General features: G+C 47.4%; 1 protein-coding gene across 2 annotated transcripts; it reads left to right on the top strand.

Annotated features, from left to right (window-relative positions):
- The first annotated feature begins 1,684 nt into the window (after positions 1-1,684).
- FBLN7 (fibulin 7) lies at positions 1,685-63,016 on the top strand. 2 transcript variants are annotated; one of them, XM_090053064.1, is made up of 8 exons: positions 1,686-1,971; positions 19,609-19,768; positions 31,710-31,880; positions 37,778-37,903; positions 40,788-40,925; positions 46,884-47,021; positions 54,585-54,723; positions 55,644-63,016. In XM_090053064.1, exons 1-8 carry the CDS (start codon positions 1,897-1,899, stop codon positions 56,014-56,016), a joined length of 1,320 nt encoding a protein of 439 aa, XP_089909190.1. In that variant the 5' UTR covers positions 1,686-1,896; the 3' UTR covers positions 56,017-63,016. The 2 variants fall into 2 exon arrangements, with proteins under 2 accessions (XP_089909201.1, XP_089909190.1); XM_090053075.1 differs by lacking the exon at positions 40,788-40,925 and having other exon boundaries at positions 1,685-1,971.
- The last annotated feature ends 42,821 nt before the right edge of the window (positions 63,017-105,837 follow it).

Genomic DNA, 105,837 nt, shown 5'->3' with positions numbered 1-105,837 from the left:
CACCCACTTGGCATAATGTTCAGTCATGTGCAGGTGGCTGCATGGGGATCAGGACTGGGACTGGGATGGGGACCAGGACCATCCTACAGGTGTGGGTGGGAGCACTACTGGCTGCCCTGGGTGGGAGTGGGTGGGGTTTGGCCCCATGCAGAGTGCTGCAGGGAGTGCAGGCTGGATCCAATCAAAGGGCATGCGCCCACCCGTGAGCCAGATCCAGTCAGTTGGTAGGCCAGATCTGGCCCATGTCTATGTGACATTGTTTTGCCAAGTCTAGGCTGCCTCCAGTTCTCTGGGGAGATGACAGATTCCTTTCCCTGTAATTTTTTTACATCTCTAGGTTCTCCCTAGGGCTGTACAGAAGGGAGAGGGGTCAGCAGGGGCCAGGGCCAGGGGCACAGAGACTAGACAGTGAAGCATACAAAGCAAGCTATGGCTGCTCTGCCTCCCAACTCACCTGCTGCCCTCTTGGGGACATGTAAGACAACACAGCATGGGCGTGCTGGTGGGAGAGAAAAAATTCCCCCCGTTATTGGTTGTGGCATTAATGATCTTGTTGAATCTGAGACCTTTAAGGTTCATGTGTCCATTTGTCAGGGGCTGTTTCTGGGCTGCCATTAGTCTAAAACGGGGAGCTGTGGCTAGTGAGAAAACCCCTTGCCAGTACTGTGGGAACAAATTTTGATACCTGGAGCAAAGCCTACACCAGCAGCCCACCCTTTCCCTGTGCACACACCTCCCTCATGCTTGCCTGGCAGTGCCTGCAGCAGCAGCAGCCACCCTCCCCCTGTCCCCCCCCCCAAATGAGCTGCTTGTGGCTCCATCCCATGCCCCACCTGGGCTGGGCAGCCCCTGTTGGTGTCCCTTCACTTTGGCACCCAGGGTGCTCGCCCCACTCGACCACCCCCCACCCACTATGGCACTGCCCCTTGCAGCCACTTCCAAGAATGTTTTTAAAGTTCAGCTGCTAGTTTCTGTGTGAGAGAAGCCAGTACACTGAGGAGAGGAGCGCCCCAGCAGAATGTACCATAGCACCGCTTCTGTGCCTGGTTTTTTCTATATAAACATGAGTTTTCCAAGAACCTTGCTCCACCTTAGCTTGTCACTCACATATGGGTCCCAAAGGCTTCACTAGGAGCTACACATGTGCATCCAAAGGCCAACACTGCCCCTTCCATGATCACTGCGCTTAGCTGAGAACTGGGTTCCAAATACAAGGGAATTGTGACATGCACCAAACTCATCCCTTCTGCAGTGCAGTGCAGAGAGGGGTTCTGCCCTCAGGGCCATACTGCCAGTTATCTGCGCAGTTCTTCTCCATCAGAGAAGGATAAAGGCATAATGCAAATCTGTTCCACAGCAGCAGGGTGTGCTCACTTTTCAGCAGCACTCGCTGGAAATATAGCCCCTAGGAGGCAAAAGGGAAGATATTCCCCACATTGACCACTGTCAGAGTGTGCTGCCTGCCAAGTGATGTCTACTAGCTAAGTGGTAGGCTGCTAAGATCAGTAGCTACTGCTACAAGGACACTGCTAGACTCCCATATTTCTGCTTTTACCTCCTGCAGTGCACTAAGCCAAGGGCTTGAGTGGGAGGGATAAGTCAGTCACACAGCCAGACCCAAGCAACCTAGGTGTTGGACTGTGAGAGCTCACAGTAGTAGTAGCAGCAGCAGCAGCAGCAGCAAGGGCAGCCTACAGAGGAGGGCTTGAGAACTGAGTGGTATTCTTCAAGCCTTCTGTGTAAAAGCTAGGTTAGGGCTGGAAAGCAAACTCAGCTGTCACTCTGCTGCATTCCAGGCATTCCCAAGGACTTGTAAAACAGACGGAGAAACGCCTTGGGAGGGAAAGCATTTGAAGATTAATTTTTAACAAGAGATTTCACCTTGAAACTGGGACCATGTTTTCTGGATTTCAGTACAGCCTCTTTCTGTTCCTGTGCCTCACCACATGTCAGGAGTCTCAGGCTTCCCAGGTAAGCTCACCGCTCAATCACATCCATACAGGGTCTTAGAGCAAAGGAGCTGTCTGCTACCACCTTCTGGCTCTTCTGCTTGCTGTTCCATTCCGTTCAATTTCATGTAGAGAATATTCCTTTTTTATCAGGAAAAAATGGGTTTGAATCTCTGGAGCAATTCCCTGGAATGTGTGTGAGAGTCTGCATGATGCACGGAGCAGCAAGTGTGTTCATAGAGGAAACTGGAGTAGCAGAAATAACTATAGGTAACAGATCCTTGTATGTTTAAGGAATAACTTGGAATGCAAATTAGTTTGTGGAATGGAATAGTTTGTGCAGAGCTGTTTTTGTGAATACCTATGGTATTTTCTGGAACTGTGTTTTTTATAAATATATTAGAAAGCTACCAATCCTTCAAAGCTCTTTCTGGCTATTTTCTTCTCTTGCTGATGCTTTTCTCATTCAAAGGCAGGGCAGTTGTTAACACTCAAATTAAGAAAAATACAAGGACTGAAGTTTTCGTGATTCACTGTGCATCACTGAAACTTCTCAGAGGTCATCGGACATTAAGGAAGTTGTAAAATTCACTGGATTTGTAACTCCAACAGTGAAATACAGAGTCAAGTCAAATGATCCCACCTCTGTCTTTGCATTTTTACTTGCAGTGCAACCTTTCCCACAGTATAACTGTATCTGATTTTTCAATAGACTCTATCCCATATGTACTTGACTTTTGCAGCCCAGTAGCAGGCTATGGGTTATAATGCAGTCTATAGCTATCATGAGAAATTAAAAGGGCATGCACAAGAACATTGTCTTTGTATAATACTACCACTAATACTTAAGTCTTTCATTTACCAGCATGTGCTATTTGCCAGGTCAAGACTAGAGTATAATGTACATTTCTTGTCTTGACCTGGTGTGCTATCCTGTCATAGGTAAAGTCAAGCACTGACTGCTTCTCTGAGGGAGCTGTTAACTACTGGTGAATATTATGGTTCAACACACTACAGTGAACTTATGCAGGCTGCTTAAGTTAAAAATAACCCTTTAACAAAGAGCTTATTATAAAAAGAAACTGCCTGCCAGGAATCTGCTCACTTTTTTGCAGTTTTCTGCATGATACATCCAGCCATTATATTTTTGTTTTATGGAAGCATTAGGCAACAAATACTATCCAAAAATGTAGATGGTATCTTAAACACCCCCTCCTTATACTAGAAGAGCATGATGATTGCAAAATTAAGCACTCACCAATCTAGACAGGCCAGAGTTAAGTCTGCCCATACAACTTTAATTCATCCCCTTAATTCTGTAAGGATTTTCATGCAGTGTTCAGCAGCTCACTAGTTCTTCTGCCTGACTCTGCCTCCTTAAATTCACAGGCTGGACAGGGCTCAGTGAATGAGACAACTGTTCAAGGTTTGCTTTCATCCCCTCCTGCCTCTGTGGCCCTGCTCCATATTTACTGTGCACTGTCCTAACTCTGCATCAAACAAGGGATTTTTGTTTCCTCAAAAGCTTCTCTATTGCACTGGCCCATGCATTCCAGAGACATGTATTAAGTTCAGTCGAGGGGCTTAATATGATCATCTCCACTGCGTATGGGGCAAACTGAGGCAGGAAGCTTAATGATCAGACAGGCAATTTGCGGGACCTCAGTGATTGTGTGCCCAGCTCAAGACACCAAGGACTCAATCACAGAATCAATGAGTGGGAAGGGACCTAGACAGATCATCTAGTCCAATCCCCGCCATGGGCAGGAAGGAGCACTGGGGGGTGGCAGGGGTCATAAGACCCCAGCCAGGTGCCCATCCAGTCTCCTCTTGAAGATCTCCAGGGAAGGTGAGAGCACCACCTCTCTGGGAAGCCTATTCCAGGCTCTGGCCACCCTTACAGTGAAGTAGTTCTTCCTAATATCTAACCCCAACCTATCCTCCCTCAGCTGTGGCCACTGTTCCTGGTGACTCCAAGGGGAGGCTTGGTGAACAGACTTTCCCCAAGTCCCTGCTGGTGGCCCCTATAAAGTTGTAGGCAGCCACAAGATCCCCCCTCAGTCTCCTCTTGTGGAGACTGAAGAGATTCAGTCCCTCAGCCTCTCCTCATAGGGCTGGCCACGGAGGCCCTCAGCCATACAAGTGGCCTCCTCTGGACCCTCTCCAGGTTCTCCACATCCCTCTTGAAGTGCGGCGCCCAGAACTGGACACAGCACTCCAGCTGCGGCCTGACCAGCACCGCATAGAGGGGGAGCAAGACCTCTCTGGACCTGTTAGTGATGCCTCTGTTGATGCAGGACAGGGTGCGGTTGGCTCTGCCTATTGCTTTGTCGCATTGGCAACTCGTATTCATCCTGGAGTCAATCCTGACTCCAAGATCCCTCTCTGCCTCTGTGCTGCGGAGAGGGTCAGCCCCTAACCTATAACCATAATGCTGGCTCCCTCTCCCCAGGTGCAGCACCCTGCACTTGTCCTTGTTGAACTGCATCCTTTTCAGATCCGCCCACTTCTCTAACCTATCCAGGTCTGTCTGGATGTGGTCCCTGCCTGCAGGTGTATTCACTTTACCCCACAGCTTGGTGTCAACAGCAAACTTGAACAGGGTGCTCTCCACACCCTCATCCAGGTGGCTAATGAAGATGTTGAACAGCACTGGCACAAGGACCGAGCCCTGGGGGACTCCGCTGCCCATACCTTCCCAGGTCGACATTGACCCATCCACCACCACCCTCTGGGTGCGCCCCTGGAGCCAGTTTGCCACCTGTGTGACTGTGCATTCATCAATTTCATATTTCATAGACATTAGGGCTGGAAGGGACCTCGGGAGATCATCGAGTCCAGCCCCTGCCCAAAGGGCAGGAAGTCAGCTGGGGTCATAGGATCCCAGCAAGATAAGCATCCAATTTACTCTTGAAGGTGTTCAATGTAGGCTCTTGAACCACCTCCGCTGGCAGACTGTTCCAGACCTTGGGGGCTCGGACAGTAAAGAAATTCTTCCTTATGTCCAGCCTGAAACGGTCTTGCAGGAGTTTGTGACCGTTCGACCTCGTCATCCCATGGGGCGCTCTGGTGAACAGATGTTCCCCCAGATCCTGGTGGTCACCCCTGATAAACTTATAGGTGGCCATCAGATCACCCCTGAGCCTGCGCTTTTCCAGGCTAAAGAGTCCCATGGCTCTCAGCCTGTCATTGTAAGATCTGTTTTCCTGACCTCTGATCATGCGCGTGGCTCTCCTCTGGACTCTCTCAAGCTTCTCCACATCCTTTTTGAATTGTGGAGCCCAAAACTGGATGCAGTACTCCAGCTGCGGCCTCACCAAGGCCGAGTACAAGGGGAGAATGACGTCCCGGGATTTGCTCGAGAAGCATCTATGGATGCACGCCAGCATTTTGGTCGCTTTACTAGCCGCAGCATCGCATTGCAGGCTCATGTTCATCTTGTGGTCAATGATGACCCCCAAGTCTTTTTCTTCTGTAGTGCTAACCAACGTAGCACTGCTGAGCCTATAAGGGTGCTGCAGGTTTTTCCTCCCAAGGTGGAGAACCTTGCATTTTTTGGTGTTAAACACCATGAGGTTCTCATCTGCCCATTTGCTGAGCTTGTCCAGGTCAGCCTGGATCACCCGCCTATCTTCTGGCGTGGATGCTTTGCCCCAAAGTTTGGTGTCATCGGCGAACTTGGCCAGTCCACTCCTGACTCCAATGTCCACATCGTTAATGAAGATGTTGAACAGTATGGGTCCCAGGACAGAGCCTTGAGGGACCCCACTGGTCACAGGGCACCACGATGAGTGACTGCCATCAATCACAACCCTCTGGGTCCGACCATGAAGCCAATTTCCCAGCCAGCGGATCGTGGTGGAGCCAAGGCCACAACTGGGCAGTTTGGCCAAGAGGTGATCATGGGATACCAGATCAAAAGCTTTTTTGAAGTCAAGATATATGACATCAATCTCTTCTCCCTTGTCCAGGTGATAGGTCACCTGGTCATAGAAGGAAATGAGATTGGTCAAACAAGACCTACCCACAACAAACCCATGCTGGCTGTCCCTTAGAATGTTAATGCCGAAGTCCCTCAGCTTGCCCACCAGAATTGGGTGGGACACTGTGTTGAAGGCCTTCTGGAAGTCCAAGAAGATGACATTGACTTCCTCCTTCACATCTAAGCTCTTTGTTACCTGGTCATAGAAAGAGACCAGGTTGGTCAGGCAGGATCAGGCCTGGCACAAACCCGTGTTGGTTTCCCCTCAACATCCCTTCCCCTGCAGGGCTCTCACAAGTGTGGCCCTTGATAATTTTTTCAAAGACCTTCCCCAGGCTAGAAGTGAGGCTGACTGGCCTGTAGTTGCCAGACTCTTCCTTCCTCCCCTTCTTGAAAATAGGGACCACATTGGCCCTTTTCCAGTCCTCAGGGACTTAGCCCGAGCACCAGGAGTCCTCAAACAGCCATGCCAATAGCTCCGCAATGACACCAGCCAATTCCCTCAGCACCCACGGATGAAGGTCATCTGGGCCCACCAATTTGGATACATCTAAGCCCTCCAGGTAATCCTTAACTAGGTCTAAACTAACAGTCAGGGGACTCGCATCCTTCCTGGGCCTCTCTACGCTATCACCCAAGAGCACCCCATTGTCAGTGGACAGGAACACGGAGGCAAAGAACTTGTTAAAGAGTTCTGCCTTCTCTCACACAACCGTCACCAACTGCCCTGCCCTGCCCTGCCCTGGCCTGCCCCTTAGGGGTCCAATGTTACCCCGAGACTTCTTCTTGCTACCTATATACTTGAAGAAGGACTTTTTATTATCCTTAATCCCAGAAGCTAATCTAAACTCCAGTGCTGCTTTGGCCTCCCTTACCAAATCCCTACAAGCTCAGGTCAGTGAGGTGTACTCCTCCTTTGTCCCTGCCCCCTGCTTCCACCTCCAGTATGCTTTTTCTTTGCCCTCAGGCCAGCCTGGATATCCGTGCTCAGCCATGAAGGTTTCTTGGACCCTTTTCCTGCCTTCCCGTGCAGAGGAATTCCATCCTGCTGCGCCCCAAGGATAGCCTCCTTGAGGAAGGACCAACTTTCCTTGACCCCCATACTAGCTACACCCTGGGCTCCGAGTGCCTCCCTGACTACTGCCCTGAGCACATCGAAGTTGCCTTTCCTAAAGTCAAGCATTTGCACTGTGCTAGTTACCCTCCGCACCTTTCTCTGAATAGCAAACTGGATCATTTCACAATCACTGTCCCCTAGCCTCCCTTGTAATGTGCAGTTATGCTGAGGAGTGGCAGTACCTCCTGCCTTAACCAGGGGTTGGGCATGCTCCCCATGTCTACCCATAAGGTCCCAGCTACCTTAGGAGGGGCACATACTACATATAGATCACACAGCTAGCACCCATCTCTCAGCCCTCTGGCAGTATTTGTAGCACAAGTCAAGGTTTTTCTTTGTGCAGGTTCCTCTTCCATCACTGTCCGTTCTGTGCCTACGTGAAGGCAGGGGCCTGGGGACCACACAGTGTAGGATCATGGGGCTGAGTGGTGAATTCAGGTGACATGTGCAGCCTCCATTCTGACACGTTCTAGTGTCTGAGTGCTCAACTTCACCACCTTGTTGGTGACTGATGTTGGCTTTTATGGAATCCCATATGCTTTTAAAAGGAAAAACTGAACAGTTAAGTTCTGTTATGTGCTGCTGCTGTGACCCTCCCAGTGGTCATCAGCAGGGTCTGAATCCTGGACCTTCAAAGTTGCAGCACCAATCAGAGGTGTAACAACACAGCCAGGCACCCAGGGGAACTGTGACACATAGGGGCAGCTGCCTCACTGGTGCTGGTGGCTGCCCCTGTCAATCCTCCCTAGTTATGCTGCTGACACAGACCTCTGCCCCTGGAGCTAGAGGAGTGACTGGGGGCAGTAAAGACCTATTATCTTCTTTGTTGGGCAGCTGTTGTGGAGGGATGCAAGGCAGGCTTTTCTGTTTGCTGGCCAGCAGTGAAATGCCAAAACTCAGGGCTTGAGAAGTTGACCACTTAGAGCAGTGCCTCCAGCCCCAGAACATGGGTGCTGCCTTTGCATGACGCACATTTGCACTGCATCCCCTCAAAGTCCTCTCTGAAGGAAAGGACACAGGAGTAACTCTGTTTCAGAGACCCCTTGGCCAAAGTGGGTGTGAGCACACAGCTCAAGATAAAAAGAGATGTGACAGACAATGATATAATAGATCCTGCTCTTGATAAAAGCACCATGGGATGGGCTGCCAAGTAACTGATGTCTAGTACCACGAGGCAGAGCACTGCAGATTGCATCATCCAGGATCAGCTGCCTGAATGAGAACATAGCTGAACGGCCAGCCAGCTCCTTCTGCAAGGCACTGTAGTTGTATGCTGAGGGCTGCCCTGTCTCCGTCCTGTACAAGTAGGATGCCATGAAAGACAGTGATGAAGTTCATGCACCAGGGAGAATTAGAGTTGTCCTATGCTTCAAAGAAATGTTTGAGAGGAGAGTAGCTAGTAGGATATTAATACCTACCTGGGGAGGAGATTTCTGATATCAGACAAGGGCACAACAGTCCAGTGCCCAGTAGAATCCAGTTTGAAAGCAGGTCGTGATTTGTTAAGGGTTAGGGCAGTGATCTATCTGCCCAGCTTGCCTAGGGGCACAGTGAATTCTCCATTGCTGGAAGTCTGCACACTCAGATGGAGTTGGGTTATATCTCGTAGGAAGCAGTTGTGGGGTCAGCGCAGGAATGCCTGGATCGGGTTCATGGGTTTGTGGTATATGGGAATCAGACTGTTCATCAGAATGCTCCCTGAAAACCCAGGAATCCATGAAAACCTTGTGCTAAGCATAGTCCCAATCATGTGAAAGGGAACATTCCCTCAGCAGGTCTTCAGCTAATCCACATAGCTGGATTTATGCAGCAGCTATCACAAAGCTAATGCACCTGACAGGCAGATGGGTTGAGCTGACCATTGTGGACTGCATGAACTTCCTGATACTAACACTGCCCACTGCCCTAGACCCTCTCTCTCAAACAGCTTTGCATTTGTCTTGGGAAAAGCCCAGTGTTCCAGCAGCTTTCCTTCGTCCTAGAGGTTGTCTACACTGTGCACTGTGGTGCAGAGTAAAGATACCTACACCAGCCTAGTCTGGGTACAGTAGCTTCACAGCAGAATGAAGGAGCTTGTACAGTGTGCTATGGCTAGCCTGTCTCCTACACCCCAGTTGGCTTGCCTAGAACTTGCTTAGGTATCACAATGCTGTATTTGCACATTCAGCATCTGTTTAAGTACAGGTTTCCCTCACGAACCATGGGAGTTAGGTTCCTGAAAGTTCCCATGGTTGACAAAACTGTGGTTGGTAAGACAAAAGGCTTGTGGGAAAAATGGGGTTAGGGACTTGAATATGAATAATAAAGGGACGTACCGTGCATGAATGCTGCATGCCCCAGAGGTTGGGGGGGGCACGGCAGCCACCCACAGGTGGTGGTGGCAATTTGTGCAGCAGGGGGGTGGCAGCAGTGAGCAGGGAGCTCCCGCCGGCGGCCACGGTGATGTCAGCAGCGGGGGAGGAGCACCAGCCGGCAGTTGCGGACACCGCCAGTAGCATCAATGGTGGCCAGCAGCAATTAGGGACCACCTGCAGATGCTGCCAGAGGTGTCAGTGGAGGGAGGGGCGGCGAGCAGCGACTGCCCACAGGTGCCGCCAGCACCATTGGTGGCACTTTTCATAGAGGGCCAATCTGCCAATCTTAGGGAGTGCATGTGCACCCATGTGCACCCCCTATGCCTTGCCAATGATACAGTGTATAAAAATAATTTTTATTTACCTTTAATGGGTTTTAAAAAGTGTCATTGTTGAATAGTGGGTCTTTTAAAGAAACTTTAGCACTTCCCAGTGGATCATTCATAACACTAGCCCTAAAAGTAGCCTCACTTTTCTTAATGATTCTCACAGTGGATTTCTTCATACCAGAATGCCTCCCTGCATTTGCCACACTCTCTCCATGTGCAAGACGATCCCACAGCTCTAATTTTGTTTCCAAGAACATCACGTTCCTTGCCCTCTTCACAAATTGCTCATGTTCACCACTCATGCACTTAGAGGCCATGATTAAGGGCAAAATGCAAAAATCACAAAGAAAGTGGAAGAAAAATGCAGAGCATCTGTGACTGGATGTTAACAGTGTGAAACACAATGCGAGACTGAGGGTGCATGAGGAGATGGGAGCACCACAGGTGGCTAGCAAGAGCGCGGATTATGTGAAATGGGAGGTGGTGGGCTGATGTGCAGCCATGAAAAGCCATGGTTGCTCAAAACTGTATACTGTGGTAGCCAAAATGGTATATAGAATATTAAACACTGATACTCCAAACCACGGTTGGCAAGGGAAGCTTGTAACATCAAACAAGACACATAAGTGACCTGCGCTGGGCAAAAAGCAGGATAAAACTTTTAGCTTTGTCCAAGTAAAATCTTCCAGCAGACTGATGCATCATTATGAGGATATTTTGTGCCTGTTTTTGAGTTCAGCATCTTTACAAAGAGATGTGAAATGGGGGAGGGTGGGACACAGGCTTTCTGTAATACAAATTGAAGAACTCCTACCTAAGCATTGCAAGGACTGAAGGGTTAGGCTGCTAGTCACCCTGCACAGGGACAGAAAAGAAGCTAAGTCCTCCCTTCTCTTCCTCTGTGGTGAACCTGTCATAGCGCTAAGTGGGCACCATGTGTCCAGTCTCCTCTGCCCCAAGAGCAAGCCTGCCTGCCTGCCTGCCTTTTCAACTTTCTATGAAAGAGGGTCTGGAGGAGCACAGCATTATTAGTTATTATTGTTTATTTAATAACCGTGAACTCAGGCCCAGCTTCTGCCCATCCTCCACACTGCATGGGCATGGAAGTGAGGTCAAACCAGCTTCACATACATCTCAAGGCAGACTGATCTCTAACAGCTGAGCTTTGCATGGGGGCCATCCACCCATACAGGGGCAGGGTGAAACCAGAAGGCCAGGATGTCACGTCTGCAGAGGTGCACACCCTGCCAACTCCATGAAAGAGGGCACTGGATTGAGAGCCCTGTGGCTCAGGAGCCACTCCAGAGCAGTCCTGCAGAAGTGCAGCAGCTGGACAGAGAGGAAGACTTTCATTCCTTCCCTTTGTGGGGACCCACTGGAGGATTTGGCACCACTTGTAAGGCATTTGGCATGAACTGTGTGACCATTTGGCCTGGACGGCTCCCTGCCCAACACCTCGTTTAGATTTTGCAGCATGATTACAGCACCAGTTGTTTTCTTAGATACATTTTTCCTTTGACCAAGGCAGCATCTTGAATGAATGAACCAGAGTTTCCAGGCCGGAATCAATAACTCACTGGACTGATGCCCACCACCGTTCCTCAGGAGTTTCAGCTACTAGTGAGTTTGCTTGTGGCAGTGACAAGCTTGCAGCTGCTTACTGCTGTGTGATTATAAAACTCTTTTGAAGTTAGGGTAGTTTCACTTGTTCAAAAATTTCCTGGAGACTTACAAAAAAACCTGTTTGCTGCTATGTTTTACCTGTTTATACAGAAAAATGAGCAGGAACAGTTTCCTACTTATTCTCTGCCCCAAGGACAACAATAGGTGTGTCTACATGTACCTTTTAAAGCAGGATTAGCTTAAAATTGCCATTTTTAAGGCGTATTAAGAGTGTGTCCACACATGTGCCTTTTATGCACCTTAAAAATGGCAGTTTTAGGCTAGTCCTGCCTAAATTTGATACTTGCAAAAAGCAAGTATCGAATTTAGGTGCAAATAGCTAAGTTGCATTAGCCCACATGTAGACACTCAATGCAAATTAACACATCTGCTCATAGGCTAATGTGACTTAGCTATTCATGCCTAAATTTAATGTGCCTTATTGTACATTAGCACATGCACACGTAGATGTGTGCCTAAATTGCCTCAATATACATTAAGTTTAGGTGTGCATAAATACACCTGTAATCACGTCCAGTATCTCAGCAGATGGGGCAAGAAGAACACCAAGCAAACATGACCACAGTCTATGAGGCCCAGGCCTACAAACACAACATCCATCTCCAGGAGTCTGCAGAACCTGGGCAGAAGGTCAGCTTTCTGGAAGCACGGCATAGTCCTCACTGTACTGCTGGTTTCCTGGGAAGACCAGGTGCAAGGCAGCCTCTTACTAAAGCAGGGGGGCTCATACTAGCCCTTTTCCAGGAGCTCTTCCCTCATAGGGGGAGCAGATGCTCAGTCTCTGAACCTCTGCTCCTCTGTCTCCCTGTTTCCACCAGTTCTGCCCAGGGCACTCTCCTCAACCCCTTATCTTTATTGTGGACTTAATCTTGCTTGCATTAGGCCCTCCAGCCAGACTGACCCACCTCCACTGGGTATGACACCACAGCATGGCTATCCAGGCTGTTCCATTCCCTTCTTACTCTGTTCCTCTGGGCCACGGAGAACAAGCTCCCTGTCTTGTCCTTCAAAGGGACCAGTTTCTGCTCCTTTCCCAGCTCCTCTTTGCTCTGTGGTCTCTGCAGACTGGAAGAAGGGCAGCCCCTTGCCTACTTCTGCATAGCCTGAGCTACTTTCTCTTTCAGCTGAAGCTTGTGCCCAGATGCTCCTTCTAACTGATACATGGGCAGGCCGGGCTCTTCTGGGCATGCACCACTGGACCTCTGACTAGCCCCCTTTACAGGGATCTCCCCTTCCTTGTAAATGTGCATGAGTGACTGGTGCCTCCTGAATCTGGGGGGGCACCCACAGAAGCCGCCAACAGCGGCAGCCTTGTCAGAGGGGGCACCAGCCCTACTGACAGCATCAGTGTTGGCCATTAGGGGGGGAACCAGTTTCATCGGGGGAGCATGTTCACCCCCTTGCACCCCTGTGCACCCCCTACCAGTAGCCTATGTATACTACACAAGGTCTTCTTAATTTCAGAAGACAGGATTGCGCAAATTGCGTCCGCTCAAGAAGAAATCACTGGTGCAGGGCTTGAATATTTCCTTTGTGTAATAGGTTAGCTTACATCAGAGGTTCTCAGCTGGGGCACTGTACCACCCTGGGATGCCTCAAGAACCTCCAGAGATGTTGCAACACCGACACTACAGCTGCAGGATGAAATTGCCCTCTGCACCTCTGTTTTCAGGAGACATTGGTGCCAAATGGAGAAGCGATTGCAGCAGAAAGGCTCACCAGCTTGTATAAAGCAGTGAAGCACAACATTTCTGCTGCAGCTCTTCCTGGTTCAGCTCCAATGTGCCTCTTAGGAACAGATGCATATGGGTCAGTTCCACCTGTTGGAGCAGCATTTATCTCCTGGCTGCTACTGTTCCCAGGTAGAACTCAGGACACATGTTGGAGAGGAGCTGGAGCAGAAATGGCGTGTCTGCCCACAGAATGTGATGTAGGCAGCCATGGCTCAGTTCGGCTCCAGTGTCCTTCCTATTTCTAGGAGACACAGAGCCAGAATGCTGGCTCTGGAGGAGGCATGCAGCATGGTGGGGTGAAATTAATACAATTATAATGTTTAATCAATCACTAACATATTAATGAATAGCAATTACAAGTTTATACCATAATGTGCAAAAGCAAAACAGAAAAATCTCACTCCACTCTAACTTGAGCCAGCTTCTCAGGGAGATCTGTCAGTATTTCAAGGTTTCAGTTCCTCCCAAACCCCTGCACCGATCTCCTTGAAACTTGGCAGGCTTTGTGGCCTCAGCTACCAGCTCTGCAGTTTTCACCCCCCTGTGGTGTGACACGCAGCTATGACATGAGTTTGGCTTTCAAGAATTTGGGGTACAGTACCCCCCAAATCCCTGTACCAATCTTCTTCGAACTTGGCAGATTTCATGCTCTCAGCAGAAGCTACCATCCCTGCATGTTTCATCCAAGGTGGATAAGAAACAACACAGTTATAGATATTTCATTGATTTCCCATTATACCCCATGGCCAGATCTCCGAGGCAGCTTCAGAGCCACTTCGGCTGGATTGAGGCAGAAACCTGGTCCAGAGCTCCAGATCCAGTTGTGGCCATCCAAAGCGGCCAGATCCAAAGCCGGATAGGATCACAGCCAACTCGCACAGGCCTAGTGTTTCCAGCCCCTAGCATCCAGCCAGCTCTTCTCAGATGATTCCCAGCTTCCCTCAGCTGGGGACTGGCATCTTCCTGTGCCCAGGGGTTCCTAGACAACCATTCTTCCCAAAAAGCCATTTTAATACCTTGTCTTTATAGCCCCATCTTTATTTCTCTATTCAGTTCCTAGGTAATGTGTATTGGGCAAGTGATGTCCTTTCCCCAACCCCCAACCAACACCTTGTTTGATTTTAGGTGTGCTCTCTGTCTATTATTGTATCCAAGGAGGATAGCAATATACAAGAAAGCCCCATATCATTTTCCCTCAGCTACCATTTATTTCAGAGAGAGACAAACATGCTCTCAGTATGTGATTTCCTTCACAGTAGACACCTGACAGGCAAGTATGGATGTCTTTTCCCTTTCAAATGTATTCAGCAAACATAGAAACCAGGGTCTTTCTGAGGTGTAAATAGCTATTGCCTACTGCAGAGTTGGGCAAAATATGGCAGGATGCACCATGGCAGGTGGGACTGAGGGACTCACTGCAGGCTGGACAAAGCCCCTTTGAGGGCTGGATCCAGCCTGCAGGCCATGTTTTACCCACCCCTGCCTTAACTAGAGGACTCTCCCTCTCTTTGGGTATGGTTACATGTTAAAATTAGCATGTGCTAACTGTAAGGAATGTTAGGTGATATTAAAGTTAGCACATGCTGTGAGCAGCTGCATATTAAGGGTTAATGCCCACTCTAAGGGCACAGCTCAGATCTGCCACTAGAGAGCTGGTGAGCAGGGCTGTGGCTAGGAGCTGCCCCACTTGCTGTCTCTCTAGAGGAAACACAGCAGAGGCAGGCAATTATTTTGGGCAGAGGGCCACTTACTGAGTTTCAGCAAGCCATCAAGGGCCGCATGACAGGCAGCCCAGGGCAGATTAATTAATTTTCTACATTTTTTAGTGGCCCTGCAGGCTGGCTAGAATGGCCTGGCGGGCTGCATCTGCATTTTGCCCACCCCTGAGATACAGACTCCAGAATGTTGCCCCTTCCAGCCCAGATTGGCCCACACTGCCCCTGCTGGTCCCCACCGCCCAGATTTGGCTCCTGATGGCATGGATCTGGTCCACACTGCCCCCACCAGCCCAAATCATGCTTGTACTGCCCCTGCTGGCCCTGGCCAACCCAGATTGGGCCCCCACTGGCCTGGATCGGACCCCTGCTGCCCCCACCAATACAGCTCCCCAGCAACTCCCCGTGTGCCCCCAGATCAAGTCCGTGCTTCCCCTACTATGCCCCACAGCTGCTCAGCACTTCCCCACCCCCCCGTCATCCATGTCTACTTCCCCCCTCACCCTTTGCTTCCCTCCTGCTTTTCCTCTTTCCTTTTTTCATGCCCTTAATCTGTGGACACTCTTGTCTCAAGAGCACTTAACACTTTTGACAGGTAACGTGTAATAATGTAATGTAATGATATTACACAGGTAATGTGTAATAATACCCTTCCTGTTGCACCATACATTCTGTGAGGCAGCCAACTTGTATATGAATGTGTCATTGAAGAGTATATGATAATCCCTATGCAGTCTGAGCCACTGTCCCTTCTGAGGCACTCAGGGACAGATAGGAGTGCCACAGCATCTCCACCCTATTGATTTTCTGCTGATCCCTTTTTAGAGTATGCACTGTGGATCTGAACATGACAGAAACTCTCAGGTAAGTTCCCAGTGGGAGCTGCTCACTGATGGAGATGAAGGAGCCCTGTGAATGTCTAAAATGTAGATTTGGCTCTGTGCTGCTCAGCTTCGCTATCTGGTTTGGTTTTAGTTCTCCTGGAAACCTGTAATGAAGATGCCCATCTGCTGGAGGAGCCAGGCCCTCTGAGTTCAGCTATTAGCTTGCATACACAAAACCCACAAATGTTTCTTTAAGAAGGCACAAGACATCTGTTTTCCTCTTATTTCGTAATACTGAAGTGGAATACAATTCTAGTTCCAACCCAACTAAACATGAGTTATGGAAGCCCTCCCTGGATTAGCAAACTGATTACAACCCTGCTTGCAGGACTAAATGCTTCATTATGCTATTGCCAGCAGTACATAGGGAGCAGTTCTTGGAGTGAAGATTTCTTTTATTAGGGTATAGGACTTTTGGAGGCAGCCAAAGGAAAATCCCAATCCAAGGTCTGTGCCCTGCAGATCTTACAGAGGATGTGTCCACTGGAGCCACTGGGAATTTTGTCTGGAAGCCAGATCCAGCCCCAAACCCTGAGCCACGTTCAAACCTCAGGTCCCATGCTGGACTTTGTGACACAGTGAAACTGTGAGGTGAACCAAAAGTGCAATGCAGCTAAAAGAATTGATTTCAGCACCTGTCCATAGGGATTAGACAGCAGTGTGAAGAAAGGGAAATTAACATATCAAAAAAGGAGGAAAAATATGAGATGGTTTCAGCTACAAAAGGAAGATTTCTTGTATGGCTTTATTTTGTATGTGTGTGGAAAAATAACTTTCCTATGACACAGATGGCTTCTGAGTGGAACAGAACCTCTAATCTGTCCCCTGGAGCCCTTTCTGATGCTATTTTTCCACAGCACTAATTTAACCATAAGAGGCATTTTAACGAAACAGAAGCACTCGGAATTGATTTGGAGCTGGCAGCATAGAGCAGTGTAGCACATGATTGCACAACACAACAAAAGACAAACTGGTTTATTTTACTGAAGTTCATGTCCTCTAAGCCAGCATATTGCAGGTGTCATTTCCACAATGCTGTGGCCATGCATGTGTTTATTGGAAGGGATCTCTGTCAGACAGGAAATCACCACTTCTAGATAGTTACCAGGCCCTTAACTAGCTTATTTATTTGTAGCTTCTATGGGGAGCATAACTACAGGGAAGTGCTAAGGGGCAGTGGCCATTTCTAGCAGTGAGCTGAGCAGCAGCACCAGCAGCTGTGTCACCAGGCTCTGAGACGAAGAGAGTCAGCCCTTCTGCTTGTCTTTTTTCCCTGCTTTCAGGCAGGATGGACACAGAGTCCATGATTCACGTTCAGAGAATATCCACATCTGGTGTCCTAATTTACAACAATCATGTACATCTCACACTCTCTTCAGCTTCAGCCAGCAGGCCATGCAGAGGAGCAAAGGGAGGTGAGACTTTTCACCTTTTCCTGGTAGTAAGGAACTGTAGTCTCCTGGCCTCCTAAGGGGATAGCTCCCTGCCAGCTGCCTCTTCGGTCACCTTCTGCATGCCAAACTCTCAGAGGTGCTAAGCAGCTCTGGCTTCCACAGACAGATGAATCAGTACTTCATAAATTGTCACCGTATCTGAACTCCAACAGGCAAAAAAATGATACTAAACACCAAGGGGCATTCTGTTCTTTTCTAGACACCTTGGCATCCCAATTTGGTTACCTACATGGAATTTGGGATATGCAAATCCCCCTAGAAACACATATGCATAGGTTGGCATGCTATTGTGTACATACCACTCTACACACCTAGACAGCTATGGATCTGCCCAGACTGGCCATGAGCTCTGGAAACAGAATGAGGGAAAAAGTCTATTTGCCTTTTCCCCCAAGGTGCTCGGGACTGGGGCACTCACCTGGGATGTTGGAGGCTCTGGACCTGTCAGCCAGGGGAAATTGAACGTGAGTCTCTCTGACTTTCTAGCACAGTACCATGCCACAGGTCAGCCATTATCCACGTATTCTCCGGCCCCGGCCCTCTGGGTAGCCGCAAAGGAAAGGTATGTGGGAGAGATCTGGAACTAGGAGGGATGTAGAAAGACGGGGGGTCAGAGGTGGCTGCTGGTCTGGGAAGAAGGGGCCTGGCTTCTTCCTCTGCCCTTTTCCCTGGTCAGGCAGAAGCTTCTATCCATTTTCTCAATGGCTATGTTCATGGCCCAGCTTCAAAAGAAACACTGGAGAAGGAAGCAAATGACGGTTCATCTGTTGTAGTTAGTGCTGTGCTGTGCTTTGAAGAAAAAATGTTCTGGTTTAATCCCTCCTTTGGGTGAGGGGAAGCTGGACTTTAGCTTCCCAGGTGAGTGTTGTGGTTAGAGTGCTATGTTGGAATGTGTGAGCAGGACAGGATTCAACAATACTAGGTAGTGAGGCCCCGGTTCTTGCTGTACATTCCCAGGAACTGTCCAGTTCCATCTTCTCTTAGTCTGTCTCCAGTGGAAACAAGTCTGAATAAAACTAGAGTCTTTTCTGACCCTTGGCCCAAAAGTCAAACCAACTTTTCTATACAGTTTGAAATATTTAACTTCAGTTTTCCTCTGCGAAGACCCTTTCCTTTTTGGGTTGCAAAAAGGAAAGGTCTTAGAATTGGACAGAGAGGCTATTTTTGCAAGATATCCAGTTTAGCTTTTGTCACACCCCTGAGGTTTCAGTGGATCAGACAAGCATCCAGTCAGGTTAAACCAGAATTAATGTATATAGATGCCCTACTTTCCCCGCAAGGATATGAGTAGCTCCCACTTCACTGAATTACTCATATCTTATGAGGACCTAAAGATAGATGCTATCACTGCTAATGGCAGACTGCAAACTGGGGAGAAGGAAATTCAGAAATAAAAGGGTGTTAACTTTTTACCTTCATTGGATAACAATTAGGGTACCAGGAACTATCACTGGAAGAATATAAAATGAAATTAACCTCCATTTCCTTTTACATTATATTGAGGATCTGGTAGCAACTATTTAGTTGTATAACATTTCCTAGATATTTTTTGTGGGGGGAAAGGAGGAGATAAGCCATAATGTCGCCATTTTTGCAGCATATTTTTAGAAATTTGGCTAGGGAAAAATCTCTGGGGTAAATACATTCATTTTCTTTGTTCTGTAAACTTCCGTTCAGAGTTTGCTAAGTTATGAATTCTTCAATATCACCCTTTCCTTTCTGTCCCTCGCATTCCTCAGGAAAACAGCAGCAGCATGCTAAAAAGATCATAGAAACCAGGCATCCTAATGATCCAGTTAACGCTGCTACCAAAATGGAACTGGGCACAACAGCAGCAGGCATTGCATTAGGAATCTCTCAGAGCTGTTGTAGCAATGGGTGTCAGGACAGAGCTGGCTGGGGTCCCCCAGCCAACCCCCCCAATTTCTCCCTCTGAGTTCCTCCCACAGGATAGGATCTCCCTTAGCTCCTATGTGGCAGAGAGGGTTATAGCCTGGGGAGGCAGGGAAGTGAGGGAGCAGTGGGCCAAGTATGGTGTGAACTGGGGTCCCAAAGCAGGGACATTGCCAGGGATGTTGCCACAGGGCTCAAAGTTTGATAGGCAAGTTGAAATAGTTTAGTGGCCCTGTGTACAATAAGTATATTTCCTGTCCTGCAGACGTTCTTGTTTAGTAGTCACTGGAAAGCATATCATTGGAATGGCCCATGTGTGTCATTGGACACATTCACACCCCTGCTGAATGGAGACAGAGCACATATTGCATGCAGGAAAGTGGGCACTGAAATAACTGTTATCTAATTGTGCTTAATGAGCTATTCCTGAATTTCTTGCTGCTATAGATGAAAGCAGCTAAGACGCCCTTGGGTGACATGCTCTGAGCACTGAAGCAGCTGTTTCTTTTCTACAGAATTGTCTCAACAAACAGCAACTGCTGACTGCCATTCGCCAAATGCAGCAGTTCTTGAAGGGTCAGGAAACACGGTTCGCAGAGGGAGTGCGCATGGTGAAAAACCGTCTGACGGCACTGCAGAACTCCGTGACCAAAGCTGCTCCAGACCTACCATCCGGTAAGAATAACCATTGGTCTCACAGGAACTGGAGCAGCTGCCTGGCATCTGTTCTCAGTTTACATGAGTATTGCCTGTCTGCTTCCATGCTGTGACAGGGAGTTAGGGACAGGGCTTGCATGGTGGCCTGGGGCTTATACACACAGCATAAAACAAGAACCCTGCCCCAAGAAACTTACAACATGAGGTGTTCAGTGTGTAGGATGTTTTTCCTGCTTAAGCATCATTAACCAGACAGGAATGTATAAGAGGGAAACCCGAAGCCAATAGCTCAGTTTTAGAGCTTATAATGAGGGCAGTGTATCTGCATCATTCATCTATCATGGCCAAAGGTCAGGTCACACCTAGCAGTCCAGTGGGCTAGTATTGATAAGGCACACTGGTTTCTGTAGCTAGTGGTACACAAGGGATTTCATAGATCTCATAAATGCTAGGATCAGAAGGGACCTCAACAGATCATCAAGTCCGCCCCCCTGCCTGGACAGGAAAGAGCGCTGGGATCAGATGACCCCAGCCAGATGCCTATCCAGCCTTCTCTTAAAACCCCCCCAAGGTAGGGGAGAGCACCACCTCCCTTGGAAGCCCATTCCAAATTTTGGTCACCCTCACCGTGAAGAAGTTCTTCCTGATATCTAGCTTAACTCTGCTCTCTGTCAGTTTGTGACCATTGTTCCTTGTAACCCCAAGAGGCGCCCTGATGAACAGAGCATCTCCGATTTCTTGCTGTGTCCCCCTAATGAATTTGTAGAAGGCCACAAGATCACCTCTCAGCCTTCTCTTGTGGAGGTTGACAGGGTCCAGATCCCTCAGTCTTTCCTCTTAGGGCTTGTCCTGTAAGCCCCTAACCATATGAGTGGCCCTCCTCTGGACCCTCTCGAGTCTATCAACATCCTTCTTGAGGTACGGCAGCCAAAACTGGATGCAGTACTCCAAATGCAGTCTGACCAATGCCACATAGAGGGGCAGTATCACCTCCTTGGATCTATTTGTCATGCATCTGCTGATGCATAATAAAGTGCAGTTAGCTTTGCTGATGGTTTTGTCACACTGACGACTCATGTTCATCTTGGAGTCCACTATGGCTCTGAGATACCTTCCTGGTTCTGTGCTGCTGAGAGGGTCACTTCCCAGCCAGTAGGTATGCTGGATATTTCTGCACTCCGGGTGCAGCACTCTGCACTTGTCCTTGTTGTACTGCAGGGGTTTATCTCCCATCTGGCTGCCTTTGACTCTCCATTTTGAATGATCAGGAACCCAGTGACAGCTGAGTTAAGTGGGAACAGCTTTCAGCATGAGACTGCAGGTTTGAACCACACCCCTGGGGCTGTGCCCACATACATGTCTTAACTATTCTGGCATGGTGCTCCAAGCTATTTGTAAAAGCCTCTTTCCCATTTCTCAGGCAATGGCCGGCTTTAACTCCATATACAGTCACTTTCACATTTACACAGGGCACCAGGCAGTCTTACAGTCTGCCCTGAGTTCCACGCTACCAGCACTTACAGTGTTACCAGTACCCAGGTGGAATAAAGCTGGCTTAGATGTTTCTGTGCATGCTCTAATCACACCTCTGATTGCAGTGTAGACACTGAAACACATGTCCCATCAAGTCTTTTAAACATTGTACTCATTGTTTCCTTGTCTGCTGAAAGGAGGGTCATTTCTTTATTGACTTCCAAATTTTCCAGCCTTTCCTCTTCATCACTAACACATCTTGTTATTGTTTAGCACAGAAGATGTATAGAAGGCATTCACTGCCTTGCCTTATTTTGACTTGAGAGCGTTTTATGGCCAGCCAATGAGATCCAATGTCTGGAAGCTGAAACCTCAGAAATTCAAGCTGGAAATAACATGTATTTTTTAAAAGAGAGCAGTATTGGAACAATTGGAACATTTACCTAGGGACCCAGTGGAGTCTCCATCATGTGAAGCCCTGAAATGATGAATGGGCATCTATCTAAAAATACACACTGGGTACAACTATATGTGCAATTAAGGCAAATAAACAGTTCGCAGCGGAGTCAACTGCTGCCAAGTGCAGCATCTACATGTGCACCCAGGACCACAGCACTTTGAGCCAGGTCCCCTCTGGCCTTAGAATTTAGGGATCCCCTTGAAATTTCTTTGCACAGATGCAAATAGGTCCCCAAGGAGCTAGCGTGTATGCAACTAGGCCCTTAGTGCCCACTAAAGACTGATTACACTTCCTAAGGATGCATTGTCAAGTGTGGTTTTGAGTTAGAAGACTTGGGTTCCTTCCCTGATCCTGCCTCCTGCCCATCAGTGTGGTCTTCAGATATTTATCTTCTTTATATCTCTTTGCTTCCACTGCACAATGGGAGACAACGGCCACCTGTGCAAAGCATGTTGAAATTCCTAGATGGCAAACACTACATAAGTGTAATTAATTATTGCTCTCCAACAAGCTAAACCGCATTCTGCTAGGTATGTCGTACTAACTGGTAGATGATGACATATTAACAGAGAAAGAACTGATTCACAGTTTGAGTCTAGTTCCAGCTTACAGTAAATGGTTCACTGAAAACCTAGTTTTTTTCTTCAGTGTCCTACCCAAACACTTTCTTTTACGGGAGTTAATTTTCTTTTCAATACACTAACTGTGCCAGCAGCAAGGTGGCCATTATTGAAAATGTTTTTAGAGTTTATTTAGTTTTAAAAATATTTAAATTTCTCGAATATTTATGCGTCTAGGCTGAACAGGACAGACAATGTTTTCTGGCTGAGAGGGTTTGTTTGTCTGCTTGCCTTTTTATTTTTAAATGTATCCCCTTTTAACTTGCTGCCTTGCCATGCTACCTTCAGGATCCTTATAGCACAGCTGTTAGGAGCGCTGTCATTTAGAATCCATATCCGGTGCCAGCAACGATAGTGTTATTAGTCCTACAAATGTAATGTACAACCTTACACATTCCCGTGTGCTAGGAGATTTTGCTTGTTGTATAACTTATGTGCATACCTCCTCCACCTCCCCCTGCCTCCTGGGGAGCGCAAGGGATAGCTGGCCAGTAACTGGAGAATGGATCTCTGTAACTAGAGTGGAGAGGAAATCCCTTATGACAGGCATTGCAACTCTGTGTTCTGCGGTGTGATGAGAGGATGAGAGAAGCACTGACTTTGATGCCAACGTGGCTGTGCTGCTAAAAGGAGCCAGAAAGAGAAGCCATGAGTTGAACAAAATAAATCTGAGATGAAGCCTTCAGGCTGTTCTTTGCTGGACAGCTGCTTATAGCCAAGGGTGAGCTCCCAAAGCTGTAAAAAGTTGTAAATAGTTCCCTGACAGTGAACAACCTGCAAACAGTATAACCCTTTTTGAGGTCTTTATGAATTACAGTGCATAAGTGCTACCCGCACCCATCTAGTATGCATACTGTACCAGTGACCCTTGGCCGAGTCTTCTCTGGGAATGGCAATCATCTCATAACAAAGCTATCATTCCCCATTTCACAGCACCTCTCCGCAGGCACTCCCATGTCAGCAGAGATGCTGCAATGCTGTGGAAAAGCACTGTACATTCCCTCATTACAGAAAGGTCACACTGTAGCTTTTGCATCAAGGGTCTCTATGTATCTCCATGAGAAATTTGTACAGCTCATGTAAGGGTGAGATGTGATCATTTCCATGTCAGGCTAGAAAGTTCTAGGAAACTTCTTTCAGGACCCAGCTGGCTGAGCTCCATCATGCTGTTATGGTAGGTGCTGGTGCTCACAGGCTTCCAAGTTTTTTTGCTTAGCAAGTGAGCAGCTGCTCAGTTTTGGAAAGACGTGCTGTTTCAGTCTGCAGATTTCCAGGAAGAGGAAGCCATACAAATAGCAGGAGAGATTGATTTCTGTTTTGGTCTCTGGTTGGCATTTGGAATCAGTTCTTGAAGCAGAGTTTCTCCCTAAAAACCTAGTGTTAGGCTGGGATTCATGGAAGAAGAGATTGTCCTGCATGCTGTTTAACCACCATTATTCCTGGGCTGGCGTACATGCACAAATTAAACAAACTAGGGCATACCCAGTCTCTGCCTCATTGATGTCTTCTCCACTGAGAGCAGTGTGCCACTCTGTTTTCAAATATATACTTGAGGTGCAGTACAAAACAGACTCTCAGACATCCCTGCCACACTCTCCCAGTCTAATACACCACAGCTTCAGAGGCAGGTGAACTCCAGAACACCTGACTGAGATTTGCAGGGTAAACAGAGAAACCCTTAACCACAGAGCCAGAATAGATTAACTCTGCTAAATTCCTCACCATGTCAGATAAGTTTGGCTCAGATTTAAAGTCATACCCAGAAAAGTGAGCATGGAGAGCCCCAGCAGGGTGAGCAAAGCTTCCAGCAGCCTTAGGGAATATCGGACACATCAGGGAATTGTGGCATGCAAACAGAATCTCAGATGGTGGACCAGAGTTATGCTATTCCAAACAATGAGGTCTAGCAAGAATCCTTGCAAGTCACTAGGTACAGAAACAAGTCCTTGCAAGCTCAGAGATATTTTAACCCTGGTCCCATGTGATCTCAGAAACGAAGAAGTTGAGACACATCTAAGGACTATTATTTATTTAACCAAGCAAAGGAGCCCTTCTTGCACGTGGAGTTCAACCCTGGCCTTGGAGCAAAGTAGGAACAGCCATGCTTGTTAGAACTAATCCAAGCTCTTTCACCATTATTTATTATTCAAGCTTTTGCAAAATCAGTGTTCTGCAGTCAGGGACCCTGGTAAGAAGCAGCTGGTACTGTGTCTTTGTTGACATAGTAACAACTGGCAAAGACTGATAAGGTTACTGAGGACCAGTGTTCAATCTGGTGCAGAGGTCAAGCTTGTAACTTCAGTACCACAGCCCAGCCCATCTAGCCAAGAGTCAGAGTAAAGATGGTGAAGCCCTGCAGACATCTCTGCTGCACTCCACGGATGGACTATCCCAGTGGATGGGTACCAGCACCAGCCTTCTTCAACAGCTAGTGGCTATAGGGAACCACAGAGTGCTCCAACAACCAGTGAGTTACAGCAGGCCAAGGGTTCTGGGCAGAGGAATAGACTGCAAGATTCAGCATCGGCACAAGCCCACAGTGAACTAGGGTCAAGGAAGCAAAGTACTGCCAGAACTGCATGCAGGAGAGTGAGGGGAAGCCATTCCAACCTGCTGATGGCCAGCCACTCCAGATGGCTATGCTGGTCAGGTGGATGGATAGAGCATCACCATGAACCCATCACAGATGCTAAGGGAACACAACTGTACCACTGTGATGTGTCTGACCAGGGCTCCCTGGGGTGGGCCTGGGGTGGAGTCCAGCTCTGATGAAGCAGAGGGAGCTCGTTGTCCAAGGGAAGATGGTGCTGACCCTGTGCATGTTCTTCCAGCACTAGAGGCCATTAGTTTTTATTTTCTTTCCAGTGTGTTTTCTATCAGACATGAATTCTAATCTTTTAAGGGACCCAATCCAGACCTCACAGAAAGTAAGAATATAATAGATGCCACACTGGGTCAGACCACAGGCCCATCAAGCACAGGCACTGTGTTTTACAGTGGCACTGAATGGATGCTAAAGAAAAGAGTATTTAGGCAGGTTCTATTTAGACTGATCTCTCCCCTGCTCCTTCCCGCTTACATCTTCCAGCATTGATAGGATGACAAAATCCTAATTTGGAGGTTGCAGCCTTAGTTGTCATGTGTAAAACCAAATGATAGATTTATTGAATCCTCTTTTGAACCTGGTTAAATTATCATCCTCTACAACATGCTGTGGCAATGACTTCCACAAGTTAATTACATGTTGTGTGGAACCTCCCCCCTCCTTCCTTTTCTTTGAATCTGCTTTCTAATAACTTCATTGTATGTCCCATACTGCTAGTATTGTGAGAAATGATTCATAATGAATCCCTACCTACTTTCTCTGCACCATTCATAATTTAAAGCCATCTATTATATCCACCTTCAGTCATGTTTTCTCAAAGACTTCACATGCCCCTGATTATCTTTGTTGCCCTTCTCTGTTCCTTTTCTAGCTCTGTTAAAACTTTCTGAAAGTGGGGGAGACCAGAACTGCATGCATTATTCAAGTCGGTGACATAATAATACTTTCTGTCCTGTTTTCAATTCCTTTCTTGATATTCTCAGCAGTCTACTTGCCTTTCAGACTACTGCTAAGCACTGAGCCAGTTTTCTGAGAAAAGATGTATCATAACTCTTTCTCTTTCTTTCAAGTCTCTTTCTTGAGTAGTAACAGAGAATGCAAAGTCCATCATCCCTTATCTCACATTAACTTCACTATGCGCTAAATCAAGCCTAACACCCCAGATGTTACCCCTCCTTTTTCTTCATTCTTGCATGGGAATATGTGAAATGAATATTACTAACAAGCCAGAGCTCTCTCTGGGAAAGAGCACTTAGCCCATCATCCCCACTTTATCAGTTTCTTTTCAAGAACTTGTAAGACAAAATTATCTTGTGAGATTACAGTCCTTAAATAATACACATCCATCATGAACACTACCTCCAGAGCAGCCTCCTTCAGCCTCCATACTCACACTCACCTTGATGCCTTTTCCACAGAGTTCTCCACTAAAGGAATGAAGGAAGGAAAAGCCTCTAGACACCCTGGCTGATTCCTATGTCTAGCTAGGCTGAGAGCTGCCCATCCTAGGAGATACCTGAGCTCCCACTGCACATGGCTGACAGGGTACGAGCAGGAAAGTCCCCTCTCCTTACTCTAGAGCAGTCTGCCCCTGACTCCTGGAGACAGTATCTTTGCCTCAGCAGCCTATTGTCCTCCTGGCCATGGAGTTGTTGGGAAGCAAGGGCAAAGTCCACATAGGCCTGAAGCACCTGACTGCTGTAGGGGAATCTGTGACCCTGCATTAAGCACCTGAGCTCCCTACACTGAACATGAGCAAAGTGAAGTGCCTAGGAGCGGGATTCATTTTTCAATGGATCAGGGGGCCCCAAAACTGTATCTTGCAGGGGACCCCAAAAAATTGTGGGCTGGCCCTGCTTGAAGTGGCACTTAAGTGGGACTTTTGATTGGAGTCCTCAGTCCCTGGGAGAGAGCTGTTCTCAGCACCTGGGTGGCAAGTGGAAGAAGTTGGTAGAGAAGCTCCTAAGAGAACAGGGATGTCAGTGGTTGGTGTGTCACTGGTTGACCATGGGGAAGGGCAGTGTTAGTATAGGGAAGAATTGGTGTGTAAAGGATGAACTGAGGCCTGAGACAGCCTGTTCATCAACTGAGGAGGGAAAGGGGAAAGGGAAAAGCAAAGCGGGGGTGGAGGGGGGGGAAGAGGCGTGAAGCAGACTGGAGGAAAAGAAACACAGGGCCCCCAGCTGTAGCAGCCCAAGCTCATACTGCTGCAGCAGGAGTGTAGAGAGCCAGGGCAGGTAAAATAGTACACCCCATCACCTTCTTTCCCCCTCTCTCCCCTCTCCAATGGTTGTCATAAACTCACATCCTGCTCTCTTGGCACTGAAGAAGTTCAATGGGGAGCACTGGAGGAAAAGTGTAAGGAAAGGGAAAGAGGAGGGTGAGCTGGAAAAGGAATTTTCCCAGAGTTTCCTAGGTCAATGTTAAGCTGATGAAAGACAGAGAATAGCAAGAAACAGAAAGGACAGAAGGGCGCAGATTGAAGACCAGCTCCCCATTGCAACTCATAGCACTTTGCAGGAAGCACTATGAGTTGCAATGATCTCCTGGAACAAACAGAAGTTCAATGTTGTGTCTGGGAGTTGGGGAATCCAGCTGCTTGCTGTGAGCCTGCAGCCCAATCTCTGTAGCAACACCACACCCTGTCCCAGCCTGATACTGTTTTTAGAAAGGGAGGAGGGGAAAGGGAGTGGAGACAGCTTGTTTTGGGAGTTCCCCATCCAGTGCTGGAGGGTGGGGTGGGTGGATTGGAGCACCACCCCTTCCACCTGAGGAGGACTCCAATACATCTGCCCCACCTTCCTGCACCAGCTGACAAAAACCCAGACCAAACTCCCTTTTCCCTCTTCCCTTCTGAAAACAGTGACAGGCTAGGAGCTTCGCAGACACAAGTTTTGAAGCATGTTCATCTGAAACCTCATGCAGTGAGGGTTCAGATTTTTGTGGGATTGGGCCCTTTTAAAGCAGTCTGAAGCCATGTACTTCTATTTGGTCATGGTTGTAGACTGTGACCAAACAGCTTTCTGGCTATCTGGAGCCAGATCAGGCAAAAATTGTCACTTCCATCTGTGCCTTAAGCGCTAAGCCAGCAGTGTCTGAAGGAGGATGAGGAGAGAGGGGAGTAATGGAAGACATGATCACCCTGCCTCTTCTCCTTGTCCCCATCTCTTTCCCCTCCATTCTCTCCCCCCTCCCCCTTGCTCATAGATTTGCCCTGGTTTAACTAACCTGTGAACACTTCTCTTCAGCTGGGATAAGCTAACCCTGTACAGACAGGTTTGAACCCTCCAACATGTCCAAACACAGGTCCACCCACTCTGTTGAACAGCCTTAAACTCACCCCTTCAGTAAAGCAGTGTCCCTTTTGTACAAAAGTATTGGGGGGGATGAGAAAGAGAGTGTGGGAGAGAGTAGATTTCACGTGCACACTCACACTCACAGAGTAAACAAGTGCACACATACGAGCAGGGCAGTTAGACATGAGAGGGGAAAAAACAGGATATGTGAAGCAGGGAATAGAGGGCAGGAAGTTTGGCCAGAGCTAGGGCATGGGGGAGGGATATTGGGAGGGGAGGTCAAACACTTGACATGTGCTCTCAGGCTGTATACACCTATACACTTCCTGGGGAGCGTTGCTTCATAGCTTGCCGCAAAGCCTCTGCTGGAAAGTCTGGGGCCTGGCTCTAGAAATCCTCCTGGCACTCCTCAGAAAGGGACAGCCTAGCCTTCTGGCATTCCAGCAGGCTTTTACAATGGCTCCTTGATTAATGCTGCTGCAGCCCTTTAGATTTAAAACAGTATTGAGAAAAAGTAAAAAATTATGGTTATTACATTGCTTTGTAGAGTGGGAAGTCACATAGTAGCACAACACAGCACCACCACTCCTGCTTCCGCCAGGTGGGCAGGGGGCACCTCACCATGGTGGCGCAGGGCTCCCGGTGCTGGCACCAAGGCTCCCTGCCCTGCTCTGCCCTGCTATGCTGGGTTCTGCCCGCTGGGCCATGCAGGCCCCCAGTGAGAGGGCAGCAGGGTGGGTAGCCTTGAGCCACAGTGAGCAGCCCGCATCCACTCCTGCCCCATCCACAAAAGCAGGGGGCATGTGCCTGCCCACCTCTCCTACCCTGGGTGTGCACACAGTGGTAGGGAGCTGTCTCCCCGCCACCCCCTGGACAAAGCTACCCATGATTCCATTCCACTCCCTGCCCAGGTCCCAAGCCACAGGCTCCATGCACCCCCTCCCCGCTGGGCAGTGCCCTCGGCCCAGCCCTAACCAACTCCTTCCCTCCCTCACTATGGGGGCCTGAATCCTCCCCCCCGACTTATCTGCAGGGAGCTGCGCTCCATGCTGCCTGACTGCCACGTGCATGTGTGCATGCACACATGCACATGGCACCCTCTGCCTGATCACCCTCCTCCCACTCCCGCCAGCCCCTTGCATCTCTGCTGGTTTGAAAAGGGAAACCTGCCATTTTCTGCAATTTTTGCCTTCAAATGATAAAATTCAGTTTTTACTGCAGTGAATGGAAAACCCAGATCCCTGCTAATCAGCTTCGAGTAGCAGCAGGGTTCACAGGACATGTTCACAGGGTTCACAGGAAGTTCACAGGACACTCTCATTCCATACCCCAAGTACCATAATGATCAGTGCCTGCACGATCATGCTGTACCTTTTCTGCTTCAGGGTATCTATCATTCGCATTCAAGGAGGTCTCATACCTGACTTGCCTACTGAGGCCAGCAGCCCCCACCAGGCCTCCCCTCACACTTCCTATCCTCTGCTTTGCTACTGACACCACAACAATGCCCCTTTCATTCCCCTCAGCGACAGACTACTCCGTGCCTTCTTCTCTGCTGTTCTTCTGAGAACATCTTCCCAAATTCTCTTGCCTCCCTCAGTCACTGCCGCAAAAAATGATCACCTAAAATCTTCTAACACCAGTCAGCGTGATCGGTCATTTTAAAGGTTAACTATACCAGCCTGCAAAGTTCTTCTAAGTGGTTTTGCTTGCTGCTGCAGGGCCTGGACTTCTTGTAGAAAGACACACAGGATGGACTGTACGTCTCCATAGCACTTTTACCTAGGCCACTGGACTACAGATCCTCTCTGTGCCCATCACTGCTAATATCATAGTACATTATGGCAGAGGCTATAACTGCACAGTGACAAACTTGTTTCCATAAGCTCAGTGCCTTGTTCATTGTACAGGCAGGCGACTCGTGGAGACTGAACCATATATGTATGGACATCCATAAGTCTGGCACTTGACCTAAATAACAATTTTTAACATCATTTGTCTTCATGAAAGATCTAATATCTATTGGAGTTAGTGGTAGCAAGGATTGTACTCACACTCAGCCCTCAAAGAGCCTTTTAGGACTTATATAAAGAGAAATTACATCAATCAACAGGATGTTGCACAAAACAGATGGAAGAGTATCTTGTTCTGTCTTGTCACCTTCTCTACTATGAATTGACCAATTTTACCACTAGCACAAATGGGTTTCAGTGGCAATTTACAGCATCAGGGATTGTGGCTTAGAGAGCATAGCAACTTGGCAGCTTATATGACTGCACAATCAGACTGCAACAGTTAGCTCCCTCCTTAATGCCTACTATCAAGCCCTTCAGGCAGGTCATGGCTTTTCAGAGCTGAGACAAGATGACATAAATTTGGGTATTGCAGTCATACCTCTGGGGATTGTTCAGTATCCTGGTACCACAGAGCTGGGTTTCTGTGACACTTTGGGCACATCTATACGTCACCGTAGCAACTTGCTACATCGCTGTATGATGCGCTGTGGTAACGTGATCCCATGAGTCTACAGGTGACCAGCAGCTACTTTGCTGTAGCAGCACACTCCCCTGTTTTAGCACTCTGCTATGGCAAAGTAGTGGCTAAAACTAACTGTGCACTGTGGTCACGGTATAATCCAGGCAGTTATTGCACTGTGCTTTAGTACTTCCAAAAGGAATAATGTTGCTGTGGGGCAATATGTAGACACCCCCTTTTCTCTTTTTTTCCTGCCTGACTAACCTTTCAGGTGCTAAGATAATTCTGTCAGAAAGCAGCTCAACAGCTTTGAGCCAAAGTACTGAGCAGCTGCTTTTTCTGCTGATGACTAAGCATACTTTACTGCCTCAACCCCTTAACTTTCTGCAGATGGTGTTATAGTCCTTGAGAAGTGTCAATATTTTACTTTCATTTCTTGTTTTCAGCCAGAAGCAGATACTGGAAGGCATGATTGTAAGCAAATGGGCTCACAAAGCGGATGCTTAATCTGTGCATTTCTCATCTGTTGTTTATTGCCATACCTGATACCATGCAGTAGAGTTTGGGACAGAGTCTAATGTCCTTGGAAACTATTAAATTATTCTCCCTCCATAACTATGCCACAGGAGCCACTCACATACACTGGTCTTGTTCACCATGAGTAAAGGCAGTGGCATTGGCTGCTCTTTGGGAAATTCCCTTTTGCATGAGTCCACATCAGCCTCTGGGTCTTTCCCTATTTAAACATGAGAAGTATTGAACAAGTTGACAAGCACCACACCGTACTCAGGTTTGTCACAGCAGCTCTGTTGGCCTTTAATGAGGCATCTTGCCTTACTAAACCAGAAACCAGGCCACAGCTTTCCATATTCTTTCAGGCTCGAGAAATAGGAGGAGGAAGTGGCTCCTTGGTTATTGCAGGTTGGGAGAATACTCATCAGCAGGGATCAACATGACCCTCTGCAGACTGTGCACTGTGTCCCTGGGCACAGCTAGCTGTATATTTAAATTTCCAACTATGCTTTTGCAGTGTCCTGTCCTTCACTGGAAGCCCCTATGGATGGCAGAAAATTTGGTACCAAGTACTTGGTGGACCATGAAGTTCACTTCACCTGTGAACCTGGTTTTCAGCTCATTGGTTCCAGCACTCGAGTGTGTCAAGCAAATGGCAGCTGGACTGGAGAGGAACCTCAGTGCAAAGGTACTTTTGTCTGTTCATTCCTTTGGTTTGAGTGGATGAGCCTTTCCTCATGTCAACAAACAGGCCTGCATAGGCCTTGGGAAGGACATACAGATCATGTCACAGTTACATGAAATGTATTTTCTGTGCAAGAAAGACTAATTCATAACCTGAGTTCTCATTTCATCTATTGCCTCCCTTTGGCAAGCTTGTTATTGCCCCAGCTCCAACTTCTTGAATAATAAGTATGTGGGAGGGGTGGGACTCATTTTAAAAAAAACTAACTCATTAAGGATTTTACTGCTGAATATTATGCTTTTTAATTTAGCGGCAAACAGGACCTGCAAACCTGGTGCTTATCTCAGCGTCATTTTGTTCTTTGCATTGCAAATAAATGCCAAAGACAGGAGAAGCTGAGTATCTCTGCCTGTCTTCTTCTACCTGCAAAAACACCCAGCTGGTCATTTTCAGGCCTTATTGAAACTCTATGCTTGAATCTGGACTTGGAGGCTGACTGGAAAAAAAATTGTTCAGTGTCCGCTTACCTTTAGCTTGAAGCTATCTTGAATAATAATGGTTGGATACAGTGCATTGTAAACCATTTGTTCAGCTAGTTTTTAGATATGGACAACAGGATTCCATAGTCCATACAGTAAGCCTCTCATCTATCTGTTCCCTTTTTTCTGTGTCAGTTTCACTTATTGTGCTTAGGGCTAAAGATATGAGCACAAAACTAATTCCTTAATAGACAGTTTATTTCATAATAATAATTATTAGCTTCTGAAAAGAGGCTGGCACAGCACATCCATAATAATTCCCCTCGGATGCTTATTTGGAAAATTGCCTTTCTGTCAGTATGCGACTGATCCAAATTTGACAAACATGAAAATTATATATAATTACATCTATTAAAAATAATTTACTGGGCAGAAATATAGTTCATGATGGCCAACAGGCATTTGGCTTAATGCACCAGTACAAAATGTGTTGGGGGGGTTGTTGGGGTTTTGTTTTGTTTTGTTTTTTAAAAGGTTTGTTTTTTTCCCCCCCAGAACTGCAAAGCTGATCAAAACTGGTAGATGTCTGCAGCCCTCTCTGCATCCCTCTAGCCACAGAAAAAATGCAATAGAAATACCCCCCCAAAATTTTCATTTCACAACAAGAAAAAAAAAATCCTCCCTTAGCAAAAGGAAGACCCCCAAAAACAAAACAAAAACCAACAACCTAGGAGCTTTTACTCGGAGCTGTTTGCCTCTGCTCAGGGCCAGTAGCCCAAGGAGCTGTAGCACTGGAGTAATGGTTCAGAACCCGAGTTCTGTTCCTTGCTCTGCTTCTCCTGCCTTTGCACAAACTACATGATCTCTCCTGGGCTTCAGTCCTCCCTCTGTAAAATGTGGACATGCAACAAACATCCCTCTCAAATGAGTTTCTAATTCTCACTTACATTACTGTAACAGCTACAGATCAAGAGGGTTGACACCTCTTCCACTCTTTCACTGCTGTGCACAGGACTCTGGGCCAAATTCTAGTTTCATTTACAGTACTTCATAATTGGTATAACTGCACTCACTTCCTTGTGATGACTCTGAGTATAAGCCAGTGTTAGTGGGATTGGAGCCTGGCCTTATGCCTGTATTTACCATACTAGTCAGGGAGACCTTTGGTGTCTTGCAGTACATAGTTCATCCAGTGACCTGCCTTATTTCAAGCATACTGGATTGCAAGGAAGCTGGTTAGAGGGGAGGCACATTTATACCAGCCCAGCCTCTGGCACCAGGTCATTTGTTCAAAATTGTCCCTTCCACCCAGAATAAACATGTGTGACACTGCAGATCTAGGGCTCTTATCCAGATAGAGGGGGAGGAACATCTCTCTGCATGTAGAAGAGGCATGAGCTGTAAGAATACACGGAGCCAGGGTTCCCCCTCCCCTGCATCCAGTAAGCTGTTCTCCAGATCACCTGGATTCTCAGGGATAGGATTAAGGGGCCAAAGGGGAACTAGGACTCTCCCCGATTCATGTTTTCGCTACCAAGGATTCTGCTGTAGCTTTCTGCACTGAACTAGACTGCTGGCATTCTCCAAAAAGACACACAGCAACTGCAGGGGGCAGACAGCTTGATCCTATGACCGCCCCCCACCCCAAGTCCATAGCAAAGCTCCCATTGTGCTCAGTGAGCCAGGATCTGGCACCCATTCCTTCTCCCCATTCGTTCCAAATTCCCAGCAGGAAAAAGATGGGAGTCTATAGCTCAGGTCTGTGCAGTGGTAGTGAAAGCATTCATTTCTGAACTGGAGGAATTTTACCACCACCATTCCCCTTCCCCGCCCCCCATGTGATTTCATTAAATACAAATCTCTGCCATCTGCAGGCCAGTGCACTAGCAGACTGAAACCCCTTGAGCCTAAATTCTTGGCAGTGATCCACACCCTTTGCAGCATTCAACCACTACAAAATAGGCTGAAGATTAACCAGAGCACCTTGACAGGGTATCCCTCCAGTGGGAGAAGAAATCTCCAGTGGGTGTAGACTAGGAGTAGCTGGCTCCTGCATGCCGCATAGCATGCGGGACAATGCTGTGTACTGTGTCCATGTCAGTTCCCTCATTTTAGCAGCTCTTCTCTGGCCAAAGGCACCTTAGTGCCAGTCAGCAGTGGTTTTTGAGATTACAGCAAGTTGCAAGACTAATCTCAGGCTCTGGAGGGTCTTGGAATTGACCCCACACGTAGGGTCACAGGGGATGGAGGTAAGGAACCAGTAGCAAATCTGGGAGGGGTGAGCAGGGCTGTCACATGCTGCCCAGCCATAGGAGCAAGTCAGACGCAGCTCCTCACTCAGTGTACCTGGGAGGCAGGGGGATAAGTGGAATGGCAAGACATAGTTTAGGCTCATTTTAAAACTAAAGCAGTAAAAAAAATAAACCCCCACCCCCCAAAACACATACATACCACACACATGGTTTGGATATTTCCATCTGTATGGACATTGACCACATGGATTCAGTAGAGGCTAGAACTCAGGAGAACAATGTGTTATCTGGGGCTTTTTCCACTGTGTACAAGTCACTTCATTGCCTCATTCCTCAATTTCCGCAGAATGAATATAATACAGATTACCGGCTTTATAAAAAGAGATCCACAGATTACAACAACATCAGTATTCCTCTTGCTAGCTGCTGTTTTTAAGTCAGTACCCTCCTTAAACTTGCTTTTCTACCCCTAAAATAAGTTAGTCAGTCATCCCCAAGACTCAGAATTCCTGCAAAAGCTGCAAGGAAAAGTTTAGAAAGGGAGCATGGATGAGGGGGCAAATGCCTATGTAAGCATAAAATAAGTTACCCAGATAATAAAGCTGTCATCCAAGTGATGCTGTCTGGGTGGGAGGGCTCCAAAGATAGGAGTCTTTTTTGTTTTGTTTTTGTTTTTTTAAGAAAAAGTTTCCCCAATTATAAAATAATCATGCAAAATGATGCACATTAATAAGATCCAGTATAGATGAGCAACAACCATATCAGACACATACTTTTGCAAATACGCAAATCACAATCTGCATCCCCATCAATTAATTCTTGATGTTTGTGTTTCACTCATGGGGAAATACCCGTTCTCCTTGAGATGAGAGAAACCCTTCCTGCACTGTATGGAATTCTTTGATTTTTGTCATGAAGTAAATAAGAAATTTCATCCACATCACAAACTTCCCACAACTTGACCCAGTCAGCAAGGGGAGAGGTTCAGCAAAGGGGCTGGAGATCAACTCTAAGATGCTTTGGCAGAGCTAGGAGAGAGAGGGTTTGGGGACAAACCCTACCCCCTGCTAGTCTTGAATCTATTTAGTAGTTTTTCTTCTCCAGTGATCTGTAGGGAATCATTTACTTGGGCATTATTATACAGTTAGGCATGTTTAAGTTTGATACCCTTGGATACAAATCATGCAATTTATTCTGGATAAAGCCCACGTAGGAGTCTTTCTGAGCCTAAAAAAAAAAAATCTCACCCTCCTGCAAACATACAGTTCCTGTAGTTCACACACTGAGACTCAGTGAGTGGGGAGTTTCAGATACTACACAGTGAAAGTGCTGTTTGTTTAAGGGAATTCCATCACATTGTCCAAAATGCTAATGGGCCATTAAGCTACTAACACATACCCCCTGCATTGCTGTAATCACAGAACACTATAGCTTTCTATCAGGGCTTGCAAATGGAAGTCTCAGGAGATTATCTCAGCTATGTTAGCCAGGCTGACAGCCTGGAATCCCTGCAGAAAGAAAGTAGAATGAGCCATTGAATCCTCCCAGACTCATTACACACACACACACACACACACACACACACACACACAAGATAAAGGTTTCTTTATGAGGCTTTCCTTGACATGAGAATGCTTGGCAACCAACTTTGGCCAGGGAACCACTGCCTTGTTGAACACCTGTGCAGTGGCTCTATCTTGCATCTGCATCCAAAGATGTTATCACCTCCTGTCTCTTGGTCCTGGCCCCTTGCACACAACTGCTGTAGAAAGAAAGATATGGGGGTTAAGGCTCTTTGACTTCTTGTTCAGAAACTTCATGGTCCAGCAGTCCTTAAATATTCAGAATATGCTATTGGTGACCAAACAAGCCAAACTTTTAGCAGCTGCTAAGGATTTGTTATCCACATGGAATTCACAGCCTGTTTCTTCCCTGACATTCCTCTGAACTAATGACTTAAGAACACACTGAGCAGAGGTGAAACCACTGCTTAGGTAAATAGGAATTTGGAAGCATTCCGATCAGACACAGCAAGACAAGCCTTCTGGTAGTAGTTTGCTTCCATCAAATTTTTAAGCTGAATGAAGAGTCCTGTTTAAATGCTTTGTTAAAACAAAACAAAACAAAACACTAGAGAAGCTTCCCAGTCTCAGTCAATAATAGTCTGGTATCTCAATACATGGAGAGAAATAGTTAGCCATGTCAGTCAATAGTCTGGAGTCAGGCACTCTTAGTCTGCACTGACCCCCGACATGCATTCACCACAGGCAAGGACCAAAAATCCGGTTTCTCCCTGACTAGCCAAGTGCCCTAATCACAAGGAGGTAGAAGCTGTCTTGCTAAATCTCTGCCCCAATGACTATTTAAGTATCTAGGCAAAGTAGAAGAGCTTTGACAGGAAGGACTGATGAAGATCCCCCTCTCCCCCCAAAATAGCTTAGTGGTTAAGGTTATCCCTTGGAAAATGGGATCTTTGATTTCAAGTACAGCAAGGCAAAGGAAGGATTTGAACCTCTCCCAAGGGAGTGCTCAGACCACTGGGCACTTGGCTGAAGGGGGAAGGGGAGGTGATGTTCCTCCTCTGGTTGTGGATTGCACAAAAAGTCTGGTTTAGGAGTCAGGTTATCAGAACAGGCACGCAAGACAGGTAGGGCAACACCTGTTCTGTGAACCCCTTGATGCTTACACACATAATAGGCAAAGAGCTGCTTGCAGATTACAAAATGAAAAGGTATAACTATCACTAGAGAGGCCAAGTAGCAGATTGGTGGGTTTTGAGGGAACTTTACCAGGAAAATGTAGGGATCTAGAGTCTGTGTTATGATCTATAATTTTGGACTTGGGCCCATGAGGTTGCAGTTAGTCACCCAAGACTCCCAAATCTCCAAATTTTAAAAGCATGAAGTACCTGTTACTTTGCATTAATACTTCAAGAGGTCTTAAAAACCTAAGGTTAGGCCATTGTTTTTTTTCTAAATCCTGACCCAATTATTTGTTGGTGGTGACCTTTATTATATTTGGTGTATTGTTATTACAAGTTATGGGTTTGACCCTGAAGACATTTTAAGGCAAAGCTCCCCTGAGCTCTATAGAGGGGCTATAGGATCAAGCCTTGAGTTAATGAAATACGGTCCACAGAATCTCTACTAAAACATTTTTCTCTGCTCAGATGTCAGCAAATGCTCTAGTCACCCCTGCCAGAATGGTGGAACATGTATGGAAGGAGTAAGCCAGTACAAATGCATTTGTCCTCCAGACTGGACTGGAGCCAACTGCCAGCACCAGACACAAACAGGTATGTAATTTGCTTTGGCATGAAGGGGCATGAGAAGAAAGTAAGACAAGCAATGAAGCCACTAACCAATCTCAGGTATGTAGACTCCACCTCAGAATGATGATAACTGACTGACATTGCAATGGCACTTAAGATGCCAACAAATATGGCCTTTGTGTTGCCATAAGAAGGCAAAACAGACACCCATACCCATTGTTGGGCCACAGATGTCCAAACTCTGTGGCCATGATGAAAGTGGTATCAATTTGTGCTACTATTTAGTAGCAGAAGTCTATTTACTTTAGGGTGCAAGAAGACAGGCAACCCAGAGCTGCCCACACTTTCTAGCTGCCCCCCAACAGGTAATCCATGGGTTTAAGGGACCCAGTCCCACCTGGGAATTCCTAGGGTGCGCAGGTCCAGGCCCCTCAAGCTCTGGGAAAATACACCACCCATTGTTTCACAGCATCAATGAGCGTGACAATGGGCGATGTGCATTTCACCCAGTGAAGCAGATCAGCTGCACCAAGACATACCCTAGCACAGCTGATCCACTTCATTTGGCAATATTTATTTCTAGCCTTTGAGGCTCTGTTCTCACACTGTGCCAGATGCTGTACAAACATAACAAGAAGTCCCAAACGCCTTGTAGTCTAAGCAACTGTGCTTCATGAACCTTCAGACACCTGATAATGTCTAATCAGGAAGAAGAAATGCCATGAGGCTGGGGGAACCAGCCATGCAGTAGGATTCATGAATAATAAATATTGAAAGTTAACAGACTATGAATAAGTTACTGCCTGGATGAAGCACCCACAGGAATCTGCCTGCTTACTAGAGCCTTCCCAACCCCACTTCACCTCCTATCACTCACCTGCTGTAACTTCAGTGTTGTTTTTTGTTGTTGGGGAGGGGTCCCTGTGGGTCCATAGTCACATCATGGGCTGATCTGTCCATCCTAACCAGCCACACCTGGAGCCCTCTGGCCTCTCCTAGTACTTCCCCTTTGAAGGGGACATCCACATAGGATTCAGCACTTGTCAGGTTCTCAGCATCACCGTCTTGGCCCCTTTTTTTCTCCAAGGCCACACCCTCCATTTGAGCCCACTAGTCAAGGCCTCAGCCTCCCAGGTTCAGCCCTACCACAGCAGTAAGCCCCTTTTTAGAGTCCACTTTCACCTCAATCATCTCTGCCCCTCTGTCTCAGGGCTTCAGCTCTGGTGCTAACTGCAGGGAGGCTGCCCCGAAGCACCCCTGTCCATGGTCTGCTGCTCCCCTTACAGCCATAATCTAGTCCTCTGGTAGATTTAACCAAAACACAAATATCCACCCAACAGCTGCAAAACAAAAAAAACCTCCCAACTCTGCATTAATACTTCCCTGTAAGCTGGGAGTTCCCCTTGGCCTCTTCTTCACGGCAGGCTAAGATTGTTTAGGCGCTGGTCAGCCTGCCTCCTGCAACAGCTTTACACAAGAGCTCCTCACCCTGATGCCTTCAGGGCCAAACTAACTCTTTCCAGCTCAGGGACTGGGTTTCTATTTCTCAACCCAGCCCCTTTCCAGTCACCTGATTGGCCCTTTTGTTCCTCTTTCCCCAGGGCCAGGTGCAGTTAATTGCCTCATTAGCTGCTTGATCCCTGGTTCTTTTACGGATTCAAGCCCTCCTAGTAACATGGGCAGAGCTTCCCAGTTACACTGGGTATTATTTCTCTAAGTTATCAAGGGGGTACCCATTAATATCAAATCAACTAAACATATAAAAAGAAAATAAAGATTGGCTTGCAAATGATTATTTATTCAACAATGGGACTTGGTTTACAATGAACATTCTTCAGAACAAAGACTACTGCTATCTCCATGAGTGGCATTCCTTCAAAATGAACATACATACAATTTCATCTATGTTGAAATGAACATTGTTTCTGGGGATATATGTTAGGCTGGGCTTTGGGATTAAAAGTGATATATATGAATGCAACCTGTGACTCTTTTATACAGAACGTTGTGAGCTACACCTCTGTTATACTGACTAACCCATTATTCTGTTTCTTTTTTTTCTTTTTTTAGATATTAGGATAAAACAATACAATCCAGATCTGAGTTTCATTTAACTGATCATCCTGAAAGCCTTGTAATAAGCAAATGTTCCTAATGTGAGGATCAATACAAATTGTAATGCCCAGGTTAGAAATACATGAACAATAAACTGAAGTCACAGAAGTCTGCTAGGAAGATAGGGGTACCATTTTCAAAGGAGTCTTAGCAACCCAATGGAACCAATGGGCAGGGAGCCTGCTTCAATGCACCGGAAATCCAGCGCATCGTGGCAGACTCAATTAATCAAGTCTGCTGGAGCATGGAAATTGATGCTCTTGCTCTGGCAGCCTTTTGCGTCATGTATATCAGCATCGCTGTGCATCTCCATGCTGAAAAAATGGCAGCAGGGCACTTTGAAATAAAACACATTAATGAGCTTTATTTCAAAGTACCCTGCCGCCATTTTTTCATCATGGGGATATGCAGGGATGCTGATACACATGGCGCATAGGCACTTTTAATTAGCGCAGCTTGCTAATTAAAGCACCCAGTGCTGAGTCCCAAACCACATGTAAAAATGCCTAATGGTACCAATCCCTTTGAGGATCTGGGCCTTATGAGTTTAAGCCTCAGTGGCTATCACTGAGACAGAAACTCCTATGGGTCACATATTTAGAGGGATTTTGGTATCTATAGATTCAGGGAGGTGCCTACTGTACTAGATGCATTCTGTCATCTCTAGGCACTTTATATGTATAAAAATCTTGTCTGAAAAGCCCAGGTGACTTAGACACTTTAGAAAATGTTAACATAGGCCTTTAAACCAGTTGTCTTTAAGCCCTTTAAAGTTTTCTTTCATCTCTCTCAGCACCACCTTCATGGAGTGTTACAAATGACCCTGCTTTCAGTCGTAAGCCACGCTGTGCCAAAATTGACAGGACACAGCACTGTAGCTGTGAGGCAGGTTTCCACATGAGTGGCACAGCAGACAATAGCATTTGTCAAGGTAAGAGAAAAATCAAGATAACCTTACACAAGTCCCATTGCAAATATACCAACAATGCAGTTGGGCACCTAAGTCTCCAAAAGCTGAAATCCTGGATACTAACTCATTTACTGACAATTACTGTGCTTGGAAAGGTCTGTGTGTTGCCTGAGAAAGCATGCAACTGATCTGAACCTGTTTTTATTTATTATACTTTTGCAGAAGGACTGCAGCTTTTTTCTTTCTCACGCCAAGCTGTAAGCAGGTCAAGAATGTGACACAGCTTTGGTACTCTCCTGCAGATACTCTTAGGTTTGGGGGCTGGAGACAGGAACCCATGTTTCAACATACATGAAATTTTATGGGATCTTCCTACCCTTCAGCCATGGTTTTTAAAACTGTGAAGTAATTTAGATTGCCACAATTTTGGCAGGCCTGACCTGAGGCACGTTTAAGACTCATATTTTTCAGAGAATGGGATCTCAATATTTTATGAAATTCAAGAGCCTTTAAGGTGTCCCAAAAGCGGTACTAAAAGGGGAGGGTGCTCAAAATCATTCATCTCTTTACAGAGGTGTAGGTTGTAGCCATGTCGATCTAAGGACATAGGCAGACAAGGTTCTTTGGATAAATGTGATATATTTTATTAGATCAACTAGATAGTTGGAAAAATTGTTCTTGTAAAATCCTCAAAGGAAATTTACAAAACACCTTTCCTAGATCAGCCTGCAAACCTCACTTCATAAATCTAGTGGATACAAAAAATCATGAACTAAATATAGACATTGGATTTATAGCACATTATAAGCTGGCTGCCATCCAATAACCCAGGGGTGGGCAATTATTTCAGCTGGAGTGCCATTTAATGAGGTTTGGTGAGCTTTCGAGGGCCCCATGGGTAGGTAGCCCCATCCCTTGACAGTTGCCCCACCCCTAGTCTCCATCTTGGGACCAGAAGTCCCTCCCTTTGCCCCCCCCACCCCCAGAAATACTAATTTCAGGATCAGGAGGTGCCATCTTAGAACCAGAAAAAAAAATCATATACTAAAAGTCAAACATCTACCATAACATATTTTAATTTTATTACAAAAAATAGATTTGTCATGATTTGTGTTTGTGTACTGTATATATCAGTGATTGCATAATAACTGAAAAATAGTCTTAGTCTTGTAGATTGTGGGGGGGGCATGATAGGGTGTGTGTGCAAGGCTAGGTGTGGTGGAGTGTCTGATGGGGTGTGGGGGTATATATGGTGGAGTATGGGGGTATGCGCGTGAAGGGGGTTGGTGAGGGGGTGCAGCTGTGTGTAGGGGCAATAGAGTATGTTGGGGGTGTATATGTGGGAGTTGTGGGGGCAGGGCATGGATGTGTGGCATTTGTGGGGTGTGAGGAAGGGTGGAGAAGTGTGGGGACCCCCTCCTCCCTCATTGCACACAGCTCTATAGGCTGCAGCAAGCGGGGATACTTGGGGTGCTTGTGCCTGGCACAGGAGGGTGCCCGGTGGCATGCAGATTTGACCAGCACTGCACATCACAGCAAAGAGCACAGCCTCTACCAGGCCACCTCTTTTGCGGGGGTTCTCCACCGCGTATGAGTAGCTCCCGCACTTGCACATGACTGTAGGGAAGCTCCATGGACTGGAGCTGGCTGCCTTCAGCACTTTCTGCCACACAGGTCCCGGGACTCTGCCAGAAGAAGCCTTGGTCCCTGCTTCCCCGTGGAGTCCTGGGACCTGTGTGACAGGGAATGGTGAAGGCAGATAGCTCTAGCTTCCCTCCAGAGGTGTGCAAGTGTGGGGGCTGTGCCTATGTGGTGGGGACCCCCCACAATACAGGCAGCTGCACTCCTCACTGCAATATGCAGTGCCAGCTGGAGCGGCGTGCCACCGGGCACCAGCACCTGTGCTGGGCATGAGCACCCCAGGGACCCCTGCCTGCTGCTGATGCTGCCACCACCTGCAGGGCTGCACACTGTGAGGGGAGTAGGGGGGGAGTTCCCACACCTGCCCTGACACCAACACCCTGCCTACCTGAGTTCTGTGCTGCCGCCACCCCCCGGGTGTGGGCTCTGTGCTGCCACCAGCCCCAGCCCCATGCGCCCTGCCTCTGCCCAGCGGCAGCTCCTCCCTAGCCACACTGCTTCCCTACCTGCTGCCCAGGGCAGGCAGGATGCTGGGAAGCTGAGCAGGTCCCCTAGTGACTGCAGCAGCAGCAGATCCACCCAGAAGCTGCACGCTGACTGTGCTGGGCTCGTCCATCCATGAGGATGGGATTGAGGTTCAATAGGGTGTGCTGACGGGGAGGGGGGGTATACATGGGCACTTCGCTCCCACCCTCGTGGGCGGATTAGCTGGGTGGGGCACAATTTGTTGGTGGGTGCCATGGGCCCAATGAATGTGCCTGGTGGGCTGGATCTGGCCTGCAGGCCATATTTTGCCTGCCCCTGTGATAACCCCAGGTAACCTCTCTACATTTTACCAGCTGCATAATATCACCAGGTCAATGTTCCTCCCTTCCTGCCACCAGCTACCTGCCTCATATCTATTGTCTCCCATGGCCCCTGTTCCTCGCTGCCACACGCTTGCATTCTCACAGACCTGCGTTTTGCATATTGGCTTCTGTTCCATCCAGGAGAACACAAAACAGCAGACTCTCCCTATCCCTGAAAAAGGGTGTTTGTGCCCAAAAGCTTGCAAAGAACAATTTTTCCAGCTATTTATTTGGTCTAATAAAACATATAACATTTTCCCAAAGACTCTTGTCTCTTTATAGAATTTTGTGAAATCTAATCTATCTTTTGAGTTGAATTCACATGCAGCATAGCTGCTGCCTTTCTCTGGGTGTCTCCAAACACCGCTGACTTGCTGTTTTAGCAGGCATAAATATTCTCCTTGCTTCTTTTCACCCTGAATGTACTTTTTAATCTTATTTTCCTTTTCAGCATGCTCATGGATGGATCCAGGATCCCAGCCACACCCCCTTCAGCCAGCAGCATGGTGTAGTCCTGGTGAAGACAGTGCATAGTGCATGCGCCATACTGCTGAAGGTGGTGTGACTACACGCCCTCACTGGGATCTCAGGTTCCAGGGAGCTCTGAGCTCAGGACTGTGTCAGAACAGCACCTGTTTGGAGCTGTGAATGTATTGTGAGCTCTGTGATGGGGTGAGAACTGCTGCTTCTCCCCAGCCTTTTCCCATCCCCTCTGCCTTCCTCCCCTGCTGACTTCAACACCAGGAAGAAAAGCAGAGAGGAGATGAGTGGTGGCAGTGCTCAGTCCTTGCTTTAATGCAGCTCCAGTTTCCAGCAACTAAACATCACTGCTGCTGTTGCTCATCTCCTTTTCCCCCACTGCTGCTGAATTCAGCAGAGGGGAGGGAGGAAGAAGGGGAAGAGCAAACAACAGTAGCAATCACCCCCTAGGCTCCAGAGCTGCTTGAAAGCAGAGACTCCAGGCTGCACTGACCAGCCAGTGAGCTCAGAGCTTAGAGCACATATGGAGCCCTGGCAGAGGCTGCTGCTGCTGACATGCCAGTGAGCTCAGAGAGCGTTCTGTGCATGTGGCATACAGCCAAAGGGGGCAGGTTTCAACCACACTCCTCGCGACCTGCTGAAGCTGCCCCTGTGCATGCCTGATTCCTTCAGTTGCGGTCTCTGCCTTGCTCTGTACTCAACTCAATTTAATAAATTACAGAGCTTTGGGCCAGGTAAGTGCTATGTGGGAAACCTTCCAAAAAAACCCAGGTGATACTTCTGATGATTCAGTAGGTGACAATTTCCCTCAAAGTCAGCAATGTAATACTGTCCCACCATGTTGGTAACAGATGCTGCTACTGGAAGAGCTATTATTTAGACAGACCTAGAATCAAACTCTGAATAGCCATTAAAGAGCCTGTGGTATTTATTTTGAAGGAAGGGAGTAATAATTACAATACATCCTAAAATTGCTTTGCATCCAATATATTATATAAGCTATCACTTCAGTTTCAACTGGATAAGTCATGGAGGCCCAAACTTTGTGGTACACAGGGCTAACTAAGATCTTACCAGCAATCCAAAACATGCAGATACATTTGTACATACTTGTAAGATAAAAAAAATGAACTGTATAGCTTTAATAGATGCTTTAACTTGTATCTTTGTTTAGTAGACTTTGCTTGCTGTTAGATTCCATTAGCAAGAAAACCCTTCCAGAAGATTAGCTTTGTCCTGATATTGCATTTCTAAGTACAGGTAATATGTCCTTGCAGGCACTAGCAAACCTTTGAGTTGTAGTTCTTTCTTTTTGTGATAAGCCATTCTCTTCCCTGTATTGCCCTAATCCCTTGTGCTGCATTATTTGTGCCTCCCAGCCCAAAGGTGCCTGTGGTTCAGGAGTGAATGAAAGAATCCTGAGTTATGTAGTTTAAAATCTGTATTTCAAAGTGCCTTGTCCTCCATGAACAAATGGAACTAATAATTCCATGCACTATTACACCTAGCCAGAGGTAGTTAGCCATGTTGGTTATTATACCCAGATAATTTTTATACCATTATTATTAAGGCTGTGCAAAATGGCACCATTCCGTTTTGATTTGCTTTTCAACATTTCAGTGGAACAGTGCTTCATTTTGAATTTCATTTCGATTTGAAACTGTTCTTCTGTTCAGTTTTGTCAAAACAGTTTCACTGTTTCAATGCTGTTTCAATGTTTCACCCATAGGCTATAATGGGGAAGCTTGAAACAGCCTATAACTTTGTCATTTCTGGCCTGATTCAGATGAAACTTGCAGGAATGGTAGCCCCTCCTGAGGCCACAAAGCCTGCCAAGTTTCAAGGAGATAGGTGCAGGGGTTTGAGGGAAACTGAACCTCGAGCTGTGGACAAGAAAAACTTGTCCACATGGGTGACACTATGTTTGTGTTAAGGCGCAGCAGGATGAAAACTGCAGGGATGGTAGCCCCTGCTGAGGCCACAAAGCCTGCCAGCTGTCAAGGAGATAGGTGAAGGGGCTTCTGGGTTTTGGGACCCTGCACCTCTGGCTGCTGACAGGCAAAACTCATGACATGGGTGCTTGTGCAACTGTGTCTGTCTTGGGGCACAGGGGGGTGAAAACTGGAGGCCTGCTAGGCCCTGCTGTGGCCACGAAGCCTGCCAGCTGTCAAGGAGATAGGTGCAGGGAGAGTCTGGGTCCTGCATCTCTAGCTGCTGACAGGCAAAACTCGTGACATGGGTGGGTGGCATTGTGTGTGTGTTAAGGTTTGCCCTCACTCAACTGACCCCAAGGCAGGAAGCAGGGCAGTTCAAACAATTCTGCCTTTTATGCAGTTTTTTCATCCCTCCCTCAGAGTACTGGGATTGGAAGGGACCTCAGGAAAGGATGACAGTCACTGGCCAGCTACACAGTCAATAATGAGAGCACTCCTTCCTCCTCCTTCCCCCCTCCCTATCCTTACTTTAATTTCCGTTTCCCTTCAGGCAAGCCCAGCTTGAACTTTGAAACTCAAAACATTTTGAAAATTTCAAAACATTTCGACTCGCCTCATTCTGAAACTGTTTCAAAGCTCTCTGTTTCATTTAAATCTCACTGTTTCGAGCTTAAAACAAGTCAAAACAGCATCGAAATGAAACTGCCAGCAAAATTTCGCACAGCCCTAATTATTATATGCAGCTAATCCAGCCATGTTTGTAGGCAGCCCGAAGACCCCACAATTTGCAAAGCTGATCCTTTGCTTACAGGAAGACTGGTGCAATCTGCGTGCTCACTCCCCAGCCAAACCCAAAATCAGTTAGCACCAAAACATTTTTTCTCTGAAAATATTGCCTCATTGATGTTGTTTTGCTTCACTTTTGAATACCACTGGATGGCTTGGTCCAGAGAAAAGCTGCCAGCTTGCTGTTCTTGCCAGACACTCACATGAAGAACAAGACCGTGTCCAGCAAAAAATTCTTTGATGTGATGAATAGTTTGTCCAGAGCTAAGGATGGTGTGTTTTCTCTGCAGATGTGAATGAATGTGAGGTCTACAAGCTGGATGGAGCTCCACGCCTGTGTATGCATAACTGCATCAACATTCCTGGCTCTTACCGCTGCTCCTGCCCCAGTGGATACAACATACTTGGTGATGGGAAAAGCTGTGAAGGTGAGAGATGACTTCCTTATTACCTGGCACACAAACTTATGGCATCCTATAAGTATATGGCATTCATACAAGCTGACTCATTTACAGTAGGTACAGTGCAGCGTATGGGGGACGGTAAGCTCCTGTTGACTTCGGGTTTGGGAAAGGAGTTGTAGTTCTGCTTCTTGGCAAATTTTGGAAGTTCAACGTTTGGCTTTGTTCTCCTAACCCCAACATTCTGCATAGTCTGAAACCTGAAATGATCCTTACCCTACTGTACAGTAAGGAGCTGGAGAAACTGGACCACAGAGGGGCAGCAATTTTCTAGGTTCCCAGCTCCCCACTGGCTCCTTCAGGCAGAACACTAGGGAAGCAGTAGAAGAAGACAAGGCATATATAATAAATCTTGGGTATGCTGGCACATACGAGGGCAAAGAACTGAGTACATACCCTGATGTGGGGCTGCTTTAAGCAAGTACTCAAATAATCCATTAGTCCCTAAGGACAAGACACCTATTATCTATCCCAAGGGTTGGTCACAAATGGTCTATGGGTTGGATCTGGCCCATTGAACCACAGCTTTGCCTGTGCCCATGCCTGCATTAGGACCGAGCAGTAAGGAGCTGCACTTGGGCTGGAGAACTGTCCCCTGCCTTCTGTACTCCTGTCCCCCCGCCTCAAGGCTGTGAGGCTGTGGTGCAGGTTCAGATTCCAGCTGGAGTACAGCTGTGCCAGGGCTGAGCTGTATAGAGGTGGGGGGAAAGGGGGATGCAGGAGCAAGAAGCAGCAGCAGCAGCATAGGAGCTTCTAGCTGCCTGCCCCTGGCACAGCTCCCTTTGCCTGGAAGCTGTGCAGTCAGGTAACAGGGGGCTGAGAGAAGCATGGTGTGGTACTGCTCGGTGCAGTACTGCTCGGTGCTCGGTGCAGGCTGTGCACAGCTCCCAGCTGTGAGGCTCTGATGGAGGCTCAAGGAAAGCCCATCCCTTGCTACTCCTGATGTGCCGTCAAGGCCACTTGGCCTGCACCAGAATGGTTGCTGGCCCTTAATCTAGCCTCAAGGAACAAACAAATGTAGTAACTGATGACAGGCAGTTTCAGTGGATGAGACTAAGTTAATGTCAGTGTAAGCATAAAGGAGAGAAATACTGGGAGTTAAATGCAGACAGTAAACTAAGACTGATTGAAATTATTGGGAAAAACTTGTTAAAAAAAAGATCTTGGACATGAAAAGTTGTCAAATGCTGCATTTTCAGGGTGGGGGGAGTTAATGGCTTTTGTTTTTTGTTTATTTTACATGGTTACTGAGGATATTACATAACTTCTGGTAAGATTTTAGTGACATTTTCAAAACATATTTTAAATGAAAAAATTCATACCTTTTTTCAGGTAAGCAAAATGAGGTATGCCTCAGATAGCGCTGCAGTTTTGCAGTGTCACAAAAACAGGTGTCTAATTTTCTGCTCTGGTTTAGATCTACCTTTGTTTTTCCTATAGGCTATCAAGGGTTATGCATGGGCAGACGCTTTAGTTAGGAAAGCATCCGAATGTAACCCAGCAGACAGAAGACTGAGGAAGAATGTGGTTTCAGTCTTTCTGTCGGGTCTGAATGATTATAATTAGGGTTTTTTGCTTCACTGTGCTGAAGAAGGGAAATGTGCTTAGACAGTTTTGACAGCAAGAGAAGAAAGGGGAAAAAGGAATAGGCAAAAGTTGCTACTATCATGTTTTCTCCTCTATACTTAATTTTTTAACCATTTTAGTGAAGGTTGATTATGCTGGGTTAAAAAGGGATAACACAGTTTCTGATACACAACACAAAGTTTCTCCAGTAATGAGATCAAAGTTCAGTTGACAGGAAGGAGTCATAGCTGAGCAATCCACATTAATCCTTTGATCACCGTAAAAAGATAGAAAATGACTTAAATTAAGTTATAATAAGTCAGAAAAATTGCAAGGGGGGTGGTATAACCAGCTATGCAAGCAGAGGGTGAGTTGCACTGCAGTGTCAAGTCTTTAAAGGGTATTTCTGCTCTGAAAGGCAACCCCCTTCCTGCTTAGATCTGCCTCCCAGTTTTCACAAGAACTTAGTATTAGTTAGTGATTCTGAGATCCTGCCCCTGACTGGAGGTGCTGAGCCCTTGTGAGAATCTGACTATTTGCTGATCCTAGAGCCAAACAAATGTTATTTTCCTATTGTGATGTGTTTAGAGTTGTGTGAATAACTGGGGTTTTTTTGCTCTGGCCATTTAAAAAAAATCCTCAGAGTGAACTGTTCCCTGAAATGCAATGCTTTGTTTATGCAAGGGGGGAGGGTTTCTTTGTGTGATATATTTTATTGGACCACCTGCATAGTTTGGATATGGTTAAATAGGCTTTTGGATGCAAGACAGCCTTCTTCAAGTCAAAGAAGAAAAGCAAACATGGTGACAGTAAAGCACAGTTGGTTTTGAAATGTGTGGTGGAGAGAAAATTTTCCAGGGGTAGCAGACAAACAGTTAGCTGAAGAAAAGAAGCTAATTAGTGGGAAATCAAGCCCTATCAAAAAGGAGGAAGGATGGATTAAGGAATCAGAATAACCATTCCCTCTCTGACCTGCTCCACCGGGCTTTAAACTAAGCCCGCTGGGGTATGGGGGGACTACTGCCCCTGCTGGCCCGCTGAACGGCCCTTGCAAAGCCAGCGGACCAAGGCACTTAAGGGGGCACTTAAGGGAGCTCACCCCTGCCCCAGCCCTGGCACAATCTGTGGGCAAGGCAAGAGCCCCTAAGGGCACACTTGCCTGCCTGTGCACTAATGCCAGGAGCCTGGGCAACAAGCAGGAGGAGCTCGTCCTCCTGCTCAGTGCAAAGAAATATGATGTCATTGGGATAACGGAGACCTGGTGGGACTCCACCCATGACTGGACCATGGGTATAGAGGGCTATACCCTATACAGGAGGGATCGTGTTGACAAAAGGGGTGGGGGTGTAGCTCTCTATGTGAAGGAAAGCTACATGTCCCTGCAAGCTGATGTTGGCGACCGGCATGGACAGCTAGAGACCCTCTGGGTAAAAATTTGTGGGGAATTCGGCACAGGGGACACAACGGTGGGAGTCTACTACAGACCTACCACTCAAAGTCCCGAGCTTGACCAGGAGTTCGCCCGGGAGCTGACTGAGGCCGCTTGCTCCAGGACCTTGGTTGTCATGGGTGACTTCAATTACCCGGACATCTCGTGGGAAGATCACTCAGCTAAATCTGAGCGGGCGCAAAGCTTTCTCTTGTGCGTGGATGACCTCTACCTGACCCAAGAAGTCTATGGGCCAACGAGAGGCAAAGCTCTGCTTGACCTGGTACTGGCTACGGGGGATGACCTAATCGGCGACCTAGTGATTGATGGGAAGTTGGGTGACAGCGACCACGAGCTGATCACCTTCACCATCCGCCGTAAAGCTGGCAAGTCAGTCAGCAACACAGAAGTCCTTGACTTCAGAAAAGCCGACTTTGACAAGCTCAAGAGGCTAGTCGGTCAGGCCCTCAGGGACCATGACCCCAGGGAGTTGGGAGTTCAAGAAGAGTGGTTGCTTCTCAAGGAAGCGATCCTCAGTGCACAAGCTAAATCTATTCCAACACGGAGGAAAGGCAGCAAGAAGGCACAGCAGCCCCCCTGGCTCTCCAGAGACCTAGCGGACCTACTGTGGCTAAAAAGGAAAGCCTACAAAGGATGGAGGACGGGATTCACCTCCAAGGAGGATTACTCTGCGCTGGTCCGGTCCTGCAGGGAGCAAACCAGGAAAGCCAAGGCTGCAACTGAACTCCAACTAGCTTCAGGCATCAAGGACAACAAAAAGTCCTTTTTCAGATATGTGGGGAGCCGGAGGAAAAGCAAGGGCAATGTTGGACCCCTGCTAAACCAGATGGGGCAACTGACAACTGACACCCAGGAAAAAACCAACCATTAAATAGGTACTTTGCGTCAGTCTTTCATCAGTCACACGGGATGCCCATGCCTGCTATGGGACAGGGAAATCTGGGTGAGGGGGATCCCCTACCCTCCATCAATGCTGACCTCGTGAAGGAACACCTTGAGAAGCTGGATACCTTCAAGTCAGCTGGCCCTGACAACCTGTACCCCAGGGTACTCAAGGAGCTGGCGAGCGTCATAGCCCAGCCCCTGGCACGGATCTTTGAAAACTCCTGGCGCTCTGGTGTAGTGCCCGAAGACTGGAAGAAGGCCAATGTGGTGCCGATCTTCAAGAAAGGGAGGAGAGTGGATCCGGCTAACTACAGGCCCATTAGCCTGACTTCTATGCTGGGGAAGATCTTAGAAAAGTTTATTAAGGAGGCCATCCTTGAGGGACTGGCCCAGGCTAACATTCTAAGGGATAGCCAGCACGGGTTTGTTGCAGGTAGGTCTTGTTTGACCAATCTCATTTCCTTCTATGACCAGGTGACCTATCACCTGGACAAGGGAGAAGAGATTGATGTCATATATCTTGACTTCAAAAAAGCTTTTGATCTGGTATCCCATGATCACCTCTTGGCCAAACTGCCCAGTTGTGGCTTTGGCTCCACCACTATCCGCTGGCTGGGAAATTGGATTCGTGGTCGGACCCAGAGGGTTGTGATTGATGGCAGTCACTCATCGTGGTGCCCTGTGACCAGTGGGGTCCCTCAAGGCTCTGTCCTGGGACCCATACTGTTCAACATCTTCATTAACGATGTGGACATTGGAGTCAGGAGTGGACTGGCCAAGTTCGCCGATGACACCAAACTTTGGGGCAAAGCATCCACGCCAGAAGACAGGCAGGTGATCCAGGCTGACCTGGACAAGCTCAGCAAATGGGCAGACGAGAATCTCATGGTGTTTAACACCGAAAAATGCAAGGTTCTCCACCTTGGGAGGAAAAACCTGCAGCTTCCTTGTAGGCTCGGCAGTGCTACGTTGGTTAGCACTACAGAAGAAAAAGACTTGGGGGTCATCATTGACCACAAGATGAACATGAGCCTGCAATGCGATGCTGCGGCTAGTAAAGCGACCAAAATGCTGGCGTGCATCCATAGATGCTTCTCGAGCAAATCCCGGGACGTCATTCTCCCCTTGTACTCGGCCTTGGTGAGGCCGCAGCTGGAGTACTGCATCCAGTTTTGGGCTCCACAATTCAAAAAGGATGTGGAGAAGCTTGAGAGAGTCCAAAGGAGAGCCACGCGCATGATCAGAGGTCAGGAAAACAGATCTTACGATGACAGGCTGAGAGCCATGGGACTCTTTAGCCTGGAAAAGCGCAGGCTCAGGGGTGATCTGATGGCCACCTATAAGTTTATCAGGGGTGACCACCAGGATCTGGGGGAACATCTGTTCACCAGAGCGCCCCAAGGGATGACGAGGTCGAACGGTCACAAACTCCTGCAAGACCGTTTCAGGCTGGACATAAGGAAGAATTTCTTTACTGTCCGAGCCCCCAAGGTCTGGAACAGTCTGCCAGCGGAGGTGGTTCAAGGACCTACATTGAGCACCTTCAAGAGTAAATTGGATGCTTATCTTGCTGGGATCCTATGACCCCAGCTGACTTCCTGCCCTTTGGGCAGGGGGCTGGACTCGATGATCTCCGAGGTCCCTTCCAGCCCTAATGTCTATGAAATCTATGAAATCTTACTATCTTCATGCTTAGGGGAAATCTACCTAATGGCTTTCAAAGGTGGACTTGGGAACAGAAATTCATAAGCTGGCTGGACACCAGGAGCAGAGCCGGCCTTAGGGGTGGGTGACATGGGTGAAAGCCCAGGGCGCCATAGTCAGGGGTGCACCACACACACACATGTACATACACACATGCACACACACACACAAAGCAGTGCCCAGACCCCCGCCTCCCAAGTCAGTGGTGCTGCTGCAGGCAAGGAGGTGAAGCCCCCACCCCCAGGTGCTGCTCAGGAGGAGACAGGCTGGGCAGTGTGGGCAGATCCACTGGACTGTGCCCTGGATCCCTGACTGCCTCTGCCTGCACCAGGGCTGCTGACTCGGGGGTGGGGCTGGCAGGATGGTGGGTGGGGGCGCCAAAATACAAGTTTGCCATGGGCACCATTTTCCCTAAGGCCAACTCTGACTAGGAGCCAAGGACTTAACACTGATACTGCTTTTATTGTACATTATAACCTACCTGATTCTTGAATTCTTCCCACAAATGGAAGGTGCTAATGAACTCTGCCCTTTTTATAGGCCTTGATTTCCCAGTAATCAGTTTCTTTTCTTCAGCTAATTGCTTGTCTACTGCCCCTGGGAATTTCTCTCCTCCCTCATATTTTGCAGCCAACTGTTTTTTGCTATCCCTTTGTTGCTTTTCTTCTCAGACTTGAAGAAGACATTCTTGCATTCTAAAGCTTGTCTAACTCTATCCTTGCTGTGCAGTTGGTCCATTACAAGATATCACCCAAGGAAATCCCTGCCTCTGACATAATTCCTGGATCAGCACAGCTACAACCTCACGTTACCACTCCCAATGCTTTGTTTAGGATTTAATTTTTCAAAATATAACTAACGGAGACTTGTAAACGAGAAACCATTCTGGATTGAAAAAGTATTGACTTTATCCAAATGTCTCATTTTGATTTGAATGATTTAGTGATCCAGAATCTATGTTTTCCTGTAAAAAAAAATTCAGGCAAAAGTGTCCTCCCAGACCTATGCTTGCTGTCTCTGTAGCTGCGGGAAGATGGTGCTATGGTCTGTTGTGTCTTATGTGCAGCTACAAAGAGATCTGTTCACTTAGTTTCAGTTGGCCTTACCTGGGCAAGTCAATCTGAGGCAATGGGGGTGCACTGGGGTCACTCTGAGCAGCATGCGGGGGCATTGCCCAGGTGTAAAAAAAGGGAGGAATTTTGCATTTAAAACCTGTCTTACTAATAATGGTCTTTTTTAGAAAAGGAAGAGCCCAATTTGGCCTTGAGAGCATAGGCTGAGTTTGCATGGTTAGCAGTGAAAAGTAACATCTTGTCTTCTATTGTTAAATGGAGCACATTAACATGGAATTACTGAATGATAGTTCTGATGGACACCCTCAGGGTCATTGGATAATTGCTTTAAGAACGTTTTTCTCATGCTAAAAAAGAAGGGTTATTTTTAAAAGGTTAGTTTAAATTCTTGTGGACCCTTCTGGGCAAACTACTTAATTTTCTTGCATACAACAAATACCTTTTCCCATAGCCAACACTTAAGTTCTGACAGTGGGGAGGCACAATTCTGCACCACCACTGCAGTGTGGGGGCACAACTCCATGATGCTGCTGCTGGGTATTGGGTGCAGCTAGTCTGCAGCTCCACGCCCTGCTGATGGTGCAGAAATTGTGCAGCCACCACCACCCCCACTGTTGCTGGGCCCTGGCATCAGCCAGGCTGTAGCCCCATGCCCTGCACCCCACTGGCAATGCAGCAATATGGGGGGATGTGCCCTCTCGTGTCCCCCTAATGTGTTGCTAATGACCTTTTCCCCAAAAACGAGCTGCTGGAAATTAGAGTGTGCGTTATATGCAAGAAATATGATAAGAGCAGGTCCTTTCCAGTCTTTTGCTTTTACATAACTCTCTTTCAAATGTCACTGTTTTGCAGATATAGATGAGTGTGCCCTGTCCCGGCACAACTGCTCAAAGGGCACAACATGCATTAATACTGGAGGAGGCTTCCAGTGTGTTAGCTCTGAGTGTCCTAAGTCTAGTGGCAATGTCAGCTATGTGAAAACATCACCATTGTAAGTATGGAGAAATGAAACAGAATTAATGGTCTTGTGAACTCCAGATAGAGTAACTATGATCATCAAGTTTACAATCCTGTTTAATTGCCTTGTTAAAACATGTCTCCTTCTAGAAGGCCCTCTTTGTGAGACAGGAAAAAAGTGTTCTTAAACCCTCAATTCCAGGTTGTTCATCTTGAAGTTAATTCAAGACTTGGCTTTACTAAATCCAGTACCAGGACAGACCTTAAAGAGAAATGACTAAATGAACCTCCTGGGATGAAATCCTGGACCTACTGAAGTCAGCGGCAAAACTCTTGCTGACTTTTGACCCTAAATCTTACACTCTTCTGACATGCAAAGAACTTCTCCATGTGTTAGCTGTAGGTCTGTGTGTAAAACACTGACCAGCAGGGTAGTTTCATGTGTTGTCCCAGCCTCTGCACCTGGCCCCCTTCAGTTTCCACCCCATCCTGTGCCTGGTCCCCAGAGGATACCTTTCTGCTACAGCCCCATGCTTATATTCTCATTTAAGAGGCCCTATTCTCAATCCCTGGGGGGCTAGATTTTGACCTTGGTTACAATGGCATATATACAGTGCAACTTCACTGGGGTTAGTGCAGATTTACATAAGTGGTGACCAGGAGGAGGACTCAGCCTGTAATCTGCTAGTTCTCATGATTCCAGGTCATGCAAGCACTTCCTCTTTTCACTAGGGCTATGGGGGACTCATCGGTGAACATTCCTTCATGTTAGGATTAGTTTGATGAATGTATTTTAAGAAATGTTTTTGTAGTACATTTGACCATAAATTCTCCCAATTAATATTAATGGATCATTTGAAATAAGATTTTTAGGCCAAGGCCCCATGGCCATGATGCTTTCATACAAACTGTTCCTGGAACTGACCTAAACCTTCTCCTTTCTTCCACTGTTAGCCAGTGTGAACGCAATCCCTGCCCAATGGACAGTAGATCGTGTCATCATGCCCCAAAGACCATCTCTTTCCACTACCTGCCTCTGCCTTCCAACCTGATCACTCCCACCCCACTTTTCCGTATGGCAACTGCCTCAGCTCCGGGACGGCCTGGACCTGACAGCTTGCGCTTTGGGATTGTGGGAGGCAACAGCCGAGGGCACTTTGTGATGCAGCGCTCAGACAGGCAGACAGGAGAGCTCATCCTTGTACAAAGCATGAAAGGACCCCAGACAGTAGAGGTGGATGTTGACATGTCAGAGTACCTGGATCGCACCTTCCAGGCCAAGCATGTTTCCAAAATTACCGTTTTTGTGTCTCCCTACGAGTTCTAAAGAAAGCAGCTCATGAAAGCAAGGAAATCAACAGCTCATGGACTGTTCCTCCTCATCCATCGCTTTCTTTTAGTACAGACTCTTTTAGAAACTTCCTCTGTTTCTAACTAGTGAGCCAGCCCTGTGAGAGCACCTGTAGCCACTGAAAGGCAATCGTACTGCAACTACTCCAAGAAACATGGGCTTAAAAACTAGTATCAAGCAATGAGATCAACCAAATTACTCTGGCAGTTACAGGGGTATTTTCTGCAATCATCTCATAAACTTACTCTTTTATAGGAAGTTTTGACCTTGGATACTTTAAATTTTTTACCATCTTCCATAAATCTATGCTTGTAGAAACACTAACCCTAATCAGAGGAGTATAGCAATGAAAGCCAGATTCTATCCGATACACTAACCTCCCTGTAGCTAAATACTTTTCCCTCTGGATTTGGGATTTTTTTTTTTTTTTTTTTTTTTTTTTTGTGCTCAGTCTCCTGACTGGTTTTACACCCACATATATGAAAAACAGCAAATGAAGTGTGAATGAACTCATGTACTCGCCAGCAACAAGCAGCTGCTCCATCACAGAAGTCTGGCATGCTCTGTAGCAACGGGCCACACACCCAATGGAATTATCAGGAAACCATAGCAATTTAGCATCCTCCCCACTAACCTCCAGGAAACACAGTGCTGAGATCTAAATTGGAAAACACGTGCTGGTGAGTAATCTGTGGGCAAATGAGTGTGCTGAAGCCTTGTTTGTCCTCATCCAGCCCCTCACAGAGATGTCTGTTGCTTTCAGACCAGTACAGTATAAAGATGTAAATTAAATACAGCCCTGAAGAGTTGTTTAGAAAACACCATGTTGAATCAGTATTGCCCACAAGCAGTACTGTCTTCAGGCATGAGCCCCTGGGATCCAAGTCCTGTGTCTCTGTATGAAAGGACTCCAAGACCCACCAGCTAGTACAAAGAGAAGGCACATGTGACGTGTGTTTCTGCATGGGGTGCAACCTTTCAGGAGCACAACATGGAGAGACTGCATGCACCCAACATCCAAATACACCATCATGCAAAACACTGACTATTCCTGCCTGCACAGTCACACAAAATCAGGACAGTAACTACCATAGGGTTACTTGCACAGAGGCCCCCAAATGGCACTCTGCCCACAGCCTCAAAAATCCTTAAAACAACTATGCTTGCAAGAACAGATGGCACAACCTGAACCAGTGTTGCATAGGTTTTTCCACAACACAGCTCAGTCCTTCTGGTGATAATACCACTGTTATTCTGGGCCTGGGTTTGTTTCAGCTAAGCACAGCTGACCAAGTACTTGTTCATCCTCCTCTTCCAATCAGTTGAAAGAATTCCACTTATTTAATGGTGCAGGGTTGAATTTCAAGTGTTTTCAACTGTACCAAAATATGTGGAAGTTCTGTGGCATGTGTGGTTTTTCCATGAGATAAGAGAAAGCTACCAAATGCCTTCCACTGGTAGATTTAAAACATTAGTCTGGTGCTCTCAATCTATTTCCCATGGCTCCAAAATAATCCAAACTGATAACTAATCCATAACAGTAGAATGCTACAGTAGAATAAAATCCATCAAGTGCCTCCCCCAGAGGAATAAAGAATTGGGGCTTGATTACCACCTAATGTATACCATTTGCTGTAAGTTAAAGTTCAAAAAAGTCCATTCTAGACTCTGTCATGAGCTATTTTCATAACAAGAACTTTCAGAATAAGACTACCTTTCAAATTATATTTATAAGAAAGCAATTAAGGCTTAAATTCCTCTTACGAAAAAAGTCTTGTTGGGATTTTTACAGATAGCTTTTCTATAGAAGTATTAGACCTTACCATAGAATTTAATGGGGAAGTTTGGCCCTGCATGAGAATTATGTTGGATGGGTCTAAAAATATTGAATGGCTTTCATTTGCAATTGGAGTCTGTGGAACAGATCCTGAATTAGTCTCGATGAGTACAGTGGCATTGACTTCACAAAATTTCCTCCAAATTTGTACTGGTGTCAATATCATCAGAATTTAGCTTAATACTTCTGTTTTTTAAATCTCCTTTCTTATTAGCTGAGTATAAAAGCAGACATTTTTGTGGCTATAACAAGCCCTGCCCAGGATGTTGCATTTTGAATACAGAATACTGTATATTATCTTAAAATATTTGGGACAAGTTCTGTTCCCAGTTTCACTTGCGCAACCACTGAGACATGCATAGGTCAAAATCACCTATGGAACAAACCACTGGAATCACCCAAGGAGGAAGTTGGCCCTGTGTGTTTGCACACCAAGTTTCTGACAGTAAAGGTTAGTGCCTTGCATTTGGTTGCTGTAAATCCTTTCTAACCCCACTCTCATCATCACTGTAGTCCTTCCACACAGCTCAAAGGGCTGTTTCTCAAGAGTCCTTCAAGAACAGGAAGACGCGTGTGTGCTTCTTTATATAACTAGTACACTCTGATGATGACTGATCCATGCTTCTTCATTTTGTTATTTAGCATTACATTGCTTTGCAGTAGACATATGAAGAAGATTACAGTCTTTCCTTGCTCTCATGAATATAAAGGAGGCTCTTACACTGAATACTTGTTCATGATTGGTAGGAATTTCCCACAGCGTTCACCGCTGTACATTCGCAGGAGAATGGAACCCACAGTCTTTACTCCCAATTGGAAGCTCATCTAACCCCACTGAAGTTAACTGGATTCTTTCCACTGACTTCAGTGAGTTTTGGATCAAGATCCCGGTGCACTGTACTGCAAGTAACGCAAGAGCAGTCACTAGTAGCACCCTGAGCATTTCTCTCCCCTGGCCCCGATACCAACATTGGATCAGATATGTAACTGACACAGATCACCATGGCTCCACTGCTGTGGCGGACAACACCCAATGAGAATCTGGCCCACTCTCTCCGCACAGTTCTGAAGTAGTCTATGAATGGGGTTGGAAATGTAAATCCATATAAAATGACTGTGGGTTCCATTCTCCTGTGAATTGTGTTGCTTTGTAGGTTCCACAGCAGTCACACAATACCTCTCGGGCACAAACCGTCACAGCTCTGATGTGCACAAATACCACCAATCAAAGATGGGTTAGTGCAAAATGTGACTGGTTTGGAGACATCCAGGGGCATCAGTCTGTCAGTGTAAGCAGAGGCACACACCTCATAGTAAGGAGATGAACCTCCCCAGCAAGGTTCTGGGAGCAATCCAACCCAAAAGTACAGCCAGAAAGCAGCATTGGGCCCAGAGCAAAAAGCTGAGCAGTCCTTGAATCCCCCTAAGCCTAGACAATTCACTGGTGCTCCTTTCCTGCACAAAGGCACAAGAGGAGCTTTTGCTTGGAGCTGTGAAGCACACTCCAGCTTTATAAAAGCAACATCATATTATTTTTCATGTATTTATATATTTCATATCTGTCATATATTTATGATAATGAACAAAGCAGAGACTAGAGTAGTAGGCTGACTCTAACACAGTGGTTTTCAGTCTTTTTAGACCTGAGGCACCCTTCCATAATGTGCACAGGGATCAAACTGGGTCACATATTTGGAAACTGGGAGACGGTTTGTTGATTCACAAAGCAAATGAAATTGCATGTAAAAATAGCAGCACTTCTACAGGGTAATCAGCAGGGTTATTGGAATCACAGTTCCTATAGCAGCTTCAAGAAACTTGGCTACTTTGGTGTGTTCTTAATTTGCTGTCGGTATTGTAGCCTGATTCCCAGTGTTACTGAGAAGGTCACTGTCTCCAAAAGAAGCACTGGGAGCTCTCAGGGCCTTGGCTTTCTTTAGGACAATAAACACAGCAGATACTAGAGTAGTAAGTTGACTCTAACAGCGTGGTTTTCAATGTTTTTAGAATCAAGGCACCCTTCCATAATCTTGGTGAATTGAGTAGCACTCCATTTCCAAAATTAATGTATTGGTGCCTTGCCTGCTTGTAGAGGGGCTGGGAAAGAGGAGAAGCAGCTAACAGGATGAGTAACTGGAAAGGAAGAACCTGCACTTACCTTCTGCCCAGAGTCTGAGCTTGTCTTGCTTGTCTCCTCTTTCCCCATGGCACCCTTCAAAGGCTGTCATGGCACCCCAGGGTGGCACTCTGGTTGAGAAGCAGTGCTCTTGAAGGTCAGCACAGTCTTGCTAATCTGTGCATATATGAGAGCTGTCAGTGCCATCAGCTGGAACAGGGGCCCCAAAGGCAGGTGTGCATCTGTTTTTGGGGGTAAAATGAAGACTCAGCCTCAAATACCCTGAGCTGAGCTGCCCCTTCCTGTCTATGCTACCTTGCTGCAGCATGGAGACAAGAAGTAGGCAGACTGATTTCTAGAAGAACAGGAACTAAAGCAGAGCCCTTTTGGGAATCATGCTGACTATTTGCATCTCCTGTTTTAGACTCTAATTATGGGCAGTAGAGACAGTCAGTGAAGTGCCAAAAGGCCACTAGTGGACTTCCTATGCTTGTGGCCCACAGTGCTCAGGTGAATACTGAACTTAGAGCGGGGCAGAAGGGAGCCCAGCCTCGGGCTTTGATGCTGAGGAGAGCTTTGGGGTCAGGCTGGGCACCTGCCAGGGAGTGTGAGGTTAGGGGTTTGTATTGTGGATGGTTGGCAGGCTTGGGCTAGAGGGGAGGCCTAGGAGTCACTCAAGGTTGCAGTGTAGACAGATCTTGATGCTCCTTGTCCAAACTAGGTTTCATAAACAGATTTGCATTTTGGGTTCTCTTCATCCATGTCCTTGTACAGATTTTCAGTCACTAAATCAACAGAAGACAGAGGCAGTCAGCTTGTTGGCTGTCCATATGAGAACCAGAAGAGAGGACAGATTGTGAAGATGGCTTAGCAGAAACACGTATAATTTCCATGTTTAAGAATTACTGTGGGCTTGATTCTGTGGTTTGATACCTGATAGAGGTGGTATGGTCTCCCCTCTCTTGGAGGGGTGGGAAGGAGAAAATTTGCCACAGCCCTGTATGAACCATCTATTCATTGTAGCTTCCTACAACCTACAGTGAGAATCATACCTGGATGCTGCAACAGGATACAAGTACCAGTTTCAAAAAGAAACAGTGGAGGCGAACTGAGGTTAATGGTTCAACTAGAATTTAGATCCTTCTTAGGTTTAAGGAGGGAAGAGAGGTCCATGAGCTACCACTGCAACAATGACAACAACAACAAAGAATTAAAAGCAAAGAGACTAGCAAATGATGCCATGCTACACTGGAGTAGGCAGCACTGTGTTTAAAGGAGGCTTGTAAAAGAGCAATGTGGCACTCTGTTAAAAGATTTAGCCAGCCTGGGAAAGTGTGGGTCTTAATGAAAGGCTTCTTAGAAAGCCCTGAAAGGCTAAACCAGCCTACAGCTTCTAATCTCCTTCCCAGTAACACATGGAAGGGTTTAGAAAGCGTCATCAGTTACAGGGAAATAAGGAAAACAGTGCAAACCTCAGGGCATTGCTGTAACTTAGATGGGATGGTAACATAGCATTCAGACCATTTAGGGCCTTCTCTTCTCCCCATTGAAGTTCATAGCCAAAACTCATTGATCTCAGTAGAACAGAATCAGATCTTTATAGCTTGACTATGTATAAATTAGGTGTCTTAGCTTTATTAAATGAAAGCATTCACATAATTGTTGCTCAGAGGCAGGCTGTCTGCCAACAAGATACCCCACTGATGAAGTAATTCTGTGGGTTGAGTGCATGGTGTGTATAATGTAAAATTAATGTATATTAATTAGGCTGTTTCAATTCCATTCAGGGATTGTAAGTGTTTCCATTGAATGCCATAATAAAATTAATTGACTGCTTATTAAAATATCAAACAAACCAAAGTTTTTTTTAATCCCAAGCTGGCAGTCATGAATAGGCATCTAGAAGTCAGAACTAGCCTGCCTTTCTCATATTGCTAAATCAGAGGGAGATCCCAGATAAACAGGTACAGGGTGCTCGGGGTGCTAGTATGGACAAGTTTGGAACGCCTCATTTTATTCTATACATTTTTCTACTTTTGTATTGCTGAGGTGTTCTTTTAAGAATACATTGACTGGTGGTGTTATCCCAAGGATCAAAAACATGTCCTAAGGCAAATCCTGAGGATAGCATTATAATAAAAATACCTTGTATGGAATATAAATGTTATCCATTGTTGCAAAAATCATGTTGATGGCATTAAGGGCTTGTAGTAAGGCAAGGATTTCAAAGATACAGCCCACAGGCTGGCTGTGGCCCATGAAGCTGATTCAACAGGACTCCCAGAGGAGCTTGGAATTTGATGGTGTGAGCCAGGGGTAGGACCTGCCGCCAAAGTCTGGAGTACAGAACCTCATCACGGATGCATGTCAGTGGAGGGATAAGCAACAGCTCTGTTAACCCCTGCACTGCCATTTCATCCTGCCACTGGAAGTAGGTCCAGATCCGACCCACGAGAAGCCTCATGATCTGGAACCAGCCTGGGGACCTGGGTGAGTTTGATGGAAGGGAACCTGAGGTGTGACTATTTCATTCACAATAAACCACTGCCCACACACTTAGTTGTGACTGAGCAGCTGTAGAAGACAACTGCTGATTCAGCAATCATTTCCATGGTTTGCCTTTGCAGGTATAATAATTAATTACATACCTGCAGAACCCACTTTCATGATATCATCACTTTCAATGTTAGGTACGTGTTTCTCAGTTTCAGTGCTTTCTTATGTTAACCATGAAATACTACATTATGCATGCTTTTATAATACACCATTTTAGCGTGATTAATGATGTAGACTTTTACTGGATAAATAAAGTACTTCACACCTTTTGGATACTTTGGTTGGGATCTGTTCACAAAGGGAATGTGTACGGCTGCAGGAACTGCAATGCTATCCTTGTCTTGTTGGGAGAAGTTGCCATAATGGACATTCACACCAGGAGACCGTAAGTTCAGCTGCACAGAAAAATCCAACTGCCTCCAAATATTACTGGAAGCCAGTCAGACTTAAATTGGTTTATTCTTGCATTTCTTGTCTGCCTGCTTATTGCCTTGACCAATGGGCCTGAAACTTCAGGCAAAATGAAAAGGGTGGGAAGTGACCAAGGCTCCAAACAACAGGCTCTGCTGTCTGAACACTGAGCAATCTGCAGTTAGTGCTGTACGGGGCAGATCCAGGGGGCCTCCAGGGATGTTCTTGGTTTTTCATTGCAGGGGTGGGGGAGGGGGCAGATGGCTGTGAAAGAGCTGGTTTGACTTACCTAGGTTCTCTTTTTTGTTTTGTTTTTTTAAAAATTTCCGTATTCCAAGTCAAATTAGCCAAAACAAATTCCAAATCCGTGAATCAGTCCAGAACCATAAGTGGCCCTACTACATCCTTCAACCCCATCTGGGGCTTCAGATGTTCCCAGAAACTTTGGCAGGCATCTTACTTACAGGCTCAAGCCTAGAAGCTTGGGGTTCAGATGCCCCCAAGTTTTGCTTGCCCTCAGCCATAAGGCTCCTGCTGGGGAGGAGTCTCCTCTTTCCATAAAATGGGCATAAAGCCAAGATCTTCCCACTCCAGCAGCTAAGTGGAAGGTTTACTATACATTACCTTGGCAGGTACTATTCCCATGCCAGGACAGCAGTCTTTCCCAGTGCAGCTAGGAAGACCACCTCAGTGGTCACGGTGTTTCCCTTGCCAGGTAAGCATAGGACTACACTTGATCTGAGCCGACAAGAGGCTCTCTTCCACTTGATGCCAGCCAGGCCTGTTGCAACAGCAGTGGCAGTGAAGGGACTGCCATTGCCCCTGCTTCTCTGGGGCACCCTGTTGTGACAGGGTAAGGAATTCAGATCCCCCCACCCATTTCAGCAGGCTGCTCCCCCATAAGCAAAGGAAACAGCAGAGTTACACCCTGCTTTTCAAAATCCTAGGTCTGCCTATCATGGTCCATTAAGTCTGCATTAACCTCACAGTAAGAGGAGTTGTGTAACTGAGAGCAATGTTACTGCAGCTACTGCTGCCCAGGGGGATTGCTGCCCTGTTGTGTCCTGCCTCTACCACAACCAGGTTTATACCAGCAAATTTACCCTTGGTAGGGCTGGAGAGACTACCTAGTGACATGTCCAAGCAAATGAACAGACGCCTGAAAGAAGATTTGAACTAATGTATCTTTATTTGTATTGGTTCACAGATTCATACAAGAGTAGGGCTGGAAAGGATGTCCAGAGGTCATCATGTCCAACCCCCTGCTCAGGGCAGGATCACTCCTATCCAAACCATCCCATACAAGTGCTTGTCAAACCTCTTTCTAAAATAAGATCAGCCTTGTCTCACAACTACAAGGGATACTGCCCAAGAAATTAAAAGCACCCTAACCTGCCACAGGTAGAGCAAGGGGACAAGAGCTGTAAGTGTCCTGTTGCTGGAAAGGTTAGACTTGGGAGATCCAAAGAAAACAAGACAGACACATTGCTTGTTTGTCCTGTGTATCCCTATTTGCAACTCACATTGATCTCTCACCCACTTTTACACCACCCTGTCTTTCCACCCACATACTTCTCCAGCTGCCATCTGTCCTCATTCATTACACACACACACACACACACACACACACACACATTCTGCACCCCACCATTCCCTCCCAACAGCCCCTACAACCTCTACAGCTAGCAGTACCGGTCTAGGCAGCATGGTGGAGAGCAGCTCCTGCAGCTGCCTTCATGTAAGTCTATGGGAGGGGGTGTAGATGATGTGTGGGAGGCCAGGGGGGCATAGGTGACATGACGGGGTTGGGTGGTACAATTTGTGTGGAGATTGAGGCAGTCTTGGAGTCTGGGACTGGGACAGGGTTGGAGGTTGGAGCCTGGGGCTGGAGCTGCTGCCCAGTCAGGACAGTGTCCAGGGTGTGGGGCTGGGGCAGGAATGTGTAGCCACAGGGCCTGGCTGGGGAGCAGGATGGAGCCATAGGTACCTCATCCCAGGAGGGGAGAAGTGGAGCAGCTCCCTGCCACTGCATGCACTCCCAGGGAGGGGTTGGGTGCTGAGGGGACATGTTAGGAGGGCTTGGGGAAGTCATGTACCTTTCCCAGACTTTTGTGCCCACAGCGGATCATGGGGCTGAAGCCTGGCCAGACCAGGACTGGGCAGGAGCCCCCACCACAGACCAGCAGATGGGACCCAGAGCAGAAGGGCAAAGTGTGGCGGTAAGACTCATTGCTGCTACCACCACAAACCCCGCACCAGCGACGCCACTATGGCCACCAAGGTGAGGCACTGGGCAGGAGCTACCACCAAGGTGAGGCACCCCCGCAGTGGGGTTGCACAAGTTGCCCCCACAGCAGCAGCAAGCAGGGGGCACCTCACTGTGGTGGCAGCTCCTGCCCAGTGCTGGTCTGGCCAGGTTGCAGCCCTTTGCCCTGCTGTGGCCCCCCTGTATCCCCCAGATGCATCAACACTGCCATCGCCTATGGTCAGGCACGCCCCCTGCCCCATATCCCCCCTACCCCACACACACAACACCTACCCAACATACTGGGGTACTAGTACCTAGGGCAGTGGGTCAAGAGTGAGTGGCCCCAGCAGGGCTGGGGGTGTTTGGGGGCTGGGGGTTAGGACTGAGGAGCAATGGAGGGGACGAAGGGCTGTGGGTCAGGAGTGAGGGGCACTGGCAGGCCTGGGGGGAGCTGTGGTTTGGAACTGAGGGTGTATCAAGGATGCTCAGCACCACAAAGCAGCAGGAGCTCTGATTTTCTATGATAAAAAAACCAAAATCAAATGCCAAAATATATATGTACTTAGACTTCATTTTATTATAATGATTGAGGCACTGGTAGGCTTCCAAATTACTTTAAAATTGTAAATATATCAATAAAACATTGTGTTCAACTAATATCTGTATGTACTGTGGTGTTTCATTTTAACCACAGAAAAACAGATTTGGTTTTTTTTAAATCAGAGAATTTTGAATTTTTTTTATTAGAGAAATCCAGATTCCCTACTATCACCCAGGGCACATCACGGCCCTCCACCCCATGCAGCCATTCCAACCCCCCATAACAGTCCAGCAGTCACCTCCCCCAAGCTACCTTGCAAGCTACACAAAGGGAAGCCAAGCACAGCCATAGGACTCACCATACATAGGCCAAAATCTGGAAAAGGTAGGGGGTCGCATCCCTCCAAGCTGACGTTCCAGACCTGTGCCTTCCTGCATGAAGCCTGCCAAGTTTCAAGGAGATAGGTGCAGGGGTTTCTGGGAAACTGCACCTCAAACTGCTAAAAGCAAAACTTGTGTCACTTGCCAGCAGCAGCAACCTCCTGTCAACCAGCACACAGATCCAGGGTGGTCTGCGGGGCTGTGCCAGATGCCTCGCAGGGGTGTGGGCCCTCAAATCTGTGTGCTGCATGACAGGAGGCTGGCGCTGCTGCCTGGCACAAGCACTGGGCACAGCCCGCACCCAGCAGCAGGAAGACTGCTGCTGCCACTGTCCCAGGCACCAGTGACATCCTCCTGTCATCCTGTGCACAGATCTGGTGGCCTGCACTCATGGGAGGCGTTTGGCAGTGCTGGGAGGGCAGGTTGAGCTCTGTGAGGCTGGTGGAGCCACTCAAAGCACAGCCCTGGCTCCGAGCACAGCCCTGGTGAGCACAGCCTGGCAGCTGGAGGCTTGGCAACCCCACAGAGCTGAGCCTGGCAGCAGGAGGCAGGGGACAGCCACTGGCCAGGGCTACAATCAGAGCAGCTCTGCCACTGGCTCTCCACTGCCTCCCCCCACCGGGCTGAGCTCCGTGGGGCTGGCAGAGCCACTCAGAGCTCAGCCCTGCCTCCCACCACTGGGCTGCTGCTTCAAAACTCAAAATGTTTTGAAACTTTGAAATATTTCAAGTGCCCTCATTTTGTTTTAAAGCTGTTTCATAGCCTTTTGTTTCATTTTGATTTTGCTGTTTCAAGCTCAAAACACATCGAAACAGCTTTGAAACAAAACACCCCTTGAAATTTCACACAGCTCTACCTGCCAGTATTACCATGCTTCCTCTTCTCCATCCCTCCCACCTAGTTCTGACCCTTCTCCCCCCAACCCCCCCCCCACTTCTCCCAAGACACCTCTGACTCCTCATCAAGCACCTAGAGCTCAGTTTTATCTTGGGATTCCTCTGGGAGGGGTCCTGTTGGCCTTTAGGTGTGTCTGGCTTTCCTCCTGTCCCCAGTGTTTACAGTTCTTCTGGGGAAAGGAACACTATCTCCACAGCCCACCAGATGAGTCTGCATGTGCCTCTTGCAACGTCTCAAACCCCGTTGAGATGCTGGAAGAGGCACGTGAGGGAACAAAAAAATGTTCCCCATGCAGCAAATTTGCAGCGGGGGAGCAAAATTGGACCCCTGGATATCCAGGGCTTAAACAATACCCTGGGGGAAAAAGACAGGTCAGGGCACAGTTCCAGACTGTGTCTTCAGGCAACCAGAGGCTTAGTCCTCCACAGAGATGCTCTGGTACCCTACCAGAGTATCTCTGTGGTTGGCCATTTCCCTGGTCCTGAAGCACGCTGCCTGCCCATCTTCTGCCAGGTAAGTAGGGGGTTAGGGGCCGGAGGAGGGGCCTTCCCCAAATCCCCGTTTGCTGCCCCCACCCCCCATTCGTTCTCCCCACCCCCGTTTGTTCTCCCCACCCCGATCACTCTCCCTACCCACCCATTTATTCCCCCAACCCCTGTTCATTCCCCCTTCCCGTTTGTTCTCTCCACTCCCCGTTCATTCTCCCCACCCCCAGCTCCCCACTTGCTCTCTCAGACCCCCCGCACTCACCAGCAGTAGCAGAGAAGGGGCAGGAGGGTGGAGGGAGTAGGAGAATGTCTCCAGCTCATTTCCAGGGGATTGTCTCCAGTCTCCTGCTGGTCTCCAGCCCCCTGCTCATTCCCCTGCTCATCTCCTGCCTCCTAACCTCTGACCTTTGCCATTACAATGCCCTCCCTTGCCCTGGAAGAACCAGAAAAAAAAATCTAAATATCTAACATCCACAATAACATATTTCAATTTTATTTTGAAAAGGTTTTTTGTCCTGATTTGTGTGTGTTTGGGTCATGTATATAAAGGTGATTGCATAATAGCTCAAAATGAAGTCTTACTCTTGTATATCGTGAGTGGGGGTGGAGCAGGGTATGGGCTTTGTGGGGGAGCTGTGGGTGTGAGTGGGGTGTGGGGAAGGGTGTGGGAGTATGTCCAGATGTGGGTGGGTATGGGGTTTGTGGGGTGTGGAAGGGGCTTGTGGGGTGGTTGAGGGAATGTGTGTGGGGGGGTGCATGTGTCTGTGGGGGGGGTGCAGGTAGTGAGCAGGGCTCCCCAAAGACCTGTAGGTGTGGGGAAGGGTGGGGAGATGCAGCGTTGGTGGGGTGTGTGATTGTATGTTGGGGAGAGTGTGGTTGTGGTGTTTTCAGGGGAGGGTTTGTGGGTATGGTGGGGTATGCATGGGAGCCCCCTGTCACATGTGCCCCCCAACTGGTCAGCACCTGCCCCCGCCCTTGCCCCACAACAACACAGAACTCACACTCCCTGCAGTGCCTCCCCACCACTGCCAGCAGTGCACAGCCCCAGTGCACCTTACACCTGCTCCAGACTGACCCCAGCAGAAGCGGATCAGCCACATGCACTGCCCCAACCCAGACTCTGCACCTGCTCTGCAGAGTCTGCCCATAGCACATCCTGCCACCCCCTGGCCACACAGTGGGGCTGAGGAGGCTCTGCACTGGACTGCCTTTCTAGGCAGCTGCTGGCCCCAGCCCCATGTGGCTTCTACAGGAAGCGCCGGGCAGTGTTGAGGGGGAGGGGCTGCTTTTCCCCTGAGCACACTTCTGCCCCACTGGTGCTGCTGTTGCTGCAGCTGTTCAGTGTGAGCAGGTGAGTCTACAGCAGGCACAGGTCAGGTCAGGCCTACCGTGGGACTGGGGCCAGCAGCTCCCTAGAAAGGCAGTTCAGCACAGAGCTGTCCCAGCCCCCCTGTGTGTCCAAGGAACCTGCTGGAAGCCAGAGAAAGAACCTCCATAGGCTGGATCCAGCCCACCCCTGTGCTAGGGGCTGCTGAAGAGTGAAGTCTCCTCCAAGGGAGAAGGAATTTGCAGATAGTGAAAGGGGAAACTCAGAGAGAGTGAGGGAGAATTGTCCCAGTGTCTGGGAACTCCTCTCTTCCCCCTTTTCTGAGGTTTTAAAGAATTAATACTGGGGAGGAGGGTATTGGCTCCTTGGGTTGGCTGGCTAGGAATTAGGCTTGGCAGTTGTAAACAGGGTTGAAACTTGGGAGTTTCTAATCCTGTCAGCTTTGGGCCAGGGTTAAGGTTTGCAACTTTCTGCTCCCAGTGGAGCTGTGGACCCAAACTACCTGCAGCCCAGGCCTACAAGGTAGGCCTGGCTTTACCCCTTTGTTTCTTTTGATGGTCTTTTGCTTCAGCCATGCTATGTGGTTGAGCTACTTGTAGCCAGTAATCAACCTGGCTCCCTTTTGAGTTTGTCCTGCAGTTTTCATTTCAGCAGGCCATATAATCCAGCCCAGGAGTTTTGGGGTGCATGCATGCTGGCTGGAGCTGCAGTCACCCCCCCCCAACACACACACACACAGCCTCTCCGTGGGAACAAAGATTGGCACTCTACCACTTCTCCAGGGGGAACAGAGCCCCTTGCAACTCAAAAGGACTCACACTCTTGAGCAGCTTCCTGAGGCACAGTGAACCCAAGGAGCAGCTCATAGGACTCTCTGGTGTGGGTGCCCCTCTGTAGCCCACTGCTGAAGGGCAAGTATAGGGGTGCAGGCCTCCCTGTTAGGGAGCCCCAAGTCCCAGACTGCCTGGGCATGGGTGAAGCCTCCCCCAAGAAGGTGCCACCTATAGACTGTGCTTTGTAGTTAATAGTGTTTTAAAATTATATTTAATGGTTTATTTTGTTTTGTTTTTATTATCTGTAATAAATTTGAGTTTCTGTGTTTTCACTGCTTGCGAGGAGGGGTTTTTGCTTATATGGGACGCCCCAGCAACTTCAGTGTTCCCAGATTTCTGTGGTGGCTCAAGCCACTGGTATAATTTATGTAAATCCAGCCCTTCTTGCTGCTGACCAGTGCCTGGCAGAAGGGTTACAGATACAAAAGGCATAATGCTGTATGCCAGCAATATCCATAATTCAAGTGAAACAGTGAAATACCCTAGCCCAACCAGAGCATAACATTTATTATATCTGTGTTCAGCATGTCAATAGGGAGTTCATTATGAAATATTTTAAACTAGCCTGAGCCCAGATCTGGGAACAAAGCACCCCTTCATTATATGTCCCTGACAAATCATGTAAACTTTATTTTTCAGTTTTTACACCTGTAAAATGGGGACAGTAAGATTTACTAATTTACCTCATAAAATAATTATTAGTTAATGTGAAACTTTAATATGTAAAATGCCAGAGTCAGAAGTGAGTGTTTATACTCAGCTTAGATTAACCTGTGAATACTGAATTGATTCAGCCTCAGGCTTTTTGACTCTCTCTACTTATCCCAAAACACAATAATTTTCTTTCTATTCTGCATGGTATAAATTGTATATTTGCCAGAATCCCAACAATTCATATTCATGGACAGCAGAACCAGCATGGCATCTGACTCATGGCCAAAAGGCCTATTGCAGACAATGGCCTCTCTGGCTGTGATTATGCCATATTTCCAAACAGTGCCCAGGAACCCCAGTGAGGATTATGTCCCTGTGCTGAGGGCCATGCTAGTGCCTGCAAAGACAGTGCACCATTTTGTCCAAAGTGCCTAACAGTTTGGGGTAGCTCAAGTTTCAGCTGCCTATCCCCACGCAGCTTTGGCTTAATCACTGGAAGTGTGAAGCTGTTTAGTCCCTGCGAAAAGCTTACAATGCAATTAAAGACAACGCATAAGGACAGTAGGAGGGAAGAGTGGAGAAGAACAGGGAGACCCATCATAAAATCATGTGCTCACAAGCAGGGGGGGTGAATAGGGGCAACTGTCCCAGGACCTGTGCTTTGTGGGGCCCCACGGAGCTGGGCCGGCTTTGCATCTGGCCACTTGCCACCGCCCTTCTCTTTCTCCTGCTGCCGCCGCATCCAGGCCCCACACAGGCTGATTTGTCTCGGGCCCTGCACGCTGCTATGATTGTTTCTGTTCACAAGTTTTTCTGAAGGAGGGACATAGGACTGACCCCACATCATTCAGAGTCCCAGCTGAACGTGCTGGATTGTTAACAATGTAGCATTGCATTGAGTTTTATGATGTACAAAGTTCCTGTAATCAGGTTTCTACACCTGACTGTCATTGATAGGTGTTGAAACGCCTTGGTCCTCAGTATATTGATGTCTTCCCCGTATGTTAGTAGGCAAAGGAGGTGACACCTCCCTTTAGCCCCTCCCTGATGCTTCGTCTTTCCTGCCATGACTTTGATGTTTTTGATTATTCAATACTGGGATGTAGTTTCGAACCACCATGGACCGCCTGCTAGACCTAATTTGTGGGGCTCCTCCTCCCCTGCACCTCAATTTAACCACACTTTAGTTGCCAATTCTGGATAAAAATCGTCTAGGGTTGCCTCTCCCTGGGCAGGGTTGTTTGGCCCCCTATTCCCTGTAACTGAAGGGGTTAAGTCCACAGTCCTCCAATTGGCCACACTTGGGGCAGACTGATGGATTTCAGTATAACACACAAAAAAAGAACACATACTCAGTCAAGGTGCTAGGAATAAACAGTCCCAAGTAACAAAGGGAAAAAAGTAGAAATAAAAATAGAAACCAAATGAAGTCTCTCAAGGCTCCAAAGAGCAGTCCTGACCTTCAAGAGGGCTTAGCTTATCATCTCTTCCCTTTTCCCTTCCTCACGTACTTCTGGATGAGGGCTCCTGACTATCTGTGTCTCACTGCTCCAGGATCCCGCAGCGGTACCTCCTCCTCTAGGGGTCCTCCTACATACTGTGCCTTTTTCCTGGCACTTCTGTGCTGCTTAATTCTTGGGAGACCAGGATTGGGAGGGCAGTTTCTCTGCATCTCTGAGCTTTTGATGCTGGACTCTCCCCTCAGCTTCCCCTCTCTGGACATACTTGGCACAGCTCAGCTTGCACCAATCTGGAGTGTGTACTCACTCTGAAAATATAACGTGCTGCTGAGCATGCTGGTGGCATTCCTCCATTCTCCTGAGGTGTGTACAGGAAGATTACTTTTTCAAGGATCTTTCCTGATTTGACTTCCTTATCCTGACACGGACACATCAGATGAAGCCTTATTGGAATTTCTAGGCTAAAACTGGTCCACTTGATGCCTGGGGAACTAATTAGGAGCCAGGATCAGCCTTCTCAGAGGATAAAAAAAAGGAAGTCTTGGCCACCTGGTCAGTTAAAGGGGAGCTCCTTGACTGCATTCAGTTTTATGCTCTGTGGAAGGGAGGAAGTGGTATGCATTGCAGCTAGTGAAAGACAGCTCCAGGAAGGGGCTGTAGCAATAAAGCCAAGTGACTGGGCTGTAGGGAGTAACCCAGGGGCTCTTGGATTAAAACTTGTTGTAAAACCTAGGATGCTGGGCTTGGAGTTAGTGGAGAGGGAAAGCCTGAGCCCTGCTACAGCGAACTAGGGCTGGGAGAAAATTCTGTTGCTGAGTCTATTCAGCAGAGATTTGGCCCGATTCTGTGGCTGAATCTCTGAATCCAAATCAAATAAGGAGACCTTTTAATCTCTCTGAATCAAACTGGAATCAAAGGGAGGTAATCCCAACAAGGGTCAAAGGGAGCAGGAGGGCACATAAACCCCCATGGCTCACTAAGAGCATCCGGGAATGTCTCCTTGCTAAAAGGGAGGCATATACCCAATGGAGAGATGGGGTCATCGCCAAGAAGGACTATGTTATAGTTGCCCGAGGATGTAGGGGGGCAGTCAGGAGGGCCAAGGCAGAGTTGGAGATAGGACTAGCTTCCCGGATCAAGGACAATAAGAAGTCCTTCTTCAAATACATAGGGGGTAAAAAGAGGGTCCCGGGTAATGTGGGGCCCCTGCAGGACACGATGGGCAACTTAGTCATCACGCCAGATGACAAAGCTAACATATTTAACGATTTCTTTGCCTCTGTCTTCCTAAGTAGGGACCAGTTCAGCCACCTCCCTGCTGGGCCCCCCTCGGGCCCCGAGAGAGACACGCCTGGGCCAAGGGTTAGTGAGGAGTTAGTTAGGGTACTTCTGGAGAGGCTGGACGTGTTCAAGTCCGCTGGTCCGGACGATCTTCACCCTAGGGTTCTACAGGAACTGGCTGAGGTCATTGCGGGACCCCTGGCACGGCTCTATGAGCACTCGTGGTGCTCTGGCGAGGTGCCGGAGGACTGGAAGAGGGCCAATGTGGTCCCTATCTTCAAAAAGGGAAAAAAAGAGGACCCGGGAAATTACAGGCCAGTTAGTCTGACCTCAATCCCGGGTAAGCTCTTTGAAAAAATTATCCTGGCACACATCCAGGAGGGCCCTGCGGGGGAATGCATGCTCAGGGGCAACCAACATGGGTTTATCAGTGGCAGGTCTTGTCAGACCAACCTGGTGGCCTTTTACGATCAGGTCACCAAATCATTAGACGCAGGGGTTGCTGTGGATGTAGTCTTTTTGGACTTCCGGAAGGCTTTCGACACTGTCTCTCACCCTGTCCTCATCAAAAAGCTGGGAGACTGTGGTGTCGATGCCCACACGATCAAATGGGTCGCCAACTGGTTGGAGGGCCGCACCCAGAGGGTGGTAGTGGATGGGTTCTTCTCGACATGGAAGGATGTGGGCAGTGGGGTTCCGCAGGGCTCGGTCCTCGGGCCTGCACTGTTCAACATCTTCATCAGTGACTTGGATGAGGGGGTAGAAAGCACCCTGTTCAAGTTTGCTGATGACACTAAGATGTGGGGGGATGTGGGTGCACTAGAAGGGTGCAATAGGCTACAAGCTGACCTTGACAGGTTGCAACGGTGGGCGGATGAGAATAGGATGGGGTTTAACACTGATAAGTGCAAGGTGTTGCACATGGGGAGGAAGAACCGGCACCACACTTACAGGTTGGGGAACTCCCCTCTTGCCAGCACGGAGACGGAAAAGGATCTTGGAGTCGTCATTGACTCCACGATGAACATGGGCCGACAGTGTGGGGAGGCAGTCAAGAAGGCCAATCGTACCCTGTCATGCATCCACAGATGCATCTCGAGCAGGTCCAGGGAGGTGATCCTCCCCCTCTATGCGGCACTGGTCAGGCCGCAGCTGGAGTACTGCGTCCAGTTCTGGGCGCCACACTTCAAGAGGGACGTGGACAATATGGAAAGAGTTCAGAGGAGGGCCACTCGTATGATCAGGGGTCAGCAGGGCAGGCCTTATGAGGAGAGGCTACGGGACCTGAACCTGTTTAGCCTCCACAAGAGAAGGCTAAGGGGGGACCTTGTGGCCTGCTACAAACTGGTCAGGGGGGATCAGCAGGTATTGGGGGAGTCCCTGTTCCCCCGTGCGCTGCCAGGAGTGACCAGGAATAACGGTCACAAACTGGCGGAGGGTAAGTTTAGATTAGATATTAGGAGGCGCTACTTCACAGTCAGGGTGGCTAGGGCCTGGAACCAGCTTCCAGGGGAAGTGGTGCAGGCTCCTAGCCTGGGGATTTTTAAAAGGAAGTTAGATGAGCACCTTGCCGGGGTCATCTGACCCCGGTGCTCTTTCCTGCTAAGGCAGGGGGTCGGACTAGATGATCTACCTAGGTCCCTTCCGACTCTAGCTACTATGAAACTATGAAACTATGGAATCCTCCAAATCAATTTGGAGAGATTCAGAAATATTTGATGAATCAGCCATAGACACAGCTTTAAATGTTTTTTATGCATACCTCAGGGTACCAGGCAGCTCATGAATGCTGTGATGCTGGGGTGGATGCAGCATCCCACAGGAGCACAGGGGGTCCCCATTGCATTCAGCAGCAGACCCAAAAGTGGACAAGAAGCACTTCCAGTCCACATCCAGGTCCACCGGGGAGTGTACTGGGGGACCCCCCGGCTTGGCAACTGGTGCCTCCTGGTCTGGGGGGCACCCAGGGTCCTCCCCATAGCTGATCATCAAGCTGGGGGGGGCAGAGGGGGCCTACTGCATGGTCCCCAGCAGACCCAGAAGTGGTCTGGAAGTGCTTCTTGTCCATTTCCAGGTTTGCCGCCAAGCACACGGGGGGCCCCCCACGGTTCTGTCAGATGCTCCATCTGCCCCATCATTACAGCATTCACAAGCTGTGCCTGGTACCTCAAGGTGTATAGAAAAAACATTTAAATCTGTGTCTATGGCCGAATTGCTAATTCTCCGAATCAGCATCGAATCTTCAGATTCAGATTCAGCCAAGTCAAATTGGGACAGTGATCCAAATCAACGAATTGAGTCACTGTCCCCAATTTGAGCTGAATCTGAATTGAATATGTCCCACTTCACACACCCCTACTGCAAACCCATTTCCCTTCCCTTTCTCCCTGATCTCTGCAGGGAAGACAGCTTGCTGCTAGACAGCTGAGGAACTTACATCATACTCTTCCGTGAAGCGATAAATCAACAATGTATAGGAGCTTGACTCAGATTCTCAGCAGCTCCTTTAATCATTGTGCAGGACTCCAAACATATGTGCCCAGTCTCAGTTCTAAAGAGGAGAGCCCAAGTCAACCTAACAAGAGGCAAGAGCCCCTTATTCTGCCTTTTAAAAGGGACTCCATTATTTTCCCAAATGATCTGAAAACAAAACCATTGATATGCTTAACTGTGGAAACTAGAGGCCATAAAGTTTCAGAAACTGTATGTTAGTTAAACTGTGTTGGACTCTGGGTGAGCTCCCTGTTCCTATTCCAAATATCCAGAGTGTTATCAGCTCAGAGGAAACCAGAGATGTGGCGGTTCTTTCTCACTGTCCTGTTTTTTCCAACAGGGCTGAGGGAGACAATGACAGTAACTCTTTTTCAGAAACTAGATTGGAACAATATATTTATAAACAGGCCCATTAATCATGACAAAGGATATAACAACTATTCCAATGGGGGAGAAACATTAGAGTAGTGTTAAACCCAACCCAAAAACATTCCCACTCTTTGGAAGACACAGACTATCTATAATTAGAAGCCTGGATGTTTAGCTATCTTTTTAACAGACATTGTGGTCAGTATAGTTGTGAGATAATATTTATAATTTCTGTTCTTTGGGTACTGGGAGTTTGTAGTTACTATCATGAAATTACATCTGAGATCTTTTCAAAAGACAGAACCTTGTAGTTTATCTACAATTCCACCTAAAACACTAGGAAATATGTTATCTAGGAAAAAAGGAACATTTGCCAAAAGAAAAAAACAGACAACAACCATCCTATTATACTGAAAGCCTTTCTAGTTGGAAATAATAAGCATCTAGGCTTTTCCCCCTCTACCTACCTGTCTCACACCTACTGTCATCCATGGCCTCTGATCCTCGCTGCCACACACTTGAATTTTCACAGACCTGAATTTTGCATATTGACTTCTTTTCTATCCAGGAGAACACAAAACAGCAGCAGACTCTCCCTATGCCTGAACAAGGCTGCTTATGCCCAAAAGCTTGCAAAGAACAATTTTCCAACTGTTTAGTTGGTCTAATAAAAGATATCACTTTTACCCAAAAACTTGTGTGCCTGGGCTTACTAGTAGCTCTCTCATCACAGGGCTCCGGGTTTTCCATTTCCCATAGAAAAACAGAGAAAACCATGGATTTCCTATTTTTATCAGAGAAAATGCAGATTTTCCCTTTTAGCAAAGAAACTCATGGAATTCCTACTTTTGCAAAGAGCTCTGCAGGCTGGCAGAGCTCCAGCCTGCAAGAGCTGATTGCAAAAAAGGCAGGAAACCACCAGCCCAGCTAGGAAGGGGAGAGAGGAGGAAAGGTGGGGCCTGAGGCTCTCAGTCATCCATGGCTGGGCTTGGGCTTAGACTTAAACCTACTTTTTGCTCCTGGAGCTTCTGTGGTAAGTGGGGCTTGCAGAGGGCTGGAGACCCACTCTTGCAGGGCCAGAGGTTTGCAAGTCATGGCTGGGGGCACCAGTAGGGCTGCATGGATCCACGAGCTGGCCCTGCCCCTGCCTGAACCTGCAGCAGGAAGGGGGGGAACTGGCTTGTGTTCCTTTGCTGCAGTAGCTGCTGTCTTCTGTTGGGGGCAGGGAGCTGTGGACCTGGGTCCCTGGCCCACATAGCTCTGGCAACTGGGGGCCCCCTCCAGCAGGGCTGGGGGGTGAGGGCTGTGGGTGGGGGGGCAAGGTGCATGAGCAGGACTGGGGCAGGGGAGTGAGGGAAACCAGCATGGCTGGGGACCTGTGGTGGGGGAGGGCAATGAGGGACTTCAAAACCCAAAGTGTACACCATGAAATACAGTATTTAGTTGGTCTAATAAAAGATATCATATTTACCCAGGCATTTGACTCCGGAGACTTGACTCTTTCTGTGACTAATCATTCACCCTATGGAGATTTTCTTCCGAGAGACAGAGCTATAAATGTACTTAACAGAATCTAATTAAAGGACAAGCTGCAGGGATCTTGGTTTTCCCTGATAAAAATTCACAAAATCCCTGGTAAAAAATCACAAATTCTCTGATAAAAGAACAAGACAGATGCACTAATGTTAGCATCCTGCAAGCAAACACCACAAGTATTAAGGCAATGATCATCCAAGATCAATTTTGTTGGGCCAGCCATGTCATAGTTTCATAGTTTCATAGTAGCTAGTCGGAAGGGACCTAGGTAGATCATCTAGTCCGACCCCCTGCCTTAGCAGGAAAGAGCACCGGGGTCAGATGACCCCGGCAAGGTGCTCATCTAACTTCCTTTTAAAAATCCCCAGGCTAGGAGCCTGCACCACTTCCCCTGGAAGCTGGTTCCAGGCCCTAGCCGCCCTGACTGTGAAGTAGTGCCTCCTAATATCTAATCTAAACTTACCCTCCGCCAGCTTGTGACCGTTATTCCTGGTCACTCCTGGCAGCGCACGGGGGAACAGGGACTCCCCCAATACCTGCTGATCCCCCCTGACCAGTTTGTAGCAGGCCACAAGGTCCCCCCTTAACCTTCTCTTGTGGAGGCTAAACAGGTTCAGGTCCCGTAGCCTCTCCTCATAAGGCCTGCCCTGCTGACCCCTGATCATACGAGTGGCCCTCCTCTGAACTCTTTCCATATTGTCCACGTCCCTCTTGAAGTGTGGCGCCCAGAACTGGACGCAGTACTCCAGCTGCAGCCTGACCAGTGCCGCACAGAGGGGGAGGATCACCTCCCTGGACCTGCTCGAGATGCATCTGTGGATGCATGACAGGGTACGGTTGGCCTTCTTGACTGCCTCCCCACACTGCCGGCCCATGTTCATCGTGGAGTCAATGACGACTCCAAGATCCTTTTCTGTCTCCGTGCTGGCAAGAGGGGAGTTCCCCAACCTGTAAGTGTGGTGCCGGTTCTTCCTCCCCATGTGCAACACCTTGCACTTATCAGTGTTAAACCCCATCCTATTCTCATCCGCCCACCGTTGCAACCTGTCAAGGTCAGCTTGTAGCCTATTGCACCCTTCTAGTGCACCCACATCCCCCCACATCTTAGTGTCATCAGCAAACTTGAACAGGGTGCTTTCTACCCCATCATCCAAGTCACTGATGAAGATGTTGAACAGTGCGGGCCCGAGGACCGAGCCCTGTGGAACCCCACTGCCCACATCCTTCCAGGTCGAGAAGAACCCATCCACTACCACCCTCTGGGTGCGGCCCTCCAACCAGTTGGCGACCCATTTGACCGTGTGGGCATCGACACCACAGTCTCCCAGCTTTTTGATGAGGACAGGGTGAGAGACAGTGTCGAAAGCCTTCCGGAAGTCCAAAAAGACTACATCCACAGCAACCCCTGCGTCTAATGATTTGGTGACCTGATCGTAAAAGGCCACCAGGTTGGTCTGACAAGACCTGCCACTGATGAACCCATGTTGGTTGCCCCTGAGCATGCATTCCCCCGCAAGGCCCTCCTGGATGTGTGCCAGGATAATTTTTTCAAAGAGCTTACCCGGGATTGAGGTAAGACTAACTGGCCTGTAATTTCCCAGGTCCTCTTTTTTTCCCTTTTTGAAGATAGGGACCACATTGGCCCTCTTCCAGTCCTCCGGCACCTCGCCAGAGCACCACGAGTGCTCATAGAGCCGCGCCAGGGGTCCCGCAATGACCTCGGCCAGTTCCTGTAGAACCCTAGGGTGAAGATCGTCCAGACCAGCGGACTTGAACACGTCCAGCCAGATGTCCAACTCTAGACTCCCAAAGCAAGTTTTATTCTCCCAGTTCAGCCAAGGCGTACGCTCAAGAGGAGGGCAGAAAAAGTACTTCAGGGACATCTTCAAGGCCAACTTAAAAAAATACCACATTGATGTCAACTCATGGGAGACTATTGCCCAGGACTGTCCCAAATGAAGGAAGTCTTTTGCATGAATCTCAGTGCTTTGAACCCTCATGACAACAACAGAAGATGGAAAAGCAGGAGTGGCAGAAACAGTGTGTCATGGGCCAAATCAAGAATCCAGCACCACCACCCCCCCACACACAGAAACACATCTTAGCTGCAGTAGTCTGTAGATCCTGGTTAGGCCTCATCAGCTTTCTTTGGACACACAGATAAGACAATCATGGAAGACAATCATCCTCAACTGTGAGGATCTGCCAAAGAAGGAGAAAAAGAATAGTCAGACTTACCCTTAAAGAAAATAACCATAGCAGAACATGCAGAACATCCGTAAGATTACGCAAGTATAACTATTTATTCACAATCCATGTGCAAACACAGTGAAAGAAAACTTTAACTCAACCATTTTCCATTTGCAGCTTGAGCCAAATTTGCCATCATTTAGGCTAAATAAACCTGGAGAAGGAGGTCCATAGATGAGGTTAGAGGTTGACAAGGAACTACTCACTGACTGGCATAAATGGAAAGTGAAGGAACAAAAAGAATACAAGATTCAGAAAGGAAAGGAAACAAGTGAAAGGAATGAAGCACAGTAGGGCAAAGAGAAAATAGCAAGTGGGATCCCTGGAGCTTGTATGAAATGTTCTGCACTATAACGTGACCTCAAAGGGACTCCTATAACCAGAGAGTGTCTTTCCGCCTCCCTCAGAACAGGGATCTCAGATAAAAGCTGTCTTTCCTGTGGAGGGTGATAGTTTTATTTTTTCAGAGCAGGCTAGTAGCTAGCACAAGGACATGTTGTGATCATTCAGCCTGGCGTCTTTCACAACATAGTCCAGAGAACCTTGCCCAGCAACACCCCACAGCCGGTCTAGAACATGGAACTAAAGGGTAGTTTTGAAAGACACCCAGTCTTCATTTAAACAGTCTGTGTGATGGAAAATCAACTATACCCTTAGGCAACCTGCTTCTGTGGGTGATTTTTCCTCTGGTAAAAATATGCATGCTATTTACACTATTTTCTAAATTCCACTTGCAGCCAGTACTTCTCATTCTGTCTTTACCTCCTTAAGAGCCTGGTAGCACCAAAAATACTTCTCCCTTCTACATGGGAATTAAACTGACATCATTATATCTGGGGTTTATTGCTCCGGAGTTAATTGCCATTTGAACATGCACCCAGGAGCAATAAACTCCAGAGTAATAAACTCTAGAGGTTACTTCTGTTTGCACATGCACACAGGATCATAGCACATTATGCTGGGTTGGAGCAACCCTGGCTGGCAGGGGACCTCAGGGATCAGCCTGCCTACCCAGGACTGCTGCCCCCCAGCTCAACACGCTATAAAGGGGCTGGCTGGGGCATGAGGGTGCTTCAGCATGGAGCTAGCCAGCAGGCAGCCCCTGCACTGAAGCACCCTTGTGCTCCAGCCAGCTGGGACAATGTCTACATGTGTGTTGCTGTGGAGTTTTTACTTTGCAGCAGGATAGTACTTGTATTTACAGTGCTGTCCTGCTGCTGACTATATTTATTTACTTCAGCCTAATAGGGGCACATGTGTACATGCTGAGATGTGTATTGTGCAACTAATTAGTCTACTGCACAATAAATGTCTCCTGTAGACATGCCTCCTATATTGGCAACTGTTATAATAATGCTCCACTTGTACTTATGTACTAGCTATGTAAATAGTTTATATATCAAGTGCCAGTAGATGGCGCCCAAGAATATACAGCATGGGTCCTACTTTCTACAGGGCCCATAAGACTTGCTATGTGCTACAAATGGCTTCCTGGGGCTGTTGCATGCATCACCTCTTAACAATTGCAAGCTATGGGCGAAGTGCCTCTCCACCTTCCCTTCTTTGGGCTCAGTATGAAGCTCGATATCGAGGCTACAAGTTATTCTTTAGATTCTTACTAGTACCCTCTCTGCTTTTCAGAATCCTTTTTGGGGTTCTGGGGCTAGACTCATCATTCCAGGAATAGAGTCCCCCACATTGCACAGAAATAGCACCTCCCTATGCCTCATGAAAATCTTTCTCTTGACACATGAAAGGATCCTGTTAGGTTCTTTATACGCAGTACTGGAGCAGGAGTCAGGCTTAGCTTGTTACCCATCATGACCTCTGCCCAGCCTACCAAATGATGAAGGTCTCTCCATGTTAGTGCTTTGTCCTCATTGTTATTTATTGCCTTACCAGTCTTTGTCATCTGCATACTCTGTAAGCAATTAATCTATGTTTTCTTGTTTCACTGATGAAAATATTGAACAGCTTTAGGCCAACAATAAATCCCTTTTGACCCACACTGGAAATACTTCAACTAGCTGATAATTTACTCAATAACAGTTGTGCTTGGAAAACTACCAGCCTGCCAGTTTATGATCCATTTACAGTATGCCACACTGATTTCATACAGTGCTAATATTTTGATCAAAATATTGTTCAGAACTGAAAGAGGGGTTCCCCCAACCCTGTTACATAGGTGTGTGAGGAAGCACCTTTGCAACCTTAGTGAAGGACCTTTGAAAAGGTTATGTCAGGTCATTCTGGTTCCTCTCCTGGGACCATAAATGCACTAAGTGGTGACAGGGAGGTCAGTTAAGGCTGGACAGCTGAAGAAGCAAGAGTTCCCAGGTTGGGCAGTGGTGATAAACAGCTCCCAATGAGAGTGCAGCGGTGTCCAGTGGAGACTGGAAAGAGACTAGGACCAAGATCTCTGGACCGTATCTTGATGGCAGCTGGAGGAGAAAGCTGGAGTCCCAGTAAGGAGATTCCTGTATGGCTTAGGGCAGGAAGAAATCTAGGGGACCACATAGAGTTTCATAGGGGAATGGCCTGGTGGGCAATTCTCCCAGCCAGCAAGGGTTGTGGAATAGGATGGGTCTAGATCCCTCTGTCCCCATCCAACAAGACTGAAGACCAGAAGAGTATATAAGTTGATGCAGAAGTGCTTGGTCCTGTAATCTGCACCACTAAAGGAGGCCAGTTAAGACCAAGAGGACAGCTGGGAAGTTCCTGCCCAATGGAGGGGCTATGCAGACAATGCAGGTGAGAGCACTTCTCTCCCAAGCTGTCACTAATACCCAGTCAAATGGCTCACAGGAGTCTGTGTGTATATATTACATGAACACCCCGTGTTTATCAAACAGGCTTGTCCTCTTGCCAAAGAGCAATATCAAGTTTGTTTGATGAGGATGTCTTGCAATACAAAGTATTTTGCCCATGTACGATAGAGATACAACAAGCAGTTTGCTTCCAAATAGAGAAGAGAAATTGTTAGTCAAAATGTTTCTGTTTTCTGCACTGTTATTGAAAATTCTCCCCCTCCCCACCCCCCACTCCTTCTTGTGACTTGTACTAGTAGCCTCCTCTTCTGGATTGCAACCTTGACCTGGTGTTAAAGCTTGTGCGTGTTCCAATAACCTCCAGAGTGATGCTGTCTTGAGTTTTGTACTCCCGGTACTCCATGGTCAAGAATGAGGTTTCTGAACTAGCAGCAATCCAAAAATAGAAATAAAAGTCCTCAACAGCATAGCAGGTAGATGAACCAAGAATGCTTCACAATGGCTGCAGAGAATGAAGGCTGCAATAGTACAGAAACCTTCAGTCATCTAAGCTTTCCTTGACATTGGATTAAGGTTTCCTTCCCACTAAGTATCGTGTGCTTGCTGATGTGCAATGGCATCCATATATTAAAAGAGTACACATGCAGGCATCTTCCTTTACTAACAACTCCTACGGCAATGGGCAAGTAGTGACACAGGCAGCTGCTAGTGATTACCAGAAGCCCCCAGTCACAGACCTACACAAAGGCAATGATTATATAATGATCATTTTGTATTTGGAACTGGGAGAGATGCGTAATTCAGCGGCTGGCTGCAATCATGACCAAGCCGGCCTATTTAGGATCCACTCTTCTCACCCCATATGGGAGGGGACTAGAAAAGGTTCCCTAAACATAGTCTGTCTCATTTCACCTAGCTGGAAAACTGCATCCAGTGGGATCACTCTGGCTGTGGTCCAAACCAAGTAACAAAGTCTGAAATCTGCAACGTCCATACCATGCTGAACAACTTAACAGTGACCAAATAGAGTGAAGGACAGCACTCATGACTAGAGAACTTGCATGATTTGATATTCATATTCCTGCAGTTAATCATATTCCTGCAGAGACAGAGGGGAGAGGCAACTCACGGAGCATGATGATTAGCTACACATTCTTTTGGAAAGTAAAACCTGAAAATTACAGACACATCCATGATGTTGGTTTTACTGTCAAGACCAAGATTGTTACTCAGATGTTGGAATGTTCATCTGGCATCTTGGGCCTTCATCTTCAGTTGACCAAAAGACAACATGTAACAGTCACCAGTGCATACGTCCCAACCCTTAATACAGTTCTAACCTCAAACAAGTCCTATCATCTGTTTCCAAAGAAGATAAGATAATTCTTCTCGATGATTTCAGTACTAGAGTGGACAGGGACTCTGACCCAGGGAAAGAAACATTCAGAAAGGAAGCATAGCAAAAGTCAATTAATATAGAATTCTGCTGAGTAAGTGTTTGGAACATGGTCTCATCATCTCAAACTCCTTATTCTGTCAAAGCAACAAATGGAAGAGAATCACAGAATCATAGAGGATCATAGAGTCATAGTGCTGGAAAGGATCTCCATAGGTCATCTAGTCCAACCCCCTGCGTGAGGCAGGATCATTCTTATGCAAACCATGCTATGCAAATACTTCTCCAGCCTCTTAGCAAATCTGCACAGTCAACCCTAACAGAAACAAGACATAAATCCAAAACATGCCACAGCTAAGGCATGAGGACCATGGCAACCAATATCCTGTTTCTGTAAATGCTGTTAATATACATTCAAGAGATCTCAGGAAGAGAGCCACACCCTCTGCTACAAAGGAAGGCAAAAATCCCCATGGTCTATACCAATATGACCATGGGGTAATATTCCTTCCCAGCTCCATGCAGAAACCAGCAAAACCCAGAAGCATAGGAAATACCAGTGATGGAGATTCTACACTGCCTCACTGTTCTAACAGTGAAGTTTTCCTCATATCCAATCTAAACCTACTTTGCTACAACTTCAAGCCTTTGGTCTATGTCTTACTTTCTGCAGCAAGAGAGGAAACATGGTTTCCCTCTTCTTTGTGACAGCCTTTCAAGTATTTTAAGCTTGCTATCATGTGCCTTTTCCACAAGCTGAACAGGCCTAGCTCTTTTAGCCTGTCTTCATATGACTTGCTTTCTTTTTTGTTGCCCACATCTGGACTGAAATTGTACACAATACTCTAGATATGACCTTACCAGTGCCAAATATAGGTACTGTCACCTCCCAAGTCTTGCACCTAATTCTTCTATTGATGTATCTCAAAACTGCATTTGCCTTTTGTGCAGCTTCATTGAACATTCATATTGAGTCTGTAGTCTACCAAGACTCCCAGATCCTTCTCTGTAGTGCTGCCATCCAACCAGATCTTACCCATCTTACTCATTTTGTATTTGTATTTCTGATTATTCTTCCAGAGGCATAGCACATTCCATTTGTCAGCACTGAACTTCATCCTGTTAGCTTCATCCTAGCTTTGCAATCTATCAAAATCCTTCTAAACTGCACTCCCATCCTCCAACATGTTCACAATCCTTTCCAGTTTTGTGTCATCTGCAAACTTGCTCAAGGCACTTTCTATGCCAGCATCCAAATCATTAATAAACATGTTAAACAGCATAAGACCCAGGACAGACCCCTGTGAGATACTGCTTGAAACTTCCTGCCATTCTGACATGGATCCATTTATAATTACCTTTTGAATAATTAAGCTATTGGGTCAGTTGTCTATCTGCCTTATAGTAGTTTTGTCCAGCTCACATTTCTCAAATTTGCTTATGAGAAGGTAACATAGGACCTTGTCAAAAACCTTGCTGAAGGACAGATACATCACATCCATAGCATTCCCTTCATCTACCCAAACAGTTACTTTGTCAAAGAAAGAGATCAAGTTGGTTTGATATAATTTGTTTTTAGTAATCCATGCTTGTGATCAGGTTCTTGTGATCAGCCTTTCCTCCTTCATATGCTTAAAAATGGATGTGCTTAGGATAAGCTCCAGTAACTTCCCATGTATTTAGGTGAGGCAAACTGGTCCGTAGTTCTCCAGGTCCTCGTTTTTGCTTTTTAAAGAGTGGTACTATGTTGGCCCATTTCTAGTTGCACATCTCCCATGTCTTCATGAAGATCAGTGCCAAGGGTTCAAGTTCCTTCAGTACCCTGGGATAAAGTTCATTAGGCCCTGCTGGCTTGAATTCATTCAGACCCATTAAAAACCCTCTGACTGTCTCTTTTATTATTTCATCCCTCAGCTTCTCCCCTTCTGTATCCAAATAATCTTTATCAGGTGTCTGGCTGCAGCTTAACTTTTATGTGCATCTTCTGGTAAGAGTTCCCCTGGGCTTTTTAACAGTGAACCCACAGCTTCCTGGGATTTTCTTTTCTGGCCAACATACTTATAGAACCTCTTCTTGTTATCTTTAAACTCTCGTCAGGTGCAGCTCATTCTTTATCTTTGCCTTCCTGATTTTGTCCCTGCATGTTCCTGCTTTCCTGGTGTGTTTCCTTAGTGACCTGGCCATTCTTCCATTGCCTGTATGCTTTCCTTTTGCATTCAAGGTGTTTTAGAAGATTTTTGTGCAGCCACATTGGTCTCTTGCCATTCTTCTTGTGCTTCCTTTAATAGAAAACAATATTCAACACAGGATAAAATCTGCTAGTGCTGTTTTTGGACACCTCTGAAATCAAGTCGTTGATGATCATGATATCAGGACCAAAATCAAACTTCTTGCTTACCAAGCTGTTGTCATCCCTACCCTGTTCTATGGATCTAAAACTTGGATGACATATTGGAAATAACTGAAAGCCCTGGAACATTACCATCAGCAATCTCTGTAGGAAATCCTTCATATTCATTGGAAGGACAGAAGTATGGCTCAAGCAAACTCCTCCAGCATTGAAGCCACATTCATATGGCACCAGTTCCACTGGACAGGATGTTATAAGGATACCTGAAAACTGGCTCCCAGAATAGATTCAATACACCCAGTTCACTAACAATTACCACTCTAGAGGTGGCCAAAAGAAGAGACAGCTGGTAGAGTGAGGAGTTCTCTTTGGGGACATGAGGCAGCTCATCCTGGGGCTCTGGGATTTCACACCATCCTGCCTCCTCCAGGGGCACATGCCCAAAATGAAGCTTCAGCCCCTCCAATCAAGGTTTGAGAAGTTCCCTCAGTGCCCCAATGGATACCATCTTGTCCAAGGTCACCTCCTCCATCTTCCTTTCTTCATAAGGGATTTGAGGGGCGTGCCTATTCACTGCTTAAGGCAAACAACTGCCTGGATGAATAAAGGACTTGGAGCTCCATTGCCATTAATTTGACCCATTTGTGAGCTTTTCAAATGAGTCCCTGGGTGCTATGCACCAAAGAGCTCAAATTTCAATAACCCTTGAGCACAACAGGTGCAAGGATTCCTGGTAGCAGTCTAAGATTAATTAATATGGCTAACAGGCAGAATGCTGGTGTTGTGTCCCGCCACCTGCACAGAAAAGGCATTTTTAAGAAGAGCAGTGAGTCTTATTTTTATGGTAACTTAATCTGCAGAGATTCTGAGGTGTTCCAGTGGTGCAACTAGAGTAGGGGAGTTGGGTGGGAAACTGCTCAGTATCTTTGTATTTATATTCATTTCCTTGGGGGGCATCTAAAATACAAGTCTTGACTTGAAAGTGGAAAGGATTTCATGCCTACAGCATAAGGACTGACATTCAGACTTTAAGACAACAAAGAATTCATAGGGCATACACTTTCCTTTTCCATGTGCTGAAATGGCTGTTTTATATGTATTTGGCTGAAATAAGGAGCATTACTGTTGATTCAGGGCTTTCCTAACTCAGTTCAGATACATAAGGAAGTTTGAATTGGCTAGAACTCCCTCAGCATATGTGAGACTGAAAGTAGCTGGTTTGTAACTCAGGATCAGAAGTGAATCACAAATGTATTCATGGCACTACATCTGAAAGTTCCACTTACACCATTATGTAACAGAAAATACTGCCAGCTAACACATTAAGGCAAATAAATCTTAAATACATCTGTATTTGATGTAAGAATATGTATTATAAGGCCGGAAATAGTTTAAGGGGTGTGTTAAAGATTAGCAGCCTCCTTTTTCCACTGGAACTCTTCACAGAGATGGTTTCCTGGTATGAGCTTTATTGCTGTTCAAAGCAAGAGGCCAGTGGAATTGTCTACAGCAAGAGTGACCTGTTACGCTGCACCATATGGGATTTTATATCTACAGTTCTCAAGCAGTCTGCAAAGGAAGCAGACGGGGAAGTTACTGAGGGATAAAGTGGCTTGCCTAAGGGCCATGTTACACAATAATTTGGGGCTGTTCCTGGAGCTCTTAACTCTTGGATTGTCTGCACATTACCACCTGAAACTGGTTTTAAACATGCGTTACATGACTCAAGTTACACTACTCCAAGGCAGGTTTATCTCTGATCTGTACTACCCAGCTCATGTTGCACTACAATGGAGCCACTCTAGGATACATCTTAGTATAATACCCCACCCACCACCCTCTCCTGCTGGCCTGCATCAGGCCCACCCTCCCCAGCACCCCAAATCCCCACTCACTGATCCTTACTCTGCCCCTTGCTTACTTGTCTGTCCTGGGGAGCAGGCAGGGAAGGGTTAACCTGCCTGCCCAGCTGCTGCTGCTGCTGCAAAGAGCTCAGCAACAGTGGTGGCCAAGCAGTCAAATTAATGTTTCCCTGCCTGCTCCCTGGAACAGACAGCTTGGACAGCCACAAGTAAGTAATGCCCTGGCAGGTGGGGAGGCAGGAGCCAGGAGCCAGGGAGGTACCCTCATGGGCAGGGGGGCACCCTGGGGGTGCAAGAGAAGCCCAGAATGGGAGGGGGAGGGATTCATACCTTTCAGTCCTCCAAGCCCTTGCTGGCCTGAAGGGTGATTGCTTCAAGCTCATGTTAGCACTACCAGGGTGCATCTACATGAGATGCTAGAAGCACAGGACACTAATTCTACTGTGCATTAGTGTATCACAGCAAAAGCCATGCTAATTCATGAATGTGCAGTGGAATTAGTCTACTGCACATTAGTATCACCTAAGATGTGCACTAGCACTATCACGCAGTAGTGCCAATTACAGCGCATTAAATTAGTACCTGTTATTACAGGCACTAAACTTAACACGCTGTAATTATGGAGCGTTAATGCACACGTATACATGCCCACACTGATCAACATTTGAGCAGCTCACAGTGTGTAAGGTGTAACAAGGCCCTAAGGTCACCCAGCAGCCTGTGGCAGAGTCAAGTAGAAAACCTAGCTCTCCAGGAATGGTTGGTTTTATTGGCCCTGGGGTGTCAAAAATATGGCTTACAGACTGGATCCAGCCTGTGGAGGTGGACCACCTGGGCTTCTGCTTGCAGCCGCCAGCAGCAAAGGATTTAGGATTGGTATTGCCACTTAACTCCCATTGCCACAGACTAGAGCTGCTGTAGCCACAGAACCAGAACTCAGAGAATGAAGACCACCACTGAATTTTGGAGTTTTAATCACCATTATCTGCTAAAATTAGTAGTAGTTGGTGAAAGGGTTTGACTGGCAGCAGCATTAAGTCCTTATCTGCTGTTGCCAATACAGTGGGCTCACAGCTATGGCAAAAAACTCCATGGGGCTACATGTGGCCCACAAAAAGCCCCACAGTGTGAATCTGGCCCACCAATTCATTTGACTTTGAGAACTGTGTATTGGCCTGTTGTACCCGCTTGCCCTGCCCCTTCAATAAAACACCATTACCAAAGATAAGTTGCTATTAGGGCAATGAACTTCCTTCCTAACAGAAGCTGGTTTTTGCTGTTTGTCTCAGTAGAATATTGCATTTACAGGTCCTTGGCAAATGATGGCGCCAATTCACGCTGATGCTGGTTTGAGCCAATGTATAAACCTGTTGAGGCAAAGTAGTGAATGAAGCCTGATTCTTCCTGGCGCCATACTGATGTAATCCTACTAACTCCAGCAATGCTATTCCTGTAGTTGGATTCAGTGTTTCTACTTTCACATTTTTTATTATGTTTAGGTAGTTTGGGGCTCCCTCAGGTGTTTTCCTCCTGTGTAGGTTTTTTTCTTGTTAGATGTATGTTTCCTAAAAAAGTCTGACTTTATTCAAACTCTCAGACTCACCCAATGATATTTTGCCTTGTAAATCACTCCACAGTCCAACCTTTGTATATCCCTGTGTGCCCAAAGGTGTGTATGTGGCAGGTTACATAGCATACTGTACTGTATAATATAATGGGGTACTGCAGCCTGCACAGGTAGAGAAACTGAAGCACAGATACCATCTGTGTGAAGGGGGGAATTAAGAAAATGTAGTTTTTCTGTTTGACAATTGTTTGCTTATTTTATAAGCATCCAGTTTTCCACTCTATTTTTAAATGTGAATGCTGTTTTTCTAGATATTTGGAGGCAACCTGTGGGTAAGTTCAAGGAATCCAAAGCAGAAACAAAGGTCCTATTACTTCATTCCTGGATGGACAGCAATTCCTCCTGCAGGGCTGAGTTTTCAAACTCCTTTTCATGTTGAATTTCCTAAATAGGCCTGGCTGAAACAGCTAGAAGCTAGCACACAAATTGTTCGTTCCACAGAAGTTTTGTTTCTGGGCACCAGAAGTCTTAGTCCCTCTGCCTATTCCTCTGTTATCAGTCAGCTAGGAGGGACCTTGATTGCCTACCTTTGCACCTTCAAATTCATCGTCTTCTCACTGTGGCACTGATATTTGGCACCCAAGCCTACTCCTCCCTGTCTTTCTCCCTGACCCCCAACAGAGTGAATTGTATGGTGTAACAGGGGTCCCTAATCCCTGTTACTTGGGTGGAGTAGGTGCAGTGCAACAGAGGCCATGCTGTAGGGTGCAAATTGTAGAGAAGCTGGTTGCAGAGCTTTTAGTCTGCTTGCAGAGAGGCAAGCTGCAGGTGCAGGCCCCGGAGAGGCAGGCTCCAAAACAATCACCCTGGTGAAAAAGAATCCCTCTGCCCCATTGCGAAAAGGGAACCTGGTGACTGCTAGGCCTGTGTGAAGCAGGTGATATTTGCTTTGGATTCAGATTTGGCCAATTCAGGGGACGATGATTCGAATCACCATCCCAAATCAATTCAGCCGAATCTGATCCGGAGATTCGGTTGCAGCCAAATCATCCAATTCTCTGAGTCGGCCCCATCCCACGCCTACTCAGCCATGAGTCCCCTGACCCTGCCTGCTCTCCCAGCCCCACCCATGGGTGTCCCACCCTCCTCAGCTCCCAGCCCTTTAAAAAAAGAAAAGCCCCGATTCACTGGCTGCTGCCAGGCAGGGGGGTGATCCCCGCTGCCCCACACTTCCCACACTGCGTGGGGGGCTCTGCCACAAGGCCACAGAAGCCCCAGGCCGCTGCAGCATCCAGTGAGTGGGGGCTTTTTCTTTTTTTTTTAAAAGGGCCAGGAGCTGGGGCGGGAGGGACAGCAATGGTGGGGGGGGTCAGAGGGCTAGTGGCAGAGCCCCCCACATGGTGTGGGGCAGTGGGGGACAGTGGGAATTGCCCCCACACACACACCTGGCAGCAGCTGGTGAGTTGGGGATTTTTTTTTAAGAGCCGGGAGCTGGGGCAGGTGGGGCAGCCAGGCAGCTGGGAGAGTGGGCAAGGTTTGGAGGGTACTCAGGGGGGCTGGGAGACCAGGCAGGGGATGGGGCCTGGCAGGGGTCCCCACCATGGTCCCCTCTCCTTTCCTCCAGCCCTTCCTCCCCCCCCACCCCCTCCTTACCAGCATGGAGTCTGGGTCCAGCTCCCTGCTGCAGCCAGCAGGGACTGCCCAAATTGCCAAAGCTCGCTGAATCTTTTCCAGATCAGTTCAGAGAGCTTTGAATTGATTTGGACCTTTTAATTGGTCTCCTGATTCAATTCAGATTCAGACACCGAATCAGGCCGAGTCTCCTCCAAATCGAATCAGCACCGGAAGCGTCGCACAGCCCTAGTGACTGCCTAGATAAGTATTCAGGCCCAGATGCTCGCAGAAAAAGGAGTTTTGCAGAGAGAGTTTCACAGACATGAATTGTTTATGTTTCTCTCTGAGTTTGTGTTGGCCGACAGGCATGATTGGCTAGAAGCAGAGCGTGGAAGCCAGGAGGAGCACCCTGGGGAAGGTGCTGAGAGTTCGTTAAGTGGGCTTGCAGCCAAAAGCTATAGGCCTGAGGGGCAGAGAGAGAGGGACTGGGGTGGTTACTATGGGCCCTAAGTGAGGAGAGACTAAAAGTGAAGATGTTTTTGACCTTTATTTTTTTAAGTTCTACCCTAGTTTTTTAATGAGAATGGGGTGAGAGACCATGTCAAAGCCCTTCCTAAAATCCAGAAAGACTGCATCCACTGCTACCCCTGCATCTAAGGATTTGGTGACCTGGTCATAGAAAGCCACCAGGTTGGTCTGACAGGACCTGCCTCTAATGAACCCATGTTGGTTGCCCCTAAACATAATCTCCCCTGATGGCCCCTCATGGACATGTGCCAGGATAATTCTCTCAAAAAGCTTACCCAGGACTGAGGTAAGACTAACTGGCCTATAGTTTCCTGGGTCCTTCTTTCTCCCTTTTTTGAAAATGGAAACCACTTTGGCCCTCTTCCAGTCCTCTGGCACCACACCAGAGTACCACGAGTGCTCGTAAGGCCATGCCAGGGGTCCCACAATGACCTCAGCTAATTCCCTTGGCACTCTGGGGTGGGGATCGTCCAGACCAGCTGATTTAAAAACATCCAGTCCTTCCAGATTTTCCTCGACTAGATCCTCACTGACCCTTGGCCTGGGTGCACCTCCCCTGGGGCCTGAGGGGATCCTGGTAGGGGGGCTGATTCGGTCCCTGCTCAGGAAAATGGAGGCAAAGAAATTGTTAAATAGGTTAGGTTTGTTGTCTGGTGTGACGGCCAGATTTCCTAGTGTGTCCTGCAGGGGCCCCATGTTACCCGGTACCTTCTTTTCCCCCCCCTAAGTATTTAAAAAAGGACTTCTTGTTGTCCTTGATCTGGGTAGCTAGTCCCAGCTCCATCTCCGCCTTGGCCTTTCTGACTGCCCCCCCACAGCCCTGAGCAACCGAAGTATTGTCCTCCCTGGTGATGACCCCTCCCTAACATTGGGTGTACGCCTCCTTTTTAGCTAGGAGACATTCCCGTATGCTTTTGGTGAGCTGTGGGGGCTTTTGCGCCCTCTTGCTTCGTTTGATCCGTGTTGGGATTACCTCCCTTTGGGCTTAGAGGATCGTCTCCTTAAGGAGCGACCACTTTTCTTGGACACCCAACTCCACTCCTCTCCGGGACCTCAGTGCCTCCCTGACTATTCTCCTTAGCTCATTGAAGTCTGCCCTCCTAAAGTCCAGGGCTGCTGCTGTGCTGCAGGCCCTTGACACCCTGCACTGGATGGTGAATTCCAGCAGGTGATGATCGCTGTCACCCAAGTGGTCGAGCACCTGCAGCCCCCTCAGCAGGTCATCACCCGTGGCCAGCACCAGGCTCAGGGTGGCTAGAATCTGAAACCAACTTCCAAGGGAAGTGGTGCTGGCTCTTACCTTGGGGGTCTTTAAGAGGAAGGTTGACGATTACCTAGCTGGGGTCATTTGAGCCCAGTTTTCTCTCCTGCTCAGGGCAGGAAGTCGGACTAGAAGATCTACAAGGTCCCTTCTGACCCTACATCTATGAATCTGTGAATCTATGAGACCATCCAGTGATAAGCAGGGCAGAGTGAGGCACTCTACTTTCTGAGGGCAGCCTTCCAAATCAATTTAAATTTCCCTGGAAGGTGTAGCAGGCAAAGACAGGACAGGACACTAGTGAGACTTAGTTACAAGTTGGCCTAGTGTGGTCACAAAGGGACATCAAAGCAACCTTTAGTTTAGGGACAGACATTCAAAAAGCCTGGGCCTGAATTGATTCAGTAATTGCAGGTTAGTTTAATCTGCATACATTGAACCGATTTACAAGTGATTGACTCCAGAAATGCAGCCACGTGCCTGCAGTGGCTCAGGCTAGAAGCCAGGGAGTGCTAGAGGAGCCCTCCCTTCCCTTATACAATAGCCACAGGGCTGGAGGGAAGCTGCCTTGGGGGGTGTGGCCAGGCCCCCCTTAGGCTGCTGAGAATGATTGGGGCGGGGTTTAAACCCCCACCCTGGGCTGAAGGGACCCCAGCCAGGCGTGCCCGGAGTGTGGAGAAGCAGCCCTTGCCAGGCTTGTCCATGAGGCTGGACAATGGCCTGGGCAGCACCTCAGGCAAAAGGGGGCAGGGAGGTGGATTACACTCCTCTGTCTCCCTTCTTGGGCATGGGCACAGGGACCCCTGCCTGGCTTTCCCATTCTGCTGGGCATTGTGCAGCAGGGAGCCTGGTCAGAGCCAGCCAACATGGTCCTACCATCTGCCCAGGGCTGTGGGACTCAGCCCCACTGACCTGCAGGTGCTGCCGAGCATGAATGTGGAGTAGCTAGTCCAGGTTGGGCCGTGGAGACCAGGCCTTTCTCAGTGGCTTGGCTTGGGGTTGCAGGAGCTGCACAAACAGATTGCTCCCAGCTCCCTGGCTGGGCAGGGCTGTCACAGAGCCGCAGCCAGCTGGGAAAGGCCTGGCAGGGATGCCGTGGGCAGAGCCATGGGGGCAGAGCCCTCCCCAGCCAGCTGCGGCTGCATGACAGCACAGCCTGGCAGCATGGGTTGCCTGGCCCAGCTTAGAGGTGCCAGCAGGCCCCAAGCTCAAATGCATGCAGCCCCTGCCACACCCTTGCAGCTGCACCACAAGCTGCATGCTGGCCAGGGCTGGGGCGGCTGTTCTGCCTCCTTTATCTCCAGCTGCTGCTGCCACTGCCCCTGCTGCACTGCTCAGGGTGAGTGAGTGGGAAGCTTCAGCCCAGTGGCTTTTGCCCAGCACACAGAGCTCTGGCTTTAGCTCCTGGATGTCTTCCACCTGCTCCGCCCACCTGGTGCAATGAACAGCCCCTGAGGGTGGGCAGAGCAGGTGGAAGGTGGGTGAGAGCTGAAGCCAGATCTCCATCCACTGGGCAGAAGCCATGGGACTGAAGCTTTCCCTTCCCCCCAAGCAGCACAGCAGGGTCAGGAGTGGAAGGGCAAGAAGCTGCATGCTGTCTGGGCCCAGTAGGGTTGATCTGCTTCCCTCACCTCCAGTTGCAGCTCATGCTCCTGCCATGCCATGCAGCACCACCCAGGGTGGGTGGAAACTTCAGCCTGGCGACTTCTGCCCAGTGCATGGAGATCCACCTCCAGCTCTTGACCTCTTTCCACCTGCTCCACCCACCCGCAGGGGCTGCTTATCGCACTGGGTGGGCAGAGCAGATGGAAGGCATCCAGGACCTGGAGCCAGAGCTCCATGTGCTGGGCAGAAGCCGCCAGGCTGAAGCTTCCCATCCATCTTCCCACCCAAAGCAGCATGGCAGGGCCAACAGTGGTGCCAGCTGAAGGCAAGGGAGGCAGATCAGCCCTGACAGCCCTGGCCAGTGCGCAGCTTATGGTGCAGCTGCAGCCGCTGGGTGCTGCACAGGACAGGGGGAGTGGAGGCAGCTGTGGACATATGAGCCCCTGCAGCAGGTGGCTGCTGGGCTCAGGGCCCACTGGTGCCTCTGAGCCAGCCTAGGCAGCCTGCTGCCTGGCCAACCACCACCCATGCTGCTGGGCTGGGCTTTCACGCAGTCACAGCCAGCTGGAAAGGGCCTTGCCCCCACAGCCCTGGTCGGCCTGGGCCCTTCCTAGCCAGCTGTGGCTGCGTGACAGCCCCACCCAGCCTGGGCGCAGGAAGCCAGGAGCAATCTGACTGCATAGCTCCCACTGGCCTGAGCCCGCTGGGAATGGCCCATCCCCTGTGGTGCAGCCTGGGCTGGCCCCTCCATGCCTGCCCGCTGCAGCATCTGCAGGTCAGCTGGTCTCAGCCCCACAGCTCCAGCCATGGGGGAGGCAGGCAGATGTGGACCATGCTGTCCAGCTCTGGCTATGTCCCCTCCCCTGTTGCTGGAGTGGGGAGGGGTGGAATGCCTGACAGGGGCTGCTCTGCCCTGGCCAGGCAGACCTCAGCTGCTGGTGGAACAGGGGACAGAGTAGGAGATTAAATCCCCCTCCCTTTCCCTGTTTGCTTCAGGCTGCAAATGGGACTGGCCATGCCACCTGCCACCTGCCCCCCCCGAACCTCACCCCCCACTGTCACTTGAGCAGCAAAATGGGGAATGCCTGACAGAGGTTGTTACACCTTGGCCAACCAGACCCTGGCTTCAGTCTCCCAGTGGGAGAGGGGAGGGGAATAAACCCCCTCCATGCTCCCTTTGCCTCAGGGGCCCATGCTGGGCCAGTATCTGGTCATGCCCCTACTTCTGCTCTGGCTAGAAAACAGAGGGGTGGGGCCAGCCCTACTCTCTGGAGCAGAGAGCACAGCCCAGCCCAGGGATACTGGGGGTGTATGATTTAACTTAAACTAGGAAGGGGTCTGGGACAGAAGTTCTATAAACCAGTTTGACCCAAATCAGTTAAGTCTGATATTGCATTCAAGACTTGAAGCTTTGTTAAAGACCAGAAATGCCAGACAACAGCATCAGGTTAGTCCAAAGAAACACACTCAGAACTGCATTTAGGGCTGTGCTAAACATGTTCGTTTCGTTTCAACGTCTGTTTCACCATTTTGAAGGAACAGTGTTTTGTTTCATCATTTCATTTTGTTTCAAAGCACTGTCCTGTTTCATTTTGTTGAAACTGTTTTGCTGTTTCGACAAGTTTCGCTGTTTTGCCCATAGGCTATAATGGGGAATCATAAAAATGCCTAAAACTTTGTCATTTCTTGCCTGATTTGGATGAAAATTGCAGGGATGGTAGCCCCTCCTGAGTGCATGAAGCCTGTCAAGTTTAAATGAGATAGGTACAGAGGTTTCTAGGAAATTGCACCTCAAACTCTTTAAAGCATTGCACCTCAAACTCTTTAAAGCAAAACTCGTGACACTTGCTGGTAGGGGCCGCCACCTCCCATCTGACATGCAGATCCGGGAGCCTGCACCCCTGGGAGGGCTGCAGAGCTGTGCCAGGCTCCTCTTGTGGGTGCAGCCCCCCCCGATCTGTGCATCACATGAGAGGAGATTGCCACTGCTGCCTGGGATTGGCACTGAGCACTGCACTGTAAGGAGTCCAGTGAAGCCCTCCTGCCGTGAGGAGGCTGCCACTGCTGGCACTGAAGCCAAGTAAGCCCAGCTTCAAAACTCAAAACATTTTGAAATGTTTTGAGCGCCCTTGTTTTGTTTCAAAGCTGTTTCGAAGCCTTTTGTTTTATTTTGATGTCACTGTTTTGAGCATGAAACACCCGGTGAAATTTCACACAGCCCTACTGCATATCATTTGGAGACTGGAGAAATCACAGTCCATATGGCTTCCCCTAGTGGCCTTGTTTGCACGTTGAAGAGAAGGAGCAAAAGTAATCAAACCAGGCATAAAAGGCATATGGAGGTGTTGAAGAGAGAAAATATTGTGAGCTGGATAACTTAGATGTAGCCATGCTGCAGTGCAAAGTCCAGGGATCTAGCTTGTATTTCTTAATATAAGTAGTACCTAACAGCTTCCTGGTTTTATTTCTGCAGTAGGTGCAGGAAATATGCCAGGCTTTCCAAATAACAGCAAGGTAGCTGCTCTTCCCAAACTACTCGCACAAACTACCTTGAGTTGTGTGCCATAACCTTCCTTATATAGTCCGCTTTTATGTCACAAAACTTTACAGTGTATGGTGGCATTTGTCTAGTATTGCACTGTTGTAATATTCCATCTCAAAATTCTCCAGAAATGTCTTTCTTTCCTGAGGCATTGGGAATAGCCCTAGTTAATTACCCATCTCCCTGAGGTGCTTTCCTTATTGCAGGCCAGATTTTCCCATTACAGGTAAATAATACTTTAGGTGCCCATCCCTAGAGTAGCTCTTTCTACCTGTGTTTGGGAGTGGCAACTGCTCTTTCCCTGGTAAGACATTGAGCAAGAGCAGGGAACTGCTGTGTGTCAGCTGGGAGATAAATGATAGGGCATTCATTAAAATAAATATTAAAGGTTGAATCCAGTTTATACAGTAGTCCAGTAGATTTTTTAATAGTAATGAGCATTTGCCTTCCATAGTGAATGAGTTTTAGAGTACAGCAGAACAGTCATTAATGTCATTACATCATGTGATGAAACCTCCCGGAATAGATTCAGATAGAGCTGGCAGCCCTAAGCAAGAGATACTTAGCAGTTTCATCTTCACTTTTCCCTTAAGTAGGCATTCCCCTGTTCCTTTGGCAATAACAGCTCTTATTTATAGATCTGGCCATAACCTTTGATTAATATATGTCCCCAGATATATATGTAAAAATCCATACAGACAGCATGGCATAATTCATAGAGATGGTGGCAAAAATGACATAAACAAATATAGCTTATTTTTGGCTTTTGAACAAAACCAGACTTGAGGCTAATGAAATCACACTTGGGAGAGCTGTCTCTGTAGGAGACGTTCTAAACCCCCAAGTCATTCCTGCTTTTGGGGTAGATTCATAATACATATGCTGCACTGCTCTAATAGGGCAGAGGAGCTGTGTTAAAAAAACTAATGCTGAGCATGGTGATGATGAAGCACAAGGTAGCCCCTGCAATATGTGAACTGCATGCTGGTTTGAAAAGAGGAATAGCCTTTCTGCTTGGCTGTGATTCTGAGAATGCCTTTGTATGTGTTTGACTATATATAGAGATAGCTAGTCTATATATATATAGCTCTCTGCACCCTCTATGTTCCTCTTCCTGCCAAAGGAAGGACCTACCTGTCAGCTTCATATAGGGTAGACCACAGTGCAAACTGGCGAAGTGGGGTCAGGAGCACATTAAGCTCCTGAAGCAAAGACAAATGGGCATGGATTGTCCCTTTTTCAGAGCCACAAGTCCCTCCAGGGTAACTGCTGGTACAATGTGATTTACAGGGATTCCAGGACGGGGGACAAGGGGCCCACTTTAATTAGGGCAGTGCTCAGGAGCCACCCTAATTAAAGCGCCTGCAGTATAAAAGTTGAAATGTTTGGATATTTTCTAAACAAAACATTTTATTTTTCATTTTGAAATTATGCTTACAGGCCATATTTGCCTAATTGTGGGTGCTTCTACATGAGACACTTTACTACACAGTAGAGCAGATTACTGTGCAGTAAACACACACATATACACATGCAGGCACTTACTGCACAGTAAACTGCTCTACTCACAAGTCGATTTGCTACCTGCAAATGTAAGTAGCAAATTTACTCATGAGTAGTACATGTGTAGATGTGTGGATGTGTGGCTGGAAGCATTTACTCTCAAGTAGTTTACTTAAGAGTAAACTGCTCCCAGATCTTTTGCATGTGTAGATGTGCCCTGTATTAAATAAAAATGGAACTGGGAGGCAGTAGCCAAAGACACATGCCTTCTTTCTGAGATGCTGGAAGAAGTCATTCTCTGGAGACTCTCTTAAAAGAGGCACAGATTTTTGGTGTGATGTCTTTTATTGGACCAGCTGTATAGTTGAGATAAAGGTAGACAAGTATTCAAACCCAAATCCTTGTTCAGGTCTGATAAAGAAAGCAAGCACAGCAATATCTTTTTTTTCTTTTCTTTTCTTTTCTTTTTTTGTTAAACAGTGGGTAGAAGTGTGAAGGGAGAGAGATTCTCAGTCATGGCAGACAAACAAAAGGGACATAGCCTTTTGTTCATTTATTTTGGCTTCCCAAGGTATGATTTCTTGACAAAAACACAATGTGTTGAGTTGAGCGCAATGTTTTGTTTGACTTGAAATTTTTAGGTTTTTTGTTTTCCTATGGGGAAAAATAATTTGGGATCAACTTGAAAATACTCATTGACACTTTGATTTGGCCAGCAAACCAAAAGATCAATTCTTAGCATAGCTCTAGATATGGTATAGTAATGGTGCTACTGAAATCTGTACTGTGTAGACCCCTGACAGCTAACAGGACATTTTTCTGCTATTCAGGAGAGCGAAAGGTAAGAGTACAACACAGCAAATCTTCATGCTGGACCCCTGCCATTTCTAAAGATCTCTTTCATAGAAAAAGCTTAGCAAGTTATTTTCATAGTTGTCTACTGAAGCCATAAGTCAAGGCAGTAGGAGCCAGCTCCCAGTGCCAGAAGGAAGCTGTTAAATTTCAGTTTATCTCTGATGTAGCTGGGTGTTTCCAACTCTTCAGGATTAGGCTTTATGAGATGATTGCCTGTGCATGCAGCTAGCTTTTTGTGTCTAGTCTTCTGAAGGGTGGAGTACACCTTCCCATTAAAGAAGCATTCAGTTAGTCTCTTTCAATATTTGTGATAGGACCTGGTTATATGTCTATTGCCAAACATAACAATGCCCATGGGTTTGGGGATGCTGTCAGTCTTCTCTGACGATGGCAAGGATGTTGGCTGCAGGTAGAGAGACAGGACCAATATATATTACATGGACTTTCTCCAGAAGTATTTGGTGGCATGGGAACAAGACCAAAGAAAACAGCTTTTAGGAGTGAACCAGGGTTGGGCTTTGTGGGATGATGGGGAAAGAAAGTGCTAGGGTAAAAGGGCAGTAGCAGTCTGGGATGCTGATGACTTCAGTGACTTGAAGACATGGGAAGATGGGTAGAGAGAGAGCAAGCAATATTAAAAAAAAGAGGACAACAGTTGAGGGAGTAAATTTGGTTACATCAGAGAAGAAGCAGCTCTTAGTAAAGGTGGGGTGAAGGGAGAGGCATGTTGGGAACAAGAGAGAGCTGGTTTAGGTAGAAGGCCAAATGAAGAAGGAGAAGTGAAAAGGTAAAAAAGGATAGTATGGGGCATTAAATGGTGGTTGAAGCTCTGAGGACAAAGTTGAAAGACACAGGAGAGGAACACAGAAAGTCAGCAGAAGTGCCAAATCTTGTGCTGCTACCCCAAGTACCAGTTATCAGGGTGCATTGGTGATGCATAGGGGGTGCACACGGGTACACATGCACACCCTGAGATTGGCAGTACATTCCTGTGAAAAGTGCTGCTGACACTGCCAGCAGTGCCTGCAGGCAGTCGCCACTCGCCACCCCGCTCCCCTTGCCACCAACATTGCCGGCAGCATCTGCGGGCAGTCCCTGGTCACTTCTGGCTGCTGCCAACACTGCCAGTGGCAGCTGCATGTGGTCGCCGGTCGGCATTTGCCACTCTCCCCCTCCTCCCCCACCACTGCTGCGGCTGCCTGCGGGAGCTTCCCATTCACTGTTGCCATGCCCCCGCTGCCAACACTGCCGCCGACACCTGCAGCCAGTCACCATGCCCCCCTCCCTCCCCAGCCTCCGGGGGCACGTGTCATTCATGTCAGGATGTGTTTTAAAAGACGCTCATTATTTCTGGGACATCTGGGTTCTTCGACTACTCCTTCCCCTTGTTCAAAATGACACCGCAATGTCCCACTGTTCTTAAAATCCATATGCCTTCAAGTAAGATGGCGACCACTCCACAGTGCCTGTGCAGGTGAAAGAATCCCACCGTCTGCCACTTAACACAGTGGGATTGAAGCATGGGAAAATAAGCCTTCCTGGTGCAACTGGAAGATCTGCATTATTTACGTTATGGTGTCCACAACATGCTTGATGAATCACAAAAGAAAGATGGCTGTCCTGCCCCAGAGATGACCTGTTCTTTTGCAGTAGGTATCCAGTCCGTATTTTCTATTCGGGTCATTGCTTTGACCAAAAAGCACCAAGGGCTGAATTCTGCATTGTTCTCCACTGTGAGCTGTCACTTCCATCAGCACAGAGTGGGTGTAAAATAGTGCCAAATGAAAATCCTAACACTTGCCAGTTCCTGTGAGGGGAAAATACTGTGAACACAGCCACAAAGCAACATTTCTTGTGCCAACTCCCTCCTGTGCACTTGTAAAACTTCCTTAGGAACATAACCATCCTCTCTACAAACACCTGATCTCCTCTTCCCTTTCTATCTTCAGTATCTGTCCAGAGTATTGGTGGAATATTCTTCCACTTGTCTCCCAGAACTCTCATTTGCTACATGGCCATATTCCAGTCTCCTTGCCAAGTTGGAGTTCTCCCTCTGGCAGCCTCCCTGGGGTTCTGTGCAGTCATCCCATTCTGCTCAGGGGATGTGGTTTCTTTATTTTTATGTTTGCATTTGTATCCAAGGGAAAAATGAGAGTCTTTGGAAGGAAGCACCTTTGACCCTTCTGGGGTTCTCATTTTCATTTTTCTGAGCAGTATAAATACAGGAAGCATGAGGCTTCAATGGTCCCACTGTAGACATTTTATTATTTATTTATTAGATTTCTAGCCCACCCTTCCCAGGGTGGTTTACAATGAAAGAGAAAATAACCTATAAAAACAGAATAAAAGATTGAACTAAGAAAGTATAACAATCCCCCAGCTCCAATACCCCAAATTCAAAAGCAATTCACCCAAGCCAACCCACTCTAAAAAGTGTGGGCAGCAAACTCCATAAAAAGGTATCATGTTCTATGAGCCAGTGTTGTCAATGCTCACAATATTATCATAAATTCTATAGTATCTTCTACTGAGTATGTGCATGCTGCTGCTTAATCTGAGCATTCACAATCTGTACTTGTTTACACTTGGGACACTAGTATATGATAGGGCAGTGATATTGTTTCTAGGGTACAGGTGGTCACATAGGAAGCTTGTGCTAAAGCAAGGAACTGAATGCGGATCTCCTGGGTCCCAACTTACTGCCCTACTCACTACACCTTCCTCTCTCTCTCACCTGTATCTGTCTTTAGTGTGTGCATCTTAAAGTCCAGCTTCCGGAGTTGCATAATTATGTGACTGTAATTTTTTTAAGTATAAGTTGTGTTTCAATATCTAGTCCATATTGTTACTCTGAAAAATTAGAAAACATGACACCTGAAGACTCGCACTCTGGAAGAAAAATAAACATCCCAATGAATTTTAAGTATCTTATGATTTTTTGTGTCTTTGAAGTCAGTAACACTGATTGGGTGTATCTACATGTTCATCAATGTGCCATAGTTATGGCGCGTTAAGTTTAGTACTTGTATAACCAAGTACTAAATCAATGTGCACTAACTGGCAGTAGGCAAGCACGCAGCTTTTTAGTGATACTAACTACACAGTAGCATATTAGCATGGTTTTTGCCGTGACATACTACTGTGCTTTAGTATTAGGCTACTGCACAATTAGCGTATCTTGTAGATGCACCCACTGAATCTCATATTTTATCAGTGGAGCAGCAGTAGTCCTGTGAACTGATATTCAAGTGTTTATGTGCTTTTGCTTGGAAGGATGGGTCTTTAGGTCCAGTCCAAAGAGTTAGCAAAGTAAATTTGAGTTCTGGACAACTATAAATACCTGGAACGCTAAAGCTCTTTACACATGACTGTCAGCCGGTTAAAATTGTGTCATGTAATATTGCACAAGTAAAGCATGCAGGAAGGACTGAACAAGACTTGGAAAAATTGTCTGAGTGATACATAAAGAGCTCTTCTGTGGCATAAGGGAATTGCAAAAAGTTCTGTTCCCTGTATCAAGTTCTCCAAATGTTACATGTTGTGCGACAATATCTCCAAACACAGAAAAGAATAAACGCCTGGGAAATTGAAGGTGAAAGAGAGCAACAGTGTTTTTCTGGGTTCTGGCTAACCAGGGATGATGAATGTTTTGCATTTTAAGTGTTTAAATCCACATGCAATAGACTCATTAAAACAACAGCTGCCCTCTGTGGCCCTGTCAACTCCCATTAAAGACAAATGAGATTTCATATGTGTTTCAGTGGGTGTTGGATGTGACTTGAAAAGAAAGGACCAAAGACAGAGTATGAACCAAAATCCTCTGACCTTCAATATTCCCATGTGTCAGGAATATGCAGCTCCAGACACAAACTTTGGCACGCGGGCCTATTTATAAGAATTCTGCAGATGTTGTAGCCTGTGTCTGTGCTTAATGAATTAACCTGGAAACTTTTATACTGGAAAGCTGCTAAATAGGATTTTTTTTTTTTGGATGAAAGTTAGACTCCTGTTTTTATCCCTTGGAAACAGTTTCTTTCTTAAACAAGGCACTTAATTTTTATTTACAGAATCCAAGGGGGCATTTTTTTCTTTTGCTTAGTTCACAAAGAATCTGGTCTCCAAGGTTTGCTTTTAAAAAATAAGTAGTGTTGTGAATGTCAACTTTGAGGGCAGTTATCAACGTACAATCTGTCTCCTCTTCCCAAATCCCCTATTACTTTCAGTGGAAATGATACTGAAGGGTCAAAGGACACCAGATTTTTCATCTTTGCCTCTGAACAGGAGGAATTTTGGCAATTGAGGGGTTTTGTACATTCTGAAGGGGCAGAGCTAACATTTGGTTTTACCAGGAGAATGCACTAATATCTCCTTCTAGCCCTGTTGGATGTACTGCAAGAATCTAAAACCATGACAGCTGTCCTCAGGCTCTTCTACCAACCACTCAGTCCTGGACTGTGAATTGAAAATTGTGCCTGAGCACCTCCATTTACCATAATTGTCTTAGAGGAACCATTATAGTCTGTTGCATCAACAGCTTGTAGACTTTTAAGTCAACAATTAGCTAAACTGTTATTTACCCATTTGTACACTCAGACATTAGAGATTATTGGGGAAATAGATAACTAAGGAATTTTCAGTGTGTATTCAAAATCTCAAAGCAAGAAGCAAAGAAAATTTAAATATAGCACTAAAGATATTGCGCCAGATTCCATTACACCTACTAGGTGTTCAAGTGGATTTAGCCATCTAAGTGCAATTCTATTTTACCTTCCTCAAATTCCTGAAAATCTATTCATGCATCTACCTTCCTAATACACCGTCATCTTATTCTTAAGACTGAGTCACAGAAAAGTAGCAAGGAGGAGGACTTGCCAACCATATGCACCAACTGTAACATTCTGTTTCTTCCTAGTTGTGTAAGTGGTCATTCTTAGTCACCTACAAGGCATTTTTTATACTGATGCATACAATGGTATTCTGTTCCCAGGTGCATACATACACACACAGACAGGCAGTGAGTATGCCTGTCTTATCATTTTCCCTGACTAGCAGGGTAGCAAGGGCACACGCTAACCACCATATCACAGGTCTAGAGTAGGGCCTGGCTTCTAGCCTGGGCCCTTGCTCCCAGTAAGACAGATGCTTCCCCCCACATGCACTCTGCTTCACACTGTCCTCCATCAGTATTTTCCAAGGAATATATTTTTGGCTCAGCTTCAAAAGGAGTGCTGGAAAAGGCAGTGAATAATGCCTGCTCTATGTGATGTTTAGCCTCCCCTACCAGAAAGAAAAAGGGGTCCTTGTTCAAACTTTCAGTGACTTCAGCATCCTAGGGTAATGCCCTAGCCATTGAACTCTGGGGGTAAAAGGAGGATATGCCCACTCCTTTTCTGTTCCTGGAGCTAAGTCTGGTAGCCATGGGTACTAGAAAACTCCATTTTCATGAATCTAAGTCCCCTACATGTTTGCAAGGTGTATGAATGAGGCCTATGGCCACTACTGCGCATGCTAAGTTGTTCCGACTACACAGCCACACACAGTTGGGTCACTGGGTAGCCTGCTCCTGTGCCATGCCCTGACAGCACAGTCTGCTACTGTGCCATGGCATGTACAGGGCTAAAAGATGTCCACAACAAGTATGCCCATAAGATACAAAGTTGCCATTGGTACAGAACCTGGCACCAGTATGTCTGATGTCCAAACTTTGCCCAGCAAGAACAAGGTGGGAGTGGGGTGAACTTCCCTTGGCCCTGTCACCTCAAGACTTATAAATTGAGTGCACAGCTCCCTGTGGTACCCCTTATCTGAGATGTTTGACATTTGGGGGAGAACGGAGCAGACCGAGGTGCATAGGTCTAGGTCCAACTGGACCTTCACTGAAACAAACAAAGAGCCTGGTGCAGGTGCGGGGGACCCTGAGGTCATGCGCCAATTCATCAGCAGCCTGCAGGAGCCTTCATCAGCAGCCCTGATGTTGCCAGGAGAATGGATGGGTGGGAGCACAAAACAATGGTGGCCCAGTGCTGTGTCAAGGCAAAGATGCTGTGGGCTGTTTTCTGCAGGAGTGTCACCAGAGCAGTGGCAGGGCACCCCACTGCATGATGTGGCCCATTACAGATACCTCCAGCCGCTAATAGAGGTACAGGATCACGGTGAATGCACAGGGACAGAGGCCTCCACAGCATCCTTGCCTGCTGAGATATCTCCAACAACTGCTGCGATGCACAGGGGCTCCAGTGGAGAAGATAGTGGTAGAGTCTTGGTCATGT

The sequence above is a fragment of the Crocodylus siamensis genome, chromosome 1 (genome assembly GCF_052110815.1).
Source record: "Crocodylus siamensis isolate JL-2025a chromosome 1, ASM5211081v1, whole genome shotgun sequence".
In the NCBI taxonomy this organism is placed as follows: domain Eukaryota; kingdom Metazoa; phylum Chordata; order Crocodylia; family Crocodylidae; genus Crocodylus; species Crocodylus siamensis.
Note: the sequence above shows the minus strand (reverse complement) of the source record. Positions and strands in the feature narration are given on the sequence as shown.

What these genes read in the sequence shown, in the direction of transcription:
- FBLN7 (XM_090053064.1), top strand. Translation starts at nt 1,897, where the DNA reads ATGTTTTCTGGATTTCAGTACAGCCTCTTTCTGTTCCTGTGCCTCACC. An exon ending in TGCTCCAGACCTACCATCCG is followed by an intron (nt 19,769 to 31,709) that starts GTAAGAATAACC and finishes ATGCTTTTGCAG; the next exon opens with TGTCCTGTCCTTCACTGGAA. An exon ending in TGATGGGAAAAGCTGTGAAG is followed by an intron (nt 47,022 to 54,584) that starts GTGAGAGATGAC and finishes ACTGTTTTGCAG; the next exon opens with ATATAGATGAGTGTGCCCTG.